The sequence below is a fragment of the Candoia aspera genome, chromosome 11, assembly GCF_035149785.1.
Source record: "Candoia aspera isolate rCanAsp1 chromosome 11, rCanAsp1.hap2, whole genome shotgun sequence".
Classification (NCBI taxonomy): domain Eukaryota; kingdom Metazoa; phylum Chordata; class Lepidosauria; order Squamata; family Boidae; genus Candoia; species Candoia aspera.
The window spans coordinates 1,944,066-2,082,071 of record NC_086163.1 but is presented as its reverse complement, the minus strand read 5'-3'; the positions used below and the strand labels follow the sequence as shown (position 1 = coordinate 2,082,071).

Below are 138,006 nucleotides of genomic sequence, written 5' to 3'. Positions count from 1 at the left end.
GGACCCCAATGCTACTTGCATTCAAAGGAAATACAGGTAGACCTTGCTTGCCAGCTACCTCATGTAGCGACCATTTGAAGTTATGACGGTGCTGAAAAAAATAACTTTGTAACCAAGGTGCACATTTATGACCATTGCAGCATCTCTGTCGTGTGTTCATCATTACAGTCCTGTGCCTGACCTGTTTTTTTTTTTTCTCCCCCCCACTTTGCAGAGTGGTGAGATTGGAGAGGAAGGGATTAGAAGAGTAAGCAGGCACATAAGGGGAAATACACTTGGAGGTGGTGCAAGCGCATTCCTTTTGATGTGTATTTCCCGGTGTGTGCCTGCTTACTCCCTCCTAATCCCTTCCTCTACAGTGAATGTAAATACTAACATTTAATTCTCTTCTTGCTAATTATCCCAGCACAGGGGTGAGCATTCCAAAGGGTGGGGGAGTGGGGGGAAAGGAAAGCTGAAGTAAAATTGTAAGCATAGTCACATGATTTTCCACTTAGCGACTGTGTTAGCAGCTAACGAGGTGCCCCACACTAAGAGGCTGGGTTCATATCTTACATTAGACCAAAACTGGGTAGTTTGTGATCCAGTATGTTGGCAGTTCAAGCTGTTGTCTTAGCATGTGCAAACATGTTATGTGGTTACAACTGTTAGATTAGATTTAAGTTTAGTGTGCTGTTTGAACCTAGTGTATACGAGAGAGACTGAAGAGGGATTATGCAGGAGGGCACAACAATTGGGAAAGCAGATTAGGGGATTCATATCCTGCTCCATCTCCTGTCAGGGAACATAGCTTGTATAAGCTTGTGACTCCACTCTTGCTGCAGTTTCATTCTTAACCACATTTTGTAGGTAGAAAATGGTTTCAAGCTTTCGCCTCCCCCCCCCCCCGGTTATTAAATGGACTGAAGTTGGCAACCCTCTCACCATCCAGGCTTAATTAGCTAGGACATCATTTGAGGAACTAACTCTGAGATGGTGCCATCAAGGCAGGGCAACTTCCCCTAACACAAATAGGTTACAGGTAGTCTTCGTTTAGTGATCACATTTGGGACCAGCAACTCGGTTAGTGTTAGTTCTGTGACACTCACCATGCACTCTTTGAATGGAGAAGGGAGTCTGTCTGAGCCTCCTTTCTGTTATGCAACCAAGAAAGAAACAGGATGCAACTTGAGAAAAAGATGTATACTGACAAGTGAGATCTCAAGAGAGATGCTTTGACCCCACCCATGGCTTCATAACGTTCTCCCTTTTCCTCTCTGCAGTACGTCAGTGACAAATAAGCACAGTGGAGGGTGAAAAAGCCTTTTTTTTTTTTTTTTTTTGCAAATCTTGTTAAGATCTACAGAAGCTTTTCAGTAGGTGCCCGTTGGAGACTGCTGCTGTAGGGCATGGTGGTTTGATCATCTTCGAGCAGCATCTCAGCTGATTAGTGCCCCACACACTGTGGGACATTGTTCTTCCCTGGATGAAGTAGCAAGCTGTAAATCAACCTATTAGATCTCCGGAGGGCCTTCATGGGCTAATTGCAAAAACGGAGGCTTTCACAAACAGCTCACGACTAGAGTGGCTGGGAGGCGAGGAATACATCATTGTTCATGGCTGAGGAGTAGCCTGTTCATGGATGCTGGAACCTGCCAATCCCCATTCCTATATCACTTTTGGATTCTACCTATTCTTCAGTTTAAGAGAGACTTTCTTTTACAACAGATAAGTATTTCTCTTGGTATTTTCTTCATTTTTTTAGGACTATATAATTTTGGGAAGATTTGGTGATTTAAAATAATTAAACTATATTTAAACTTCACAAAAAGTGGGATAATTGACACAAGAAAGTTAAAAATGGAGAAAGGGGAAGATTTGTTTTTGAATTTTTAACGAATCTGCATGGTTAAAATATTGTTTTAATTAGATTTGGCTCTTCTGTAGGAAAGTCTTCTGTTTTGTTTGAAGTGACTTGCTAATTGGCTGGGATCATATATTGAAAGAACATAGTAATCTGTCTAGTCTATTTTTAGCGGAGACTTCTCTCTGCAAGTACCTGTAATTACAACTTTAAATGCACTAGAGGGAGTAAGCTCTCTGTTTGTATTCTTTTATTTTGTATTTTTAATCTTTTGATTTTTTTCCCAACATGGTAACAAGACCAAGAGTCCAGTTGGATGCTAGACAAGGCTTCTCAGAGCAGCCACTAGAGAAGGAAGAAAAAGAGGAGGAGGAAAAGGCAATTTCTTTCAGCTTACTTAAAGAAATAATTGATAAATTAGGATCTAAACTGGCTGTCATTGGAAGCTAATTGGATGCTAAATTTATGACCCTTGAAAAGAAGATGGAAGAAAGATTGGATAAGATGGATAATGTTGTAAAACAACTGTCTGGAGATATGAAACAAATATCTGGAGAAATAAAGCAAACTAATGACAGAGTGGAAATTTATTAAAATAAATCTGGAATCAGAGAGAGAGAATTTGAAAGAGGAGTAGACAATTTGGCTCTCTCGGAACTGAGGGAGAAAGAGTTCTGTCTGAAGTTTACAGCCATCCCAGAGGATCCAGATGAAGATATTAGGAGAAAGGTTGTTCAAGCACTGTCAGATTCTTTAGACTGGGAAGAAGATGATATTAATGAGATCAATACAGTCTGTTGGATTAATTCACATTATGCTACAACAAAACATGTTCCAGCAGATGTCTTAGTGCATTTTGTAAGAGAAAGGACAAGAGATCAAGTTTTACAACAGTATTTTAAATCATGATTGGAAATGGATAATGCAGATATGATCATTTTAAAAGAAATTCCTATTAGAATTTTACAGAAAATAAAATATATATTTTTTTGACTGAGGTATTAAAGCAGAAAATTCCATTTTGTTGGGAGAAGTTGGAGGGTGTAATTTCTAATTTTCAACGAAGAAGTTTGATTGAATACGGTTCAAAGGGCTAGAGGATTTTTGGAAAAATTTAAAGGAGATTTGGAAGAGGCTCAAATGGAAATTACAGAGAAGACTGAACAGGAATTACAACAGCAACAGGATCTGGAAAAAGAGGATTTGGAATTAGGAGCTACTGGCATAGACTTTTCTAAATTACTGGCTTAACTATGGACTATAAATTTTTAATGTGGAATATAAATGGGACAAATCCCCCCCCCCAAAAAGAAAAAAAGTTATTTCATTATTTTAAAAAACTAAAACAGGATATAATTTGCTTACAAGACACTGATATTAGAAACAAGGATATAAATTATTTGACTTGCAAAAATTTGTGAGAATAATTTATTTTGGCAGGACTAAAAAAAATTAATGGCATTGTCTTATAAGGGATGCGGTGGCGCTGCGGGTTAAACCGCTGAGCTGCTGAGCTTGCCGATCGGAAGGTCGGCGGTTCGAATCTGCGTGACGGGGTGAGCTCCCATTGTTAGTCCCAGCTCCTGCCAACCTAGCAGTTCGAAAACATGCAAATGTGAATAGATTAATAGGTACCGCTTCGGCGGGCAGGTAACGGCATTCTGTTTAGTCATGCCGGGCACATGACCACGGAACTGTCTACGGACAAACGCCAGCTCTTTGGCTTTGAAACGGAGATCAGCACCGCCCCCTAGAGTCGGACACGGCTGGACTTAATGTCAAGGGAAACCTTTTGTTTTTGTTGTTTATTCGTTTAGTCGCTTCCGACTCTTCATGACTTCATGGACCAGCCCACGCCAGAGCTTCCTGTCGGTCATCAACACCCCCAGCTCCCCCAGGGACGAGTCCGTCACCTCTAGAATATCATCCATCCATCTTGCCCTTGGTCGGCCCCTCTTCCTTTTGCCTTCCACTCTCCCTAGCATCAGCATCTTCTCCAGGGTGTCCTGTCTTCTCATTATGTGGCCAAAGTATTTCAGTTTTGCCTTTAATATCATTCCCTCAAGTGAGCAGTCTGGCTTTATTTCCTGGAGGATGGACTGGTTGGATCTTCTTGCAGTCCAAGGCACTCTCAGAATTTTCCTCCAACACCACAGTTCAAAAGCATCGATCTTCCTTCGCTCAGCCTTCCTTATGGTCCAGCTCTCGCAGCCATATGTTACTACAGGGAACACCATTGCTTTAACTATGCGGGCCTTTGTTGTCAGTGTGATGTCTCTGCTCTTAACTATTTTATCGAGATTGGTCATTGCTCTTCTCCCCAGGATTAAGCGTCTTCTGATTTCCTGACTGCAGTCAGCATCTCCAGTAATCTTTGCACCTAGGAATACAAAGTCTTTCACTGCTTCTACATTTTCTCCCTCTATTTGCCAGTTATCAATCAAGCTGGTTGCCATAATCTTGGTTTTTTTGAGGTTTAGCTGCAAACCAGCTTTTGCACTTTCTTCTTTCACCTTCATCATAAGGCTCCTCAGTTCCTCTTCACTTTCAGCCATCAAAGTGGTATCATCTGCATATCTGAGATTGTTAATGTTTCTTCCAGAGATTTTAACTCCAGCCTTGGATTCCTCAAGGCCAGCTTGTCGCATGATGTGTTCTGCATACAAGTTGAATAGGTAGGGTGAGAGTATACAGCCCTGCCGTACTCCTTTCCCAATCTTAAACCAGTCTGTTGTTCCGTGGTCTGTTCTTACTGTTGCTACTTGGTCGTTATACAGATTCTTCAGGAGGCATACAAGATGACTTGGTATCCCCATACCGCTAAGAACTTGCCACAATTTGTTATGGTCCACACAGTCAAAGGCTTTAGAATAGTCAATAAAACAGAAATAGATGTTTTTCTGAAACTCCCTGGCTTTTTCCATTATCCAGCGGATATTGGCAATTTGGTCTCTAGTTCCTCTGCCTTTTCTAAACCCAGCTTGTACATCTGGCAATTCTCGCTCCATGAACTGCTGAATTCTACCTTGCAGGATTTTGAGCATTACCTTACTGGCATGTGAAATGAGTGCCACTGTTCGATAGTTTGAGCATTCTTTAGTGTTTCCCTTTTTTGGTATGGGGATATAAGTTGATTTTTTCCAATCTGATGGCCATTCTTGTGTTTTCCAAATTTGCTGGCATATAGCATGCATTACCTTGACAGCATCATCTTGCAAGATTTTGAACAGTTCAGCTGGGATGCCGTCGTCTCCTGTTGCCTTGTTATTAGCAATGCTTCTTAAGGCCCACTCAACCTCACTCTTCAGGATGTCTGGCTCTAGCTCACCGACCACACTGTCAAAGCTATCCCCGATATTGTTATCCTTCCTATACAGGTTTTCTGTATATTCTTGCCACCTTTTCTTGATCTCTTCTTCTGTTAGGTCCTTGCCATCTTTGTTTTTGATCATACCCATTTTTGCCTGGAATTTACCTCCAATGTTTCTAATTTTCTGGAAGAGGTCTCTTGTCCTTCCTATTCTATTGTCTTCTTCCACTTCCGCGCATTGCTTGTTTAAAAATAATTCCTTATCTCTTCTGGCTAACCTCTGGAATTTTGCATTTAATTGGGCATATCTCCCCCTATCACTGTTGCCTTTTGCTTTCCTTCTTTCTTGGGCTACTTCTAGTGTCTCAGCAGACAGCCATTTTGCCTTCTTGGTTTTCTCTTTCTTTGGGATGTATTTTGTTGCCGCCTCCTGAACAATGCTGCCAACTTCTGTCCATCGTTCTTCCGGGACCCTATCTACTAAGTCCAGTCCCTTAAATCTATTCTTCACCTCCACTGCATATTCCTTAGGAATATTAGTGAGCTCATATCTAGCTGATCTGTGGGTCTTCCCTAATCTCTTTAGTCTGATCCTAAATTGTGCAAGAAGAAGTTCGTGATCTGAACTACAGTCAGCTCCAGGCCTTGTTTTTACTGACTGTACAGATGTCCGCCACCTTTGGCTGCAAAGGATGTAATCAATCTGATTTCGGTGTTGTCCATCTGGTGAAGTCCATGTATAAAGCCGTCTCTTAGGTTGTTGGAAGAGAGTGTTTGTTATGCAGAGTGAATTGTCTTGGCAAAATTCTATCAGCCTGTGTCCTGCTTCGTTTTGTTCTCCCAGGCCATACTTACCTGTAATTCGAGGTGTCATTTGACTGCCCACCTTAGCATTCCAGTCTCCTGTGATGAAAATAACATCTCTTTTAGGCGTGTTGTCCAGTAGGTGCTGCAGATCCTCATAGAACTGCTCTACTTCAGCTTCTTCAGCATTTGTGGTTGGGGCGTATATTTGGATCACTGTGATGTTAGATGGCTTGCCCTGAATTCGAATTGAGATCATTCTGTCATTTTTTGGGTTGTATCCAAGCACTGCTTTAGCCACTTTACTATTAATTATGAAGGCTACTCCATTTCTTCTGTGGTCCTCTTGTCCGCAGTAGTAGATCTGGTGGTCATTTGATGTGAAGTGGCCCATTCCAGTCCATTTCAGTTCACTGACGCCCAGAATGTCTATCTTTAATCTTGACATCTCACCAATAACCACATCCAATTTGCCCTGGCTCATAGATCTTACATTCCAGGTTCCGATGGTGTGTTGATCCTTAGAACATCGGATTCGCCGTTCACCACCAGCACCGTCGGCCGCTAGCCGTCCTTTCGGCTTTGAGCTAGCTGCGTCATCACGTCTGGGGCTAGTTGAGCTCATCCTCTGTTCCTCCCCAGTAGCATTTTGACCATCTTCCGACCTGGGGGTCTCATCTTCCGATGGTATACCGACATATCTCTGGTTGTACTGATCCATTTAGTTTTCACGGCAAGAATACTGAGGTGGGTTGCCATTACCTTCCCCAGGGATCGCATTTAGTCTGACCTCTCTGTCATGACCTTCCCGTCTTGGGTGGCCCTTCATGGTTTAGCTCATGGCATCATTGAGGTGCTCAAGCTCCAGCACCACGACAAGGTAACGATCCTTTGCTGAAGGGGAAACCTTTACCTTTACCTTATATGTTAACCCCCAACTAAAACCACCTTATATTGACTGATCATCATGGCAGATTTGTGGGGGTGGAAATTGAATTACAGGGATTTAAAACTTTTGTTTTGGGACTTTATTCTCCAAATGAAGATAAAGGGAATTTTTATAAGATACTTATGCTCAACTGTCAGGTTTTTCATATGAAAATTGGTGTTTGATGGGAGATTGGAATGGCATGGTCTCCCCACAGTACATCAGTACATCAGAGAAGAAAATTAAAAGTAATCAAGGTAAATTACCAAATAATTTTTTTGACTTGATGGACAATTTAGCTTTAATTAATATATGGAGACAGAAAAATGGTAATTCCAGAGAATGTACTTATTTTTCAGAAAGGCATAGATGATTTTCAAGAATAGATATGATGTGGATCTCAAAAAATTTGGCTACTAAGACTTCTAAAGTTGAGATTTTACTAAAGACTTTCTGAGTTTGATTCTTAAAAGGAAGTCTATCACTTAGAGATGGAGACTAAATGAAACATTATTTAAAAAAACTGGATAGTGAAAGATTGTAAACAATTTGACAGAATTCTTTGAAACTAATTTAAATAAAGGCGTGGACTTAAGGACAGTTCGGGATACAAGTAAAGCCTTTATTAGAGGGTATTTCATACAAAGTAATATTGAATTAAAAAAAAAAGCACAGGAGAAAATGCAGGCTACTTGCAGAAAAAGAGAAAAGGAAAAATTAAATCGCCAGCAAAAAGACATATTTTATATCAAACTTTTACAACAACAGCTATCAATGTTGACAGTAAGAGAAATGGAAACTAAAATGAACTATGCTAAGCAAAAGAATTTTGGATATGCAAAGAAACGAGGGAAATAGGAAGGAATTAAGGAAGGAAAAAGAAAAGATGTTTTTAAAGCTTCAAGAGGGAGACAAATAATGTGACTATACAAAAAAATTTCCATCAGTATTACTTCAGTTTATATAAAGGACAGGATATTTCCTCAGAAAAAAACAGATGACTATCTACCCTAAGAGTGCAAAATTTACCATGGCTTAGAGACATACAAAGACAGATTATGAAGGGTCCTGTAACAATAATGGAACTTTCTGAGGCTATACAAAAGATTAAACCAGGAAAAGCACCTGGAGCAGATGAATTACCAGGCTCTTATTGTAGATGCTTTGAAGATGAGATTTTACAATCTCTTCAGAATACAATGAACTTTATTCTACAAGGTGATGGGATGCCAGAGTCGTGGAAAGAAGCTAATATTGCTTTAATACCCAAGGAGGGACACGATTTAAGTTTTAAAATTATAGACCGATATCACTATTGAATAGTAATTATAAGTTATTTACAACAATTTTGGCAAATAGACTGAAAATGGTTTTACAAGAACTTATACATGAAGATCAGTGTGGATTTTTACCCAAAAGATAATTAAAATAGAAGGTTAGAACAGTATTGGATATTATAGAGTATCTGGAACAGCATAATGAAGAACAAGCGGCATTCATTTTTTTGGATGCAGAGAAAGCATTTGAAATCTTAACTAGCTCTTTTTATTCAACGTTTTAGAGTATATGGACTTTGAAGAGAATTTTATAAAATGGGTATACACTACAGAAAGGACAAATCATCCTTAATGGAGATTTAACAAAACCATGTGAGATTCAAAAGGGGACAAGACAAGGTTGTCCATTATCCCCACTTTTGTTTATATTGGTTTTGGAAGTTTTGAACAGAGATATAAGGCAAGATGAGGGGATAATGTGTATAAAAATTTAAAAAGACATAAAGTGAGCACCTTTGTAGACAACCTTATGTTGATGTTGGAGAACCCCCTGAAAGGAATAGAATTACTAATGAGAAAACTAAAAGAATTTGGTGCATTAGCTGGTTTTAAGATTAATAAACAAAAGAAAAAGATGTTAACAAAAATATGAAAACATGAGATCAAACAGAATTGATGAATAAAACAGGTTTTAAAATTGAGAAAAAAGTAAAATGTTTGGGTGTTAATCTGCCAAATATGAATTGTAAGTTGTTTCAAATGAATTATGTTAAGATGTGGAATGAAATTTAAAAAGACATGGTAAAATGGGAGAAATTATATCTGTCATTGCTGGGAAGAATTTCTGGGATAAAAATGAATGTTTTACCTAGAATGTTATTTTTGTTTCAGACAATACCTATTTTGACAACAGATTTACCATTTAAACAATGGCAGAAAGACATCTAAATTTATTTGGCAAGGTAAAAAAACGTGAGATAAATACAAGGTGTTGCAAGATGCTAAAGAAAGAGGTGGTTTAGCTTTACCCAATTTGAAATTGTATTTTGCAGCTTGCTGTTTGGTTTGCATGAAAGAATGGGTGATGCTGAGAAATAGGTCATTGGACTTAGAAGTACATGATTTGAGATTTGGGTGGCACAGCTATTTATGGTATGATAAAGTTAAGGTTAATGTAGATTTAAAAAATTGTTTTATCAGACGTGCCATCCTGAGAATTTGGAATAGATATAAACTTAGAATCTGTCCAAAATTACCTCTATGGTTACCACCACAGGTACCATATTACAGAAGAGAAATAGCACCTAAGCAGAAATGGTTAACTTATGATGATATATTAGATTACCCACAGCCAGAATTAAAAATAAAATCATGAGAAGATTTGACAGCAGAAGGATATATCTGCCAATGGTTTTCACATGTACAATTAAGAGAAAGATTTAAAGTTGATAAAAAGTTTTTTTTTTTTAACACAATAAAACTGATTTTGAAATTGAGTTATGTATAAGCTTTTGTTGAGACTTGAAACTGAGGATGAACAAGTGAAAGATTGTATGATAAAGTGGGCTAAAAACGTTAGGTACAATATACAAATGGAACAATGGAAAAACATGTGGACAAAAGGGCTGAAATTTACATTATGTAAATTACCTTACCTTACTTTACATTACCTTAATTTTTATAAAATGACATTTCAATGGTATTTATCACCAGAAAGATTGTCAAAAATGTATAATGGGACTTCAAATATCTGTTGGAAATGTGAACAAGAAGGGACTTTTTATCCTCTTTGGTGGACAGGTAAAAAAGCTAAAGAAGTTTGGACTCAAATACATATATTAATCAAGAAGATTTTAAAGATTAATATACAAACAAAAGCAGAGATATTTCTTTTGGGACCGATTGATAAACATTTGGAAAAATCATATGGAACTTTGTTTTTATATAGGATAACCGCAGCAAGATTTTTATATGCTCAAAGGTGAAAAGATTCGATCTTACCTACAGTGAAAGAAGGCATGGTGAAGTTGATGGAGTTGGCTGAGATGGTGAAATTGACAGCTTTGATTAAAGACAGTGACTAATTTTCTGGCGAATTGGAAGCCCCTTTTGGGCTTTTTGCATGAAACAGAAAAGAATGAAATTGTGATATATGGATTTAATGATTAATTGTGAGGTGACTGGCATTACAGCCTTAATACATTACTCCACAGTACAAGCCATTAGGATATACGTGAGTAATTTTATTAAGGAGACAACAACAGGCTGGAATTCAAATATCTGTTATAAAAGAAGTTGGGAGTTATTCCTTTTTCTAATTCTGTTCTTTTTTTCTGCACTTGTTTTCCTTCTTTTTATTAGTTTCTGTTAGCATTTTATCACTTTAAAATTTAATAAAGTTATTGTTTAAAAAAAGATGTGCCTTACCATCAAGAGACCTATCTTTTTGGTAGACAGAAAAGGGTTCCCTGTTGGCTCTCTGTGTTGCTCCATGACGATGGATGGGTGCAGTCAGGCTCCATCTCCATGTTTAGAACCTCTAATTATGCATTGTACTCACCAAGCTTTTAACTGTTAGATAAATTTAATATTTATTGTCAATTTCAATATGTGTTAAATTTTTATATCCAGTTTCTACATTTCATTAGCTGCATTGGGTGCTTACCATAGTACTTAGAAGGGGTAATAAATCAATAAATAAAAGTTGCAGTGGAACTAATACGCTGTGGGCGTTTTATGTTGAGCATCTTAATCAACTCCAAAGGACCCCACAAAATACATCAAAAGAAAGTAGATTTGGGATGCTTGCAATAAAAAGCTTTTCCATGTTACAAGGAACAGGTTTTTGTTTGTTTGTTTTGTTTTTTTCAGTGATCTGTATAAAAGCCAAGTTCATCATGTGGTCTTCAAGACCCAGGATCAGTGTTTAGTGCATTTGCAGAAAGGCTGAGCAAGTGTAACCTGCTTTCAACTCAGTCCTTGGGAGCACAGATTGCTCGCTGGCGTGACTGGTGAAGAAGTTGTACTACATGAAAGCAAAGGTGGAGCTTAATCTGTAGAGAGCTGAGGACATTGTTAACCACCATTCTCAATATTTTTGTTAAAGATTTGGATTTTAACAGGCTTAAGTCTATGACTTGTCTGGTGGATTAAATGAGTAAAGAGCAATCTTATATGAGGATGGCAGAATGGGAAGCTCCATTTCTTTAGCTGCTGTCCTACATCAGTGTCTCTAAAATCCCAGGGGATGCCTCACCTATCTATCTAATCTTAGGTATTTATGGCACGTCAATCACAGCTCAATCTTCTGGCTGCTTGTGTGGCTGGTGCTTGGCTATATCAACATTCAAATATTGAAAGAATGGTAGGAATCTAAATTGTATTATGGCTGGTGGGCAATGGAAAATGGTATGCAAGTTATCACTGAAGGGTCGGTAAAACAAGTGTTTAAAATATTTTTTAGACTTGGGTCAGTTCCTAAAATCCTGTGAAGAAAATTACTCAGGGGATGAAGGAGACAGCCTGCATGTCCAGCAGTTCCACTTGGTTTTCCAAGGACAGGTGGGAGATACTACATCTGCCAGGAGAGAATGGTGCTTTGCATACTGATCACAAATCTTCTGTTGAATGGACTTAGGATAGCAAGGCACGTGTGTGAGAATGTGGAGAGTGCAAGGGAGCTACACTGCATTTGCAGCCAATGTGACTGATGTAGTGGTGACCCACTCACTCTTCAGCATCCACAGAAGTTCAAAACCATCAGCAAAATAATATTTAAATCAAAACAATTAAATAGCAGATCAGTATGCCTTTACAAAAGCAGCCGCTGTTACATTTAGACTCACACAATCACAAAGTTAGAAGGGGCCATTAAAGGGAGTCCAACCCCCTGCCCAGTGCAGGAATCTCAGTTAAAGCATCTCAGACAGAGAAGAGGGCTGTCCAAATCTCTGCCTGAATGCATCCAGTGATCCCTGCTCACTGTCTCTCCAAGTCAATGGTCCTATTGTTACACATATTTTTCTAACTTGCAAAATCAGGTTTCAAATCCTGTACTTTAAATTTGTTTTATATTTATTTAGTTATTTAGTTATTTATTTGCCTACTTACTTACTTAGTATAAGCATTTTAGGCCACTTCATATACATCTGAGCAGCTTACAAGTAAAACAACACATTATCCTGGGTCCTGCACTCTGGAATAATGGAGGTCTTACCCTTCTTCTGTGTGGCATCCTTTCAAGTATTGGAAAAAGACTGTCATACCTTCCCCATTGCCATCTTTTTCTCAGAACCAAACCAGCCCAGTACCTCAAACATCCCTAGCTGATCAGTTACAACATCCTTTTCACGTGTACTATTACTACATCATGTTAGCTGCATTCTATAGCCATGCATTTCATATCTTTTTCCTATGTAAGGAATTTTGCATCTGTCGCTGTTAAATTTAATTCTGCTATTTTAAATAGATTTCTTTAACCAGAAGATTGTTTTGAATTTCATTTCTTTTAGGATACTCACTAACCCTTCCAATGTCGTCTTCTGCAAATTTGTTAAGTATTCCTTCCTCCTCCTCATCCAAGTCATTAATGAGAATGTTGAAACTTACACAACCAGAATCAAACCTTCTAGCACCACACTCTGTGTAGCCAGTTTGATATTTTTTCAAGATAGCTATTATAGAGCCACCTAATCCAGGTATTTATAATCCAGTGACGGACTTGTCCCTGGGGGAGCTGGGGGTGTTGACGACCGACAGGAAGCTCTGGCGTGGGCTGATCCATGAAGTCACGAAGAGTCGGAAGCAACTGAACGAATAAACAACTGTTTAAAAGTGTAAGCTGCCCAGAGATGCTTGGAGTTGGGTGGCCTCTAAATCCTGAGAGTGCCTTGGACTGCAAGAAGATCAAACCAGTCCATCCTCCAGGAAATAAAGCCAGACTGCTTATGAAATACTTTGGCCACATAATGAGAAGACAGGACACCCTGGAGAAGATGCTGATGCTGGGGAGAGTGGAGGGCAAAAGGAAGAGGGGCCGACCAAGGGCAAGGTGGATGGATGATATTCTAGAGGTGACGGACTCATCCCTGTGGGAGCTGGGGGTGTTGACGACCGACAGGAAGCTCTGGCGCGGGCTGGTCCATGAAATCACGAAGAGTCGGAAGTGACTAAATGAATAAACAACAACAACAATCCAGGTATCATGCAGTATTTTGTCAAATGTTTTGCTTTGCACATTCCATTAAACCTTGGACTGTTTAATTATAGTTTGCTAAGTACAGTCACTCTCTCTCAGCCCTAGAAAGCAGGCGGCAAACCATTTCCGAAAATGCTGCCAAGAAAACTGCAGGGAGTCATCCAGGTAGTCACCAGGAGTCAGGATTGACTCAAATAAGAGATCCAGTTTGGTGTAGCGATGAAGGTGTTTGTCATGAGTGCCGTTGAGCTGAAGTCATCAGCGCAATGGCACACATGACAATAGCAAGGAAACAGGAGAAGGGGCTCAAGATAAGTAGCCATCAACTCACAACGACTAACGGCCAACAGACAATAACTAAACGGATCACGGAGCACACCCAAGCCATCAGCGCCAATACAACGGAGATCGCCCAGCTGACAGCAATCACCGGATGAATAGAAAACCCGATGATGGGCGATCCCGGAACGCCAGCGGGGCCTCACAACCCCTCACCCACCGGCAGGGCAACGTATTGGACAAAGGGGGGTGACGTGACCGCGAGTGAGGGGGCGCTGACCGGCGCGGGGTATTTAAACCCCGCACCGGCGCGCTCCTGTCACTCTCAGCTTTTTTCTTCCGACGCTGTAACTGCGCTGTGAATAAATCAGAGCCTGATCCATCGAACCAGTGTCTGAGCCTTATTCAGAGGCAGGCAGCGCATGACATAAAGCTGAGAGTGTTAAACTCAGCCTCGCTGAGCCCCACCGGACGACAATGAGCCGCGGGAGGAATAGACGGCGAGAAGACCAGCACGATGAAGCCGGAGCGACGCGGGCAAGGAGGGCGAGCCGCACGGCAAGAGACAGAGGAGGACCGACCAAGGCCAGAGGCACCGCGGACTCCCGGAGCCATGGACGCCCACCCCACCCGACCCGAGCCTCAGCTCCAACCCCAAGGGGAGATGGCGACGGAGGCAACCCGACCGCGGGAGGGAGCAACATGCCTTCCGAAACCAGCGGAGGACCCCGCGCCCCACATCGCACCCCAGCAACGGGCGTGGAGCGACAGCCCAACGGCGGCCAACACGGAGGAGGACGATGGAGACACCCAGCAGACGACGGAGGAAGCGGACCAGCGGCAGAGGGAGGATGAACCCCGCCGGCAACCCACCCCCGCCGACGCACCGACGGAGCCGGCCCCAGCGGCGGCGCGGGCCGTGGACGAGGCACGAGCTGAACTCGCGGCCATGCGGGCCCAACTGACGGAACTCCGGACCATGCTCCAGTCGCTTATGCCCCCCGCGCCACCCAACGACGTCCCCGCACAGGCCCACACCCCGAGCGAAGCACCGAACCCCCACGGGCCAGCGGAGGGTCAGCAGACGGCCCAGGCGGACGACACCACAGGCCAGGAAGCGAGAGATAGGGCCGCGCAAAACGCTCGGGCCCCAAAGGACTTCCCCATCTTCTTCGATGGGAACCCCACGAAACTCTCGTTCTTCGTAACGAACGCCAGGGAGTTCATGGGGAGGCACGGACACTCCTACGACTCCGAAGCCGACAAGATCGCCGCCGTGGCGATCAAACTACAAGACGGCGGCGGACTGGTACGTCCAACTGTACGAGTCCAGCTCCCCCGCCCTCGCCACCTTCCCTGCCTTCATCAACGAGACGAAAAACTACTTCGAAGACCCCCTAGCCAAAGTAAGGGCGAAAAGCGCACTCCAAAGACTTAAACAGGGCACACGCACGGTCCCAGACTACGCCCTGGAGTTCAAAGCCCTCGCGGGGAAGGTCAGCGACTGGTCCGAGACCACCCTGCTGGAAATGTTCAAAAGGGGGCTCAATCGCGACGTTCTCCAATGGGCCCTCTACCGCGACGACCCAGAAACGCTACACGGGTGGATCCACCTCGCGGGGAAAGCCGAACACGCGCACCGCACCTTCCTCATGACAACCACGGAAGACACAAACTATGCCGGCAAAAAGGTACCCGCACCACACGTGGGGATGGCAGGCCCCATATACCCAAAAAAGAAATTCAATCGGGAGCCCTGCGGGAAGTGTGGCAAACTAGGGCACAAGACGGTGGATTGCTTCGCCAACCGACCGCCGACCAGTGCGCCTAAACCCACCCCGAAAATTAGCCCCAAACCACCCAACCTGGGGCCACCCCCTCACCGCCGAATGACCGTGGCCACAGCGACACCAGAGGAAGGCTGGGACGCCTACTGGGGGGAAGAGGATAACGTAGACCCCAACCAGCCGGCGAGAAAAGCTCCCCGCCTGCCCTGAAACGCGTTGCGAGGCAGGCGGTGGGACAGCAGCGCGGACCACCTCGACGGAACGGCGAAAGCCCCGTAATAATGGCGGCAATCAAACTCTCTGGCGGCAACGGAGCCACCACGGCCGCGGCACTAGTGGACTCGGGGTGCTCAAAAAACCTCATCCACCCCGACCTAGTCGCCAAACTCGACCTCCGCTGCTTCCCCCTCCCCACGCCGCTGGCATTCCACCAGCTGGACGGCTCTACAGCGGGAGGGAAACCAGCCACGCTGCAAACCGAGCCGGTCACCCTGCAAATGGGCACTCACACCGAACGCACATCGTTCGTCGTCACTCACATCGGACGGCCCATTGCAGTCCTGGGGATGCCATGGCTCGCGACAAACAACCCGCGCATCAACTGGGAGACCCGCACCTTCACATTCGGCGACGGCGAGTATCAGGCACCAGTTCCAGCGGGCAGAACCAACCCCATTGTAGGACGAGCGGAGGCGACTACACAGGACAACGCCGCTACCACAGCAGACCTACCAGAACAATACGCCGACTTCTCCGAGGTCTTCGGAGAGGCAGAAGCTGACCAACTACCCCCCCACCGCAAGACGGATTGCCGGATCGACCTACTGCCCGACGTCCCCTTACCTAGACCAAAGATCTACTCGATGACCCCGAAGGAGATGGCAACCCTCCGGGAGTTCATCGATAAAAACCTAGACAGGGGATTCATAGAGCCAGCATGCTCACCGGTCGGAGCCCCCGTCTTATTCCGGGAGAAGAAAGACGGCACCCTACGGCTCTGCACCGACTACCGGGGCCTAAACGCGGCTTCCCTGTCCAACAAATACCCCTTACCCCTGGTGAAGGACATGCTCGCCAACCTGTCCACGGGCAAAGTCTTTTCCAAACTGGACCTCCGCGAGGCGTACTATCGCATCCGAATCAGGGAGGGGGACGAATGGAAGACTGCGTTCAACTGCCCCCTAGGCGCCTTCCAGTACAAAGTGCTGCCCTTCGGACTCGCGGGGGCCCCTGGGGTGTTCATGCAGCTCATCAATGAGGTACTGCATGAACATCTGTTCAAAGGGGTCCTGGTCTACATCGACGTCCTTATTTACACAAAAACGCACGAGGAACATGTGACCCTAGTCAGGCAAGTCCTCGACAAGCTCAGAAGGGCGCAGCTCTATGCCAAGCCTACAAAGTGCGAGTTTCACAAAGCGCGCCTAGACTACCTGGGGTACCGAATCTTCGGGGACGGCATAGAAATGGACCCCGCAAAAGTCGAGGCGGTGCTAAACTGGGAGCGCCCCCGCAACAGACGCCAACTCCAGAGCTTCCTCGGATTCGCGAATTTTTACAGGTCATTCGCCCGGGGGTTCGCAGAGATAGCCCTCCCCCTAACGGACCTCCTCAAAACCAAAGGGGTGGGGGACACCCGACGCGCCAAGAACCCGGGCACAGTGTTGAATTGGACTCCCGCGTGCCAGACCACATTCAACAAGCTGAAAGCGCTGTTCACCACGGAGCCAATCCTCGCGCACCCGGACCCAGAACGGCCGTTCGTGGTCCAAGCCGACGCCTCAGACTTCTCCCTGGGGGCCATCCTGCTCCAAAAGGACCCCACGGGACTCCTGAAACCATGCGCCTACCTGTCAAGGAAGTTCTCCGAGACAGAAAGGCGATGGCACGTCTGGGAGAAAGAAGCCTTCGCGGTAAAATCGGCGCTAGAGACATGGCGACACCTACTCGAGGGAGCCACCCAACCATTCGAGGTCTGGACCGACCACCGGAACCTCGAGGCCCTACGAACGCCCAGACGCCTTAGCCCAAAACAGGTCCGATGGGCCCAATTCTTCAGCCGCTTTAATTTCCAGCTGAAGTTCATGCCGGGCAAAAAGAACTTCCTGGCCGACGCCCTCTCCCGACTGCCCCAAGACGAAGAGCCCGCCCCAGACACCATTGGGACGGTCCTATCCGCCTCGCAACTGGGGATGGCCGTGACCACCCGAAGCGGCGCTCGGAGGCAGCTCGACTCTACGGCGCAGCCGACAGCGGGACAACCTGTGACCGGAAGAAGCCAACCGCAACTACCAGGGGGAATGCGCATGGACCTCGCCGCCGCCCTCAAAACCGACCCCTGGTTCCTGGCAAACCCCGACAAGGTAACGATGGCACAAGACCTGGCATGGGGGGAAGGCAGAATCTATGTCCCGGACTCGCAACGCCAGGCGATCTTGCATAGGTCACACGACGCCAAACAAGCGGGACACTTTGGGTTCCTCAAGACCCTACACCTAACACGGCGTCAATTCTGGTGGCCCGCACTCAGGCGAGACGTAAAAGCATACGTAGCGTCCTGCCCAACATGCGCTAGGGCCAAACGGGCACCAGGCAAACCCGCGGGGCTATTACAACGGGTGGCAGAACCCTCCCGCCCATGGGAGGAAATCTCTATGGATTTTATAGTGGACCTCCCACCCAGCCAGAAGAAAACAGCCATTTGGGTGGTGAAGGACTACTTCTCAAAGCAGGCCCACTTCATCCCCTGCACGTCGGTCCCATCCGCACAACAGCTAGCCAAACTCTTCCTCATCCACGTGTACAGGCTACACGGATGTCCCGCACGTGTGGTGACCGACAGGGGCACACAGTTCACCTCCAAATTCTGGCGGGCCTTCCTAAAGCTGACGGGGACCCAACAGGCCCTATCTACGGCCTGGCACCCCCAGACGGACGGAGCCACAGAGGTTCTTAATGCCACCTTAGAGCAATTCATACGCTCATATACTAACTATCACCAAGACGACTGGGCTGAACTGCTCCCGTTCGCCGAAGTCGCATACAACAACGCCGTCCACACGAGCACGGGGAAAACTCCGTTCGAAGTAGTCTCGGGGCGCGACTTCGTCCCCATACCGGAGCTACCTCAACCCCCGGAACCCCAGATGGACGCTAGCAACTGGGGACGGAAGATCGTGGAAGCATGGCCAATAATCATGGCGGCGCTGAAGGATGCACAGGCAGCCTACAAAGAGCAGGCCGACAAGCACCGGCGCCAACAACCGACGTTCCAAGCGGGGGATATGGCCTACCTATCCACCAAGTTCCTAAAGTCACCCCAACCCTCGAAAAAACGGGGGCCTAAGTACATCGGGCCGTTCCGAGTCACCCAAATAGTGAACCCGGTAGCAATACGCTTGGACCTGCCACACAACCTACGGAGACTCCACCCGGTGTTCCACACCAGCCTCCTGAAACCGGCAACCACCTCTCGATGGCACCCAAGCACGCCACAGCCCTCACCGGTGATGATCGACGGGCAACACCACTTCGAGATAAGGGACATACTCGACTCCCGCAAGCAACGAGGAACTCTACACTATCTGGTCAGGTGGAAACACTTCCCCCACCCGGAATGGGTGGCGGCGCACAACGTTAACGCGCCTGACCTGACCAGAGCATTTCACCGGGCATACCCCGACAAGCCACAACCAAGGTCAGCAAGCCGTCCCCTGCAAAACCCCCCCCCGCAGGCCCCCCCCGCCTCCCGTGCCCCAAGGGAAAGGGCCCCCCCAAGCCCGCGACTTGGGTGGACCTCCCCCCCCCGGGACTCACTCCCCCCGCCCCGGGCCCACGAGGCGGTGACAAGCGTTCGCCAGCACCCTCCCCCCGCCCCCCGGCCGCGGGGGAGTGGCAAGCAAGTCAACAGGGCAACCTGGGGGCAACGCCCAGGAGCTATGACAAAGGCGACGCACTTTAAAAAAAAAAAAAGAAGGGCCCTACCTGGAGCTGATAAGCACCCGACCAGCCACGCCTCTCTCCTCGCCAAACTGCGCCAAACAAACAGGGTGTGGCTGGAGCATGCGCACGCCAGGACGTGACCCGGGCATGCGCACTATGGACACACCCTGGGAAGGCACGTGGTAGAGGGAGGAGCAAAGGGAGGGGCGACAACTACTCCGGCGGGAATTTCGAAAAAAAAAAAAAAAGTGCCGTTTGACAGCTCCACCGGAAAAAAAAAAAAAAAAAACCAGAAAACCGGGGGGGAGCACTATTCGGACAGGGGGCAGTATGTCATGAGTGCCGTTGAGCTGAAGTCATCAGCGCAATGGCACACATGACAATAGCAAGGAAACAGGAGAAGGGGCTCAAGATAAGTAGCCATCAACTCACAACGACTAACGGCCAACAGACAATAACTAAACGGATCACGGAGCACACCCAAGCCATCAGCGCCAATACAACGGAGATCGCCCAGCTGACAGCAATCACCGGATGAATAGAAAACCCGATGATGGGCGATCCCGGAACGCCAGCGGGGCCTCACAACCCCTCACCCACCGGCAGGGCAACGTATTGGACAAAGGGGGGTGACGTGACCGCGAGTGAGGGGGCGCTGACCGGCGCGGGGTATTTAAACCCCGCACCGGCGCGCTCCTGTCACTCTCAGCTTTTTTCTTCTGACACTGTAACTGCGCTGTGAATAAATCAGAGCCTGATCCATCGAACCAATGTCTGAGCCTTATTCAGAGGCAGGCAGCGCATGACAGTGTTGAACTAGAAGCCAGGAGGCTGTGAATTCTAGTTCCGCCTTAGGCATGGGGGACTTAAAGCCATCCTTCTCTCTCAACACAACCCCCCTCACAGGTTGTGATGAAAATAAGAGGAAGAAGCATTAGATATGTTATAGAAAAAAAGGCAAGATATAAATCTAACAACAACAATAATCATAATAATAATGCATTGTGCGTACTCAAAACTTAACACCAGAGGATGAAAAGGGCCTGAGTGAATAATAAAGTCTCTGTCTGATCTCAGACTCAAGGTCAGAGGAAGGTGAACCATGACGGGAGAACTTGTCAGGATAGATGTGCCACCATCAGGTGACAGATTGCATCTTCAGAGGCTTGAAGAACCCAAAGAACATTTTAACTCCGTGAGAAGTTCATGTAGGGGAAGGGTGGAGAATTTGCATGACTACTATGAATGAATATTCACATAATATGGTCCTAAATTTTAATTTAAGGTAATACAATTTAGAGGCCACCCAACTCCAACCATCTCTGGGCAGCTTACACTTTTAAACAGTTGTTTATTCGTTCAGTTGCTTCCGACTCTTCGTGACTTCATGGATCAGCCCACGCCAGAGCTTCCTGTCGGTCGTCAACACCCCCAGCTCCCCCAGGGACAAGTCCGTCACCTCTAGAATATCATCCATCCGTCTTGCCCTTGGTCGGCCCCTCTTCCTTTTGCCCTACACTCTCCCTAGCATCAGCATCTTCTCCAGGGTGTCCTGTCTTCTCATTATGTGGCCAAAGTATTTCATTTTTGCCTTTAATACCATTCCCTCAAGTGAGCAGTCTGGCTTTATTTCCTGGAGGATGGACTGGTTCGATCTTCTTGCAGTCCAAGGCACTCCCAGAATTTTCCTCCAACACCACAGTTCAAAAGCATCGATCTTCCTTCTCTCAGCCTTCCTTATGGTCCAGCTCTCGCAGCCGTATGTTACTACGGGGAACACCATTGCTTTAACTATGCGGACCTTTGTTGTCAGTGTGATGTCTCTGCTCTTAACTATTTTATCAAGATTTGTCATTGCTCTTCTCCCAAGGATTAAGCGTCTTCTGATTTCCTGAATGCAGTCAGCATCTGCAGTAATCTTCGCACCTAGGAATACAAAGTCTTTCACTGCTTCTACATTTTCTCCCTCTATTTACCAGTTATCAATCAAGCTGGTTGCCATAATCTTGGTTTTTTGAGGTTTAGCTGCAAGCCAGCTTTTGCACTTTCTTCTTTCACCTTCATCATAAGGCTCCTCAGTTCCTCTTCACTTTCAGCCATCAAAGTGGTATCATCTGCATATCTGAGATTGTTAATGTTTCTTCCAGAGATTTTAACTCCAGCCTTGGATTCCTCAAGCGCAGCTTGTCACATGATGTGTTCTGCATACAAGTTGAATAGGTAGGGTGAGAGTATACAGCCCTGCCGTACTCCTTTCCCAATCTTAAACCAGTCCATTGTTCCGTGGTCTGTTCTTACTGTTGTTACTTGGTCGTTATACAGATTCCTCAGGAGGCAGACAAGATGACTTGGTATTCCCATACCACTAAGAACTTGCCACAATTTGTTATGGTCCACACAGTCAAAGGCTTTAGAATAGTCAATAAAACAGAACTAGATGTTTTTCTGAAACTCCCTGGCTTTTTCCATTATCCAGCAGATATTGGCAATTTGGTCCCTAGTTCCTCTGCCTTTCTAAACCCAGCTTGTACATCTGGCAATTCTCTCTCCATTAATTGCTGAAGTCTACCTTGCAGGATCTTGAGCATTACCTTACTGGCATGTGAAATGAGTGCGACTGTTCGATAGTTTGAGCATTCTTTAGTGTTTCCCTTTTTTGGTATGGGGATATAAGTTGATTTTTTCCAGTCTGATGGCCATTCTTGTGTTTTCCAAATTTGCTGGCATATAGCATGCATCACCTTGAGAGCATCATCTTGCAAGATTTTAAACAGTTCAGCTGGGATACTGTCATCTCCTGCTGCCTTGTTGTTAGCAATGCCCATTCAACCTCACTCTTCAGGATGTCTGGCACCACACCATCAAAGCTATCCCCAATACAGTTATCCTTCCTATACAGATCTTCCGTATATTCTTGCCACCTCTTCTTGATCTCTTCTTCTTCTGTTAGGTCCTTGCCATCTTTGTTTTTGATCATACCCATTTTTGCCTGGAATTTACCTCCAATGTTTCTAATTTTCTGGAAGAGGTCTCTTGTCCTTCCTATTCTAATGTCTTCTTCCACTTCCATGCATTGCTTGTTTAAAAATAATTCCTTATCTCTTCTGGCTAACCTCTGGAATTTTGCATTTAATTGGGCATATCTCCCCCTATCACTGTTGCCTTTTGCTTTCCTTCTTTCTTGGGCTACTTCTAGTGTCTCAGCAGACAGCCATTTTGCCTTCTTGGTTTTCTCTTTCTTTGGGATGTATTTTGTTGCCGCCTCCTGAACAATGCTGCCAACTTCTGTCCATCGTTCTTCCGGGACCCTATCTACTAAGTCCAGTCCCTTAAATCTATTCTTCACCTCCACTGCATATTCCTTAGGAATATTAGTGAGCTCATATCTAGCTGATCTGTGGGTCTTCCCTAATCTCTTTAGTCTGATCCTAAATTGTGCAAGAAGAAGTTCGTGATCTGAACTACAGTCAGCTCCAGGTCTTGTTTTTACCGACTGTATAGATGTCCACCACCTTTGGCTGCAAAGGATGTAGTCAATCTGGTTTCGGTGTTGTCCATCTGGGGAAGTCCATGTATAAAGCCGTCTCTTTGGTTGCTGGAAGAGAGTGTTTGTTATGCAGAGTGAATTGTCCTGGCAAAATTCTATCAGCCTGTGTCCTGCTTCGTTTTGTTCTCCTAGGCCAGGCTTACCTGTAATTCCAGGTGTCATTTGACTGCCCACCTTAGCATTCCAGTCTCCCGTGATGAAAACATCATCTCTTTTAGGCGTGTTGTCCAGTAGGTGCTGCAGATTCTCATAGAACTGCTCTACTCCAGCTTCTTGAGCAACTGTGGTTGGGGCGTATATTTGGATCACTGCGATGTTACATGGCTTACCCTGAATTCGAACTGAGATCATTCTGTCATTTTTTGGATTGTATCCAAGCACTGCTTTAGCCACTTGACTATTAATTATGAAGGCTACTCCATTTCTTCTGTGGTCCTCTTGTCCACAGTAGTAGATCTGGTGGTCATCTGATGTAAAGTGGCGCATTCCAGTCCATTTCAGTTCACTGATCCCAAAATGTCTATCTTTAATCTTGACATCTCACCAATAACCACATCCAATTTGCCCTGACTCATAGATCTTACATTCCAGGTTCCAATGGTGTGTTGATCGTTAGAACATCGGATTCACCGTTTACCACCAGCACCGTCAGCCGCTAGCCGTCCTTTCGGCTTTGAGCTAGCTGCGTCATCACGTCTGGGGCTAGTTAAACTCATCCTCTGTTCCTCCCCAGTAGCATTTTGACCATCTTCCGACCTGGGGGTCTCATCTTCTGATGGTATACCGACATATCTCTGGTCGTACTGATCCATTGAGTTTTCATGGCAAGAATACTGGGGTGGGTTGCCATTACCTTCCCCAGGGATCACATTTAGTCTGACCTCTCTGTCATGACCTTCCCGTCTTGGGTGGCCCTTCACGGTTTAGCTCACAGAGTCATTGAGGTGTTCAAGCTCCAGCACCACGACAAGGTAATGATCCTTTGCTGAAGTTTAAACAGCAGGAACAATAAAAAAACAAAGAAACAGATCATGCTGTATGGATCCAGAAGGCAAACTCTCGACAATGAACAAACATTCTACAGGAGCTCACCCACCACCCCACCCCAAGGCCTGGGAGAGCAGCCAACAGGTTTTCAACGACTTTCTGAATGTCATCAGGGTGGGAGCCATACAGATCTCTGGGGGATAATAGTAACAATCCTAAAGTTCTCATCTGGCCACCATTCCTCAACTTGCCCTGACTAGAATTCAGGATTAAAGCTGCTCTGTCTCTGTATGTACTGTATGTATGTATGAATGAATGAATTCTGGGAACAACTGATCTGACAGGAGCTCTCAGACAAAAATGCAGATTGGAAGTTAGCCACCAGATTTCCTACCTCCTTCATGTAGCTCCAAAATGAACAAAGAATAGTTTAAGTGAAAAGAGATTTAAGCTATATTTCAATAGGCACTCCATTCAAGATGCTACAGTCTAAGCTCATGTATTTATTTATTAAATTTATATGCTTCCTCCCCCTTGCCCCGCCAAAGCTCAAGGCCCCTGAGCTTTTCTCATTTCCCCAACAATAACAGATAGCAAGCAGCCAAACGTTACCCAGGGAGCTTCCAGGCTAAGGATGAATCTGCACCCGGCTTTCTCCAGTGCAGATAAACTGAGGACTTGAAACAGACTCACAAAGAAATATTGTATTGTAAAAGAAGATATTCTAACAATTAAATTGTGATTTAAGAATCTAAGGATATTGTGTTTACAAGAAAACTGCATGCTAGAACATCCCCCAAAGCAGCAACATTGTTAAAATTAGATGTATTTTATTAATTTTTTGTTTTTCTTGGACAACAAAAGAAAAATATGTAGCATTCCTGCCTCCAAAGATCTAAATCTATGTCAAAGCAATAAATAGATGTAATTCCTCTAACAGTCAAGGGTCTGATCTTGGGAACTGAGTACAGTAAAGCTGGAATGGTTAAATTATTCTGAAGGAAAGTTCTATTCAATAATGGTTTTGGCATTATTGCAGGCAGTTTAATCAGGAAGAACTTTCTAACAGCAACAACTGCAAGAAACAGACTTCCTTGGGAGGTGATGGGCTCGCCTTTGCTGGAGGTGTTTAAGCACAGTCTGGAGGAATATCTGTCAGGGATGTTGGAGTGGTTGATTTTTGCACTGGGCAAAAGATTGGTGTGGATGATCCCCAAGGTCTTCCAATCCTTATATTCTATGAAAATCAGGAGACTATTTCCCTGTAGTACATTTGGAGGTAAAAAACCTACTGAGCCTGAATCACACAACATGCCAAGCCAGGCTTGGCTAATTGTATGGGGTTTATTTATTTATTATTCACATTTCTATCACGGTAGGGTTAGCCGTATGGTGCCCCTCTGTGCCCAGACACTTCCCCTGGTGCCCACCAAGTCCCTGTCCCTCCCAAGTTAGTTTTAAATATTATTTTAGCAAAAGAAATTTAATAGGAATTTGACATAGTACAGGTAATCCTTGCTTAACCACCATTTGTTCAGCAGCTGTTGGAAGTTATGATGGTACTTACGCCCAGTCCCCAAAGTAACAGACATTGCAGCGTCCCTGCAGTCATGTAAACAAAATTTGGGATCTTGACAGCCCACCTAATTTACAACCGCATGTGCTTCAGCTCCCCCCACCCACTCATTTCCCCACTTCTCTGCCCTTTGGCTGCCCTTCCTTGCACTCCACCACCACTGTCTACCCCCCCCCCCAACCTTCATTGTCTTCTTCCTCCCGCTGCTGGCCTGGGATCCAGATGCTGGGCAAGGGCAAGGGCAAAGCCCCAGGACACATGCGGCAGGTTGGCAGAGCCTGGCTGAGGCAGCAGCAGTGGGATGGAGCCAGTGGAGGAGGCAGGGTGGCAGTGTGAGTGGTGGCTCCCTGGGTGAAGGTGGCAGCTGTTGACACTGTTTCTGGATGGGCAGAAATATATGAACACTGGTGGTCCCTCAAGCAGCCAGGCCCTACACGTGGATGGCATTAAAGGTGATAACCAGTGCCTTGAATTGCACCCAAAAGCCAAGTGGTAACCAGTACAGCTTGCAAAGCAGCAGGGGTACGTGCGCATGCTGCAAGAAGCCCATCACTGCCCACACTGCTGCTTTCTGAGTTACCCCAAGTAGAGTGCATTACAGTAATCCAACTGTAAGGTGACCAGGGCCTGAAGGGCGTCCCAGTCCAGGAAGGGATGCAACGGGCTCACACGATGTATCAATGGCAAAGGCCATCTGGGCCCAGAGAGAAATGTTCTCCATTAATGCCTGCAAACTGCTCCTGTGAACAGCCACAGCCCGATGCAGCCCACGATGCCGGCAACATGCACTATGCCGCTCAACCCCATGGGCTCCTCCAGGATCCTGTCACCCCACGGAGGCACTCTGGAGAAATTGGTGAATCCTGCCCTGCTCCCCGGCTGCTGCCTATTCCCTGCTGGTTCTTTCCATCGCATCTACGAGGCATCCTGTTACATCGGAGGAGCCTCAAAACAAAGCAGCGGCGTTTCGCGGGAGCCCAGAGAGACCCTCCTCCTCCTCCTGCGTTTTCCGGCGGCTCCGCTTCTCCTTTTTCTTACCCCTCCCCCGAAGCATGCTGAAGCCAGAGCTGCACAATATTTTCTGAATTACACATGAGAGCATCTTTCATTGTGTGCTCAGGGCCACCATAGCCGCAACCGCACACCCCCTCCCGTGAAAAAACGCATGGCTGGGAGAGACAAAAGCTCAGCCTTTCCGCCGCAGAGCCACCCTCTCTTGCCGCAACAGGCTCTGTCCCGCAACAGGGATTAGGGACTGATGGGCCTTGGAGTTCCAGAGCTCCCGCGACAATCCGTCTGTCCCCAAAGTCAACGGCTAGGGTGAGTCAGGAGCCGCCCCCACAGGCAGAAAGGGTGCCCAGGCTGGCCACCTGTTTGTGGCAAGGTTGCGCCAGCTCGGCTCGCCGGCCCCGCTCCCTCAGCGCCGGGGGCTCTCGGGGAGCGGCGGCGGGCCCCGCGCAAGGCGCCCCCGGAGGCCTGGGCGAGCCGCGTGCGGGAACAGCCCCCGCCCGGCCCCTCAGGCCGCGCGCTTCTCTGACCGCGCCATGGCGGGGCGTCTGCTCCGGCTTCCTGCTGGCCCGGGGAGGGAGCGTCCGGCGCGCGGCCGCAGAGGGAGGGGGCCGCGGGCCCTTCTCCCCGGGGCTGGCAGGCTCTGCTTCTCGTGGCCCCCACGCGGCAGCCGCCGACTGTGCCTGAGCTGCCCCCGACTTAGTCCGCCCTCTGGGCTTGCACAAGAGAGCAAACCGTAAGCCCCCCGCGGGCCGCCACTCGCTGCCACGTTAAAGCGGCGTTTGGCACGCTGCGTCTCTCAGCTGGGTGGGTGGGAAAGGAGGTCCGCGGGGTCGAAAACTAACCCCAGAGGGCGGCTGCAGGAAACATTTTATTTAATTATTACACTTCTACTAGCCTCCCAAACGCGGTTCACCACGGGAGTTCGTCGCGTGCAACGGAGCCTTACAGCCCTCCCGGACTATAAACCGAGGGCTGCCGCGCGCACAAGCGTCGGCCGAGACTCTCCGCGAGGCCCCGCGCCGTTCACACGTGCCGTCGGGCCAGCCGCCGAAGGTCCGTCGCAAGGCAGGCAGCTGGGGGAAGCGCGCCCGGGGACCCGCCGCCTCCGGGCGGAAGCGCCCGCCTCGTCGCGTCTCCTCCGCGGGCGCCCGGCGAGGAACGGGCAGGCGCGCAGGAGTGAGGCCGCGCCCGGGCGGGGGGTGCGGCCCGGCTCGGGCTCCGGAATTAGCCGCATTCCAGAGGGACGCATCGCCGTCGCGCTCCTCCGCGCATTCCTGCCCCACACAAAGAAGTTCTTCCGCCGCCGCCACAAAGGAGGGCAAGGGAGGGGCCGGGGCGGGCCGTGAATCCCCCGCCGGGCAGCGAGGCGGGACCTTTGCGCGGCGCCTCCCCCGCGCGTGGCCGGGATGCCTGGCGGCGACTCCTGGCGGCGGGCGCGGCGCTAACCTCGCCGGCGAGCGAGCGTGTGGAGCAGGGCCGCCCGGCCAGCCCAGCCCAGCCCAGCCCGGCGAGCCCATGGCCGAGCCGGCGCTTCCCACGGAGGGCGGCGGCCGGCGGCGGCGGCGGCGGGAGCCGCCGCTAAACGGCGCCCCGCCTCCCTACCCGTCGGGCGAGACTGCCTGCCCGCCGCCGCGCGCGCCGAACGGCGACGAGGGGCCCTGCCCGCGCTCGGAGGTGGCGCTGCCCTGCTACAAGCGCTACTCGGCCGAGGGCTTTCCGCGCGGCAGGGCGGCCGGAGGGGCCAGCCCGCGGGCTTCGACGTGCTGCGGGCCGGCGGCGGGCGGCGGCCCCTTGGCCAGCCCGCGCAGCAGCCTGGCGGCGACCGAGGCGACACTCAGCCCGCGCTCCAGCTACGCCAGCACAGCCAGCGACACCAGCAAGCACTCTAGCCCGCGCGCCAGCCTGACCGGCTCCTCCGACGGCGGGGGCGGCAGCAAGCCGAGCAGCACCCGCACCAGCGGCATCAGCATGGGCTACGATCAGCGACACGCCAGCCCGCGCTCCTCCGCCGAGCTGGAGGCCGCGGCTGGCCGCCCCCTGGCGCCGTCGGGGGGCGCCGGCGCCGCGGCGCTGGTCAGCCCGCGATCCAGCCTCTCCAGCCACAGCTCGCGCAGCTCCCGAGGCTCGATGGGCGCCTACCCGGAACTGCCGGCGCCCTCGCCGCGGGCGTCGATGGTTCCCGAGGATGGCGCCCCGGCGCCCCCCGACGCCGCGGCCGACGCCTTTCCGAGACCGCCGGCGAGCCCCGACGTCGCCTCGCTGCTGTGCGGCCCGGCCCCCAAGCTGCGGCTGCCCTTCCAAGTTACGCCGGCGAGGGAGAGCGGCCCCAGCCAGGTGGAGCGGCGGCTGGAGGCGCTGACGCTGGAGCTGGAGAAGGAGCTGGAGATGCACGTGAGGAAGGAGTACTTCGGTGAGTGCGGCCTCCCCCTCGGGCCGGGCGCCGAACCGGGTGGCCTTTTAGGGGAAACCACGCTTACAGGCGAGTAAACCAGAGAATCCTGGTCGGCCACTTTTGCGCTCGGCGCCCTTCGCCTCCGCGTTGGTCCACCTTCTTTCTTCTCCCCCTTCTCGGCGTCTCCCCAAAGGCGTCCCCTGGGATTTTGGGGGAGGCGCCAACAAAAAGGTACCCTTTGGGTTTCTTGCTTCTGCGATGTACTTTTTTCCACCTTGATAGCCTGTGAGAATGTTCAACTCCCATCGTAGCCCAGTGCCTGGCTGGGAGGATTGGCTGCTTAATGTATCTGAAGTTCCTTTGAAGTTTCCTCCGGGCGTGTTGGGGGGTGTTTGCCCCCCTGCCCTTACGATCCTGTGAGGGAAAGATCCCCCAAGGAGAGATGGGGAGCCCTCCAGCAGGCCCTTGAAGAGCGTTGCCAGCCTGTTTGGGACACCTCCCCATTCATGCCTGGTTCCTGCGTATAGTCTGGCATTAGCCCCCAGCACTGCTTCATGGGGGCTGCAGTAAACTCCCCCAACTTCATTGGGGCCTTGTCACTGCCTGTCAGAGCAGGGGATGAAAAGCAGCATGCCAAGTCCTGTGAAAGAAGCAAAACACGATAAAGGTTGTGTTTGGAAAGGCAGAAACGGCGCCTCCCTCCCATGCCCTTCCTGCGGGAATTTGCTGGCTTCTCAGCTGCTGACTTGCCCTCTTTCCAACCCAGGAGCGAAAGCTTTGGGGAGCTTTGGAGTCATTCTTTCATCCCCCCACCCCGGAATTCACTGGTCAGGTTCCCAGAAGGCTACCCCTTTAGCCAAGGCTCCCAAAACAGAAGCCTGTTGCCCAGACAAGTAGGCTGGCCGCAAGAGGGTTTCACACAATGGCCTGCTTCCCACAGCCTGCAAGCTACTAACCACAAACTCAGTTCCACCTTAGTCTGGTCTCAGCTGCCAAATATCCTTGTCTTAACTCAGCTTCTTCCTCTTTAAGGGAGTGGGTTGTGTTCTCACACCATGCTTAAACAGGTCAGTTAAATACCTAATTGCTCCCTTCTCACTACATGCTAAACTTAATTTTAATCTTGGTTAAAAGACTTTTCTTTGTGCAGTCCCAGACTCTTCAGTTCATTTAAGACTCAGTACATTACATGAACCCCCAGATGGGCTGCTTCAGGATCTCTGAAGCAGATGAGGCAGAGCTGTCCACAGTCTGCATCACAGGGATGCTAAAACTGCCAACCCCCTGTGAGCCTGGCCTTACCTGGCCGTTTATGTGGGAGCCATGCTTGGTGTTGTGAATAGCTGAAAAATCTTAAGGATCTTGTTCTGCATTCTTTTCACAAGCACCAATAAGGTGAGGTAGCCTTTTCAGTCCCCACAAGGCCACTGGGGTCAAACGTGGCAGTGGCTCAGTTTACTCCCTGGTTTCAGGGGAGAGAAACCACTCAAATGGGACTGGCTGGATTAGCTGCTCCAGAGCAAAAGAAGGCGAGTGCCTCCCCCCGCCCCCGCCACTTAGATGTTCCCCAGGAGGAGTCACTCAGCCAGAAATTAGGCTTTGGTGCAATCCTTTTTCACTCTAGCAAGACAAGTTTTGTGCTTCAGTTGCTCTTCACTAGCAAAGCAAAGAGGAGCTGCCTAAATTTAAAAAGCAGGGTGGGAGCTCAACAGCCCAAATGACCCCTTTCAACCCTAGGCTGCTATGAAAACAGGAAATGCAGTGGGGTTACCAAGAATGCCTCGGGCAGTCCTTTTCTGGGCCTTGCAAGTTTCCTGGGAACATCTGGCCAGCTAGAGCTGGAAACGGGAAACTGACAGACGTGACCCTTTTGCCCCATCTGGCCAGAGTCTTTGCTGACATGCCAGTCGCTCAATAAACCAGCCTTCCCTGACCTTCAGGTGGGGACTTGCCAACTTCCAGAATTCCTAGCTACCAGTATGGCCAGTAGAGAGAATTCTGGAAGCTGAAGTCCACCTACTGGGAGAATGCCCAGGTAGGGAAGGCTGAAAATGCCTCAAGGAATCCAGGCAGCTTTTGGATGTGGCTTCTGCCAAGGCAGCACGGGCGTCTCCTTGCAGTACCTACAAATTGCACTTAAAGGCGTTTAGGAGAATGGGGGCTGCAGCAGGTTGTGAGGCAAAGTGGGCAGGCAGAGAGTGGGAGGAAGGCTTGCAGTTTTCCTTTTTAATTTTCTTGTGTCTCCTTGAGGAGTTGCATTCTAGTTTTCAGGGTTTCTGCTTCTAGATGACAGGAAACCATCATTTATTTTCAGCAGTTTGGGTCAAATGGAGCTCTGTGGCCCAGGACAATATTCCGGGTCTATACAGTACCTACCCCTGACCTGATGAATGTTTGCCATGTTTCTATAGGTGAAGTAACAGTTATCACCTATATGAAGGTCGACTGTTCCGGCACATTTCACTGTCCTTCAGCAGCCCATATTTGTAACTGAAGAGCAGGGGATACAAGTTTTGGGGGTTGCTTGTAGGCTCACTAAAAATCATGACATGTTTTCAGGAAAATTGGTCACTTTTTGCTGAACTGCTTTCCACCATTGACACATTTTTTTTTCTCCCTAAATTGATAGTGATTTAATTTAGCATTCTTTTTGCTTGTATCTAGTAAGCAAAGCTAAACAAACACACAAACTAATGCTGCTTGTATTTTGTTTAAGCATCACAGTGTGTTTGAAATTAGTTGAACTGAAACAGAAAAAAAATAGGAAAATGCATTTTCAAAATGCTGTATTTCAAAATACATAAATGCTTGGAAAAAGGCATGACAGTCCAGTAACATATATCAGGGATTCCCAAACTTCATAGTATGTGATGCCCAAAAATGATAAATGGATTTGTGTGAGCTCTCAAAGGATTTAACTGGAATTAGGGTTCAGCAGTACATACATATTCCACTTACTTTGAATAATTAAATTTGTTGTCAGTACAAAATTAGGGAGGAGAATAAACACCTTAGAACAGGGTTCCCCAAAGTGGTCAATATCGACCCCCAAGGCTCAACTGTCCAAGGTCAATATTACTATTATTATTCATACTACTTATTAATTAAAGTAAGGGTGTTGATGAACATTCTGAAACTTCATGAAAAGGTTGATGAGTTGAAGAGTTTGGAGATCCCCACCTTAGAAGACTCAAGAGTATCTTGACGAGTTGGAACAAAGGGCAGAATTCTTTGTCTTACACTTGCTAGCAGAAGTGGAATGTCAAGAGCAAGGGAAATCATACTCAGGTGGCTTCTAGAATATTACGTCCAGTTTTAGGTATGATACCGTAGGACAAACTGGACACAGAAGACAGCAACCAAAATTATATCAGACCAGTAAAGAGAAACTCATGAGAACAGTTGGAGGTATTTGGTATGATTAACCTGGGGAGAACAAGATTGTGGGGAGACATCATAGCTGCCTTAGAGTATCTGAAAGGATGTCCATATAGAAGGTGGAACAGAATTATTCAGAGTTGTTTTAGAACAAGAAACTGGCTTCATCTTAAAAGAAAGTGGATTTTGGTTGGACATCAGGAAGATCCATTCAGCTATAGAATAGGCTGCCTCGGGAAGGTAAATGAACAATCTGAGCTAAAGAGTTTGGGGACCCCTGGTCTAGGGGATCTCCAAGGTCCCTTCCAACTCTTCTGTGTTTCTATGAAATCTGTATAGCAAACTTTTGTACCCCAAATACTCACTGGGAATCGCACAGGCAAAGCCTGGAATGAGTTTTGACAGTGCTGTCTTTTTGGAAAGCCTGATCCGTTTTTTTAAATGTGACTCAATACATTTCTTGTGACACCCAGTTCCAACCCACACTTTAGAGCCCTAGCTATGTGACTGAGTTCATACTTAGGTATGCATCACACTTTCCCCTTCAGGGTAAGCACTCATGCAAAACATCGAAATAATAAGCCACAGGAGAAAGGAAATCATAGCTGAAACTAGTATATTATTATTATTATTATTATTATTATTATTATTATTATTATTATTATTATTCAAATTTTGTTACTGCCCATCTGCCCCAAAAGCGGGACTCTGGGCAGTTTACCAGTTCCATTAACTTGCATTTCTCTGTACCTTTGTTTCTTTGCAAACCATCTTCTCTGCTTCTACCGCATCCATCGTTCTCTTCATATGCCGCCTTTGGCTCTTTAAGCTTTCCACCCATCTCACCAGCCTCATCTAACCATGACTTTCTGGGTCTTCCCTTCCTCTCCCACGTATTCTTCCTTCATATCTTTCTTTTGTGGCTCGATTCTTCTTCTTACAATCTGAAAGCGCTACTTTTCTACTGGCTGCTCCCTTTTGTTTTCAGTCCACATTTGTTCATCACCCATTTCTTCTTGATCCTGTTTCTGCTAGTTTTAACATGCCCCTTTTGAGTTAAATTCCCACTACATTCAACTACCTTTCATGTTTCTCTTGACATACCCAGCCAAGTAGGAAGGAGTAGGCACTTATACGGATCCCTTTTTGCTCCTTCCAAGAAACGATCTTCATAAGGCACCAAATACTCCCACTGCCTTTCTGCCAGCATTGATACTTCTTTAAGAATTTTAAATTTCTCCACCCAGTTTTCCTTCTTTAGTAAACACTGTAGAGTTGTGCTTGCTAGTTTTTTGCCATTTGTGTGTCTTGTAACCATTCAATTTTCCCTATCAAAAACAACTGTCTTAGTCTTTGATACATTAATTTTCAGATCTGTGTTCTTCGTTGCATCATACAATCTGTCTAAATTTGCTACAGATGATCTACAGTCTCAGCCAACAACACAGCATCGTCTGCATACATTCCAGTACCTAAGCAATACACCTCTACTGTCACCACAAGCATTCCTTATATAGGTAGTCCTTGACCTACGACCATTCGGTCAGCAACTGTTCCAAGTTACAGAGGTGCTGAATGGATGGTGGTTACAGCCAGTCCTTGGAGTTTGGCTGTCCCAGCGCCCCCGCGGTCGCATGATCGTGATCTGGGTGCTTGGCAACCCTTTCGCACTTCTGACCATTTGTCAAGCACCCCACGATCACGTGATCGCCATTGCAACCTTCCCCACCAGCTTCCCCAGAAAGTCAGTAGGTAAGTCTCTCCCACCCGCACACCCTCCCCAACCCCTCTGCATTTGCACCAGCCACTCGCACACCCCAGCACACCCTCCCCAGCCCTCGCCGTGTCTCCCTCGCACCCCCGTGCACCCTCCCTGACCCGTGCAGTGCCTCCCTCAGGCACCCTCCCTGACCTGCACTGTGCCTCTCGCACACCTTCCCCAGCCCTCCCTCACCCGCGCCACAAGAGGAACGCCCACGGGACCACCACTCCCAGGACTCGTAGCAGAGACTGTGACGCAGCGTCTAGAACCTATAGCTCTCCCACACATACAACCAAAGGTATGGATCCAGCGTGTGGACAACACCATCAAAATAAAAAAGGAACAACTAGAGAAGACGCATGAAACAATTAACAATATCTTCAAAGGAATAAAATTCACAAGGGAAGAAGAAAACAACACTCTACCCTTCTTTGACATCCTCATCAGCAGAGGAAACGACGGCAAATTAGAAGTGCAAGTCTATCGAAAAACAACCCATGCTAGCCAAGTGCTCCGTCACCAAAGCAACAGCCCAACCTCCCACAAGAGGAGCTGCGTGAGAACATTATTCAGACGAGCACAAACGCCCGGCAGCCACCCAGAGCGCCAGAACGAGGAAGCAGACCGCCTGCGCAGCATCCTCTTAACGAAACGGATGCCACTGCAACTTTGTCAGACTGTGCCTGACCCCTCAACCCACCGCAACACAACCAGCGCAATCTGTGAATAGGGTAGCGCTCCTGTACGTCAGAAACACCTCGGAAACAACCCTTAGTCCGCTGCAACCACACGGCATCACCGCAGCGCACACACCAGCCAGAGCCCTCCAGAAGACCTTAAGCTAACCCAAAGACCCCGGAGCCCAAGAAGGAAAGACGGGAGCCATCTACAATGTGCCGTGTAGGGACTGTCACAGCCACCGTGTAGGACAGGCAGGCAGGAGACTGGCAGAGCCCATTCACAGACACCCACGAGTGGTCAGAAGGCGTGGTGAAAGCGCCCCACTCTCTCCACCCACAGACAGACTCAGCCCCAGTTTCAGCTGGGAAACGGTGAGCGTCCTGGACCAAGCCAAATCCAAAAACGCCAGGGAATTCCTGGAAGCTTGGCACTCAGACACACCAGCCCTCAACAGACACAGAGATAAACCACATTTACACACTATTGAAAAAAGGTAATAAAAAAGCTGAGAAGGAAACAAAAAGACCAGAACACATCCTCTCCGGCAGCCTACACCCAGATAAGCAGGGATTAACACCAGACAGTCAGGCAGAAAACAATACGCTAATCAAGGAACCACCAAGGAGAAAACCAACACTGGCAGGGCAAGCTGCTGCATACAAACCGGAAGCAGACCCCACCCTCCCTCTTTGCACCAAAGATGTGACCTAGTCGGGTAAGGAAACGTCTGCAAGCAAACCACCAAGCTCAGAGAGCACCGAGGACCGCACAGTTCAACCCTGAGCCTCAGATATTCTCTTCTATTAAAGTTACCAGGTTTGAAAAAAGTGATGTAGGCCAAGAAATCAACTTCACTCAAAGGCTAAAACTACTTTCGTTAATTTTGGCTGTAGTAGCAAAATCTTACAATTCTGGCTGTGCTTTACTCTCCCTCTACCACCACCACCCCATGATTAAGTAATCATGTTAATTAGGGAGGTGTCTTCCTGTATCTATTCTTGATAAAACTTTTTTTCTAAAGTTCTACAGGAATATAACCCAACTGAAATCTATCTTCTTGTAAATTCAGTCATATTCTGTGTCTGCTCTTGAGGTTGATGGACTTAGTTTCCAGTCCTTCGATCAGTCCTATGGGCTCTCTCTCTCTCTCTTTTGCCTGTACCTATCTGGATAGTAATTGAGGCAGAGCTAAAGGAGAATACAGTGGAGCTCTTACTTTCTAGGATTTGTAAACTACATAATTAAATTGGTCTTTTTCACTGCTGGAATCCTTTTCCCATTTATGTATGTCACACCAGATATGCATATATGTATGTCACGCCTCAGTTCTATGCATCTGCGTTTGATTTTATTATTGTTAAGTGAAGAAGTCTGCATTTCATACTGTTATTTTCAACCGATTTCTCTAACTTAGCTAGTTTGAGTATTGTTTCTGTGAAGCATATAAGCTGCCCCACTCAATTTTGTATCATCTGGGAATTTGGTAAAAATTTCCTCCACCACTTTGTCCAAATTATGAATTAAAATGTTGAAGGCACCTGGACCATGACCAAGCCTGCAGGGCCCCACTCCATAGCTTTCTCCAGGCTAAAGAGGGAGCCCTGATGGCCAGGGCTTGGCATGCGGTTCTCGCGTCGCCTCTTGGACCCACCTGCCAATGCCCTAGCCTCCATTTTGCTAGCTCACTGATCAGAGTATTAAATGTGGGGTGGTGGGTTGTCAAATGCTTTGATGAAATTAAGATATATTCATCTCATTGCCTCGGCCTATCCAGGATGGATCCCAAACGGAACTGGGTCAGTCTAACTTCAGTCATGGGGATGATTTTGAACTTGGTGTTCTGGGTTCTGTTTCTTGGTGGGCTGGCTGGTGCATGGTGGGAGGTATGCTGCAAAATAACCTGGAGGGCCTTGGAGTGGGGAAGGCAGAGGTATGATGATGGTGATCTTCAGGAACGGGCAGTTGAGGTCTCAAATTGGGTTTCTGGCTTTTACAAAATCAGACTCAGCTACATTTTTTAAAATGTACCCATGCTAGAAGTTTCAGATTTTGGTGGTGTGTTAATTTGGGTTTATTTGGCATAGAATTCTTCCCATTTTTGAGCACCTGTGGCCACATTATTTGAGGTCACGAGCAGCAGCTTTAAAAGAATTCCTTCATGATTGTGGGCAGTGAAGTGAGCCAGAGAGGAAGGTGCTTTCATGGTGAGCAGCCATTTCAGGTTTTCAGTCTCAGAAAAGATATGCAAGGTTTTTACTGTTGAGTCCTGGATTCTGCATTTGAGGCACACTGTAGATAACTTCTACTTAGAAATTACACAGCTGGCTAAAAAAAGGTAATAGTTCCCTTAAAGTGTCTCAACATGAATTTTGCTAGTTACTTGTGAGTTTTCATGTATGCCCCCTCTTTCCAATATTTGTAGGATTTTGTTCTCAGGCTGTTCTCCACTGTCTTTGGATCTGTTAAAACCCACTGTATTTAGGCCAGTTGATTTTGCTTCTCATCCTCCTAAAATCCTTCCTTCCTTCTAAAACTTCATTTCCCCTTTTTAAGATTTTTTTTTTTTAGAATATTCAGTCAGCAGTGAAATCAGCGGTGTGAGCGGGAAGACCCTTGGAAAACGTCATCAAATGTTAGTGAGAGGGAGGAAAATTTCCAACACTAACCCAGCCATCATGTGGTTTCATTCAGCAACCAGTCCAAAGCTACTGTGTTTTCTTTGCGCCTTGAAGTATTCTTCATCTGATAAATAGCATTACTTGAAATTTTAAACATTTGGATTGTCTGCAAGGAAACAGAAGGGCATCCCTGAAGCAGAGCATCAGATTGTCAGTTAAAAAAATCAGGGCTGTTAAAAAAGGGGGGAAAAAGTTTCCACTGTGATGTGCACAGGAATATGATGGTTTTAAATGGGAAATAATCCACTTTTTGGCATTCTGTCTCTTTCTTCTCCATAAATTTTGCAGAATTGATTCTGTGATTCATGCTTGGAAGGAATTGCTTTCAATTTTATGCCACTGCCAAAGAGCCTAACATTAGAGAAGCAGTGCCATGCATAAACCTCATATGATAGTTCCTGATGCATTCTTATGACAGACCCTATGAGACATAGAATACTGAGTGCCCCATTTTATGAAGGGTATTATAAACTGGAATGTGTCCATTGTATGATGATGTAAAGGTGGAGAGGGATCTGGAAATGACTGAATGGGCTGGAAAGCTTAGTCTATAGAACAGAGATTAAGAGTAGACAGGAAAGCCTGCTTTATGAAACACTGCCATGTAGAAGTGTCCTGTGGTTGCTCTAGAGAAGGACTAGAACCAAGAGGCAGAAACTGCACAGAAGGACCTTTTGTCTCAACTTTGTGTGAAGCTTCCTAGGAACGATTAGCTGATATTCATGAATTGTGAGTTCTGATTTGCTCCAAGTCAATCAGAAAGGTTCTGATGTCCCTTCCGGTGCTGTGAGTTTCTGAAGTTAGGGCATCTGATCTGTTGCTGTGTTTTAAGATTTTGCCAAGTGCAGACTGATGAAAATAATGCTCACTAAGTGGGCAGGTTAATGTAGGATTGCAAGGCCATCATTGTGCCATATATCTCTGCCAGATAGCCCTTCTGTTTCTTTTACCCAGCTGTTACTTCCATGAGCTACCTTCTTACCCCGGCAGAATTTTCATGCTGTATTGCTTTGAGTACAAGCTGATGTAACCAGTGCATTCCTCCAGAAGAGCTAAGGGATCAGGTCTCCTGCTTGTAGATCCCATGAAATTTCAGCAGCTCATGATTGCATGGGTAGCCCTGCCCAAATCTATGAGAGCTAGCATAGTATACATACGTGGGTAAGACACCGGGCTGAAGGTCAGGAAGTCCCCAGTTGGAATCTTGTCTTCACTGTGAACTTGTTAGGTGGTCTTAGGCAAGTCACTGGAATAATAATAATCTGACATCATGCAGGGTTCTTGTAAGGACTGCAACTAAATAATGTACGTGAAGTTCCTCAGCATATGTTAGTTAATGTTTCTGTAGTAAATTACAAAGATTAAGTAATCTTTTCTACTAATCCTGGACCCTTTATGCATCTCATCTATTTAACATGCTCTGGAACAATCAGATCTAACAGTGACGTGAGTCAAGTTCCAAAGTCGTTTCTCAATATCCTGGTAGACCCTGTTATGACCCAAACTGGGAGAATTCTGTCACTGCAGAAGAATACCTGTATTACATTTTGTATCAGTGGAGAAGAAACCTAATCTTTTAAGATGGGGGCAGGATCTGGAATTCACTAGAAATATGGTGGTAAACTGGAAATTACTGAGATGTATGGAAACATGGTATTAACTGTGTATTCTCCATAGAGAATATAACTCCCTGAACTACTAGCCTGCATAAGTTACGATCATGCTTGCTTGAAATTGTGGGAACTGGAAGTCCCAATAGTTCTGGAAGGTGCCCACTTAAGAGAGACTGGGTGTACAGAATCACCACGGGATCACTTTGATACTCTATGAGCTATGTCTTCACTGATGACATAATTAACTTACAATATTTGCTGCCACTGGGTAGTGATAGCTGATAGCTTGGATGGCTTGTGGGAAATTCATAGCGGGCAGATCTGTAAATGGTACATGATCACAATCGTTTTCTGCATTAGCAACCACAGTGGTGAGTGCTAAACCTAGACAGGATGTGTTATCTGTGCCCCACGAGGGAGCTTTCTAGAGGCATCTAAGCAGGTGCTGCTATGAGTGGGGTACTGGATTTGGATAGTTCAGCGACAGCCTGCTAGCTGTGGAATGGGCAAAGCATTGAGGATGAAGCTGACCAAATCACTTCTTCTGTTTGTCGTTTTTATAGGCTTGTCCAGAAAAAGGACTCTAGCTTTTCCTCATTCTTCAGATGCACCGGTGCCTTGGTACTCTTTGAACAATTTTCCCAACTGAAATAGCATCTGTTTAGTGGAGGGAAATGACCCACTATCTGCTGTGCACAAATGTTCTCCCAAAATACTGGAATCATCCGTAGCCCAAATTTTATTTTCAGTACATAACTTTGGCAAACAATGCAGCTGTGTTTTCTTCCACTGACTCGGCAAATGCTGCTCTTTGTTCTCTGCCCTCATGTAATGAGTATTCCTTCTCACTTCTTGCCAATAGTTTCTGAATTCCATACTTAAAAGATAAGGACACTTGCTAAATGTGCACATGAAAATTTGCAAGAGGTACTGTTTAATTTTTTTTTTTTACAAGAATTGGCATTTGTTTCTCATGGAATAAGGAAACACGTTTGGCCCAGTTTCTGCAAGAGTAGCTGGGTGCATCCTGAAGGCCAGCTCAGATGTTCTGTTTAGCACCAGTGACATTGAGTAAAGGTTCTTCTATGGTTCTAGTATGGTGAAGGTGCAGGAATGTAACTGACATTGTTTTCTCCCCTTTCCTGGTTCCTATTAGGAGTTGGGGAGCCCACCTTTCACACACAAGTTGGCTAAGTCAGATGGCTCTCAGCGAAGACAAAGTGATGGTAGAAAGTTTTTCCATAGGTACTGCTTCGGCGGGCAGGTAACGGCGTTCTGTGTAGTCATGCTGGCCACATGACCATGGAAGTGTCTACGGACAAACGCCGGCTCTTCGGCTTTGAAACGGAGATGAGCACCGCCCCCTAGAGTCGGATACGACTGGACTTCATGTCAAGGGAAACCCTTCTAGAACAACTCTGAACAATTCTGTCCCATCTTCTATATGACAGCTCTTCAGATAATTGAAGAACCTTAATTTCTTACCTTAGCTGCCCCTTTCTGGATGCTCTTGTGTCTGTCAGTGTCCTTCCTAAAATGCACTGCTGGGTGCAGTGTTTTAGTTTTCTGAGCAACACAGAGTGAAAGAGGAACAGTGACTTCTCTGATCTTGACGCTGTTCCACACAGTACTTCTGGCTTGGTGCAGAGCCATCGGTGTACGTTTAATGAGTTCTGCGCCCGTGTAGTGATAGTATAGTCCTGCAAGGACTTTACGGGAGACTCTGTCAATGCTTTGCTCAAGTCCAGGTGTGCTGCGTTTCTTCTCTGAATGCTCTCAAATTACCTGCTTAATAATTTGTTTCATGATTTTACTCTGTATCATCATCAGGCTGACTGATAGGCATTTACCCAGAATCTCTTTTGTCCCCCTTTGGAAAATAGCAACAATATTTGCCTGCTTCTAATCCTCCCATCATGTGTTTCTGTCCTACCACATTCTCCAAGCAATAGATTCTCCCCATCTTTTTTGTTCCTTTTACTGCTGACATAGCTAAAAAAAAGTTCATTGTTTTAGCTTCCCTCTTCTTGCCCTTTTGCCTTTCTAATTCTGTCTGTCTGTCTGTCTATTATCTATCATATTTGTATGCCTCCACGATAAAAACCAACTCTTGGCTACTTGCTGGTGGACCTCCCTGGTTCATGTTCCATTTCTTGTGTGTGTCCCTTTTAAAACAAAAGCTCCCTTTGGACCCACCATTGTTTTTTTAAGTTGCCCCCCCCCCGCTTTTTTTTCTTACTAGGGTGGTGTCTGATTATATTTCCAGTATCACAAGTTCCCAGCCTCCCACACTCCCTTTTCCTGACGATTTCTGTCCATGGGATCCCAGCTAATACTTCTCTTAGCTTGTTGAAAATGAAATCATCTATTTTATCTCCCCCTCACAGATTCAGGTTAACTCCCCCCCCCCATGAGCTTTGTAAGGCCTTTCCAGACTGATTGGTCCTAACTCTCTAGAAACGCAACTCCTGACAAGTCCCTCATCTCACAAATAGGTTCCCTTATCAAAGAATCTACGCTGTTTCTGTTGACACCGTCTGTGTAGGTGTTGGGTTCAGCTTCTGCCTTCTCTCTGTCCTTTGAGAGGCTGGAATGAAGAAAACATGCCCAGCGCCTCCGGCTCCTTCAGCTTCACAGTCCATTGCTTGCAGTGTCCTCAAGGCTGCATCTGGCCGTATCGTTTGTTCCCAGGAATGACAGCAAGGAGCTAAACTGTTACGTCCCCACGAAATGGTCTTGCACCAAATGATGGCAAGTGTTTTTGTGAGCTTTTGTATTGAATGCAGCGTTATGTTAAATCTGGAGAGACTGACTTAGTCTGTAGCCAGTAATAGATTCTAAGCCACAGAAGTTTTACATTCTCCAATAAATTTATTTTTATGGTCTGCCTGTGACTCTGATTTTTTTTCTACTGTTTTTCTATAGTAGCCCTCATGTTACTTATTTGTTTACAAGGTTTATAAGGCTGCCCAACTCAAACAGTGTGACTCTGGGCAGTGTACAGCATAAAAAACAAACAATAAACCAATAACTTCTCATATAACGTTAAACATATACAATATATACATATAAAATGCCAGCTAAGCAACATAACAGAACAGCCGACATTTGGTTTATTTGATATGGCTATCAAATAAAGGAAAATGCAGTTTCTGAGATTTTAAAAAATCGTATGCTGGCTTTTATGCCTAGATGATATCTGTATGAGATCAAATGCTCCCTCAGATTCATCAATATTAGAAGAGGTTTGCAGAAGGCAGGTTGAAACAGATGCAGTTTTATTTTCTGGGCCCTGTCCAGAGATAAGTTGGTCTTGCTTGCCTAAGGTGTTGGAAAGGTTCACCTCCTCACGTGGCAGTGCTGTAAAGGTTGACACCTGCTGTGGTCACTTGTACTAGAGGCGGGTGGCTGCTAGTGTTCAACTCCTGTTCACCCTGTCCTCTTGCTGGGTTCATCTTAGGCACTAATGGGTTTAGAGAGGGACAGGGCAACTTAAGAACTGCAGCGGGCTTGCAGTTCCAAAGGGGACAAGATGTGGGTTGTCTCTGTACTCCCTCCTCTCCTCCCCCCACCAATGGGGCGACAGAAATAGGGTTGAAAGCGATACCATGCCTTAAGGGCTCTGGTGTTGGGAATGTCAGAACTGTGTGTCAGCCAGTGGGGCATTGTGGGATCTTCCCACATGTTTCAGAACTGAGGACTGGGTTCAGCTCCTGTTCTGGTGTGGCACTTGCTGAGAAGGCTTTGATTGGTCAGACTGAAGGTAAAGCTGGGGAAACACGTTCTGATAGGATCTTCTCTCAGCTCCGGGTTCTGGCTCCAGCTGTTGACCTCTAGGAAGCCTTCGCTGGAGAGCTTGCTCTTAAGGGTTCCTTTCATATTGGCCTGCTTTTTAGTAGCCTGTAGTTCATGATCCTGAATTTATTAGGCTGACCTTTCCACACACTAAAACATTTTTTTTTTTTGGAATTCAATTTACATTTCCTTTATGATAAATACAATGTTTCTGTTTTATTAACTCTTAGAAATCAAATTGAATCAGATTATCCATTCAGTCGTATCCAACCCTTGGCGATTCCATAAGCCTTAGAAAAGATACAGTAAATCAGTCTGGGGACCAGAGTAAAGATCTGCAAACGTTCTGGACCAGTGGGCACATTTGACATTTTGAGAACATAAAGGTCCTCAGTGGAAATGGCTGCCATGGGGGTCATACCCACTCACAAAAAAAGCTGCCAGAGTAGGTGTGGCCAACCACAATTGCCTTCAAAGGAAGGCCTCCCCCCACATGCACATGTTTATCTTTCACTTTTTTTTTCTGGGCAGATAGTCATATTTAGAGACAAAGTCCTTGACTGCAGCCACCCACCATTTTTGGTTTTTAAGATCAGCTTTGAATCCAAAGACATTCTTGGGAATAAAGGTATTCTGGAGGCTGTTTTTTAATTTTTGTTTAAAATCAAAAGCTACTTCTGTTTAAATAATGTATTAATGCAGCTTATTCACCACCTCAATCCTAATGGACTCTTGGCAGGTAGAATGGGCAGGGATCAAGGGAGGTGCCGGCTGGGCACATAGATATTCACAGGAGATTCGTTGTGGAGCTCAAGGGTTGTCAGCATGGAGTTGTTATTTGTGCATTTGCTAAACAAGGAGGATCCACATTTCAGTTCAAAATAGTGTCCACCATCATGATATCATGATACCGTTACATATTACGCCATTTTCATAGTGAAGTTATGAAGCCCATGGTATCCCTTGGACATCATTATAGCTTGTTATGGCTGTTGCTGGCTAGAAATGAAATGTTTTGTGTGTTGATTTTTTTCTCCATTGCCAGATGAAAATACTCCTTTAACTGTCAAAACGTGACAGTGCTAGATTTCAAGACTTGTGCCCCTGAGGCTCCATAGTGTAACACATGGAGCCGCAGATTTAAAATGGTGAGAGGGTTTGTGGCCCATTTAGGACTCCCTGTGATCTCATAGTACTGGAACCTGCAGTGGGATCTGAGCTTCATCCAAGTTCTGTTAATCGGGAAAGCGTCTCCAGTTAAACAGTGCTTCAGAAGCCTCTCTAGGGTATTTGGAAGTTGAGCTAGTAAGAGTGCCCAGATCAGGACAGGGTCATTCCATAGTTGTGAATTCTGGGCATCTTCATTGGTTCTGAGTGGGTCTGCAAAACTCTTACGGCATCAACGTTTATTCTTTAAATCCTGTCCTGTCCAGTGAAGACACAGTTCTTGACCTGATCTGTGATACTGTGCAAAGCAGAAAAATAAGTAAATTGGTTGTTGTTGTGGATACTGATCCTGGGAATAAAACCAAACACACCCATGCATGAGTACACAGGCACACGTAACCATGCGTAGGGCAGCATTTTTTAAAAAGTGGTTGTTCATTTTTGCCCCCTCTGATGGTCTTTCCTCCTCTCACTTTCCTCCTTGTGCTTTGGAGAGTGTTCTCAGGTAGCATCCGTTTAACTTGAGAGTGCTATTTGTCATCTCTGCTTCCTTTTATTAGATAATATGTTGTGGATGTTTTTTAGCATTGTTTTAATTCTTTAAATTTTGTACTACTTGTGGTTTTAGCTGCTTAAAATGATGCATGTGAGAGACAAGATACCAGTTTCTGCATAAATTAAAAATCAAAATTTGCGGATGTAACTCTGGACATCTTCACACAATTGTCTACGGAATGTCAACATTTGCAGGTAGACTCTGATCTCAGATTTTGTGCACTCATGATGGGGTGTCCATTGGTTCGTCTGAGGCATATGTATCTTGCAGAAACTGCATCAGAAATTCCTTCAGTCATCTTGGAGATTTATATGCTGGATGTTCCATAGAGAATATCCTTTTTCAGCCTGGCAGTTGTTTGATGATTCCATTTTTTGATGGCATGCATTGCAGTCATTAGGGACTTGGTAATAGTCTAAAGGCTGAAGAGGAAGAAAAAACACAACAGGCTCTCATGCCATGCTGTTTCCCAGGAGAGGATTGTGCGTGAATTGGTTGCGGGTGGGGCAAGAGCTGGCCATGTTTATGAATGAGTTTGCAGAAGACAAGAATTTTCATTAGGAAATGGACTTATGCCATCTTTGGACTGAAACTCAGGGAAACAGTTTCTGTTGTTTTGAAATGTTACCGAAGTCAGTTGATCACTGTTGTGCTCAGATTCTGAAAGTTGGCAGATTGTGGCAGTAAGGTGCCCAAAGACTCTGAAAGAGTTGTTGGCATTGCCAAGAAATTAACTTAATTCAAGGGACAAGAGGTTTAGCTGAAACAAGGAGGAGCAGTGCTTACTTTATAGGGCTGAACACCAATCAAAACACTAGATGATGTTTCCTTGGTGACTTTGCATAGATCAAAAACAGTACAGGTAGTCCTTGTTTTACAGCCATTCGTTTAGTGACAGGACTTACGTTGGTGCTGAAGAAACCAACTTGTGACAGGTCCTCACACTTACAACTGTTGCAGTGTCCCCATGGTCACATGATCATGATTTGGGTGCTTGGGAACCAGTTCGCATCTATCTATCTATCTATCTATCTATCTATCTATCAATCAATCAATCATATTTTTATCACCGCCCATCTCCCTCATACGGAGGACTCTGGGCAGTTCACAATAAAACAGTTTAAAATTCAATAAAATCATAAATGGTATCATTAATCCATAAATATCAATATCAATAAATAAATATAAAATATAATGAGATCCAAGTAATGGCATTTATGACTGTCGCAGTGTCCCATGGTCACATGATCACCATTTTCAATGCTTCTGGCAAGCAAAATCAATGGGGAACTGCATGACTTGCTTAACGACCACTTGGTTTTTCTTAACATCCACTGCGATTCACTTAATGGCCACTGCAACAAAGGTTGTAAAATCAGGTCAGATTCACTTAATGACTGCTTTGCTTAGCAAATGAAATTCTGGTCCCAATTGTGGTCGTTATCTTATTTCAGAAGCAAGTAATTTTACTTGCTAGTTATTACTTTTTGGATCAACATTAACTGATCCCCATTTGAGTATAGCAGCCATGCTCTCTCATGCACAGAAGCACATAAGTATGAGCACACTAATACCCACCTCCCTCCCTTCAGCAGAGCAGGAAAGGGTTGAAAGAAAAGAACCGGATGGGAAAGAGGAAATGGGGGGGTAGGGGAGAGGAATAAAAGGAAGATAATCTCTGGTTGACCACAGAAGCTACAGCCATTTGCATCCCACAGCTCTTCTCAGAGAATGTAATGCTTTCCTATAAATAAGGTACCTGTAGATTGCTAGAGGTGAGGGGTACTTGCAGACCATTGCCAAGTTCTAATGCTCCTTCTGTTTTTTTCTCCAAAGGTATTTGTATCAAGTGTGGAAAGGGGGTGTATGGGGCCAGCCAAGCTTGCCAAGCCATGGGGAACCTTTACCACACCAACTGCTTTACGTGCTGCTCTTGTGGTAAGTTGCACGCTTATATTCAGACAAAACCTATACAATTACTTTGTCTTGTGCACCTGTTAGAACTGAACCCTGCAAGCAGGGTGTCTCCACTGTTCACTCAATGTGAGTTTTGATATGTGCAAAAAATAAATCTGTCATGAGAATGAAGGGTGAAGCCTCATCAGGCCATTTAGGGGAGTGCAAATGGTAGTGGTGTGCAAAAGTTGTGATTTGACCAGAAACGCATGAAAGGGATTAGCAATGTGACTGTGCAAAGATGCCTGTGGGGCAGCGAGGCAAGTGACAAAACATGTATTGCAGTATTGCAGGTTAAGTGCCACCCCTTATGTACTTGTATGAGACCATGTGACAGAAGAGTTAAGGGGCAGAGCTTGCATCATGATGTTGTAATACATGCTTAGTCATCTTGGCATTGCCGTGGTTAAGAATGGACATTGGAACTGGTGCCCTACTTAAGACAATATACAGTTGTAATCAAAATTATTCAACCCCCATTGCAAATCAGGTTGATTGTCAAAATGTACAGACTTTCAGCTATTTGCAGTGAACAAACCAAACAAAAGCAATTGAAATAGCTCAACACAACAAATGCTTCAAGTGGTGTCCCCAAAGTCAACTGAAAATGCAATTTATAATGACTTCTCAAAATTAGTCAACCCCTTCATGGCAAGCATCTTCAGTACTTAGTAGAGCACCCTTTTGCTGTTATGGCCTGCTGCAAACGAGATGCAGAATCAGACACCAGCTTCTGGCAGCGTTCCTGAGGAATCATAGCCCGTTGCTCAGGAGCAATCGCCTCCAGTTCGGTAATATTCTTGGGTTTGCATGCTGCAACCGCCTTCTTCAAACCCCACCAGAGATTTTCTGTGGGGTTCAAGTCAGGTGACTGTGATGGCCACTGTAGAATCTTCCAGGACTTCTTCTGCATCCAAGCCGTAGTGGAATTTGAGGTATGCTCGGGATCATTGTCCTGTTGGAAGGTCCAATGATGCCCAAGCTTCAGCTGCCTTACAGACGGCATGACGTTTTCTCCTAGGATTTCCTGATACTTCAATGAACCCATCTTGCCGTCCACACGCTGCAGGTTTCCAGTGCCAGAGGATGCAAAACAGCCGTAGAGCATCACTGAGCCACCACCATGCTTAACTGTAGGCAGTGTTCTTTTCAGCGTATGCTTCATTCTTCTTCCTCCAGACATACCGCTGATCCATCAGGCCAAAACGTTCCAGTTTTGTTTCATCGCTCCACAGAACAGAATCCCAAAACTTGTGTATATGATTTTGAGCATATTGGAGCCAACTTTTCTTGTGCTTTTGGGTCAGTAGTGGTGTATGTCTTGGAGTTCTGGCATGGAAACCTTCTGTGTTTAGTATGCTGAAAAGAACACGCTGAGTATACTCAGCTTCTCAGGGCTGAGTTGTGAGGCTAAATAGCCAAACCTTAAAGAGGACACCAGAAGGAGCTTTGAAGAATACTGGAGAAGAGAAAGCTTTAAAGGGAAGAGTCCTTCCCACATATTTCTTTCACACTGGATATTTTCTTTAGAGGCCTTTTATACTGGTGGAATTGAAGGGTGCTGTTTTGCTGTTTAAGAATACCCTCTGAAATGTGCCTGTTACAGTGACCCTCCCACACACCCAGAGGGATGATTTGAACAGACCTTCAGAAGGACTCGCTTTTCTCAATGGCTCTCTGCCAGCGTGGAAGCTTCCTGTGTTTGTACAGCACCTTGACTGACTTTCCTCCAAATGTAAGGACTGCCCCCTCCCCTTGAAAACGTGGCTCTTCTGGGGGGCGTTTGGGGAACAGATTTGGCACCTTTTGTGGTCACTGGAGCAGTATGTCTTGAGGGTTTGTTGTGTGGTTTCTAATCTCATGACTGTAAGAAGATTGTAAGCCAGTCAGAGTCTCCCAATGGATCAGAAATATGAGTAAAGCAAAGAAATATTTAAAAATCAACATGTAATTATTACAAACCAGTTATAAGGGGACATTAGGCACTTTGCTGCAAGGAAAGAACATTTCTAGCTACTTCTCTGGAATAGTTTAAGGAAGTGCCAAAAGAATGGGGCATGTTTTGCTTAGAGAAAAGGGAAATAAGGAAAGAGCAAAGTTTTCCAATCAGTAAACATTTGGCAGAAGCCACATTGGAGACCATCTGTTTACCTCAAATTTTGGATCCAGTGTGACAGGCTAATTAAAGTATTGGTCTAGAACTGGAAACATCTTGGATGAAGACATGCTTGGTTGGGAAGCTCAGTGGGTAACCTGGGGAACATCGCTGTCTCCTGGTCTAACCTGACTCTTGGGGTCATCGTTAGGATGATACGGGAAGTGAACCATGTACGTATTCTGCCCTAAATTCCACAGAAGAAAGGTGACAGAGCAGTGAAATAGCCCAATACAAAAAGGATGCTGAGGAACTGGAAAGAGTGCCGAGAAGAGTGACAAAGATGGTGAAGGGCTTGGAGGCTAAGTCCTGTTAAAGAGCGGTTAAAGGAACTGAATATATTTAGCCAGAAAAGAAGGCTAAGGGGAGATACGATAGCAGTCTTTCAATCCCTGAAGGGCTGTTACAGGGAAGACGATGTTGATTTATTTCCCATAGATCCTGTGGGTAGGTTGAGAACCAGTTGGTAGAAGCTTTACTGCAGGGCATCCAAGTTTGGAACAAGGAAGAATTTCCTGACAGAGATCTATTAAGCAGTGGAGCAGCCTGCTTCCTGGAGTCATGGAAGGCTCCGTCACCGGAGGTTTCAAGCAAAGGTTGGCAGCCATTTGTCCAGGATGGTAGGAGGATTCCTGGCTTGGGTAGGGGGTTGGCAAGAAGACCTCCAAGGTCCATTCCAACCTTATGATTCTGTAACATACAAATGCTGCCTGGTTGTCAGGGCTTCAGCGTCTATCAATTTCTCTGCAATGACACAAGTGACCCAGGGGTCCAACTTTCAGATTACACAAATTTTGAAAGTTGGACGCTGGCATCCCCACTGACATTCGAAGAGATTCAATCACAGGGTTGCAGACACCATTTTTACTTTTTTGACCCCCATGGATACCCCTGGAATTCCTTCAAATAGGATTTTCATTGCTGCACTATTTGTGAACTGAAGAATGTCAAGTTTGATCAAGGCTTACTAGAAAATAATTAGAATTTCAGGGAACAAACACTAGAGATGCTCCTAAGTCAGATAGTAAACCCTGTTCCAAGAAGTTTAGCGTGTAAGAGTGCAGTCTTCAATTTCCCCATCTTTCCCTCGTATTGCCAGGCAACCGTTGCAAAAAATGGGTATGGTTCCATCCAGAACTCCCCCGTGCTGCATCCTCAGTGTTATAAAGGGTTGGAGCAGCGGTCAACTAAATTCCAGAAAGAGGGACTTTTTGATGATTGCCCAAGAGATTAGCTGAGGGGTTGCACCATTTGATTTTTATTTACTTGATTTTAATATTTTTATTTTCATGCTAAAGGTCTTGCGTTTAATTCTTTGCATCTCTAGTAAGCAGACTTATTCTAATAAGATTTGCTTCTAGCGGATCGTAATCCATGTGTGTGCATTCAGAGAAACTTGATTTTTATATTCTATTGTTTTGCTTCTGGTACCAAAAATGGTTTGATGTAATTTTATTTTTACTTTTTTTATTTAACAGATTTATATGGCTGCCCAACTCACACATAGTGACTCTGGGTGGCTTACGAGATTAAAAACCAATAAAACATAGTAATAATCTGTGCCAGTGGATGTATGATTTAACAGATATTGTTGTTTCCTGTTGCGTTGAGCTGCAAGTGAAGTAAAGACAGAAAGTATCAACCCTCCTTAGGGTTCCTCTCTGCAAAGAGTGGAAAAGGTTGCCCACCTCACTAGCATACAGCAGTGTTGCCAAACATTTGATCGCCTTCCTGGAGCAGCCAGCCCTCAGCTGCACTAAGCATCCTTCCCTGTCAGCTTGGCTAAGATGAGTCACTGTTTGTGGATAACAGCAGGTTGGAGAAGGCTGTGTCTGATCAGAGTAAAAGTGTAGCAGACAGGTTAGTTTCAAGAGTTTGTTGCTTTCTTTAGTCGGAGCACAACCCCTGGCTAAGGCCGGTGGGTGAAAAGAGGCCAGCTGGCAGAAGTGACATCATTTGGCCTCGAGGTGTTCCCGAGGCTCCTCCCAGCATCCCCTTCAGATCAGAGCTGTGGCTTTAAAAAGCCTGAGGGCATCGCTCCCCCTCAAAATCCAACCAAGATGTGGCTGGAGGGGACATGCGGGATTCAGTGTGTGGGCTAAGTCCCCACCTCTGTAGTGGCCCGGTTGCCTTCCAGAAAATCGTTGGTGGCTCCAGTGGTCTTATTTCTGATTTCTTTCATTCAATTTTTATAAAGATACCTAAAGAATTAACCACTAATTTCTGTGTTGCGCTCAGAGCTCTACCTTCTTTTTGAGTTCCTGAGTAAGATACATTTCTTTTGGGCATCGTGATCGGGCTAAGTAGCTGAATCACAGTGCAGTCAACCACTTTGCAGGAGTGGCAACAATGTTCAACATTTCAGGTCTTCCCATGTCCCGAGAAAGTGTTGAGGCTTCAGAGCAGATCACAGTGCTCATGGGGACCTTTGTCTAAGGATAAAGCAGGAGAGGTGGACTACAGCTTCCATGAGCCCCAGCTCTAGGGATGGCGACAGTTTCCAAGAAGTTGGATATTGCCCTCATTCTCACACATCCACCTCTATCCCACCCAGGAGGCAAGAGAGGTAGCTGAAATGTCCAGGGGTTGTTGATGAGGCTTTGGGCATCCTGTGTACCTGCTTTCTCCTTGCTGTGACCGGTAAAAACCAATATGTACAACGAAATACTTCTCAAATGTATTTTAAAATTAATTAATACAATTAATAAAATTTAGCTTTGGCCATTCTTTCTCTACATTCCACACAGTGTTTACTATTTGCAATGATTTGTGTATGAACAACTTTTTAAAGAACTGCTCTTCTACTCCCTTCCCCCACATGACTTCCCACTGCCTAGATCTTATATTTTTAACATTCTTTGGATGCTTTAAAAAAAATTATTTCCAGCAGCTGTGGGAACCAAAACAATGTGGGATACAAATGCCCCATCTAGCTGATCAGAGTAGTTTGGCATCAAGCCTGCTCAAATAGCAAACCTCCCATTTTTTTCCTCCTGTTAAGTGGAAGGTTTCCATATGATGCTGTCCAAAGATAGCTGCAGAAATGTGTCCTTGGAGACCATCAAAAGAAAGCTGTCATTGCCCCTCACATCTGACATAAGTTGTGTGTTTTTACTTTTCTCCATTCTTAATGTTTCAAAATGGAACCCATGGTTCCTCCATAAGGGATCCATAATCTTTCCTTAGATGTTAGCCATGTTAGTCCTCTCCAGCTTTGTCCTTTGTTGGCGTGTGTGTCTCCAACTCTCATTTTAGCCATGTTGACAGTGGGAATAGGAGATAAACATGTTTGAAGAATACTAGATAGGGAGCTAAAAAAATTTGGACTCAAATATATATATTAATCCAGAAGATTTTAAAGATTAATACACAATCAAAACCAGAGACATTCCTTTTGGGACTGATGGATAAACATTTGGAAAAATCATATGGAACTTTGTTTTTATATAGGATAACTGCAGCGAGACTTTTATATGCTCAAAGGTGAAAAGATTCGGTCTTGCCTACAATGAAAGAAGGGATGGTGAAGTTGATGGAGTTGGCTGAGATGGCGAAATTGACAGCTTTGATTAGAGAGAAGACAGTGACTAATTTTCTGGCAAATTGGAAGCCCCTTTTGGACTTTTTGCATGAAACAGAAAAGAATGAAATTATGATATATGGATTTGATGATTATTAGTTGACAATAGAAAAGATGGATGTTGTGTTGTAACCTTAGAGTAAGAGTTTAATGTAAGTTTTACTTATATCTGTTATAAAAGAAGTCAGGAGTTATTCCTTTATCTACTTCTGTTCTTTCCTTTTTCTGCATTTCTGTTCTCTTTCTCTTTTTTATTATTTTCTGTTAGATTTTACCTCTTTGTTTTAAAATTTAATAAAGTTACTAAAAAAAAGAATACTAGATAGGGAAGATGGTCAAACTGGGAGGGATGTTACCTTTGGCATCTTTTCTCACAGGGTTCACAGCAAGGAATCAAGGTAGTCCATGATGCAGTGGTGGCCAAAAAGTTGTCTGAGACTAGTTCTTTTTCTCAGACTGTCTGCTTTCAAGGATGGTTCCATATAAATGAGTGGTATCCAGTGTCCGCCATACTCCTTTGGCTTTGCAGATTTTTTAGATCAGGTTCTCAGGTTGATACTTGATTCCTAGGGGGGCACAGTCACTTTTCTGAGAGCTGAGTAGCATTTCAGGTGAACATGGAAGAAGAGTTCAATAGTTGTAGGTTTGAAAACTGCCCTGATGGAAAGCTGAGATATAGGGTTCCTATATAATGTAGCTTGGTGAGTGGATGGTCATGGAATGAATCCATAAAAATATTCCTATATATTTATAAGCTTCTGCAGGACTCCTGGACAGGTTCCTGCCCTCAGTAGCTTGGCTGGCTTAGGGAAATGAAAGGCATCAGCAGGCCTCCATTGCTGTTATCTGTGCTGAGCTGCATTTTTGAATCTGCAGGGTGATTGGGCAGTCCACCTAAAAGGTGCAGTCGAGTATTAACGTCTCTGTGCTGACATTTAGACGGTGGAGGCTGTCTTCCTTCAGACAAATGCCTATTGGAGTCACTTTTTGTGCAGATCTTAGTCCAGCTTTTGGATAGTCATCCTATTCCTTGTAATGGTGAATGGGCTTGTTTTTATCTTTCAAGGACTGGTAGAGTTGAATGCATGCATGGGTGCACACAAGTAGGCCCTAGGACAACCTCCTTTGTCCTTACCCTGCTCCTGGGCGTGGATACTGTTTAAATAGAAGTGTAATGGAGGTCAGAGGAATTTCATCCCATTTTTTAAAAGATCATTCGGGTGGTCCAAGCCATGTGACAAGATACATAGATTTTTCAGCCTGTCAACCTTCTATAATGCATAATTTCTCATTTTGTGCATTTCTGCTACTCTTGCAAATTTGCTTAATTTAATTTGGTTGTTATTAGGGAGGAAGGGGGAGCCCCTGCTAATGGGTGACCTCCTGAGTGATCTGGTTGTTTTTGAGATTTCAGTTGTCATTGCCCACACATTTTCAAGCAAATCAGTGGAAGTACATGAGCTAAAACTTGCTTTAATAAAAATTAAAGCTGAGATTTTCAAGATGCTGAAGATGGAGCCAATGCAATATTTTATTGAGCCTCAATATTAATATTGGTAGTGATAGATGCTATTGAATAGAATAACTCAGCTTTTAAGAGATGCCCAAAATACTAAGTTTGGTCAATGTCTCATGAACAATGAATAGTAAATATAGGAATTAGTCTGTTGGATATAAAAAATAATCAGTGTAACCACTCCCTCTCACATACATACAAATGTGTACTTTGTTCTCAGAGAGGGATTTTTCCAACCCTTCAGTGTCTTACATTAAAATAATCTTTCCTAAGAATATTGTGTGCGCTACCTTCATGGGATAGGGCTTTCAAATGTAAACCCTTTCAAAGAAACAACTAGCATTCTTCAGTCTTGTATGTCTGTGTGCGCGCGCGTGCATGCATGCATGCATGCTGCGGGGGTGGGGTGGGGACAGGACTGCCTCTCTCCCATACTTAAATTGTCAAATCCCAGACTGGGGTAAAATAGAATTGAGCAAGTCAGTGACCTCAGTCTCCAAGAATGCTCCTTGTTTACGCAGAGCTCCTGCTAGTTTAGCAGCAAGCCTTTTGTCCTGCACAGACATTGTACGCCAGGTTTGTGTTTATTGGCCAGCCCAAAGCTTGTGCGATATGAGATTTGCATCCTAATACTTGTAGTAACAAGACACATGCCGGCCCCTCAAAAAACAGTGCTGGGATCTTTTACTTTGTCTTGGCAGATTTGGAGTGGTTTTTGAAAAGATCTGTTGCAAACATTGAATACTTTCTTCTACAGAACTCTGATTGAAAGAGAGGAGAATTGAATTGGCTTCATTTTTTTAAAAAATAGCAGATTTTGCCTCCAGTTCTGCCTTGATTAAGCAGGGACATTATTACTCAGAAGACTGAGACTTCTAAAGTGTTTTAGGGTCTCTTGATGTTATGAATGACTGGAATGCACTCTGCAGAAAATGTGAGTGTGTTTGTATACCTTTTCCTCAAGACTGTCTTTACAAAAGGCCTTTTCAGTTTTTTCTGGCCTATCAGATGAGTCTCCGGTTCCATTTGAAGAAGGAGTGGATGTGTTCTCGGTGGGGTGTAGCCGCAAGAACCTTAGTATAAAACAAAATGTATATTTCGGAGGAGATCTTGTCTTTCTGCAAGTTGATGTGGTCTAGGTTCACAAGGAATGCTACTTTTGTGGTCCTGCCACTGGGAATAACACCATGTGAACGAAGAGAGGCGAAAAATCCACAGGACATGCTTTGTAGATCTTCGGATTTCAAGTTCCTACCCGGGTGTGGTTTCTTCTTTAGAGATGAATTTGGACCCCCATCTTTTCCTCCCTTCCAGAAACACCCCTCCCTCCTCCTGGCCTAAGTTTTTTATCAGTCCTAGATGAAGTAGTAGGAAAGAGGATCAAAGCAGACCACTTGAATGTAATGTAGAAGGACAGGGGCTGCTTGCCAGTGCTTTGGGTTCGAGCAACTTCTGTGCTGTGCTTCCTTTTCTGCTGGAATAGTGGTTCAGTTCCCACACATTCTCCAAGGAATGGAAGCTTTTCCACATTTCCTTGTCTAGTCCAGATTCCCAGCACATTTCAGAAGGTTCAGAGAATTAGTCAACAAGTGGATATCTTCAGATATTTGAAGACAACAATCCTATTTCCCTTCTCTTCTCTTTTCCTGAGGCTAAATGCACCCAGATCCTTTAACTGTTATTCATGAGGTTGTTTACCAGACCCTTCATCATCTTGATAGCCCTCCTCTGAAATTGTTCTAATTTGTCACAGTCCTTTTTTGAGCTGTGGTGCTCAGAACCGTGTATAATATTCCCAATGGGATCCAATGAAGGCAAATTAGAGGGGGACAATTACTTCAGGTGATCTGGGCCCTTAGCTTTTATTAATGCACCCCCAAGAGAGCATTTGCCTTTTTTCTGCAGCTGCATTACACTGCTGGCTCATACTGAACTTGTGGTCAGCAAGGACACCCAGCTCCTTTTCACATGTACTACTTACAAGCCAATCTTGCTCATTTGTATGCCTTTCATTTTTCCTACTCAGGTGCAAAACTTACTTCTCCCTGTTCAGTTCCATCCTACTCATATTTCAGCCCACTGCCCAAGTCTGTTGGGTTTTTAAAAGTCTCCTCTAAAGGATTAGCCACCCCTCCGAGCTTTCTGTCATCTGCTGAATAAATGTCCCTTCACCTCATCGATCAAAATGTTGAACAGCAGAAGGCTGAGGACAGAGTTCTGTGGCACTCCGCTTGATACTTCCCTCCATGCCGAAGTGGAGCCATTTCTGAGCACTCCTTGGTTGTGGTCCTTCAGCCAGTAATGAGTGTCTAGCAGCACTGTCTTCTGCAGGTAGTCCTTGCTTAACAGCCATTCGTTTAGTGACAGTTCAGACTTACGATGGTCCTGTAAAAAACCCAACTTGTGACTGGTTCTCACACTTACAATCGCTGCAGTGTCCCTGTGGTCATGTGATCACAATTTGGGCACTTGGCAATCAGTTTGCATTTATGACCGTCACAGCATCCTGTGATCACATGATCACCATTTTTGACCTTCCCAGCCAGCTTCTGGCAAGCAAAATCAATGGGGAACCATGTGATTCACTTAATGCCCGCAGTGATTTGCTTAATGACCACTTTGCTTAGCAACTGAAATTCCAGTCCCAATTGTGGTCGTTAAGTGAGGACTACCTGTACCCCATGTTTTATTAAGGAGAGTATCACGAGAGGCTTTGTCAAAGGCTTTGCTGCGGTCCAGTACACTCTGCTCATGACATTCCCCTGATCAACTAAGCAAGTAACTGTGTCACAGGAGGAGGGAGGGTTAAGGTTAATCGAAATCTTGATGGCTCCTGCTAATTGTAGCTGCCTGTCTTAAGTGCTCACAAACACTCTGCTAATAATTTGCTTGAGGACCTTGACCAATATAGAGGTCAAGCTGGCAGGTCTGTAATTACATGGGTTTACATTCTTCCCCTTTTTGAGGAAGGGAATGATACTGCTCTCCTCCCGTCTCCTGGGACATCACTAGTCCTTCAGGATTCTGCAGTCACTTCTGCTAGTTCCTTCAGTATCCTGGAATCCAGTCGATCTGGCCTTGGAGATTTGAATTAATTTAAATTAGCTAAGTTTTCTCTTACCCCCTCCTTGTCTAACCTACGATGCAAGTTCTCTTCTTTCCCCAGTGGCATTACCATGATCAGCTACTCATTTTTCCTTCTGAGAGAAGAAGGATGCCAAATAAGAGTTAACTTATGCCACTGGAGCCAGCCTATCTTCCCTCACAGTTAATCAGAATCTGCTCTCCTGGAGTCCAGGATGCAGCTCTGACTCTTCTCAGTTGCTCCTTCTCTGGATATCACAAAATCAAGATAACATGATCACTTTCCCCCATCACTTTTTCAAGCACTTCCTCCCTGGAACAAGGGTTGGGTCCAGGATGGCAGACCCGCTTTCTTTCTTCTGCCTGCGGAGAAATGAAGATGTTAGCAAGATAGCACAAGAATTTTGGAGACCTCTGACAGTTGACAGAGTTAGATCCCCAGCAGATGTCGGGATAACTGAAATCCCCCTTTACCAAATCACATTTTCTGCTGATGGTTCCCCGTCTCTCTGCAGTGGTTCAGAAGGGGTGGGTGCGGGGGTGCCTTGTGCTGCTTGTAGACTGCATTGGATATGACCTGGGGGGGCGGTGTTGGTTGGTAATTGGAAGTTTCCTGTGTGTGTCAGTCAGTTGATTCCCTGACATGCTGTTGTCCCCATTTTAATTGGTCGTCCTCATCTCTTTGTGGATCTGTACAGTGGCTCTGTTAATGGCCCATTTATTTGAGTACCAGGAATTTTCTGGCTTTTTTGTGGTTTGCAGGTGTCATGAGTAAGGATGGCGAGCAGGGGGCTCCCACCCAGACTGTCAAGCGCATGCGTAGCACTGAGGAACTGTTCAGCCATTCAAAGAGACACAGATCGGGACCGCCTTAACCTTTGGGGTTTATATGGCTGGGTTTTTCCCACGCTTCCTCAGTTTGTTAGGATTCTTGTTAAGTACTACTAATAAATATTAGAGACCAAGTCATTGTCTCAGTGTGTTTCCTGGTAATCAGGACAGCAGGGGTCTATGATTTCAATATTCTCCCAATCAAATTTTTAACGGCATGGTGGCTGTAAAATACTGACAATCTTGGTTCTTTATTGTAGTTTTGTGTTCCTTGTTTCTTTGACAGAATTCATGTCCTGTTTGTGCCACGTAGTATTGGTTGCAATGCAGGCAGTTACCTCTGTTAACCTCTCTTCCCCATTACTGCGTGCATCTTTGAAGCACTGGTCATTTGATAAGAAAGGATCGTTTGTATCTTCTGCTTGCCTAAATGAACTGTAATATACTCCCATGGTAGTATCGCTTTTGTCTTTCTGTATACTGTATATATTACAGAGGGAGCCAGTCTGGTGCGGTGATTAAGGCAGCAGGCTAGAAACTGACAGATTGTGAGTTCTAGTCCTGCCTTGGGCACAAAGCCAGGCACTGTCTCTCAGCCCTAGGAAGGAGGCAATGGCAAGCCACTTCTGAAAAACCTGCCAAGAAAACTGCAGGGACTTGTCCAGGCAGTCTCCGAGAATTGGACACGATTGAACAGATATACCTATATATCTATATACCAGTATCAACAAACACTTTTAACAGGATTTCTATGCTCTGATTCCTGTAAGTGTATTTTCTTTGCTTACAAGTGCAATACTCCCTATTTATTTACCCCCTATTTATTGGCCTGTTCCTTCAGCGTTTTTGGCCCCAACCCTTGACTCTGTATTTTCAGTTCAGTGCTTTCCCCTCACCCCCTTCCCCACCGCCCCATTGTTGTTCTGTTTTAATGTGCTTCTGATGAGATTGGCAAGGCACGTGCTAAACACTTCCTTCCCAATTTTATAAGATGTCTCTTCCCAGGAGCCTTTTACGAAGATAGCGTGAGCCATTGCTCTGGAATCCGAACCCTTCTTGTAACAACACCTGCATAGCCAACTGGCCCCCAGGGTCCTATTTTCCCTTTTTATGCTATGATCCTCCCTGGAAGCACTGAGGAAAAGCTCCCTTTGTTCCAGTCCCTTCAGCTTCTGCCCAGAGCCTCCCGGGATTCTTTCAGAGTCTCTCTTGGCCACTTCATTCGGCCCTGCCTGGACCAAGAGGAAAGGCTGCTTGTCCGTCTGGGTTTGAGTATCTTGGTGACCTTTCCATCAAGGCTGGTATACAGGCACTGGCGGTGTCACGTTGGGTGAGCCCACAGCTGCCTCAGTTCCCCTTCCCTGGGAGTCACCCACTGCCACATCTCATCTCTGCCTGGGGGGCCAAAGGTCTTTGCCAGGGCTCTGTGATGTGGTTTGCTGAGGTGGCTGCCATTGCCCTCTGGTACCAGCTCCTGAACTCCACTGGCACCAGGTGCCTCCTGATCCTCTTCCTTCTTGGTTCACGTGCTCCCAGATGTTTGCCTCTGCCAAAAGGAGTTTTTGCTGTTCTGTGATGTGCATTTCTCTGCCTGTCCTGGCAGAAACGTCTCATCTTCCATGATGTACTTCAGTGGAGCAGCTCTCTCCTCAAATTGCTCCACTTTCTCCACTGATAAGGAAACAAGCACAGGTGTAGTTTGGCAGGAAGGCAAGCACTGCACGCACTTTGCACTTTTTAAAAATTCTGTTTACTCTGCTACAGTCGTCTTATTTGCCCATTTCCAAAATATTTTCTATTTCCATGATAATTGTGCTGCATTCCTAAGATTAAAAAACAGAATTGTTTTTTGTTTGGTTTGGTTTTTTAATTTTAATCATTTAACCTAGTTTTCTTTAACTATATTTTTTCTCTTTATAAAATATTTTTTCATCCTCTTTTTCTATAGCAATCATTCCTTTGTATGTATCTTTTTACCTCCGCAGTCTCCTTCAGTTCATCCTTCCAACAAGCATCCTCTTTCATGTTTTGCATGAATGCAATTCCACACACTTTTGTGAAACTAGGTAACTTTTTTCATTCTGGTCCAAGCAGCTTCCACATCTTCTTCCTAATGGTCACTCATACTTCTTTTTTGCACAATCATTCTATTTTCACTGTAATTTGTTTACATCTTTTCTTCCTTTTCTTCCATGTCCATTATTTTCTGAGATCCTCTCTTGATATGGCCACAAAAATACTCTGCTCATGTTCAGAACTGCTCATCACCTTTGCATCCCTCACTGATTTGCTCAGTCTTTCACAATAAACAATCAAGTCAATCATGTGTTTTGATTCAGTACTTGCCCATGTGTATGCATGAATAGAATTATGCTGTGAATTCTAAGCAGATGCTCACAATCACTATTCTCATTCCTTCTTGGGTCTCCAAATGGTCCATTAACTTTTTCAGTTCTCTCTTATCTTGTTCCCACCCATCCATCAATTCTATCTATCAGAACAATTTTTGCCTGGATTGTCTTCATTTTGCAGTAGCATAATTTTTCCCAAATTCATGTATGGTTCTTCTGTTATCACTACTAATTTAAGTGTAACTGCTACTAGTTTATGGACTATTGCTTTTATATGCCCCAAATATCAGTTTTAACCAGAGTGTGCTCATAGTATTCTGTGCATGCAAGGATCTCTCCTATAAATGCAGGCTCGTTAACCAACATGCTGTTGCCTGCATCCCACCAACTAGGAAGTATATCCAGTGTACGACCATGCACTGAGGACCAGGCAATATTAACAAATCAGAAATACTTTCTTCATTTTGCATTCAAACCTGAGTTACTACTTGGTTGTAGAGGTAGGTGTGAAGCCAAGCAAACTGAATGGGAGTTGTGAAAGGGGTGTGAACAGGCTGTGGAAACAAGCCAGTATCAGTGTCAACCAGACATCTTGGATTACTAATGTGTGACTGTCACTTTTTGAGTGCAGAATTCAACTTCCTGCAAATATTAAGAGAAGGAACATGTTTCAAGCCATTATAGTTGCAAAAGAGTTTTGCCACAGTCCCAAGGCATTTAGTGTCCGGTAGCACAGCCACAGACCTCTCCCACAATACCCACATATTGTTTGAGCCATCACTTGACATTTCTGTCTTCCTCTGTACTGGGCTGGGCAGCATTTTGAGCAAGAAGGCTGCAGCTTACCTCCTGGTCAGTTGGTGACCTACAGGAAGCCATCAGAAAAGACGGGGATGAAAGTTCTCAGGGGTTTGGAGGTGTTAAGGGTAGCAATTGGAGCAGTTCACTCAGAGGCCTTACCCTACCATTCCTACCTACCTTTTCTCTCCCCCCCCCACCCCCCACATCTTCAGGCTTTTTTCAATCTGAATTCTGGCTGAATCATTCTGGAATATTTGGGGCTGGAAATGAAGTTTGGGTGGCCAAGGGTTCTGTGGACTAATATTTCCATGCTCTGAGGCTGTGCTCTGCATTTCTTGACCTGTCTTCTCAGTATAGCTGGACCGCCACTTCCTGCCTATCCACTCTGAAGTGACCCAAGAATCTTCTTGCCTTCCTTTCCCACAATCTAAAATTTTTCCTTATGGCTGAGGATAAAGGAAAAAGGATGGGAGGGGGAATAGTCTCCATAGACAAACAATACAAAAATACCCCACATTTTGTCTGCTTCCTAAAAAGCTGACTCAGACATTTCTGGCAGAAGGCTTAAAATTAAGGTTTTTAAATTTAATATAATGTTTATTTTATTTGAGATGACTGAAAATGAAGACAATACGTACATCAGCCAAGGAGAGAAACTTCCTTCTTTCAGTCCTTCCCATTTTCAGTCATAAATGATTGAGAGGGTAGCAGCAAGAAAGGGGCAACTACAATTCAAGTTCTTAACTTTTTAGAAAATAAGAATGGAAAAAAATCCCGTCTAACCTCCACAAACATTCTGAGATGTTTGAAATTGAATTTCCCTGATTGTTAAATCACAGGGCAGCTGCCCAGCCCTTTTCTTTCAAACTCTTGGAATTATCAGGGGTCAACTCAGCATTGTCTCACAAGCATAAGGGGGTCTCTCTAGCAAACGCATCTCTATTGTGCTTGTGGGATGCACCTGGGTCACCTGATTTCCACTTCCTCCTCCTTCTTGGGCTTGGGGATTAACAGTCTCCATTACCCTTCTGGCAGACCTTCAAGCAGAGGTGCTGTGTACAGCTCCTCCCCCTACCATCTTGCCTGCATGCAGACTTTATATTTCCACAAAGAAAGTGTCTACCAAGAACCAGTGATGATTAAGTGCTTTCTACTATGAACCTACCTGTATCCAGATCTACTGAATAAAAGTAAGCTATCTCTATTTTTCTTCATCTAACTACAGTGTGAAGACTGAATTTTATTTCTGTATGTAATTAAGCTTAATGTGCAAGTTCTTTTTTTGGTTCACGCTTCTACTCTGCAAGATTGTGGTTTGTTGCTTGGAGTTATTTTATTAACCTTTAAAAACTCCGTCACAAACAGTAGTTAAAACCATTTTAGACTGCAACAGTCGTCTAAAACAGTAATCTCTGCAAATGAGTAGCATAACCTAGAATCCTGTTCTTTGGCATGCTAATTTCACTGGCTGATTTGTGTAAGGAGGGCCAAGCTCTTAGGCTGGCCTCACTTGTAGTTTGCTACTAAAGGATTTTAGCCCCCCTTCTTCTGTATAGACACCACAGTGGTGTATAATAAGAATGACTAGAAATGCAAAATACAGTAAAATGAAATAGTGACATACTCTTGGGAGGCAGTCAGTAAAATAGACACAACCCCAGCATTAGCAACCCAGACATGCCTTCTTCTGAAGCTGCAGGCATTCCACAATTGGGTTGCCCCTCCCTTGATACCCCATGAGATGTGGAAGGGATTTCAATAAAGTTTTATAAACATTTTTTTTTACATTTTGTGAATTGAATCATGGAATAAATAATAGAATTATTATTGGAAGCAGTTTTGGAGATCATTCAGTCCAACCTCTGCCTAGTGCAAGAATGTATTACTATACCATCTCTGACAAATACCCAACCAAACTGTTTAAAGACTTACAAGAGAAAGAGTCTGTTGCCTTCTAAGGCCACCTGTTCCCTTGGGAATTTTTTTGTGATGTATGATCCAAAGTGACTTCCTTTTCATTTAAAACCCTTGTTTCTTGTCCTGTCTTATGGACAGCTTTGAGCAGTTCTGTGTCTTCTGCATGATAGCTCTTCAACTTGTAGGTGGCAGTCCCATCTCCCCTCCAGTCTTCTCTCCAGGCTAAATGTACCCAGCATTCCAATTCCATCATTCCTCATGATTTTTTTTTCTAAGTCCTTTTTTGTCTTGATGACTCTCCTCTGAACATGCACCAAGCTGACTGCCTATCCCAAAATGTGCTCAGAAATGGACCAATGTTCTATCTGTGGTCTGACTAATGCAGAATGAAGAGGCCTTCGCTTTATGTTAGTGCATCTTTGTGTCGTTTGCAGATATTCTAACCTTCATCCAAGATGCTTATAAGTACATTGAACAGCACAGGGCCTAGAATGAGTTCTGTGGTATGCGGCTTGAGTTCCTTTCACCTTGTGGTATGGAGCTGTTGACCTGAATTCATGGTATGGTAGTCTAATCCAGCCTATTTTTGTGATCATCTCTGTTTTTTCTGGTTGCCTTCACTTCTTCACTGTAGTTCTTGTACAGAGTTATTTTTAATTTGTCTCCTCCTAGACAGTGCTCCCCAATCTGATGCTTTTCAGATATTATTTACTTATTATTCAAATTGATATCACCGCCCATCTCCCCCAAAAAGGGGGGCTCTGGGTGGTTCACAATAAAATCAGCAATTAAAACCATAAAAATATAATTACAGTATCAACAACCAGTATAAATAAAGAATAAAATAGATATAGAATCCAAGGAGTGAAGATGTCATTCTTGGGGAGCGCTCTATGATACCAGTCAACCCCAGGAGGAACTGTTGCCCTTCCCATCCCAAGCAAGGTGGCAGAACCAGTCTTCAAGTTCTTCCGGAAGGCCGAGAGCGAAGGGGCCTGCCTCACCTCTGGGGGCAGAATGTTCCAGAGAGCAGGTGCCACTGCAGAAAAGGCTTGCCTCCTGGACCCCGCCAAGTGGAATTCCCTTACCGGCAGGCTCCGTAGCATGCCCTCTTGGCGTGACCGGGTGGGAAGGGTCGATGTTGTGGGGATGAGACGGTCCCTCGGGTAACCTGGCCCCATGCCATGTAGGGCTTTAAAGGTCATAACCAACACCTTGAATTGGACCTGGAAGCAAACCGGCACCCAGTGCAGTTCACACAGCAGTGGTGTTATATGTGCTGATCTTGAGGTACCAATAACTGCCACGCGGCCGCATTCTGGACCAGTTGAAGCTTCCAGATACTCTTCAAGGATAGCCCCATGTAGAGCACATTGCAGTAGTCTATATGGGAGATGGCCAGGGTGAGTGACTGTTTGGAGGGCATCTCGATCCAGGAAAGGGCGTAACGGGCGCACAGCATGGAGTTGTGCAAAGGCCTTTCTGGTCACGACTGCCACCTGCTCTTCGAGCAGGAGTCATGTGTCCAGAAGGACCCCCAGATTATGCACCAGGTCTGAATGGGGCAGTGCAACCCCATCCAGAACTAAGGATGATAACTTCCCGGATACAGAGGAGCCGTCAACCCACAGCCACTCCGTCTTAACCAGGGCTCAGCTGAAGCCTGTTGTTCCCCATCCAGACCCCCACAGCCCCCAGCCACTGAGAGAGGGCAGCTACCACATCACTTTTCTCGCCCGGGATGGAGATATACAACTGAGTATCATCAGCATATTGATGATACCTCATCCCGTGGTGACAGATGATCCCACCCAGTGGTTTCATGTTGATGTTAAATAGAGGGGAGAGAACCGAACCCTGCAGAACCCCACACGAGAGGGGTCGAGGGTTGGATCTCTCATCTCCTATCACCACCGATTGGGACCAGCCCTGGAGGAAGGAGGTGAACCAGTGTAAAACTACACCACCCACCCCCAACTCCCTGGGCTGACCCAAAAGGATACTATGGTCAGTGGTATCGAAAGCTGCTGAGAGGTCAAGAAGAGCCAGGATGGATGCATTCCCTCCATCCCGCTCCTGCCAGAGATCATACATAAGTGTGACCAATGCAGTCTCTGTCCCATATCCCGGCCTGAAACCTGATTGGAAGGGGTCTAGATAATCCGTTTCATCCAGAATCCTCTGGAGTTGTAATGCCACCACTTTCTCGACCACCTTCCCCAGAAAGGGGAGGTGGGAGACAGGATGAAAATTGTCCAACACAGTAGGGTCCAGTGATGGTTTCTTGAGGAGGGGGTGCACCAGCGCCTCCTTGAAGACCACCGGAAACACCCCCCCTCTCAAGGATGTATTAACCATCGCCTGGACCCAACCACATGTCCCCTCCCGGGCTGCCTTCACCATCCAGGAGGGACAAGGGTCTAGATGACAAGTGGTGGCATTTACTGTCCAGAGGATCCTGTCCACTTCCTCGGGTCCAACGGGATCAAACTGCTCCCAGATAACTGGGTAAGTATGTTCCCTCAGCATCTCCTCAGACTGTGCCTCACGCTTAGAGTCCAACTTGGAACGGATCTGAGCGATTTTATCCCGCAGATGCTCAGAAAACTCCTCCTCACGGCCCTGTAGGTGGATCACCAATTCCACCTTACCCAAAAGGGATCGAGTAACCTTAAACAGGGCCATTGGGAGGCATTCTGCGGACCAATCTGCAGACCAATTTCTCCACAATGAGAGCGGAGAAATATTGACGTTTCGCCACTCTTTCCGCCACAAGGTAGGCCTTAATAGCGGTTCTAGCTTGTGTTCAGTTGGATTCAGTCTTTGTCTTCCTCCAGCGGTGCTCTAGACATCTCTTGATCCTCTTCAGAACACACAGCTTCTCCGTAAACCACGGGGAGTGCCGGGTTCGATGAGGCAAGAGAGGTCTTCCTGTCCAAGGCCCCAGCCACCTCCCTATTCCAGGCAGCAGCCAGGGCCGCCTCTGGACCATGCAGTAGATCCTCAGGTATGACCCCCAGCTTCTTCCGAAACCCACTCGGGTCCATCAGTCGCCGGGGGCGGACCAATCGATTGGGTCCTGCCTCCCTGCAGAGTGGGGTAGCACAGGAGAATCTCAGGGCCACCAGGGTGTGGTCTGACCATGACAATGGGGACAGATCTAACTCTCCCCTCGGATTACATTGCCACTGCTCCAACAAGAAAATCAAGTCTGGGGTGAGGCCACTGACTCGAGTCAGGTCCTGAATAATGTGAGACAGGCCCATGGCTGCCATGGTAGCCATGAACCCCCAAGCTGTCTCCAAGACACACACCAGGGAAGGCAGATTGAAGTCCCCCAGAACCATAAGCCTGAGGAACTCCACCACCAACCCCGAGGCAGCCTCCAGCAGCTCAGGCAGGGAGGTTGCCATGCAGCAGGGAGGCTGGCACAGCAGCAACACTCCCAACTGCTCTCGGGCACCCAACTTGAAAAACAGTCTCACAGCCGGCCACTTGTGGAGCAGGGCCCCTGAAGGCCACCAGAGACTCCCGGATGACAACCACTACCCCTCCTCCCCTACCCCGGTGTCTCGGCTGGTGCCACACAAAGCCAGCTGGGCACATTTTCAAGAGGAAATGGATTCAGCTAGTTATGGCTATTTTCCATAACTTATTAGTTTATAAATTATAATCTATAAATGAGATATTGCTGGTTGGTATGAACTGTAAGCCCAGCACTTCCTGTCTGGTAGGTACCCAGTTATACGCTGCCTAGAACAGCCTTTTCAGCCTCAACTAATTGGGCAAAATAGTGAAGTGGAAGAAGTTGTTACTTGATGTGACTTCGGGTCTTTTGGTGGCTCAGCTACAATATGTTTCCTCCCTTTCCACCAACTTAAAAGGAGGGGCAGCAATACATAATTTAAATATCTGAGTCCCCTATCTGTTAATTACACAACTGTGCCTGTTGTTTGTCTGTGATAAGGCATTTTGTTTTAAGTAACCTCATGAATGGATTTGTAGTTTTCTTAATTGTCCTACAATGGATTTGTCTTTGTGTGTGCTGGTCTTGCAAACAGAGTTTTTGCCTATCAAGGCAAAACAAGCTACTGTATTGTTCTTTACCTAAATGGGCAGGTGCGAAATGGAGAACTACATCCTGTGAATTTCTGAAAACTGGTCAGGCCAGATTGCTGTGCCAGAGGTTTAAGCCAGGCAAAACCACAGGAAGAGGAAGGAAGCCCTCCATCTGGAAAACACTTCTGAGGTGGGGGCTCCAACAAAGCTGAGGAGCAAGGAAGTTCTTTCTGGAGTAGCTGGTCACTGTCACAGAATTCTGAGAACAGAGGCATTCTGGGATTCAGCCCCAGGCAAAGAGTCTTCCAGGGTGCATGTGCCTTAGCTGCCCCTGTAGAGGACGGCAGATTTTTCTGGTGTTCTTGGCAAGGCTTCTTCTGTTCCCCACTGTTTTTCCCTTCCAGCTGTTAGGTGCGGTTGCTTAGCAGCTGGCCTGAATGGGGGGCAATGGGAGAAGTGAACTTGCCAACACTTCATTCAGGTGGCTGAGTCTGCAGCTGCCCCCTGCCCTTTAAATTCTTGAATTTCCCCTAATCCTTATGGAAAGTCAGTTGTAGAATATCTTAGCAAAAGTCATTTCCATCCTCCTAAATTAGCTTATAGATATCTTTCAGTTCTCCTGTATGCTGTTGACATGGTTACTCTCTCCCTGTCTGTGATAGTGATGCAAGAGACCTTAAAATCCTTTGCTCAGTACTGTGAAGAAAAAAAAATTGATGGTGAATTACCAAGTTGAAAATTATGGGCCTAGTTTATTAATGGTAACAAAATAGAGCAAGTTAAATGTTTTCATAGGGGTCCATACCTGGCCTATGTGTCTCAGGTGGTTTTGAGAACTGCCACAGCCATATTGTCCTTTTCTTTTTCTAAAGGTTGGCGCTGTATTCCAGCTTCCTTAAATTTTTCATTTGAGGCAAAAATAGTCATATGCTATATGGTTCTCAGTTATGGTCTTATACCAATTATCCATGGATTGCAAATTTTAAACTACCAATTTGAAATTAATGTTTAGCCTGGTGGGGCTGATATTCCTGATTTTTTTTTTTTTTAAATCGTATGGCATAGCAATTCGATGTTCATGCTGCTTTTTCTTGCTGGGAAATCCTTGTGAGGTCCAGCAGCCAGATGTGTAGACTATCTGTGACAAGTCATGTTGCCTGGGGTGCACCACGAGGAGACTAGTCTACATTGCACCTAGTTGGGCTGAGGGGGGGTGACTGGCCCAAGGTCACCCAGCCGGCTTTCGTGCCTAAGGTGGGACTAGAACTCACAGACTCCTGGTTTCTAGCCCAGCACCTTAACCACGAGACCAAACTGGCTCTCATATTCCTGATAAACAACTTCCAATCGACTTGGAAAACACATATCAGAGAAAAAATATGCTGTATATGGCTTCTCTAGTGAGACACTGCAGAAAATGAGATATGATCAAGAAAAACAAATATGGTTGGAGGGGTGGATTCTTGACACGGGATGGCAGCAAGATATTAGCATGGCACCAAAGCAATGTAAGTCTTGGAGGCTCACCTTACCATTAAGCCAGCTGATTATTGCCAATCATTAACAAATCATAGTGTCCTAACAGTCAGGAACCACGCTGAGACGAGGAATAGGTCTCTAGTGTTTATTACTGCTACGTAAGACAGAAAATCCTAACTGAAGAAGTGTGGGAAAAACCCAGACAGATAAACCCTGAAAGTCAAGGCGGGTCTGATCTGTGTCTCTTTGAATGGCTGCTTAATTCCTCAGTACTATGCATGCGTTTTCCACCCTGGATAGGGGCCCCTTCCTGCTCGCCATCAGTACTCGTGACACATAGATGTCACAGAGCATATGCCCTAGCTAGTTTTGATGCACTGCCCTCAGTAGTTCATAGAATCATAAGAGTTGGAAGGGACCCAAGTGGTCATCTAGTCCAAACCCCTGCACACTGCAGGATTTGTTACACCATCCACAATAGATGATTCTCCAGCCTCTGTTTGAAAACCCCCAGTGAAGGGGAAGAGTGTGGCAACCTATTCCACTGATTGGCAGCTCTTACTGTTAAGACATTCTTTCTAATTGGAAGCTTTATCCCCTTTAGGTTGACGGCAAATATCAAAATATTCCTTTCTCTGTACACCTCTGCCCATGTGGCTCCCATGCTGTAGTGGAAGTGCAATACGTTCTACTGTACTGCAGTTTGAAAGAGACCTGCATGGTATATTAATGGGATGAGGTATCATCAGTATGCTGATGACACTCAATTGTATATCTCCATCCCGGGTGAAGTAAGTGATGCCGTGACCACCCTCTCCGAGTGTCTGGGGACTGTGGGGGCCTGGATGGGGAACAACAGGCTTCAGCTGAACCCTGGTAAGACCGAGTGGCTGTGGGTTAATGGTTCTTCTGTATCCGGGACATTAACATCTCTGGTTCTGGATGGGGTTGCACTGCCCCAGACAGACCCAGTGCGTAACTTGGGGGTCCTCCTGGACTTGAGGCTCCTGCTCGAAGAGCAGGTGGCAGCTGTGGCCAGGAGAGCCTTTGTGCAGCTACGTGCCGTGCACCAGTTACGCCCCTTCCTGGACCAGGAGGCCCTTCGAACAGTCACTCATGCCCTTGTTATCTCTCAGATAGACTATTGCAATGCGCTCTACATGGGGCTACCCCTGAAAAGTATCCGGAAGCTTCAGCTGGTCCAGAATGCAGCTGCGTGAGCTGTTTTTGGTGCCCCCAGAAGGGCACATGTAACACCGCTGCTGCACGAGCTGCATTGGGTACCAGTTTGCTTCCGGGTCCAATTCAAGGTGTTGGTTATCACCTTTAAAGCCCTACATGGCATGAGGCCAGGTTACCTGAGGGACCGCCTCTTCCCCATTACATCAACCCGTCCCACCCGATCGTGCAGAGAGGGCATGCTACAGACCCCGTCGGTAAGAGAATTCTGTCTGGCGTGGTCCAGGAGGTGGGCCTTCTCTGCAGTGGCGCCCGCCCTCTGGAACACGCTGCCCCCGGAGGTGAGATTGGCCCCATCGCTCCTGGCCTTTCGGTGGAGTCTGAAGACCTGGTTCTGCCGCCTCGCTTGGGGTGGAGAGGGGAATAGATCTACATGGGGATGGTTGCTAAAGACCACTTGTCCCACACTAGGACTGTTTTAGATGCTTCTCCACTTGGATTTTTTATTTTTTATTTATATTTATATTATTTTTTACTGTATTTTACTTTTTGTATTATTGTGATGGTTTTAATCGATTGTTGTAAACTGCCCAGTCCTCCGACGAGAGGAGATGGGCGGGGATAAATTAGATAAATAAAAATAAATATAAATAAATAAATAAATAAATAAACATTAAAGAATCCCCAGACAGGGATGATGAGTGGGTCCCTTCTCTCTCTGGGCAGACTGAGAGCGCTGTTCTGGCTGCTCTGGAAGGGGGGCAGCAAATATTGACAACAACTGCACTCTGGCCACATCTTTAATGTTAATTTAATCCTAACTTTCTTTTCCTTCTTTTTTTTTTCTTTGTTGTTTTTATGACTTATGGGGCATTTTCTGTATATTTTCTGTACGTAGGCTGGTCTAAGGCCATAGCATAAGCTTTATACTATGCCCTAAAAAGAAGGGAGTGACGAGAAGCTCGGGGCCTTGGAGCCAGTGAGGGCTCTGGACAGGGGAGAAGACAAGGCCGTGCCCCCCGCCCCATTCATTCTGAGGACGGATGAGGCTGGCCTCTGTCTGCAGCGTGAACCAGGGCTGGCTGGTACCTTTTGGTGATCCAGCCAGGGTCCTGCAGGAACCATCTTGCGGCATCGCTGACTTCACGCCCAGGAGGGGGAGGCGGTCGTTCCGTCTGTTCCAGGCCCCGAAGGGATTGCCACAGCCAGTGTGGCCAGTGCGCTAGGATGGGCAGGCCACAGGGACTGTGCAGCCCTTGGAGGCTATGTTGCTCTGACTCCCAGAAGAGTGTGCGGAGCCTGGGCTGATAGTGGGAGGGAGGTGGGGGTGAATGTGGGTCAGAGGAAGGGCTGGGGCTTGGGGAGCAGTGGCTTGCCTTGGCCTGGGGGCCTGTGGTTGGTGCCCCGCCTCTGGTGTGGGCAGAAGAAGGGGGTGGTTGGGTTGGAGGGTGAGTGGCAGGAGTTGCTTCGGGGCTGCTGAGGGTGCAGTCAGGAGGGCCCCCATCCTGACTTGCCAGCTTTGTGGTGGTTGGTATATGGGACTTTTGGTAGCTGAGGGAAGGGCGGGGAGGTAGGGGAGCTGGGGGGGTTAGGGACAGGGACAGGATTGTGACAGTGATGGCAACGGGAGATTGTGGGAGGCAGAGGTGGGTTGCGCACGGGGAGCGTGTATCTATCCCGCACTCCAGCCCTTGGCCTACGTACCTGATTACTGGTCATCAAACCTTAGCCGGTGCTGGACTCTGGAGGGTACTATTTAAAAACAGGTGGGCCTCCAGTAAAACTCGCCTCTTCTTTATTGGAAGGGCCGACCAAGACCTGGCTGGGCAAAGGAGGAGGAGTGCCCCTCTCTGGAATGTGCCCAGAAGGGTTTCACCAGCTGCAGCTTCAGGGGCGGTGGGGGTTGCTACTGTCTACTGGGAGAATCTGAAGGCCACTGGGGACCCTACCTGCTTGTAAGGTTGGGCTGAAGGAGAAGTTGGGAGTTCTGCTACGGTGCCAGCCTCCCTGCTCTCCATCTCTTGGCTGGCCATCTGCCATCCTTCTTACGCAATCGTTTTTAAAAATTAGTTTATATATTGGGAATTGTTGCAAAGTTGCAAAGCAGTGATGTGCCTTGTCCTTCGTGTCTTCCAGCTCCTTGGTTCCCTGACTTGACTCCTAGAGGCAGTGTGTCTGTTCCGCTTGGTTGGTGGCCAGCACAAACAGCCACCTCGCTTTGCTAACTAGTTGCATTGGTATATGTGAACTTAGCCCCTCGTTGTGATTCATCCATGGGTTGGAGAGTTTTTGCCATGTTAGTCCCAGTCCTTTTTCTTTAACAGTAGAAGGATCAATCCCAGGCTTTGAGGGGAGTAACGACTATAATAAAACTTTGTGGAATACTTGTGCATGGAAACAAAAATAGGCTTCTATCCCAAGGGTTATACAGTCAAAATGTTAGCAGCTAGGAAGATGAGAAAAGAAAAAAGAATTGGAGGAAGGGGGCTGGATATTCAACACACTTCATGAGAAATCTGAATTCCATCTACTTAGCCACAGATCTGATGAAATTGTTTGAATTGTTTCTTGCTGATGTATACAAAATGGAAGGGGTTCTTTCACAGTTCACATCTCATTTTTGTACATGAGCAAACAGGTTATTCTCCTCCCCCTTCCCCTGTACTCCTTCACTTTGTCTGCAGGCGAGCTCTTGCTTACTTCAGGTTTCCATCTGGGTATAGATTCTAAACAAGTCACTACAAGTCATCTCTACCTAAGGGCATGGTAGAGCCTGGGAAAAAACACTTTTTAAGTCTGAGTAGAAGAAAGCCTAAGCAGCCTTCTGTCTCCCTCCCTCCCCCACCTCCAAAAATATTCTTTGATGTAGTCCAAATTCCAGTGGCTTCTCTGATTCTTGGCAGGAGAAGGCAGAGCAGAAGATGACAACAGAAGTTTTTTGGAAATTATTGCCCTTGGATATAAAATTAGGGCTTCAGTGTCATTTTAGAAAAATATAAAATATTAACCTTCCTTAGCTCCCCCCTTCCTTCCTTAGGGTGGGCTGGAGATGTTGGGCTGAAATGGCCCCAGAGGCTTCTTAACTTTTTTCAAAGGGAACTGTGGCTTCAAAGAAGAATGGTTTAGGGGAATGGCTGGGTGAGGGGTGGAGGTACATGGATGAATTGGAAAAGATAGGCAAGAGGCATCTTCGCAACATTCGGGATCAGGCAAGTGATTCCCAAATGTTTTAAGTATGGCAAGTGTGCTGGGAACACAGGTGCGCTGCCAGCCCTCTGTTTATGAACTGGCCTTCGGAAGCAGTAGCTCATTGAGCACCAACTCTCTGGCCTCAGGACTTCGTTCACTTGTTACCAAACGAAGGAGAGAGAGGTGAGGATGCGGGATCTAAGAACTGAGGAAGTTATCTGGGGGGGTGTTGTGTGAGGCGAGAGTATAATAGAAAGAAACAGTAGATAGAATTCTCTGTAGCTTGGCAGCAAAAGTGTATAATCCTGGTCTAGAAGCTTTGCCTTCTCCAGTTGCCAATGGCCGACAGCCTGGTCAGTCATTTTTTTCTCTCTCTTTGATGGAAACTCCATGAAAGACATCCCCAAGGTCATACCTAGCTAAGCTCACTGAAAATAAAAGTCCTATCTCCCAGGGGAAGTAGAAGGAACAGACCATTTCTGTGGAGCAGACCCTGCAGGAAAGAGGTGGTGGTGTGAGTTGGATGGATGTTTTCTCCTCAAAACTGAGGATAACTTTGAAGTCAAGAAGATTGAAATTCATGTTGATGCTGCAGCACTATTATTATCTGGAAATAAGTCTTTTTCAGCTCAATGGGGGTTCTAGATCTTATCCTGACTAGGACACAAATAGCTAAGTCATGGGATTTGTATTGTGTTGTCATAAGGTACATTTTTCACTTTCCTCTCCACTGCCCACAGATGCCTACATTCCCAGGAAGGTCACCTGCAAGCAAAAACTTACTAGTTTGACTTCTAGAATGTTTCTTTATAGAAACCTTCCCCATCCTACTTCCTCTTCTCAGACTGTGTTGATTGCAGGACATGACCACTGAAAAGAAGAATCTTCATTGCAGTCAATGACCAATCCATAAAATACCTTACATAAATAAAATGTATAATATTGATTAACCAATTAGGTACATAGATCAGTCAGGCAAACTGCTGGACATCCTACATATAACACGACAAAATTTGGGCACGCTTAAGGTAATGGAATAATTTGAAAGTTTTAAGTAGAACTGGTTAGAGTGATCAGGATATTTAATTAGGTGTGGGGTTAGCAGCTCATGGCAAGTCACAACATAAAATGGACAGTAAGTTTGATGGTTCAGTGACTTCTTCACCACATGGGCAAAGTCTGAATTTAAATGGGATGCCTTCGTATTTCCCCACTGGTAGAAGTGCATTGCTCTGTACAGAAGTTAAGGACCTTAGTTTGGTAACTTAATCTGGTTAAGATAACTGGCTGGTCTAGTAGGAGTACGAGGGCTGCCTCTTTGGGGAGGGACATCAGGTCTGATTGAATGTCAGTGTCCTTGAGGCATTGCTTGATTGCCACTGCTAGGCAGTCTTGCCCTAACCTGTGCACCTGAGCTAAGGAAAAACCCAGAACTTCATGTTTTTTATACATTGCCTTGGCCCAAGAGGGAACAAATTTGCCAGAAAGGACCTGGGGTGTTAGACCTGCCAGGGGGAAAAGCAGTGTAGTCCAACATGTGAAAATGTACAGTATATCCAGGCACTGGATTCAATCTTGCTAATCTTCATGGCGTAGGATCGCATTTGAGACACAACATGAAACTTGAGCTTGGTCTATACCCTTTCCAAAGGGGCCAAAGAATTGTGTGAACCTATCTGAGCTCCAAACCATAATTGTGCCCAGACTTGGGCTGAATGCATTCAAAGTGCAGCAAGAATATACGATGTCCTGTGGTATGAAAAACTGTTCAGAGATCTGTGGCAGATCTTTTTGAATTGCATATTCCACATGTGGCCTACATTTGGTTGTGGCTTGAAATACAATGCTGAGATAATTGAATGACTTGACCTGCTCAGTTGGATAATTATTTAATTCCCAGGTGTGTTTTTAGGGTGTTTCGTGAACACCAGCACTTTGGCTTTACTGTAGTTGTTTTCCGCATTACAGTCTTCAGCCAGGACTCACAATGCTCTATTTACGCCACTATGGGTACTACCTTCAGCAAAGGATTGTTACCTTGTCGTGGTGCTGGAGCTTGAGCACCTCAGTGATGCCATGAGCTAAACTGTGAAGGCCCACCCAAGACGGGAAGGTCATGACAGAGAGGTCAGACTAAATGCGATCCCTGGGGAAGGTAATGGCAACCCACCCCAGTATACTTGCTGTGAAAACCCAATGGATCAGTACAACCAGAGATATGTCGGTATACCATCGGAAGATGAGACCCCCAGGTCAGAAGATGGTCAAAATGCTACTGGGGAGGAACAGAGGATGAGTTCAGCTAGCCCCAGACGTGATGACGCAGCTAGCTCAAAGCCGAAAGGACGACTAGTGGCCGACGGTGCTGGTGGTGAACGGCGAATCCGAGGTTCTAAGGATCAACACACCATTGGAACCTGGAATGTAAGATCTGTGAGCCAGGGCAAATTGGATGTGGTTATTGGTGAGATGTCAAGATTAAAGGTAGACATTTTGGGCGTCAGTGAACTGAAATGGACTGGAATGGGCCACTAGTCCCAAAGAAAAAGAAAACCAAGAAGGCAAAATGGCTGTCTGCTGAGACACTAGAAGTAGCCCAAGAAAGAAGGAAAGCAAAAGGCAACAGTGATAGGGGGAGATATGCCCAATTAAATGCAAAATTCCAGGTTAGCCAGAAGAGATAAGGAATTATTTTTAAACAAGCAATGCATGGAAGTGGAAGAAGACATTAGAATAGGAAGGACAAGAGACCTCTTCCAGAAAATTAGAAACATTGGAGGTAAATTCCAGGCAAAAATGGGTATGATCAAAAACAAAGATGGCAAGGACCTAACAGAAGAAGAAGAGATCAAGAAGAGGTGGCAAGAATATACAGCAGACCTGTATAGGAAGGATAACAATATCGGGGATAGCTTTGACAGTGTGGTCAGTGAGCTAGAGCCAGACATCCTGAAGAGTGAGGTTGAATGGGCCTTGAGAAGCATTGCTAATAACAAGGCAGCAGGAGATGACAGCATCCCAGAGCAATGACAAATCTCGATAAAATAGTTAAGAGCAGAGACATCACACTGACAACAAAGGCATAGTTAAAGCAATGGTGTTCCCCATAGTAACATATGGCTGCGAGAGCTGCACCATAAGGAAGGCTGAGAGAAGGAAGATCGATGCTTTTGAACTGTGGTGTTGGAGGAAAATCCTGAGAGTGCCTTGGACTGCAAGAAGATCAAACCAGTCCATCCTCCAGGAAATAAAGCCAGACTGCTCACTTGAGGGAATGATATTAAAGGCAAAACTGAAATACTTTGGCCACACAATGAGAAGACAGGACACCCTGGAGAAGATGCTGATGCTAGGGAGAGTGTAGGGCAAAAGGAAGAGGGGCCAACCAAGGGCAAGATGGATGGATGATATTCTAGAGGTGACGGACTCGTCCCTGGGGGAGCTGGGGGTGTTGACGACTGACAGGAAGCTCTGGCGTGGGCTGGTCCGTGAAGTCACGAAGAGTCAGAAGCGACTAAACGAATAAACAACAAATGGGTACTACACTGTCTGCATCTAAGATAAGTGCTGTCTGCTTGTTTGCCAGTTTGGGGGAATGTGTAACGATTGCCTATCCTAACAGAGTCAGACTCACAAGCAGGTACTTAATGATAAGCTGAGAATGAATAAAAGCGCGCCAAATACAAACTAAAAACCCTCGGCTCAAAACGTAATCCCTCCCCTCGCCCGGCCATAGCAAACTCCCCCCCCCCCCCAGGTGCTGGTATCCGTTTGAACTGCCATCCTGGGAAAGTAACCAGATAACAACTCCCCGAGATGGAATCCTCCTCCCTTCCCAGATCAAACATGTATCAGGTAAATGACATGCGAAACATTACGATGTACCAGGAACATTGGAATGGTGAACATGACATACCGCCCCCCCAAAAATAGTAAGGAGCAGGTTTCATAGGATAAGCAATGTGGAAGCGTCTAACTAAAACAGGAGAGTGAACATCGCGGGCAGCCACCCACTCAGGGTGGGGGAAATGTTTCCATCGGATTAGGTACTGCAAAGTGCCACGAAGCCGGCGGGAATTGAGGACCTCCTTCACCTCAAAATGTTGTTGCCCGTCAATCATGATTGGCGCAGGAGGTGTAGGTTGGAGATGCCAGCGATCGGAGTGGTTGACAGGCTTGAGCAAGCTGCAATGAAAAACAGGATGTAAACGTCTAAGATTGTGTGGTAAATCCAATTTAAACGTGACAGGGTTCACAACTCCCACAATGGGAAAAGGACCAACAAATTTAGGAACTAATTTCTTCGAGGGTTGAGGAGACTTAATGAACTTGGTGGAAAGGTAGACCTTATCCCCAACTTTAAAGGCAGGTTGTGTCATGAGTAAGGATGGCGAGCAGGGGGCTCCCATCCAGACTGTCAAGCACATGCGTAGTACTGATGAATTGTTCAGCCATTCAAAGAGACACAGATCGGGACCGCCTTAACCCTTGGGGGTTATATGTCTGGGTCTTCCCACGCTTCTTCAGTTTGTTAGGATTCCTGTTAAGTACTAGCAATAAATATTAGAGACCAGTTCCTTGTCTCAGTGTGTTTCCTGGTTGTTAGGACAGGTTGAGGTGCTTGTCTCTTATCAGCATGCAGTTTATAGGCGGATTGGGCATCAGCCAGCGCTTGTTGAATTACCGGCCAGGAATCGGCCAGGTGTTCAGCCCAATCCGAAGCAGAACAAGGCGGTGTAGTGGGCTGAGGCAGATCAGGAATGGGCACAAAATCCCGGCCAAAAACAGCACAGAAAGGGGTGTGCCTTGTGCTCTGATGAATAGCATTGTTGTAAGCCACTTCAGCAAAAGGCAGGAGATCAACCCAATTGTCCTGCTGATAGTTAACAAATGTGTGCAGAAATTGCTCAAGGGTCGAATTAAGAGCCTTTGTAGATCCGCCAGTCTCAGGATGCGACACAGTGGACGCCTGTTTAGTGCCCACCAGCTTTAAAAATGCCCGCCAAAACTGGGAAGTAAACTGTGTCCCGCGATCTGTGACCAAGCGGGAGGGGCTCCCGTGGATCCTGTAGATGTGGACTAGGAAGAGGCGGGCTAATTGTTGAGCAGACGGAATGGAGGCACATGGAATGAAATGGGCTTGTTTAGAGAAGTAGTCTTTCACCACCCAAATCACAGTCTTTCTCTGACTAGGAGGCAAATCGACAATAAAGTCCATGGAGATCTCCTCCCAGGGACGGGAGGGACTGGCCACTGGCTGTAGCAAGCTTTGCGGTTTGCCCCCCTTCCGTTTTGACATGGCACAGACAGGACAAGAAGCAACATAGTCTTTGACATCACGTCTCAATGTAGGCCACCAGAATTGCCGGCGCACCAGGTATAAGGTTTTCACAAAGCCAAAATGACCAGCCACCTTATCATCATGAGATCTACTCAAAATCTCCCTTCGCAAACTGTCAGGGACATAGAGGCGGTTCTGCTTCCATGTGAAGCCTCGGTCAAATGTAACATTGTCTCTATTCGCTTGCAACCAAGTGTCAGATTTCAGTTCGGAAAGAAACTTTTGTTGCAATTGCAAAGGAACCGCCGGTGTTCCCCCAGCCGGTGAAATTGAAGCTGAGGGCAGCTGCGCACGAGTCTGACTGCGTGTGACAGCTTGCATACCCAACTGGGGTTCTGTCCACAGTGTCCCCACCATGTCAGGTACCTGGAGCGAATCCTGGGGCAGGTGGGAAAGCGCATCAGCCAGGAAGTTTTTCTTTCCCGGAATGAGCTTCAGTTTAAAATCAAAGCGGCTGAAAAATTGAGCCCAACGGATTTGCTTAGGGCTGAGCTTACGGGGCGTGCTAAGCGCTTCCAAATTTTTATGGTCAGTCCAAACCTCAAAAGGACATTTGGCCCCCTCTAAGAGGTGGCGCCATGTGTCCAAAGCAGCCTTGACTGCAAAAGCCTCTTTCTTCCAAACATGCCATCGCCTTTCCGTCTCAGAAAATTTGCGGGACAAATAGGCACAGGGCTTCAGGCAGCCTGCAACATCCACCTGCAACAAGAGTGCTCCAATGGAGAAATCGGACGCATCCACTTGAACCACAAAGGGCTTAGTGGGATCAGGGTGTTGCAGAATAGGTTCAGCAGTGAACAGGCTCTTAAGTTTGTCAAACGCCAACTGGCACTCAGGTGTCCAATTGAGCAACACTCCCGGGTTCTTCACCTTCTGTGTGTCCCCCAGCCCCTTTGTTCGTAATAAATCAGTGAGAGGCAATGCAATTTCTGCGAACCCCTGGATGAACTGGAGATAATAGTTGGAAAAGCCAAGAAAACTCTGGAGCTGCCTGCGAGTACGCGGGCGCTCCCATTCCAAAATAGCTTGAATTTTTGCAGGGTCCATCTCAATACCCTTGTCGGAAATTCTGTACCCCAAATAGTCAAGCTGAGTCTTATGAAATTCACACTTAGATAGTTTAGCATAAAGCTCAGCCTTTCTCAGTTTGCTAAGCACCTGTTTCACCAAACACTCATGTTCTTCCATCGTTTCAGTATAAATCAAAACATCATCCAAATAGACCAGTACTCCTTTGAACAAATGTTCATGTAACACTTCATTGATCAATTGCATAAACACCCCAGGTGCCCCCGCCAAACCAAACGGCAAAACCTTGTACTGGAACGACGTCAGGGTGCATCAAGTAACGTGAACACCCTGAATTGATCAACGCCCACACTTCAACAGTTCTTGTGCGGGAGCCTAACTTCACTTTCACTGTCAGTGTAGGATAGTTGCCACTCACCGAAACGTGGTCGCGCCCTTCCTCTACCACCTGCCCAGCGGCGCCCTTTAAAGCAGGTGGCTGGCGTTTCCCGCCGGCTGGAGCAGCTCGGGCTCCCCCTCGTCCCCGAAATAAGGGACTTCCTCTGCCTTGATCTCAGCCAGAGCCGCCTTCATCTTCCTGGGTAGAGAGGGTGACTTCCCCAACGACTTTCCTGGACGTTCCTCGGTCTTTCGGGCACGCTGCCGCTCGGTGACCTTCCTTCCCACATCGGAGGCATTGTCCCTTCGCGTAGCGGCGCTCTCTCTCCTCTTCCCACGCACGTTGCCCAGGCTTCCCAGTGGGTGCAGCGGTGCAGGAACCTTTGCTGAGCCTAGCATATTTCATCACCCTCCGGTGAGCAAAAGTTTCCTGGGCATGCTCAGCCTTCCCTGCCAGCTGTATCCACTCATATAGGGAGTCCGGGTCGTCTTGCCCAAGCGACCACCTTAGGACCTCTGTATTTAGACCGTCCTTAAACAGTTCTATTAAGGTGGATTGGGACCAATCCTCAACTTTCCCAGCCAAAGCCTTAAATTCCAGAGCATAGTCTGCCACCGATCGTGGCCCTTGGCGCAGCTCCTTCAATGCCCGTTTTGCTCTTTCTTTAGCTAACGGGTCTTCAAAGTGTAATTTTAACGCCCACAGGAATTCCTCAAACTCCTCCAACTCAGGGGCCTCCGACTGACACAACTGCACGTACCAATCGGCCGCCCACCCCTTGAGCTTAGTGGCAATGGCATTAATCTTAGCCCTTTCTGAACGGAAGCACTGTTCCCATTCGTCCATATAACTTCTTGCATTGGTAAGGAAAAACGACAACTTGGTTGGGTCTCCATCAAATTTGACAGTAAAGTCCTCTATCCCCACTCCGGGCGGTCCCTTCGTCACAGCTGGACGATCCGCCTTCCTCATAGCCCCCAAAGATCTCCGCTCTCGAGGAGGGGACCTTGAAATTCTCACCCTCGGCGCTCTCACTTCCTCTCGGTGCTGGGTTCTACTCCTTTCCTCTGGGGAAGGTGGGGGCGAGGAAGGAGTCGAGTACCTATGACTGGACTCCTCTCTCCTCCTCTCTCGGGGACCCCAGTCCATGGACATTTTTCGGAACATAAATTCTAAGGACTCCAATTTAGCCTCCAACAGTTTTATACGTTCAGGGGTTTGGGATCCCTCCTTTCTCTCTTGTCTCACCACAGTTGGGGACAACGGGTACCGCTGCTTCCACGACGTTCTTGACGTCCCAGGTAGGGCTCCCTGTGTCTCATCCCAGGTGATCAACTCGCCTGGCAACTCGCCGGTTAGTTCAGGGGCTCTCTTGCCTCCAACCTCCTCATCCCCGATGCTGAAGCTTGACCCCTCCCGAACTTCTGAAGTCTCTCTAGGGGGAACTTTTTCCGTTCTTACCACCGTAGAATCGGGTTCCCCCTCGCTCAACTCCTCGCTTTCTATAGCTTGTGGATTTGGTTTGCTCATCGCTAGCATGTCCCCTCACAAATAAATCCGGAAAGGGGCTAACGGAAAATTTTTTTTTAGTTTCTCAGCTTTATGTAATGGTTGCCTATCCTAACAGAGTCAGACTCACAAGCAGGTACTTAATGATATCTGATTTATTGTGAGAATAGTATGCAAATACAGAGAAAGCTGAGAATGAGTAAAAGCGCGCCAAATACAAACTAAAAACCCTCGCTTCAAACGTAATCCCTCCCCTCGCCCGGCCGTAGCAAACTTCCCCCACCCCCAGGTGCTGGTAACCGTTTCTACTGATGTCCTGGGAAAGTAACCTTGAACACATGAGATAACCCAAACACATTCCAAACCAACAGCCAACAGATAACGACTCCCCAAGATGGAATCCTCCTCCCTTCCCAGATCAAACACGTATCAGGTAAATGACATGCGAAACGTTACGATGTACCAGGAACATTGGAACGGTGAACATGACAGAATGATGTGAAAGGTAATTCATCCGAAGGCCTATAGAATTGATATAATAATTAAATAATGATGGTACCAGAATGCATCCCTGCTGAACTCCTCTGTTAACAGGGATTTCCTTGGAATAATAACCCTGAGAGTAGCTGCATCTGACCTTTATAGTTGAGTTGTCATAAAAAGTGTTAGATAAGTGGAAAGAACCTTCTGTCTATGGAGGAGTTTTGGAGTTTATGCCAAAGATTGGAGTGGGAGATTAAGTCAAAGGCTGCTGTGAAATCTATAAATGTCGTATATAGCTTCACACGTGGTTTTGAAGAGTATTTCTCTACCAAGTGTTGCAGAATAGCAGCATGATCAAAAATACAGCAGCCATTTCTAAATCCAGCTTGTTCCTTGGCTAATGTATTCTCTAGGTCTAACCTGTCCTGAAATTTTATGGGTAGGTATCTGGCGTATATTTTGCTGATAATGCTCAGTAGACTGATAGGATAGTACTTAGTTGGAAGATTCTGATTACCTTTCTTGTAAATAGGAACTGTTAGGGCAAGGCCCCAATCTTTGGGAATCATCACTGTATGATAAATGTATGTAAATGGAGAGGCTAATACCAGAGTCCACCAGTCCAAATTACTTCAGAGAACTTCCGCTGTAATAAAATCTGTGTCTGGCATCTTGCCGGGGCTGAGCTCTTTGATTACATCTGCAACCTCAGTGCATGTAACGAGTGGAGGGGAGCACTGAGTGAGGGTATGAACTGTCAGTTGCATTGGATTCTATGTCAAACATAAGCGTGCCATCTGTCATTTAACAATGGTAATTGGGCCCGGAATTTCCATCACTGAGCAGTATAGTTGTAAAGTGAGATGGCATTTCCCTGGCAATTCCCCTTGCCGTCATTAAGTGAATTTTACCCGTTGTTAGCCCGAGCACCCACCCCAATCCAAGCCATTCCAGGCTTGGTGCCTCCCAGCACTGAACACTGCCTTCAACTCCCCCCCCCCACCTATCTCCCCCCCATCTCTGCCCCTTTGGAAGCCCTGCACCCTGCCTTGCGAGGCTGCCAGCGGACCCATAACCGCATGGCTCTGGGGCTGCAAGGAGCCCTGAGCTGCAGCACAGCAATAAACTGCCACCGCCTCACCCCAGCCGCACGAAGCCACCCAGCCCGCATTCCTCCACCCAGCTGCCTCCTCTCCCAGTTCCCCGCACGGACCTTTCGCTTTCTCTGCCCAGCCGCCACGGGCGAAGCAGAGGCGCCTGGCTGCCCTGGCCGACTCCTTTTCGCACCCAGCTTCTCCAGCGCACGTTTCCTCCACGCTGATCCCCTTGGAACGCCTTCTTCGGAACCTTCTGCCATCTTCTCAGCGCCTTTGGAAAGAGAGCGCTGCTCTCCAAAGACTCCAAAGAGGAGAGAGAAAGCTTCCAGAGGGTCCATCATCATGAGTCTGATTGTTGGCTTCAGCTCAGGTCAGGATCAAGCTACTCGTTGGTCCACGGGATGATACAGGAAGGGCATGAGCGTTGAAATCCAGCATCTTTGGAGGAGGACAGCCCAGGAGAGGCTGCTTTATTTTATTTCCAAATGAAACAGCATTTTTAGAAATAGAACACATTCTGCATAAAACTCAGTAGCCACATGTCACTGCCTGTCCACGCTGTGAGCAATTCCAGATTAACTCAGCCAAGTCAGCTGGTGCAAGTTATGAACAGGGATGGTGAAATAAAAAGGTTCCCATTCCTACTTCCCTCATTCACGAAGACAGAATGACATTAACCAAAAGAAGTGGAGCTTCCAGGTGTGGATTCCCAAGGCAGATCCATTTAAGGAAGTTCAGGTGGGAAAGTGTCCTTGCTCTTTTGTCCCTGAAGAGCCTCTCCAGGAGACTTGGCTTCTGATCTCTCCATCTTTGTTGCTGATTTGTTCTTAATTCTTGGCTTTTTGCATGATGTAAACTAACTAATGTGCCATCCAGAGAATTTCAAAAGTGCCGAAAATTGGGGAGCAAAAAATGAGCAAGCTTTGCAAAGGGTATCTGGAGTAGGAAGAGAAGGCAAGAAGGGCAGGAAGGTTCCAAGGCGTTACGTTTTATGTTGCTGTTTCTGAGACACTCTAAAGCAGGATGTGCAAGCTTTGAGAAGCTGGCGAACCACATTTCAGGGCTGAGGCCCAGAACATTGCAAAACCAAATTGATTTGATTTACATCTAACTAAACTTAAACTTCCTTAATTACATAAATGTATATGACTGCGCATGTGTGGCACTTTTCCCCTTCTGTTAAATTGAAAATTACTTTTGTACCCACAGCTGTAGTTTGAGCACATGTTCCTGAATTCATCTGTTCCCATCCATTATATTGTTATTAATCCCCTTTTATAATATCTCTAGAATATTAAAGGTCTGACGGTACAATATCTTTAACAGGGAGAAGATTGCGAGGGAAAGCCTTCTACAATGTTAATGGAAAAGTCTACTGTGAAGAAGATTTCCTAGTAAGTAAGATTTTAGGCATTTCTGAGTCTTGTGAGAAATTAATGCACATATGTGCAAGGCTCACAGGCAAGCTACATATTAAATGAAGCTCAATTACATTTGTGTGAATTGCAAAAGCAAAGACAAATTTTGAATAATTTGATTAATACAGTTAGGATGTTGGGTACTGATAGTAGCAGAGGATTTTTTTTTCTCAAATTACCTTGATTATGATCTTCTCTGACAAGCAGCTATAGAGCTTAAGTACCAGGTATGTGCTGGTAAAATCCAGCCTTATACATGCCACTGTGTTGAACTTTTCCACAGATACACTTATTTTAAAGTTACAAAACCATTTTTGACAGACTGGAGACAGAAAGGAATCTTAGATATCATCCACAAGATTTCAGACCAGTTTTACATTATGACCCTATTTTTTATTTGTATAAATATAAATATTGTATGTATGTATTGCATTCAGTCGTGTCCTGGACAAGTCCCTGCAGTTTTCTTGGCAGGTTTTTCAGGAGTGGTTTGCCCTTGCCTGCTCCTTCCTAGGGCTGAGAGAGTGTGTCTGGCCCAGGGTCACCCAGCTGGCTTTGTGCCCAAGGCAAGACTAGGTCTCCCAGTCTCCCGGTTTCTAGCCTGATGCCTTAACCACTGCACCAGTGGCTCTCATCATAATTACATTTATATAATTATATTATATTTTGAGAAATAGTTGTGGGATGAACTGTTCCCTCCTCAGTCTTTTCTCACTTATTACTAAAGGCGGGTGCATTATTGGGTTGATGGCAGCTTCCCAAGCACAGCAGGGTGGAAGGGGTAAGAAAAGTCAAGGTAGCCATGTCCGTATGATCAGAAGCTCACCTCTTTGTACATGTATCACAGGATTTTGACTGCATAGTCATGGCTACCATCTTGAGTTTTACTATCATCCCTGCATGCCGATCCTTCCCTGTTGTGTGTACAGATAATCTGCAATATAGAAAGGCCCCTCTGTAGTTTAAAAAAAGCAAAGAGTGGATGAGGCAACAGAAAGACCCCTTTTGTTCTCATGACTAAAAGGAAAAACAGTTATAAGCCAGCTGTTGCAGAGTTGTAAATTGCTTCTCGTTTTTTAAAAAAGAAATGCGGTGGGGGCTTTTACAACAGTTTTGACTATCTTGGAGCAAGAGGTAAATATTGAAAATGAACTAGTAGAGCCCAAGCCACTAATCCAAGACAACTGCAAAACTTTTTCTCTTTCTTCCCCTGTTGAATATGCAAAAAATAAATCCTGAAATCCCACTGTCAGAGGTTGGGTGTGCCAACAGCCCTAAAATATGCCATGGATGGAGTCATGTGGTTGTGGGACTTGCATTGCCCAGTTGTTAGGCCATCTTCCTAGACACGGGCAACTTAGGCCAGAGAACTTCCATGGAAGACAAGCTGCTTTAGGGCAGGCAGAGGGCCATTTCACGCAGGCAGCCATTTGGTTGCAGTGCCTACTTAAAGTAATCGTGCGTTGGAAGGAGTAATTGGGACCATCAAAACTAATTCTCTGCTCCATGCAGGAATCCAAATTTTAAACATATCTGCTTGAACGCATGCCATGTAACATTCAATCATAATCTGCCTCCATAATTTTGTTTTTTTGTGTGACATCTTTTTAGGTATTTGAAGAATGCAATCATATCCCTCCTTAGTTTCCTCTTCTCAGGACTTTCCAGTTCCTTCAACATCTCCTCATAGGACTTAATTTCAAGTCCCGTGATGGTCCTAGTTGATTTTCTCTGAAACTTTTCTAGATTGTTTGAAACAAAGTTGGTGACCTAAACTGATCATAATACTCAAAGAATGGTCAGATAAATGCAAAATAAAATGCAGGTAGTCCTCACTTAGCAATTACAATTGGGACCAGCAACTCTATTGCTAAGCAATGTGGTCGCTAAGTGACCACAACAGACTTACAATACCACTTCACATTCATCATTAAGCAAATCACCACAGGTTGTTAAGTGAGACATTGCGTGACCACAACTTGCAATTTTATTGCCAGCTTCTTCATTGACTCTGCTTGTTGGAAGCCAGCTGTGAAGTGCACAAATGGCAATCATGTGACTGCAGGACACTGCGACAGCCGTAAGTGTGAGGACTGGTCATAAAGTTACTTTTTCACTGTAACTTCAAATGGTTACTAAACAGGCAGTCATTAAGCAAGGTCTACTTGCAGAACATTTACTTCCCTTTGATACAGCCTAAATAGGATTTGCCTTGTTTGTGGTCAAATCAAACTAAATGGCCCCAATTAACAATTTCTAAAATTTCAGTTACAGAGTTTCAGAGGCCATTTCTGCAATATATTTCACAAATCAGTAAAGTTTTGGCTATGAGAATTTAGACTGATGGGTCAAATTGTCCCACCCTTGGTCTCAACCTATTTGTATTCCACATGGAATACTTGAGATGCAAAGATAGCTTGTTTTGCTTCTTCATTTTAAATCTTGGCAAATAGCATAAATCCACATATTAATCTCATTCTGCTTCTAGCTGGGAAGGTTCTGAAACATCAGCTGTCCATATGTTCTCACTGGCTGAGTTGACACAATCTCCTCAACTCCTATCCTAGGTTAGCAAAAGATCCCTGTGTTCCCATACGGATAAACTATATTATGGTTTCAGGGATGGCCTGGTTCACGCAATCTCTTAAGACAATTGCTGTCAATTTAGTACAGCGTAGCCAACATTCTGTGTGAATCCAGCCACAGAGCTTTTAAGTGACAAAAGCAAGAAAATATACTTCAGAATGAATGTGAGAAGTCATATGTTTCCCAGATATGTCGTGCTAACAAAATACTTTGCCAAGATCTAGATCCGAATCCCAATATAAATTTAAAACTAATTAAAATGGCAGCAGAGCTTCCAGAAGGTGTTAGAAAATTGGGGAAAATTAGGTGGTTCTTTGGTGGCCAAAGAGCTGGGAAGTGCCAGGCTGATTTCCCTGGACCGAGTGCCTTGCGCAGAGAGGAGCGGCCTCAGTGGTGCGCTCTCTCCAGTCAGCAGGCCTCCCATCGGGGGAAGTCCTGAGCGGACGGGCTTCAGAGACCGTCTGGGGAACGGGGCAGAGTGAGTGGCGACGGCCCAGTCCTCCAGCCCAGTGAGAGAGCAGTTTCCATGGGAGAACACTGTGTCTTGGGAGGCAGTTCAGCTTACAGTTCTTCTCAGTAGTCTGTGGTGGCAAACATCGACCGCGCATCACAGCTCAGAGCAAGGAAGGCAAGGAGGGAGCAGTTGCCTGAGGAGGGCATTGCCAGTGGAGTTACAACAGATACATCTTGAACTGTTTTTGAAGCATGCACAGCCCAAATTATTATAACTCCTCCTGTTCAAGCCAGCATTTTCATTCCCTGGTTGTGCCTGTTCCCACCACTTTCTTTCCTACGAGTGCTTCAGATTCCCTCCTGCCTGCAGAGAAGCCAGTGCAAGGGGCTGGGTCTTACACAGGCTGCATAATCTAAAGGCAGTTAGATTATTTTTTGTCCCTGCTGCATGCAGCTTGTGCTCGTACATTGTACTAAACCATGGTTTAACCAGGGCCTGCTGAATGAAGCACAAGTGGCTAAGCTGTGAGGTACAACTTACAAACCAAATGACTTGGCTCATCCCGTTTAACTCCTGGGATTGGTAACTGGCACAGGAGTGGGAGGTCTGCAGCCCTTTCCCTGTTTCTCAGTTTACCTGCCTTGTCACTGGTCAGGCTAGCTGGAGCTGTCAGCAAAGGCTGGAGAGGCATGGCTGCTCTTCCTGGAGTCCGGGTGTCCAAGGAAAGAGAGGTTGTGGTGGCAATGGTGAAAGTCCTTTTGTGTTGCCCTGCACGGTTGTGTGCCTAATCTGAGTTCTGATCTTGCAGAGGATTCTGGAGTACAGCTGAAAAATCAGTGCCAGGCCATTGGCGCTGCTGCACAAACTGTCACCATCGGGACTGTATGGCTTAGCTAGCTGGCATTCAGCTTGGGGATGATCCTTTCAGTGGGACTCTAAAACTCCAGCTGCCTTCTGCTCACAGAAATATTCCCAGCCAGACACTCTTACTTGCTTTCCTTGATAAATTGCAGCATACTTAAAGCCAAAGAAAATAGGGACTGCTATTTTTAATCAGGAACAGTTTGGATCTGCTCTGCCTACTGGTTAGAAAAAAGAAAATCCATTGTTGATCCTGGCCAAAGATTTAGAAGAAATTTTCCATAGACTTAGTCCCGTTTGGTCAGCCCTTGGAAGGTGACATGAGTTGTTCAGGATTGGAGCAGATTTTCTGGTTTTCATGCTGGATGGTTGTCCATATGGATTATGCAGTCATTTTTAAAATGAAAGCTATGACATTTGAAAAAAAAAGTCCACAGATTTGCAAATCCTGGTGCCAACGATTGCACTCTATGTTTATTAAATTATTTATATATTCTCATTAGTGTAAATCATGTTTGCTTAAATTACAGTGCTGTCAATCAATCCAGAGAAATAAAACTATTATATGTAGTCACAATTTCTTTAAGAACTTTGGTGTTCTTTTCACTCAGCTTTGCACTGATTTGTGTTATTTCTGACTTACACCAAGTAGGTTGTCTTCAATTAAAACCATATGCCATTTTGCAATTAAAAGCTCCTAAAATGAATTTCAATATGCCATCTATCAAAAGGAGTCTGGTAGCACCTTTTCTACCTAACGTGTTTTATTAAAAGCTATGCAGCTCATGAAAGCTGATGCCTTTTAATAAAACATGTTAGGAAAGGTGCTTCTGGATTCCTCCCGATGTTTTGCCACTGTAGCCTAGCATGACTCTACAAGTGCTCATCCAGTGTTTTTGTCAAATGAATGAGCAAAGCTGAACAACTACATCACTGATGGGGCTGAAGTAGGTGGTAGAGAGTTTGGACTTGTCTGGACTATCGATATCCTATATAGTACTGTATATGGCTTACAAAGGAAAAGACCCTCAAATTATATGCTGGTAATCAATAGAAAATGCTGGAGAATAAAAAGGTCAATACAGTACTTTTCTGGCACATCCATGTTTGGATTACAGAGGACAGTTCTAGTCACTGCTCCCTTATAATATTGTGGGCAGAAGAAGGCTGAGAAAGGGACAATCAAAGCAAACAGGAATGCTGAAGCAAAGGGGTGAATGGTATCTAAGGCTTTGGTAACATAAATGAAAGACAAATGAGGGAATGAACCCCTGTTGGCCATGAAGAAAGTGAACAGTGAGGACATGTTCTCCTTCCCTTACAGTGCTAGAAACCGGCATCACCAAATGGAGCTGAAGAAGATTCAAAGCATAGTTTGGGGTTTGTGCGGCATACCTAAGCCAGGTCCATTAAACATTTAAGGGCTTTGGCTGCAGTATAGAGTGCAGTTGACTGGTTTTAATCTTGATTAGTATTTTTGTAGTTTATCATGTAAGGCGAGCCTAGCCCATCTGCTTAGCTTACAGTTCAGGATATTTTGCAGAGCCAGAAACCAGGCCATTCAGGAATCAAACTGAGTCTGATGCACAAACATAGCTTAACGGATTACCATGGCATCAGACCAGCCTGCCTGTCTCCATGCCCTCCTGACTGAAGAGCCACACAGTGTCTTTGGGGCATTTTTTCTATTTGGCCTTTTCTAACCTCAGTTCCCAGCTGCTACTCTTCCTTTTCCTCAAGCCTCGTTCTCCAACCATTTTCTTTTGGAATTCACGCCATCTCCTCTTGGCTCCTGGATCCTCTTCCTTACATCTCAAGAAGTATAACCTATTTTTGTGTGAGATTTTAGCACCCCATATCTCACGCAAAGTGCTGCTGCAGTGGACCATCAACTTCATGACATCATTGCCCTCCTCAGTGTGAGTCTTCATTACCACAAGCACAGTGCATTATCAAAAGGGAACAGTTTGGCTACAACCCAGAACGGTGACCGTTACTTCTCCTGTGATCTGGGTGTTAGAGTATGCAGAAAATTCTGGGATAAAGTACAACCAAAAATGGCATTTGAGCTCTTCTTGAGATGAGGACTTCTTAAAGTTCATTGCAGTGGTCAGTTCTTGAGGAATGACTAAAAAGACCTATTCAGGTGTTCACAGAACACCTCTGTTCCCATAAGTCACCCTTGCTTTCACAGTCCTATCAACTCCATCTTGACCATTATACAATGGCTGCAGAGGTTGTGTGGGACAGGCTAATGTGGGTGCTCATCTAAATGCGATTAAACCAAGTGATAAAGGATGGGTTCTTTTTGCTCCAAATTTTTGATTTGTTGCTGTTGATTTGTTTCAGTGTTGTGATGATGATTGGAGAAGGCAGATTTTAGAAAAGACAGAGGGACATTAGAAGAGATAGCTAATCAGCTAGATAATGGGAGACAGAATAATTTAGGGAAGAGGATTACCTTTGTTTCATTGACTAAAGCAAGGCCTTTGGCTAGATTATGCAGAATGTGGAATATATGAAGGCTAATGGGTGTGCCAGAATACCTAGCTATTCTTCAGAGGGACCTTTGCAGTGAACAAGACACTACTGTAAGCTCTGACCTTGGAAAAATAGAGTGGTGTAGACACAAGGACGCCTCTTCTGTGCATTTCTGTTCAACCAGTGCAGCGAATACTTTACAAGAACTGCAGAACTGGAAAATCTGAAGAGCTGGAATCCAAAGAGGAACTTGAAACCCCAACAGTCTTGATTGTCAAATGATATCACTTGAAAGTAGTATCATTAGCTGAAAGTAAAGGAGATTTATGAGAGCTCATTTGTGTTCAACCAATGAGAACATGAAGCAATAGGTTTCTACATATTGACCTACATTTGATGATAAGGTGGAAGATTGAATTGAATTTTATATAGCTGTCCATCCAATAACTATTAGATTTTTTTTATCACATTTATTTTGCGCTCTCTCTCACGCGCACATGCACACGCACACACACACATATATATATAAAAAACCACAGTTTATTTTTTTGTGGATGATGGTGATGCTGCTGCTGTTTCTGGTATTTTGCTATTAAAAATAATGTTAAAAACATAGTAGCCGGTTAGGAAAGTAGAAAGTAAAAAATCCAGATTAATGTTTAATATCAAGGTAACTTTTATGCTTAGAGAAATTGAAGTTGACTATGAAGAAGCAGAAGTGTTTTCTTGGCTCAAGAATAAAACTAAACCATGTGCTGCAGACGTAAAGCAACAAAAATGTAAACAAGATTGTGAAGGATAAGAACAGCTCAGTGACAGCTAAGAAGAATTGAAGCGGTGGCCTTTCCATTATGAGAGCCAGTGTGGTGTGGTGAAGGCACCAGGCTAGAAACCGGGGGACTGAGTTCCAGTCCCGCCTTGGGCACAAAGCCGGCTGGGGGACCTTGGGCCAGTCCCTCTCCCTCACCTCTAGGAAGGAGGCAATGGCCAACCACTTCCGAAAAACCTTGCCAAGAGAACTGCAGGGACTTGTCCAGGCGGTCCCCAGGCATCAAAAACTGAGGCACAAAAAAGAAAAGAAACTTTCCCTAACAGATGCCATTATTTATTTTATTTATTATTGTTTCTGTCCTGCTCTACTCCCAACAACTCAGCATAGCGTAAACATAAAAAATAGAATTAAAAGCAACAATACAGTAATTAACAATATACATTAGAATGGTACTGATACCAAAATCTCACACCTCCCAAATGGCTTTGAAAGCCAAGTTTTTACTTCTTTAGGGAAACTCTTTAGAGAGGAGTTCTTATATAGGAGGGCAAGCTATCCTTTGATGGCTGTAAAAGTTGGAGATTAAGAGAGAGTGGAAGAAAAGATAGATGGCTTCAAACTAATGGATTTGGAGATGGTTTCTAAGGGTACCATACACTGCAGTCAGTCAGTCTTGGATCAAGACTTGGTTTGCTTCCTGATAACCCTTTATGCAGTGACCAGGAAGCAAACATTCATATATTTGGGCATGTGATAGGAGCAGATGATGGACTACAAAAAACAACTGTGTTTGGCAAGGTTGAGGGAAGTGGGGAAAAGGAAAGAATACTACCAAGGCAAGTTACTCTGTGGACACTGAGGTGCTCTAGAGGCTCTGGTGTGGTCTTCGTAGCACTGCCCTTGAGAGAGCAGATGCATGACCAGTGGAGGGGGGAGAATCTTCCTGGACTCACAGCTGCTCCTTTATGGGCAAGCGAAGGCCATGACTGGAGGTGGGGGGTCCTTGCCCAGTTGGGAGGAGGAGAACCTCACAGCAATAACTTGTACCCTTCTCAGTATGTCACTGGCCTGTCCCCACGTGCTCTGCCTGGGCTTCTGTTGAAGACCACTCAGAAGCTCCAGCTAGTCCAGAATGCTGTCCTCTGATTATGGATTGTCCCTTGTCCTATCACATATCGCATATCACACCAGTGCTTCAGAGTGCTGGTTGTCACCTATAACACTCTGTACAGCTTGGTTCTGAGGTATTTGCAGGACTTCCTTTTCTGGCTGAAATTAACTGATGCCACTCAGGGGAAACTGTTGGGAATGCCATAAGGGGTGTGATGCTGATGCTCAGTTTGTGATACCCTTTGTTTAGAAAACCCTAATGCTTTTAAATGGCTTTTGGTGAGTTTTGGTGAGATGCCTGCCAGTTTGGTTGATGTTATTTATTACAGATTTACCGAGGTTTTTTTTTTTTACTATGGATATCCATGGTTAAAAAAAAATGAAGAGCCTGTTGATTGTGGCAGAAATAAATGTGATAGAAAGATAGATTGAAGAGATTACAAGCATTTACCTGTACAATAACTGAGGATTGGCTCTAACTTTGAGTTCCTAACGAATTAGTGTGGTGGCATTGCTAATAATAGTGGTGATGATCACATACCCTCCTTGCATATGGGAAGGGCAATCAAAGGGTCCCTGACTACGTTAGAAGCCAGTGAAGCATCCAGCTCCCTGGGAACATTGGGAACTCTTGATTACAGCGTTTTCTCTGAAGACTTCAGACAGTATGAAAGAAATCGATTAGGTCGATAACGCTGGTGGGTGGCATGGCTGACAAGCACAGTGGGCCAGTTGTTATGCGGAGTGCTTGTGACCATCCTTCCACGTAACCCAAAATGAGCCCCTGTTCTGTCTCAAGACTCACTAAATGGTTGTGTAGAAAAATAATGTTTGCCGGTCCGGCGTGCAAATCCATACTGTGTAACTGATGTTCCTTTTGAAACCTGGGAATTGGCCTTGGTTGTTTGCAACAAGGCAGCGTGCCAGAGACATTGCACAAGTTTTCTGCAGGCGGGAGAAATTTCTACAATGCAGTCCCTGTTTCAAGCATATAGCTCTGGAATTCGGCCAAACAAGTCAGCCAACCCGCAGAGGACCTGGGACAGGCATCAAGGCTGTGCTGTTGACCCAGGGACCGTTAGGTCATGGTGATACTGTAGCTGGATCCCTGCTTGGATGAACAAGCCCTGTTCACCGCCAAAGCGCAAGTCAGCTGGCTAGCTAGGCCAGAGCTGTCCCCTTGAGCAGAGATGGAGCAGATGTGTCTTTTCCCAACCTGGGGGTGCCTTATGGGAAGTGCCAATTTCAAAATATTAAGGCCCCCCCCACTCTCCAGGCCTTCCAGAGGCTGTTAAAAAGACCGGCCTTTCTGGAAGGCCCTTGGAGACTGACTCTGGGGTCACAGACACTCATATTGGCTGTGTTCCTTTTAATGATTTAATGCAAGGTATTGTTCACTATTGTTCTTTGAATATCTTTAAACTGCTAGACCAGGCCTGCACACTCGCCGAGGAGAAAGGACCACACTGGTAAATTAAAAATAATCATGGGCCACAAAGGAATACCTGGCATGCCAATCAGCTATGTGGGGGCTAGTGGAGCAGCAGCAGCAGCACTGGAGCCGGTGGCGATGGTGAAACACATCAGAGGCCGCACATTTTTAAGGGTGGCAGCGGTGGTGAATTCACTGACTTTTTAAAAACCACCAGCAGGCTGCATGCTGTGCAGGCCTGGCCTAGACCATGCTGAGATTGAGGCAGCGAGAAGTGAACCTCGAAGAAGATGAAGGGTACTCAGGCGGTAGAAATGGCGGGGGGGAGTCTGTCCCATTTTTGTGTGAGTGCCCCTAAGATGCTGTCTGCCTGGCCAGAAAAAATTGGGCACCCCTTAAAAAGATACTTTCTTGTCATGTACCAAATCCCCAATCTGCCAGGTGGGGGAAGGAGCAAGGGGGTGCACGGGGGTGTGTGGGGTGCACGGCAAGGGTGTGAGGGGGTGCAGGGGAGGCGTGGCAAGGGTTGGGGAGGGTACAAGGGGTGTGCAAGAGGCACAGGTCAGGGATGGTGCGGCAGGGAAGGTTGCAAATGACTACGTGCTGCAACAGGTCATAAGTGCAAACTGATTGCCAAGTGTCCAGATCATGATCACATGACCACAGAAGTATTGGGAAGGCCAGAACTTCAAGGACTGGTCGTAACAACCATTCATTCAGTGCCACCATAACTTGAACGGTTGCTGAACAAGTGGTCACAGGTTGAGAACTACTTGTACACTGTACTCTTGAGCATAAACTTAATTCTGTACATTGATTTAGGTGTATACCAACATATGTCTGTGTGCATTAACATGCAGAAAAAATATGGAATTACAAAGCCAGTGCATTCTTTTTTTTATAGTAAAATTTATTAAGTTTCAAGAAATGAATAAAAACTACAAAAAACAAAAAAACTACAAAAAAAACTACAAAGAAAGAAAAAAACTACAAAAAAAACTACAAAGAAAGAAAAAAACTAAAGTGCAGAAACACAAGAGAATTTTTTTTTAATTTACAGAAAGATGTGGCTTCTGACTTTTAATAGCAAGGATATACAAAATATCCCTAATCAATCTCTTATTCTATATTAAACCAAAATACCACATTATTTCTATAAGTCATTCCACTTCAACACATAATCAAAATCACTAAGTAGTTACTCCTTCCCCTATATTAAAATAAAGGAAAAAAATTAATATAGACCTTCGAAACATCTTTCTCCCCTTCAAAAGATAAAACATATTTAATTCCCTTCCTACCACTATTCTATACATTTCTGTCTACTAGGTAAAGGTAAAGGTTTCCCTTGACGTAAAGTCCAGTCGAATCCGACTCTAGGGGGCGGTGCTCATCTCCGTTTCTAAGCCTTGGAGCCGGCGTTGTCATAGACACTTCCGGGTCATGTGGCCAGCATGACGACTCGGAACGCCGTTACCTTCCCGCCGAAGCGGTACCTATTGATCTACTCACATTTGCATGTTTTCGAACTGCTAGGTGAGCAGGAGCTGGGATTAACAACGGGAGCTCACCCCGCCGCGCGGTTTCGAACCGCCGACCTTCCGATCGACAGCTCAGCGGTTTAACCCGCAGCGCCACCGCGTCCCTTCTGTCTACTAATCTGTAGTTTTTATTCATTTCTACTAATTTGATTATTAAATTAAAAAGCACATAAATTGTCTGCTATTATACTTAATAGTACAACAATTTTAATAATCCCAATCTTAATAAACCCAAAAAACAAAAACAATTCAAAATAGTAATTCCATATCTTTAAAAGGGAATAACATCTATCACCTCCTTAAAGCAAACCAAATAAACATTCTTTAATCCTAATACAACAGTTTTAGTAATTTTAATCTTAATAACCCCCCAAAAAACAAAGCCAATTCAAAACAGTAAATCCAAATATTTAAGGCAAATAGCATTAGTCAGATCCTTAAAGCAAACCAGATGAACATTCTTCAACTCTTATCCCACTTCAAAATAAACCAGAGCATTTACGTATCCCCACAGTGAGTGCAGAACTTACCTCTTAAGAGAATCAATTGCCCCCCTCAAAGATTCCAGGTCTTTTCATGGTATTCCACCAGGAGATCAATTTTACTTATGGCTTGCAGATCACTTTCTCCCTTAGATTTCTCCAACTCCATTATCCAATCTTCATCCAGCTTCTTGATAAAAATCCCAGTCTCAGTCTTAAAAGAAACCTATCACTCTTAAATTGCTGTTTCATCCACCACATCCCCAACCTGATGGCACATTTTAGTTCTCATATTTTCCACAGTGTCCTGGATATCTTGCATAAAAGTTTGATAAAAGTCAGAAGAAATCTGTTTAAAATCCTGGTGAAGGTCAGAAAAAATCTGTTTGAAATCCTCCATGTCTCACGCAGTAGATTATGAGGAGCTGACTCAGCTAAAGTTGAAGATATGAATGAGTTCCAAAGTATGTTTAGATAAGTAAGAGTGAAATAGCGGGCTGTTCTTAAGGGAAAATGGAAACAGAAAAATGAAGGTTCAAATCAGCGGATTCAGATATTAGGAAAATGCTAATATCTAAAAAAAATTTAATACATAAATAACAGGAAGACAATTGTTTACTCTCAATCTTTGGAATTTCCTTTGGAAGGAAAACGAAATCCAAAAACTTAAAAAGTTTTTTTTTTTAAGTAATCCCCAAAATAACGTTAAGCACCAAGAGAACCAGCTTCTTCTTACTGTAGAAGGCCTCTCTTGTACATACTGTATATTTAAATAAAAATACAAACTGGTGATTTCGAAATGGGGTGGCCAGACTTAGTGTCCCTTAAAGGCTACAGTGCGGATTGGAAATGGTGATGTCCCGGCCTCCTGGCTGCTCTTACCAGTCAAGCATGAAATGCTGTTTGCAATCTGGCTGCAAGCAGCCGCCCGGAGGACAGATGGGATGATTCCAGGTATTCTCCTTGGTCTGGAGAATGTTTCTGGGCTTCAGGAAAACCTGCCTGAGCCTGAAAAAAGTTACCACATTGTCAGCTTTGCCCACTGAGCCAGCGGGCACAGCTATTCAGTCCGCCGTTCCCACAGGAAGCCCCAAAGCCAGTACTTCCTTGATCTGATTATATTTCTGAATATATATTTTTTTAACAGTTTAACAGTATCTTATTTGATCTCACCTTCTCCTTCCTTTCCTTGATGGTAGCAACAAGTTTTATAAGGCCTAAACCTTAAGGAGAAATCAGGGAGGATGAGGTCCCAGGTCCCAGACGTCATCTGGGGGTTGAAATGGACAAGAGCTATTAAAATATATCAAAAGGCTAAATGAATCCAGTGGCTCAGTACAGAATAAACAACAATAAAAAATCTCTCATCTCTTTATTAATTCTCCCCCTAAATTCTTGCATAAATTGTTTATATTGCAAGACGGATAATTTAAAATGTATATCCCAATTTAACACTATTGCTTCACAACAGAAAATAAAATCATGCTTCTTTTAAAAAGCTGCACATATGTTTGGGGTGAACATGAAAGTTGAGGAATGATTAATACTACCGCAGAATGCTGCCAAGACTTGCCCTGTTACTTCAGGATTTCCTTGTCTGAGCTAGACTTTCTAGGTAGAAGGCTAAAACTTGCTTCAATTCTAGACTCTTTACTGCCCAGAGACGAGTATGAGGTGATCGATTTCTGATTCTGTTTCATCAAGCGGAACTGAAATGTAACATGACTTATGTGAAAATGCAAACCCCACATGATTCCCCATGACTATAAATTGTGAACCAGACTATAAACTGAAAATCAGAAACTTCTTAAGAATCACAATACAGCAAGGAGGAAGCGGTTTTGACAAGACTGATGATGACACCAAGCACCTAATTTGGGATAGTTAGGCATTTGAGGGAGACAAGATTCAGGTAGTCCAAGTTTTAGCATGCAGAATGTTTTACAACCCAGAATATTCCAGGAATTTGGGGAATGGTACAGAATTTATATTGGCCTAACACTGGGCTGGAAATTAGACAGCTTCCAGTCTGGGAAGGCTGAATTAGACAGAACTCCATATTCTACTCTGTAAAGAGGTTGTGTCTTTACTATCTATTTAAGTTTATCAGATTTGCCGCCAGCCTGACAATCCCAAGTTTAAGGACAAAAGTGTTGCTTTAAGTGTTTATTTAAAAAATTCGTGGTAGCCAAGACAGTAGCTCTTCGCCAAGAATATAACCTGCAGCCAGCATTTTAATAAACAGATACAGGGGTGTCTGTCCTGTGTGAAGCCTTGCCTTTTTTTATACATGTCATTGTACATTAAAAAATGTTGGGACGTCAGTGGTGCAGTTGTGGCCACCATCTTGAGTTTTATCTCTCATACACACCCCGTGGATGTCCCTGCTCAGACTTCTGAGCAAGGGCCATGCTGGCTGGAAATTGGTGCACAAATCTGGATGGCATCGAGATGGGCAAATCCTGTTTAGATAACAGCTTTGTTGGATTATTTTTGTCTATCTGAAGATTCAAAGAACTATTAGAAATGCATGCATTAAAAAAGGAAAATACAAAGGGCTAGATGCCAAAGAGCTGGTTTGGTGTCATGGTGAAGGCATTAGGCTAGATACCAGATTGTAAATTCTAGTCCCACCTAAGTCATGAAGCCAGCTGGGTGACTGTGGGCCAATCACTCTCTCTCAGCCCTAGAAAGGAGGCAGTGGCCAATCACTTCTGAAAACCTTGCCAAGAAAACTGCAGGGACTTGTGCAGGCAGTCTCCAGGAGTCAACACTGATTCAGAGGCACCCCCCACAAAAAAAAAATCCAAGAGGAACATTATTCCCCTTTCTGATGAAAAATAATCTGGCCTTCAGCATGTGCATTGGGATAGCAATCCCCATAGTTTCCAGCCAGTTGAGAGTTGCAGCCCAAACACATGTGGAAGTTTCCAGGTTGGATAAGTCAGATGTAAAATAATAGTGCACTTTTGAACAGGACAATAGTATAGACATCAGCTTGGTTTTATCCTGTCTACACTGAAACCCAATTCCAGTTCAGCATCAGTCTACATCATTTCAGGTTTCTTCAGATAAATGTTATACTGATAATACTTGGAATGCACACAAAGATTACACTAGGGAGAAAACACTTTGAACATCTGGTTGTTGAATTTCTGAGCAAAATCCTGGTGGTTGTTTTAAGACAAAAAATCCCTGCCATGAGGTACATACAGTTGAATTGGTGCCATGGAAGAGAGGATTGTATCAGCTTGTCTGCTCTTTCCTCTGAATACATGGTCAATCAGAGAATCGTGCCTGCCCCCGGGCCATTCATTTGCTCAGATTGCTGTCCCCTGTTGATCAATAGGTTCTTCGCATTCCTTATCAAGTGACAGCCAGATGGTTCAATTCAATTCATTGTGGCAGGGCTGTAGAATTAATTGGGTCTTACTCCAGTGCTGGTGGCCTGCTGCCTGCCATGGATTTTCCCACCTGCTTTCTCCAAAACCTGAGGATGTGGCCTTTGGAAGATGCTGGCTGGTAACTCCTGGAGGCAGCATTTGAGAATCACCAAGGTGATTTCATTTCTTACAAAACAAAAAGGAGAAGGAAGTAAGGTTAGCAGTCAGCAGAAGGTTGTCTTCAGAACTTTTTATCTTTTCTGAGCGTTGTACCTTTATGTAGAATGTTAGGGTCTAGTTACTGCAGGTGAATCTTGAAAGGTTCCAGGGTGAGTGCTAAATTGGATCCAGAGCAGTGGACAACAAGGATCCTCACCTATTCTGATGAATGAGAGTATCCCCACACCTGCCAGGCCAGAGAACCTTTGGGTGGCTAAAGCTGTCCCCACCATCACGTCAGTAGCCTTTGTTATCAGACTTACTTAGATTTGTTTCAAACATTGGCTGAATTTGCACAACCCCCAATTTAAACTGCTGTTTTCTGGGTCTGGTATTCTAAGCCATGAAAACAACAACCAAGGTTAAAATTAATCAAATTTCTCATGTTATGAACAGTAGCCATAGGTCTTTAATTGACTTAGTAAAGCATTTTGCGTGAACCTAGCTATTCTGTAGCAGGAATCCTAGTTTTATTTATTTATTTTATTTATTTAGCAAATTTTTATCACCGCCCATCTCCCCCACATGGGGGACCCTGGGCGGTTCACAATAAAAACAATTGAAATTTCAGTAAAATCATAAATACAACCAATAATCAGTCAGCATAAAATGCAATAAAATCCAAGCCACGGCGGATCTAATTTAAACCATATTGGAATAAAACCGGTCCCCGCAGAACTAGGGAACCAACCAGCCCCAAGAATGGCTCTTCCCCTCCCTATTCCAGGCAAGGCAGCAAAACCAGGTCTTCAGCTGTTTTCTGAAGTCCAGGAGGGAGGGGGTGAACCTCACTTCCGGGGGAAGGATGTTCCAAAGGGCAAGGATTGTTGCAGAGAAGGCCGGCCTCCTGGACCCCGCCAAACAGAATTCTCTAGTAGATGGGGTCCTCAGCATGCCCTCTCTGCACAATCGGGTGGGATGGGCTGATGTAATGGGGGTGAGATGGTCCCGAAGGTAACCTGGCCCCATGCCCTGTAGGGCTTTAAAGGTGATAACCAACACCTTGAATTGGACCCAGAAGCAAACTGGCAACCAATGCAACTCGCGCAGTAAAGGTGTTACATGGGCTGATCTTGGAGCATTCATCGCTGTTCACGCGGCCGCATTTTGAACCAACTGAAGCTTCCGGATGCTCTTCAAGGGTAGCCCCGTGTAGAGCGTGTTGCAGTAGTCTATATGGGAGATGACCAGGGCATTTTGCAACCAAATGTTCATTTAGCCACAGCCAAGCTATCTTACAAATGTATTTATGTGCTGTATACATTTGTATTCCTGCTTTGTATTTAAAAAAAAAATGATTTTAAAGATTTAAAGTCACAACAAATAACGTAAGCTACACCCAACTGATTTCAGTTAGCTCTGAGGAATATTTCTGTGAATATTTTAAATACTGTATTTTATTTCTGTTTGCTGTATAGCTAATTTGAAATGACTTCTGCACTCTTAGTCTCATATTCCCAAATTCTTGGCAAGAAGCAATGCACACAAACACCTCATGTTTTCAAGACCATCTGTTCCAGATTGTTGTTTATTCGTTTAGTCGCTTCTGACTCTTCGTGACTTCATGGACCAGCCCACGCCAGAGCTTCCTGTCAGTCGTCAACACCCCCAGCTCCCCCAGTGACAAGTCCGTCACCTCTAGAATATCATCCATCCACCTTGCCCTTGGTCGGCCCCTCTTCCTTTTGCCCTCCACTCTCCCTAGCATCAGCATCTTCTCCAGGGTGTCCTGTCTTCTCATTATGTGGCCAAAGTATTTCATGTTGGCCTTTAATATCATTCCCTCAAGTGAGCAGTCTGGCTTTATTTCCTGGAGGATGGACTGGTCTGATCTTCTTGCAGTCCAAGGCACTCTCAGAATTTTCCTCCAACACCACAGTTCAAAAGCATCGATCTTCCTTCTCAGCCTTCCTTATGGTCCAGCTCTCGCAGCCATATCTTACTACGAGGAACACCGTTGCTTTAACCATGCGGACCTTTGTTGTCAGTGTGATGTCTCTGCTCTTAACTATTTTATTGAGATTGGTCATTGCTCTTCTCCCAAGGATTGTCTTCTGATTTCCTGACTGCAGTCAGCATCTGCAGTAATCTTCGCACCTAGGACTACAAAGTCTTTCACTGCTTCTACATTTTCTCCCTCTATTTGCCAGTTCTCAATCAAGCTGGTTGCCATAATCTTAGTTTTTTTGAGGTTTAGCTGCAAGCCAGCTTTTGTACTTTCTTCTTTCACCTTCATCATAAGGCTCCTCAGTTCCTCTTCGCTTTCAGCCATCAAAGTGGTATCATCTGCATATCTGAGATTGTTAGTGTTTCTTCCAGCGATTTTAACTCCAGCCTTGGATTCCTCAAGCCCAGCTTGTCGCATGATGTGTTCTGCGTACAAGTTGAATAGGCAGGGTGAGAGTATACAGCCCTGCCGTACTCCTTTCCCAATCTTAAACCAGTCCGTTGTTCCGTGGTCTGTTCTTACTGTTGCTACTTGTTCGTTATACAGATTCCTCAGGAGGCAGACAAGATGACTTGGTATCCCCATACCACTAAGAACTTGCCACAATTTGTTATGGTCCACACAGTCAAAGGCTTTAGAATAGTCAATAAAACAGAAATTTTTCTGAAACTCCCTGGCTTTTTCCATTGCCCAGCGGATATTGGCAATTTGGTCCCTAGTTCCTCTGCCTTTTCTAAACCCCTCTTGTACATCTGGCAATTCTCGCTCCATGAGTTGCTGAAGTCTACCTTGCAGGATCTTGAGCATTACCTTACTGGCATGTGAAATGAGTGCCACTGTTCGATAGTTTGAGCATTCTTGAGTGTTTCCCTTTTTTGGTATGGGGATATAAGTTGATTTTTTCCAATCTGATGGCCATTCTTGTGTTTTCCAAATTTGCTGGCATATAGCATGCATTACCTTGACAGCATCATCTTGCAAGATTTTGAACAGTTCAGCTGGGATGCCGTCGTCTCCTGCTGTGTTGTTATTAGCAATGCTTCTTAAGGCCCATTCAACCTCACTCTTCAGGATGTCTGGCTCTAGCTCACTGACCACACCGTCAAAGCTATCCCCGATATTGTTATCCTTCCTATACAGGTCTGCTGTATATTCTTGCCACCTCTTCTTGATCTCTTCTTCTGTTAGGTCCTTGCCATCTTTGTTTTTGATCATACCCATTTTTGCCTGGAATTTACCTCCGATGGTTCTAATTTTATGGAAGAGGTCTCTTGTCCTTCCTATTCTATTGTCTTCTTCCACTTCCGTGCATTGCTTGTTTAAAAATAATTCCTTATCTCTTCTGGCTAACCTCTGGAATTTTGCATTTAATTGGGCATATCTCCCCCTATCACTGTTGCCTTTTGCTTTCCTTCTTTCTTGGGCTACTTCTAGTGTCTCAGCAGACAGCCATTTTGCCTTCTTGGTTTTCTCTTTCTTTGGGATGTATTTTGTTGCCGCCTCCTGAACAATGTTGCGGACTTCTGTCCATAGTTCTTCTGGGACCCTGTCTACTAAGTCCAGTCCCTTAAATCTATTCTTCACCTCCACTGCATATTCCTTAGGAATATTAGTGAGCTCATATCTAGCTGATCTGTGGGTCTTCCCTAATCTCTTTAGTCTGATCCTAAATTGTGCAAGAAGAAGTTCGTGATCTGAACTACAGTCAGCTCCAGGTCTTGTTTTTACCAATTGTATAGATGTCCGCCACCTTTGGCTGCAAAGGATGTAGTTAATCTCGGTGTTGTCCATCTGGGGACGTCCATGTATAAAGCCGTCTCTTAGGTTGCTAGAAGAGAGTGTTTGTTATGCACATTGAGTTGTCTTGGCAAAATTCTATCAGCCTATGTCCTGCTTCGTTTTGTTCACCCAGGCCATGCTTACCTGTAATTCCAGGTGTCATTTGACTGCCCACCTTAGCGTTCCAGTCTCCCGTGATGAAAATAACATCTCTTTTGGGTGTGTTGTCCAGTAGGTGCTGCAGATCCTCATAGAACTGCTCTACTTCATCTTCTTCAGCATCTGTGGTTGGGGCGTATATTTGGATCACTGTGATGTTAGACGGCTTGCCCTGAATTCGAATTGTGATCATTCTATCATTTTTTGATTGTATCCGAGCACTGTTAGCCACTTGACTATTAATTATGAAGGCTACTCCATTTCTTCTGTGGTCCTCTTGTCCACAGTAGTAGATCTGGTGGTCATTTGATGTGAAGTGGCCCATTCCAGTCCATTTCTGTTCACTGACGCCCAGAATGTCTACCTTTAATCTTGACATCTCACCAATAACCACATCTAATTTGCCCTGGCTCACAGATCTTACATTCCAGGTTCCAATGGTGTGTTGATCCTTAGAACATCGGATTTGCCGTTCACCACCAGCACCGTCGGCCGCTAGCCGTCCTTTCGGCTTTGAGCTAGCTGCGTCATCACATCTGGGGCTAGCTGAACTCATCCTCTGTTCCTCCCCAGTAGCATTTTGACCATCTTCCGACTTGGGGGTCTCATCTTCCGATGGTATACCGACATATCTCTGGTTGTACTGATCCGTTGAGTTTTCACGGCAAGAATACTGGGGTGGGTTGCCATTACCTTCCCCGGGGATCGCGTTTAGTCTGACCTCTCTGTCACGACCTTCCCGTCTTGGGTGGCCCTTCACAGTTTAGCTCATGGCATCATTGAGGTGCTCAAGCTCCAGCACCACGACAAGGTAACGATCCTTTGCTGAAGCTGTTCCAGATAGTCCACCTTTTATCCTGTCCTTGAACTATGTTTCAAGTCTTATCACAATGAGGTTTAAAAAAAAGCTGCACAGTGGCCCAATATGTGTTCTAATGAACAAATATTGGATGTAGTGTTAAGAGAACAAAAAATGCTAGTGGAACGTTCAGCAACAGCAGAATAGCCACCTTATCTGGATGAGAGACCAGATAGGAGGCATCATAAAAGTTGAAGTAAATTTTAAATATTGATTGAGTGCCATCAGTCGGTGTCAGATCTTTGCAACACCATCTTCTCTAGGATGATCTGTCCCCAATCTCACCATTCAGCTCACCTATCACCACCGTAATCAGGTTCATCCCCTTTCTTGCTGGTCATCTTTCCTGCCACCTTTCCCAACGTTACAGGCTTCTCAGGAGAGCTGTATGATAATTTGAGCTTGGACATTTGAGCCTTGAGTGAAACTCTGGGTTGATCCCTTGGTTTGTTTTCTTGACCATCCATGAATAGTTGGCTGGGATTCCAGTGACACTGATAGGCAGCTCAGTTTGGTGTTTAGAGCCCTTGACAACATAATCTCATCCAGTGTTCCCCAACCTTGGCAGCTGTTAAGACATGTGAACTTCAACGCCCAGAACTCCCCATTCAGCATGGGGGTGTAATCAGTGCAATGAGCCCACATCCTCTAAGCCGCTGCTCAGGGCTTAAAACTTGCCTTTTAATGAAATGTGCTAGTCTGAAAAGGTGCTACCAGACTCCTCCTGATTTTGGACGCTCGGTGCAGGAATCCATATTAAAGCATCTTGTCTGAACACTTCTGGCACGTGGGGGCTTGCCTGCCTCTGGGCCACTGACTCCACTCTCAAACGGCTCTTACAGTTATAATTATTAGAGCCAGTTTGGTCTCATGGTTGAGGCAACGGGCTAGAAACCGGGAGACTGAGAGTTCTAGTCCAGCCTCAGGCACGAAAGCCGGCTGGGTGCCCTTGGGCCAGTCCCTCTCCCTCAGCCCGACCCACTTCACAAGGATATTGTTGTGGGGAAAAGAGGAGGAGGAAGGAGTATTAGGTATGTTCGCCGCCTTGAGTTATTTATAAAAATAATAAAGGCGGGATAGAAAATAAATAAAATAAAAATAAATTTTTCTAACATTCAAATGGAAACCACTCCTCTAATTTAGGGTGGTTAATCTGTGAGCTGTGCTCTGGACAAGAAAGAATACTTTGGATACCCTACCAAGTGGCTTTCTGTTTGTAATTTTTGCAGTGTTTTGGTGGGACACATGACAAAACGCCGTGGCATAGAGAGGAGCCTTTTGCTGGTGGAGGCTTTTGTGGGGGCGGAGCTTCTGCCTGCCTTCCTGCTGGGCCCAGCAGTGCTCCAGATGCGTCTCAGTTTCCAAATGCACCAGGGTTGCAGGTGTTGGGGACAGGGAAGGTGAAAAAGACTCCTTCCTTCTTTTTCTGCTGCATTAAGTTTTTCTAGAAACTTAGTTTTATTTTTGATATTTTTATTCAAATATTTATATAGTTCGTGTATCTGTGGCCTCTCTGGTGTGGAAAGTATTACACTGTTTTGATGCAGGATGTCCACCTGATTTTTTTGAAGAGAACAGTGGGAACTACAACTAATTGTTGTAGTATGCTGTCTGAAATTATTCTTTTTTTTTCACAGTAACTTAGCACAGTCTGTTCTTATTGGACAATTTAAGTTAATGTAATTTAACCCCTTGTTTCTTGTTGGTTCTGGAACACCTCTAAACACTTCTGTCCATTTTCTGCATGATAGCCCTTCAGACATGTGAAGACATTGATTGTGACTCCCCACGGTCTTCTGTTCTCCAGGCTAAAAGTGTTTGCACCTCCAACTCTTCCTCCTCAGTTTTGCTTCTTCTGTCTTCGTTACTCCCCTCTGGATAACCTCCAGTTTGTCAGTATCTTTCCTAAAATCTAGTGCCCAGAACTGAACACAATATTGCAGGAGCAATTTGATTAATGCACTATAGAAAGAAATTACGAATTCTCTTTATCTTGACACTGTCCTGCTAATGCGGCCTAAAATGCCTTGGGGCGGGGGGGAGGCTTCATCATACTATTGGCTCATGTTAGCTTGTGATCCAGATCATTTTTGATATGTGATTCCCCATCATACATTTGATTTTTCCTATCCAACTGTAGGACTTCGCATTTTTTAAAATTCTCCTGGCCAATTTTTGCCCATTTTTCAGATAGTCATGATCTCCTAAATCTTGATACTGTCACTCTGTGCTTGTGTAGTCTTTAGATTTGATAATCATATTTTCCAACCCCTCATCCAAGTTATTTATAAATATGTTAAACAAAATAGGGCCTAGAATGGAGTCCTGTAGTATACCACTTGACAGAGCTCTCCAGCTTCATGTGGAACCACTGATGTTCCCTTTTTGGACAGTTGTCCAACCCCACACCAATTGATAGCATAGTCCAGCCCATCTTCTGCTGTATTCTTTATTGGAATCTCATCAGGAGACTTTGTCAGATGTTTTGCTCAAGTCAAGGTACATTATGTATACTGCATTCCTGTGGTCAGCTAAACAGGTCACTCTTACAAAAAAGGAGGCGAGGTTGGCTTGGCATGATTTATTTTTGATAAACTCATGTTGTGTCCTGCCAAGTAATGCATTCCTTTCTAAATGCTCACAAACTAACGACTGTATAATCTAATATTTTATATCAACTGACTGGTCTGAAGTTACTCTAGTCCTCTTTTTTCCCCATTTTTTTAAAGACAAGGACAACATTTGTCCTTCTCCAGTCCTCTGGCATCCAATTTTCTTGAATGTAATTGATCTGATTCTAGAGACTTCTACTTATTAATGCTGACCAGGTGCATCCTAACCATCTCTTTATTTACCTTGAGCTGTCACTCCCTCTTTTTGCCAGATGAACACAGTTTTCCTTTGGAGAGAAGGTTTTTTTTTAATTCTGTTCAGTCGTGTCCGATTCTTGGGAGACTGCCTGGACGAGTCTCTGCAGGGTTCTTGGCAAGGTTTGCCATTGCCTTCTTCCTAGGGCTGAGAGAAAGTGACTGACCCAAGGTCACCCAGCTGGCTTCATGCCCAGGCAGGACTAGAACTCAGGGCCTGCCAGTTTCTAGCCCAATGCCTTCACCACGACACTAAACTGGCTCTGTTGGAGAGAAGATTAAAGCAAATGGGGGAAAGTGGATTCAGAAATCCACCTACAGGGCTGTGCTGAGGGATTTTCTGGGCATCTGCAGGATAAAATAGCTCGGATCCGTTCCAAGTTGGACTCTGAGCGTGGGACAGGGTCTGTGGAGATGCCCAGGGAACGTATTTACCCAGTTATCTGGGAACAGTTTGATCCTGTTGGGCCCAACAAAGTAGACAGGACCCTCTAGACTGTAAATGCCACCACTTGCCAATTATATCCATGTCCCTTCTGGCTGGTGAAGGCAGCTCAGGAGTGATGTGTGGGTGGGCCCAGACGATGGTAAATGCATCCTTGAGAGAGGGGGTGTTTCCGGCAGTCTTTAAGGAGGCGCTGGTGCACCCCCTCCTCAAGAAACCATCGCTGGACCCAACTGTGCTGGATAATTTTTGTCCAGTCTCCCACCTCCCCTTTTTGGGGAAGGTGGTTGAGAAAGTGGTGGTGTTGCAGCTCCAGAGGGTTCTGGATGAAACAGATTTCAAGTCAGGTTTCAGGCCTGGTTATGGGACGGAAACGGCATTGGTTGCACTTATGGATGATCTCTGGTGGGAGCGGGATGGGGGCAGTGCATCCATCCTGGCCCTTCTTGACCTCTCAGCAGCTTTCAATACCATCGACCCATTCTGGGCTGGCTCAGGGAGTTGGGAGTGGGCGGTGTGGTTCGCTGGTTTACCTCCTTTCTTCAGGGCTGGTCCCAATTAATAGGGAGCGAGAGATCTGGCCCGCAGCCCCTTCTTTGTGGGGTGCCCCAGGGCTTGGTGTTCTCTCTGCTCCTCTTTAACATCAACGTGAAACCGCTGGGCGAGATCATCACCATCAATATGCTGCTGATACCCAATTATACATCTCCATCCTGGGTGAAGTAAGTGATGCCGTGATAACCACGTTATTCTAGTTTTTTATTTTTATTTTTTCCCCCTAAAAGATTTCAGTTTGTTTTTCAATTGAATTGTACAGCTTGTATGTTATATTAAAAGTGGAAAAAATTCTGAAGTGATTTATCTTGGTCTGATTTTTTTACATCTCAGAAATCTGGCATTTTAACAGGGGTGTGTAGACTTTTTATATCCACTGTATTTGTTTCATTGGGTAGGCCTGTATATAGGCATTACCAGTGTTCTTAAACTAAAAATAAAGAATGAGTTACCTCCTTAATGTGAAGTTGCCCAAGTTTGAAATAATTTTTTAAATAAATTGTGATCTCCCAGGGAACCCCCAGTGACCTCTCGCAGAACCCGAGGGTGCCACGGAACCCCGGTGGAGAGACCCTGGTTTAAAAGATTGAGAGCCAGTTTGGTGGTGTGGTTAAGGCACCAGGCTAAAAACCGGGGGACCACAAGTTCTAGTCCCACCTTGGGCACAAAGCTGGCTGGGTGACCTTGGGCCAGTCCCTCTCCCTCAGCCTTGGGAAGCAGGCAAGGGCAAACCACTTTGAAAAACGTTCCCAGAGAACTGCAGGGACTTGTCCAGGCAGTCTCCGAGAATCGGACACAATTGAATGGATTTTTTTAAAAAGTCATTTGATTCTGTTATATCTAAAAGATAACCATTTGGAAAAGATTTAAGAAATAGTAGCTTCTCCTTCCAGCCAGTGACACAGAGATCCATCAATCCCAGTCCTCAGTTGTGACAAAGTATTGGTTGGTTGTTTCCTTTCATCAGATGTGGCAAATCGACGTTTGTACAAATGAAATTGAAAACAACAGTTTGGTGCAAAATAGGATTCACACTTGCTGTTCTCACAATTGCTTGGAATTTTGTCTATGCTGAAGTGAGTTTTCTGTGTTAAATATCACAGATGTGTTCTGTTTGAGTAACAGTTTCATTTCAACTAGATGAAGAAAAAGATGTTTCAATACAATTTTGCAATGCAAGTTGAAATGCTTGGGATCAAAAATGTATCCTTTTCGGTGCTATCGTGAGAATCTTGGGGAAAGTAATACATGAAGAACCATTTCTCACTTTTGCAGCCCCATTTTCAGTTTAGTCATTAATCATGAGGATTTGGCAAGTTTGCCTTATTCTTGTTGAGAAGAAAATGTGTGTGTGACTTAACAGGACTCAAGGAAAAAGGGAAAGCCTTGTAACTGTCTGTCTCCCCTGCCCCCCCTTTCTTTTGTTTTTTAACAGTATTCAGGGTTTCAGCAGACAGCAGATAAGTGCTTCATTTGCGGCCATCTCATAATGGAAATGGTAAGTGTCCCGGCTTCTGGGGAAAGAGGCGGTTGGGTCAGGCTGCTTTTGTTCTTTCTCTTCCCCACGCAGACATGCTTCAGTGTGGTGGCTACATTCACCTAATACGCTGAACAGGTTCATTAAGGTGCCAGCAGCTGCATTTGCACAACCTGCTAAGCTTAACCATTATTTTTTTGTGGTGTAATATGTTCTGAGAACTTGGCCTGTTCGCTTCACATTTCAGTATATTGTGTGCAGCCAGAAAACAGATCGGTGCTGTAACCAAGTTCAGTCTGTTGTATGAACCCAGCCAGCCACAGGTATTGTGTCTTAGAAAATTACTACTGTAGTCTGAACTCCCCACAGGGCTCCTATCTGTTGCCCCAAGACATAGTTCCAGCGGTTCTAAAAGATTATAGTCATCTTCCCCTGGGGCTGTCTTTGAGCCTCCAGCATTAGTTTTCCTAGAGTGCAGTGCCTGAGAGCTTGATGGGGCAATTACTCCAAGGAAGCACCTCTGGGCCTTGGATATGGCCCCCCACAGGAGGATTTTTGCATGATGATACTGCATAAAATCTACCAGACGTGGACCAGTTTTGTCCTCCATGGACAAAGGAAGTTTTGCCATCAAGGGAAAGCCTGCTGGCAATACATTGATAAAAATATTTTTGCTTCTATTTTAAAATCATACTTATTTTTGTTTCTTCAAGAAATGGCAGGAAAGCATTCTAGATAGTGTTGGAGTTGTCTGTCTTATTTGGAAAGAATATGGGGCCTTCTTTTTTGGACAGACCTTCCTGACTCCTGCAAAGAATGGGGCATCTTCCCAAACATTTGGCTTCATAGATACCATAGAAATATGTGTTGGCCACATGGATTGTGATTCAGCAAATGTTGAAAGACCAGGTCATTTCACTATAGCATTACTAAATCAAGATATAAAAACAGTGGTGGTATTTACAGCTGGAAGGACTGTCTCAATCGATCGATCAGTCTGGCTTTGTGCCTGGAAGATACACATTTGATGAATTCTCACTATTGTTCACTCTTGCAAATCTGTTAAATGTCCCTATGCCTTCAGACATTTATAAAACGCCTGTTAGTTTGGGGTGGAATACTCGTTTGAGGTTCTCTGGGGAATGGCTTTGAAGAAGGTTTTGTATGTTGGAGGGGTGCATAAAGGTGAACAGACCATACTTGGAATAAAGAGATGTAAAGCTTGGAACGACTGTGCTGAAGAGAGATACAGCACAGGGCTGTTAACTGCCCCCTGACTTTTCCTCTATAGGACGCTCAGCGCGTTGGTCTGTTCCTGTTCTGTGTTTCAGGGTATGGGTGTTGATGGGTGAGGATGCAAGGTCGCTCTGTTTATAGAAGTCATTCTGACATTTATTTCTAATCCACTTCAAGCACTTTGGAACAGATGTTTTCAAACTATTCCATGATGTTTCAGATTAGAACATAAAATAAGTTAGTCATATAGTATTTGCATAGCAGTGCCAGTATAGTGTAAACCTCGGGAATTGTCAGAACAGCAGTTTAACTATATTTCGGTTAGATAACTTGGTATTTATATAAAATAAGTGAGTTGGTTGCTGTATAGGATTTGCAACCCACATTTGAGGGAGGTGAAATGGCAAGATTAAAGTTATCTTTGCTTTGGAGAATAGCTTCAATTAAACAGTTATTTTGCCTTGCTTCATTTTCCCAGTCATTCCCTTGAATAGCTGACACAAACACTGGCAGTTTTTGTTTGAAAAGTTTATTAATCGAGGCAAAAGGTTTAGATGTTTAAGCTGGGCAACATTTAGGAAACGGGAAGGGGAGATGTCCATCCCTGAACTCAGTTTCTGCTCAGTTACCTGCCAGAAAGTACATTTCTCTGGGTTGACAGGGCAACTGCAGGAGCTTTGGCTAAGTGCCAGGCCATTTCATTTTTCCAATCCGGGGGATTTGAAATTGCAATATAGCCATTCTTTTAGAGTGCCTCCTTCAAACCTTGATATTCTTCACTGAAGATCGTAGCATCCTCATTTCTCCCCTTCCAAACGTGAATGTTTATTGCTTGTCACATAGAACAGTGTGAAAAACAGAAAGAGAAAGTTCCTTTTAGGATTTGTGATTGTATTAATACTGCAGATCCCATAGAATCTACCTTCCCATCATTGGCAAAATGTATCAGATCTACATTCATACGTTCTTCCGTGACCAAGAAAAAGGCTTAATAGAACATTAACTGGAGAAAGACGGTGTAGTACGCAGGCCTCCTTTAAGGGTATTGTCTCGGGGGCGTCGGGATGGCCTTTATCCAAGCTAGTGTTTCCTGGTTCAGAAGGTCCTCTTTAGGAGTATTTAACGTAACATCCCATCAGGATGCACCGGATTCTACTGTCCTCCAAAGGTTAGAGGTGGTGGGTGTACTAGGCGGCTTTGTGGTTAATTTGCCCAGGCTGAACTTGGGAAGAAATCACTCTTAGTAGTTGGAGGAAATGTCTGAACAGGTACTTTCCTTGCTCTTCATTGTAGAATAAAAGGACATGTGATCTCTCTTACGCCATTTGCGGCATGTACTTGTGGCCTCCAGACCCATAGGTGCCATTTGGGGCAAGCAGTGTTGTGCAAAGCACAGAGAGTAAGAAAGAGCCAGTTAGTTGCTGAATTCCCTTCTGAGATTGCAGAACTTTCCACAGGCATTTTCTGCCATAAGTCAATCCCGGATCCCCACCCCCGCCCCCACCAGAACAGGTCATGATTGCCATGCCCCTTGCCCCAGTTTCCATGGGGCATCAGCAGTAGTGCCCCACTTGGCCAGGCAACACCAGATGGGCATCTTTAGGAATGGTGGAGAAGCCACCACCGTCCCTCTGCTCCTGGACCCTCCAGCTCTCATTCTGCCTCCTCACGAGCAGGGCGTCTCCTTGAGGTCCGGCTTCTGCCTCTCAGGGGCTTCCCAGCAAGGTCTCCTCAGCCCTCTTCCTGGAGTAACTTTGCCTCCCTTTAGGAGCACCCACCTTCTCTGCTGCCTTAGCTGTATCTGACCTGTTCGCTATTTGCAGATTATGATTATTCATTTGTTAGATTCCTCTCCTGCCTTTCATTCGGAAGCTCAGAGCAAGGTACCCAGCGCTCCTTCCTTCCTTTTTTCCCCCACAACAGCCCTATGAGGTAGGTTGAGTGTGGCTGGCCCGGAGTTCCCCCATGAACTTCCATAGCTGAGGAGGGACTAGCACCGGGATGGGATGGAGAAAAGGAGCAGTCTTTATTGCTGTGATCTCTTGTTTCTCTCTTACATTTGACAGTCAGAGGAAAGGGGGGAACCCTCAAAGTTTCTGACTTGAATTGATACTTGATTCAAAAACTTGGAGGACAAAAAAATCGCCATCCTCCTCACCCTCTTCAGTCTCCATCCCGCCCTCGACCCTCTCTGGCTCTGTGAGGGTCTCCAGGGGACCCTCCCGCTCTCCTGCTCCCTCCCCCTGCAACTCCTCAGGGGGGCCAACAGGCACACGGCACCACCCGGGGGCTCCCCAGGCAGTCGGTCTGCCACCAAGCGGCCAGGAGGAGGCGAGGGCAGCCCCCCTCCGGAGCTTGGCAAGGGAGCAAGGCATGTGCTGAGCCAAGGCCCCTTTCTCAACACAGGCCCCTCTGACTCAGGATTTCAGGCTCTTATTACACGCAGCAGAGTCAGAGACCCAGAAGAACGTCGGAAGGGAAGGGGAGAAGGAGAGGCACAATCGCTTTCTGACGTTTGGTCTCAGTCATTGCTCCCTTTCACCAACACACGTACAGCAGAGCAATTTCACACAGTCCACAAAATAAAATCTATAATGCAAGTCGCTTCACTGATCCTGCTGTGCAAACTGTTTGCTCCAGTCCTCTTTCTGTAGGCTGGGCATTCCCCCCTTCCCCAGTCACCCGGCCTCCAGCCAGCCTCCAGCAGATTCATTGCCAAGATTCATCCGTCCATCCATTCATGCCAGAGACCCCGGGAGGAATGGAGGTTGGCCTCCCCTCTGGCAGCAGCCCGCCCGATCAGCTCCTCCACTTTGGGTTTTTGCAGGGCTCCATTTTCTCTACCTGCCCCCTGGAGCAAGAAGCCCACCCCCTTGCATTGGCACTTTCCACGTGTGACCCCCGGAAGTAGACCTTTCCCGCTTCCACCAACACCCCCAGCCATGTCTTGCTCCCTGCTCAGGGCTGAATTTTTCACTCAGCCCTCCTTTTCTTCTCCTGCTTTACTCCATTCTGCATCGCTCTTAGGAAACCTTTATGTCCCACCTAGCAGCAAATCTTACCAACATTTTCCCAGGCACATTCAATAAACACATTCCCCTGTACGCAGGAGAATTGTTTTGCAGTCCCTCTTACTACCTTGCCAGTCACTGGATACAAATGCAGCCTTCACACAAACTTTTTTTTTCCTTTTTTCCTTTTATTTATTCTTACAAGTTAGGTGTTATAACTGTCAAAATGAAGAAGTACGAGACTAATACAAAAACAAGTTTAAAATGGGTAACAGACTATAATGGTTCTTATCATAGTTGAAAAGAACCCAGTTTAAATAATAAAATAAAGATAGATTACAAATAAATCTCAGATAGGGAACTTGGAGTACTAGTTTTATGCCCAATTTCTAGTCAAAATGCATCTATTAAACCTTTTTAGCATAATTAGAATCAGTAAGAAGAAAAAAGAGAAATAACAAATAGTGAATAATACATTAAGAGAATACTGTGAATAATATAAGCCAAATTTAGATATAAACTCAAGCCCAAATTCCAGGTACGGCACAATTCCATGGACGCTAACATTTAGAGCTTTAAAAAAAAAAAAAAAAATTATTAAACATTACAGTTAAGCAGATAAAAACTTAATACAAAGTACAAAAAATAAAAGGATAAAAAATAGAAAGTGCAGGAAAAAAAGAGAAAGAGAAAAATAGAAAAGAACAAAAGGATATAGCAAAAATGAAGAAAAGCAATATATAAAGAAGTGAGTTCCCCCTTCATCACAAGTACAAACAATTTTAACAACTTATCACCTTCTCTTAAAGTACAACAAACAATCTCTTCTTCCCATATCCCATCTGTTATCTGTAAACAGATCCTTACAGCCTCATCATTTCAGTCCTGGTGTCAGCAAAAGTCCATTAAGGGTTACCAGAAATAACAACATAACAATTTTAACCTTGATCAAATAAACCCACTTTATATTCCTTTCTTTACTTTTAACTATCTTAATCTTTAATCCTTTCAAATAATGTCCTAGAGCTTGTTTTCTTTTCATTTTTTCTTTGTCACTTCTCACAAAACCCTTCAGAAGTTTAACAGGTCTCTTTTGTAAATCCAATATAAGGAAGTTATCCAAGTTGTACTTTTGGCTTGCCATTTGTATATCCCTTTGATGGTGATTGTTGAAACATCAGCCGGTTTCATTTGTATATCCACTGTAACATCTTTTTCCATATCATTTTTGTGGCTTATTATTTTTAAATCCACTTTCACATCAGTCTCGGTCTTATCCAGTAAAACTTGTTCCTCTTCCTTAATACCTGAACACAGTCTATCTATAACAGCAGACACTTCTGAGATTGACTTCTGTGTCCATTGTTCAAAAATATCCTTTAATACATCTGATTGTTAAGGTATTTTGCTCCATTCTGTGTTAATAAGTCAAATTTTAGTGTTCTCCTCCTTCAATTGTAATCTTTAATTCCTTCTGGTTCCCTCTAGTGTCCAACCTTCAAATTCCCATCTTACCGTATTTTCTGTTAAGAATTCACAACAGCATTTTCCCACAGGAGGGTTCTTATAATTAATTTCAAAATCTTATTTCAAATCCATCCGGACCCTTAGTCCATTTATAACTTTACAAAATCAACGTTCTAATCACCCTTTTGCTGTTTATTCCAAAAAAAGTTTTTGTTTGTATGTATGTATCCTTAACTTATCTTTAAAACTTCTTTCATTATGGATTAAAGGAAACTCACCTGGCACGTATTATAAAACTCATCGATTGATAGGTTCTTAATAGTTGAAAAGCAGTTAAGAAGCAATTTCCAAAAGTGATTAAGAAATGAGGTTCCACAGAACTTTGTGACCATGATAAAAGCTACATTGCAGCTGTCAGCTTGGTGGAAATCCCTCGACTCCCAGCAGCTCAACTCTTGAGCCAACTGCAGAAACCTCAGTTCCTGCAGTTTACTCACAAAGAACAGCTATCCAGAGTACAAGTGAGCAATCTCACAATCTCTCCTTTTCCCAGAGAGATTTCATCGGCCAGAATTCACCTTCTGTCTGCCAACCTCGTCACAATGCCACCTCCACTCCTTTAGACACATCTAGCTTGCCGTGAATCCTCACCAGAAGTCCTAACAATTTAGACCTTCAATTCCATTCTTATTTATTTATTTTATTTATTATACAAATTTCTATTACTGCCCATCTCCCCCCAAGGAGGGAGACTCTGAGCAGTTTACAGTAAAATACTCTGTTAAAACCTCAACACCTAAAATTACCAAATCAGCATCTACCAGAGTAAAATAATAAATATAAATATAAAATCCAAGTGGGAAAATTTCCATTCAGTAGGGAGAACTCTACATCACCAGCCACACCCAGGAAGAGCTCTTGCTCTTCCCATCCCAGGCGAGGCGGAGGAACCCTTCTGTCTTCAAACCCTTCTGGAAGGTCGGGAGCGAAGGAGCCTGTCTCACTTCGGGGGGCAGAATGTTCCAGAGGGCGGGTGCCACTGCAGAGAAGGCTTGCCTCCTGGATCCCGCCAGGTGAAACTCCCTTGCTGACTGGATCTGCAGCATACCCTCTGCATGACCGGGTGGGACGGGTCGATGTTATGGGGATGAGACGGTTCCTCGGGTAGCCTGGCCCCGTGCCATGTAGGGCTTTAAAGATCATAACCAACCCCTTGAATTGGACCCAGAAGTAGACTGGTACCCAGTGCAGCTCACGCAGCAAAGGTGTTTCGTGTGCTGATCTTGGGGCACTCATCACTGCTCGCGCAGCCACATTTTGGACCGACTGAAGCTTCCGGATACTCTTCAAGGGTAGCCCCATGTAGAGCGCGTTGCAATAGTCTGTAGGGGAGATGACCAGGGCATGAGTGACCGAAGGGCATCTCAGTCCAGGAAAGGGCGTGACTGGCGCACAACATGAAGTTGTGCAAAGGCCCTCCTGGCCACAACTGCCACCTGCTCTTCGAGCAGGAGTCGTGAGTCCAGGAGGACCCCCAATAAAATTCCCATAAAAATCTCTAAAACATTCCTTCCAGCATTCCTTCACTTTTGTTTCACCTCATATTATTTCATCACTTTTATTTCTAATTCCATCACTGAAGGATCCTGGTTTAGCTCTGTTGTTCCAGGTGTAAATAAGCAAGTATGTAGTATAGAACTTTCAAGAGTGATTGACCTCCAATATTTAAACAATTGGAAACACATAAGTGGACATTTGGTCTCTGTTTATCTATCATTCAGCAAGTGATTCTCCATCATCCCAGCTATGATTTTGGAAGGATGACCAAAGGATGATGACCAAAGGTCAATTATGGACCAGTTAGTTTTCCTTTCAGTTTTTTTCTGTTTGTAATATTTGAATAAAATAAATTAATAAAATTTTAAAAGATCGTTTGTTGTTTATTCGTTTAGTCGCTTCTGACTCTTGTGACTTCATGGACCAGCCCACGCCAGAGCTTCCTGTCAGTCGTCAACACCCCCAGCTCCCCCAGGGACGAGTCCGTCACCTCTAGAATATCATCCATCCATCTTGCCCTTGGTCGGCCCCTCTTCCTTTTGCCCTACACTCTCCCCAGCATCAGCATCTTCTCCAGGGTGTCCTGTCTTCTCATTATGTGGCCAAAGTATTTCAGTTTTGCCTTTAATATCATTCCCTCAAGTGAGCAGTCTGGCTTTATTTCCTGGAGGATGGACTGGTTTGATCTTCCTGCAGTCCAAGGCACTCTCTGCAGTCCAAGGCACTCTCAGGATTTTCCTTCAACACCACAGTTCAAAAGCATCGATCTTCCTTCTCTCAGACTTCCTTATGGTCCAGCTCTCGCAGCCGTATGTTACTACGGGGAACACCATTGCTTTAACTATGCAGACCTTTGTTGTCAGTGTGATGTCTCTGCTCTTAACTATTTTATCGAGATTTGTCATTGCTCTTCTCCCAAGGATTAAGCGTCTTCTGATTTCCTGACTGCAGTCAGCATCTGCAGTAATCTTCGCACCTAGAAATACAAAGTCTTTCACTGCTTCTACATTTTCTCCCTCTATTAGCCAGTTCTCAATCAAGGTGGTTGCCATAATCTTGTTTTTTTTTAGGTTTAGCTGCAAGCCAGCTTTTGCACTTTCTTCTTTCACCTTCATCATAAGGCTCCTCAGTTCCTCTTCGCTTTCAGCCATCAAAGTGGTATCATCTGCATATCTGAGATTGTTAATGTTTCTTCCAGGGATTTTAACTCCAGCCTTGGATTCCTCAAGGCCAGCATGTCGCATGATTTGTTCTGCGTACAAGTTGAATAGGTAGGGTGAGAATATACAGCCTTGCCGTACTCCTTTCCCAATCTTAAACCAGTCCGTTGTTCCGTGGTCTGTTCTTACTGTTGCTACTTGGTCATTATACAGATTCTTCAGGAGGCATACAAGCGGTATTCCCATACCGCTAAGAACTTGCCACAATTTGTTACGGTCCACACAGTCAAAGGCTTTAGAATAGTCAATAAAACAGAAATAGATGTTTTTCTGAAACTCCCTGGCTTTTTCCATTATCCAGCGGATATTGGCAATTTGGTCCCTAGTTCCTCTGCCTTTTCTAAACCCAGCTTGTACATCTGGCAATTCTTGCTCCATGTGTTGCTGAAGTCTACCTTGCAGGATCTTGAGCATTACCTTACTGGCATGTGAAATGAGTGCCACTGTTTGATAGTTTGAACATTCTTTAGTGTTTCCTTTTTTTGGAATGGGGATATAAGTTGATTTTTTCCAGTCTGATGGCCATTCTTGTGTTTTCCAAATTTGCTGGCATATAGCATGCATTACCTTGACAGGATCACCTTGCAGGATTTTGAACAGTTCAGCTGCGATGCTGTCATCTCCTGCTGCCTTGTTATTAGCAATGCTTCTTAAGGCCCATTCAACCTCACTCTTCAGGATGTCTGGCTCTAGCTCACTGACCACACCGTCAAACTATCCCCGATATTGTTATCCTTCATATACAGGTCTTCCATATATTCTTGCCACCTTTTCTTGATCTCTTCTTCTTCTGTTAGGTCCTTGCCATCTTTGTTTTTGATCATACCCATTTTTGCCTGGAATTTACCTCCGATGGTTCTAATTTTCTGGAAGAGGTCTCTTGTCCTTCCTATTCTATTGTCTTCTTCCACTTCCGCACATTGCTTGTTTAAAAATAATTCCTTATCTCTTCTGGCTAACCTCTGGAATTTTGCATTTAATTGGGCATATCTCCCCCTATCACTGTTGCCTTTTGCTTTCCTTCTTTCTTGGGCTACTTCTAGTGTCTCAGCAGACAGCCATTTTGCCTTCTTGGTTTTCTCTTTCTTTGGGATGTATTTTGTTGCCGCCTCCTGAACAATGTTGCGGACTTCTGTCCATAGTTCTTCCGGGACCCTATCTACTAAGTCCAGTCCCTTAAATCTATTCTTCACCTCCACTGCATATTCCTGAGGGATATTAGTGAGCTCATATCTAGCTGATCTGAAGTCCACGTATAAAGCCGTCTCTTAGGTTGTTGGAAGAGAGTGTTTGTTATGCAAAGTGAGTTGTCTTGGCAAAATTCTATCAGCCTATGTCCTGCTTCATTTTGTTCTCCCAGGCCATGCTTACCTGTAATTCCAGGTGTCATTTGACTGCCCACCTTAGCATTCCAGTCCCCCGTGATGAAAACATCATCTCTTTTAGGCGTGTTGTCCAGTAGGTGCTGCAGATCCTCATAGAACTGCTCTACTTCAGCTTCTTCAGCATCTGTGGTTGGGGCGTATATTTGGATCACTGTGATGTTAGATGGCTTGCCCTGAATTCGAATTGAGATCATTCTGTCGTTTTTTGGATTGTATCCAAGCACTGCTTTAGCCACTTGACTATTAATTATGAAGGCTACTCCATTTCTTCTGTAGTCCTCTTGTCCACAGTAGTAGATCTGGTGGTCATTTGATGTTAAGTGGCCCATTCCAGTCCATTTCAGTTCACTGACGCCCAGAATGTCTATCTTTAATCTTGACATCTCACCAATAACCACATCCACTTTGCCCTGGCTCATAGATCTTACATTCCAGGTTCCGATGGTGTGTTGATCCTTAGAACATCGGATTCGCCGTTCACCACCAGCACCGTCGGCCGCTAGCCGTCCTTTCGGCTTTGAGCTAGCTGCGTCATCACGTCTGGGGCTAGTTGAACTCATCCTCTGTTCCTCCCCAGTAGCATTTTGACCATCTTCCGACCTGGGGGTCTCATCTTCCGATGGTATACCGACATATCTCTGGTTGTACTGATCCATTTAGTTTTCACGGCAAGAATACTGGGGTGGGTTGCCATTACCTTCCCCAGGGATCGCATTTAGTCTGACCTCTCTGTCACGACCTTCCCGTCTTGGGTGGCCCTTCACGGTTTAGCTCACGGCATCATTGAGGTGCTCAAGCTCCAGCACCACAACAAGGCAACGATCCTTTGCTGAAGAAAAGATCGTAGTATCTCTTACTTTTCATCAGAAAGCATACAACTTCTTCCCTTGCTGAGTAAAACAAACAGGTTATCTGATGAAATTTTCATAAACGTTAGCTCACTCAGACACCCCTGCATAAGTTGGAACCTTTGTTTCATGTGCCTTTCGGATGATGATGTGGTGCTTTAGGTCCCCATTTGTGGACTTCTTCCTGACCCCAGAAAACGAACCAGTTCAATTTCTAGATTCTGGCTGCAGGTACAGCCAGAGGAGATTTTGTGGTCAGAATCTGGTCAGACCTTCCTCTACTCTTGCTGCCTCTCCAGCTGCTACCAAATGTTCTCCAGTTCATAAATAGCCAGAAGGTGTGATTTGAAGAAATAACAACCATGACAACAGCTCCACTCAGGGGACAAAAACCTAATTTTGGTTGAAGCATCAGGGCCATAGAGGTGGTGCTGGAATTTTCACAGAAGCAGGTGCTTGTATCCTGAAGCCACTCACAGGGGCACCCAATAGCATTGCAGTTCATCTTTTTCTCACATTTCCAGTCTCTACATTTCTCCCTGCGGGTCACTTGGGATGACCCCCCCGCAGCTGTCCACCTGGGTTTCAGAACTTGACCTAGTTTTGAAATGCAGTGTTGGGTTTGGTCTTGTTTTCTTTGTTTTGTTCTGTTCTTTTTTAATGAATGCTTGGATTTGAAAGAATAATTTTTTCCTTCTCTGAGAGCCACAGATTTAAGGGTTGATTCTTGCTCTTATCAATTTGATCTGCAGAAAATTTCTTCCCCTATTCTTGTGCCCTCTGATGTTTGGGACCCACAAGGCAATAATTTCCAAATAGCATATCCAATGGCAAGCCAGCTAGGGACAGTGGGAATTGTAACCCCACAGATCTGAAGGACATCATTTGAGGAGGCCTGATCCAGAACAGAGTTTGTCCCACTTTCATCACAAAATTCTGTGAAATAGAAGTGCTTAGATCTACCTCACGGCCACCATGGTTGAAAATACTTTTGAACTCAAGATGGTCTGCTTTGTGACCGTGTATCTTCAGTGCCGTTAGTTTGCTCAATACAGGCAGGAGGATGTTTGGTCTGGACTGAATGAAAGCATAGGAGTTCTGACAATAAAGAGAGACGGTGTTGACTCTCTTGGCAAGAAGCGTCGCGAGAAGGCTTGGAAATTCCTCCACTTGGTATGGAATGCAAATCAAGACAGACTCAGAAAGATGGACAATTCCATCTGCCAATCAAACAGTTGGGCCTGCAGAGGGTAACGTTGGGGGAATCTCCCCTTTTCATCTCTCCTGGAGCCATTGCCACAAACACCAGTTCGTTTGTGTGGTCTAACACTTCTTAGGGAGGCTGGTCGCAAATCCAGACTTGGTTCCAGAATTTTCAGAAGAGCAGAGTGGGGGCAAAACAGGCATCCTTATTGGTTCATACTTGGATTGGAGATTTCTAGGAAATGCCAGTACTGCTGGCTAGGCTGGGAAGTTTTAAAACACACATGCCCAGAAAGAGAGAGAGGCAATGGCAAAGTGCTACTGCATTGTGTCTTAGGAAGGAGTTGGGCCTCTCAAGGGGAGGAATCCTCAGTGCCAGTGACTCCAGTGGTCATTCCGAGACCCTGATTATCTGAATGATTTTTCCAAGCTTTGCATTCACTGTTTCTTGATGCATGATACAAATTATAGCCAGCAGGAAGAGACTTTGCATAATTTGTGGCCTGTGATTCTTTTTCAGATTTTGCAAGCTCTTGGGAAGTCATACCATCCTGGCTGTTTCCGCTGTGTGGTGTGCAATGAATGTCTGGATGGCATACCCTTCACTGTAGATGTGGAGAACAATATTTACTGTGTCAAAGACTATCACACGTGAGAATGCAGAGCTCTGCAGGGCAGGAAAAAGAGGGGGACCCACTGCTCAGGTCATGAGGAAGGGTTGACTGCAGCTAAAGAAACAATATCCAGGATCAAGTCCAGTTTAAGGACTGACAGCAAGGAGATCTAGTTTTCAACATTTTTGTATGTTACACTGGAAGTGTAACAAGAACTGTTCCAATACTTAAAGGAGATCACATCTGTTTTCTTTTTTTTTTTAAAAAGAAATATTTCCATCAATGATATTTGGAGATGAATTAAATCCTGCCTGCAAAAGTGATGGCAAATGGGTCTCACTAGATGGCAGCCATTCAGTATAATCTTCACCTGCCCAGGAAGACTAGTAAACTATTGGTGGGCTGTACTGGGTTAATGGGATCATCATTTTTTTAAGCTGTCCTGCTTTGAATGGAAGGATGGACATAAATCCATAGCTGAATTTAGGTTTCACATGCTGTTGTGGTCTAAAGAATGGAACGCAATAGTGGGATGAAGTTGGGAATAGCCAACTTTGCTTGCTCTCAGTTGTTAAAATGCTGCTTGCCTTCCAGCCATTCTCATTCTCTCTCTCTCTCTCTCTCTCTTTCTCAAGAAAAATGTAACCTCTTTTTCCCCCCAAATCTAGGGTTTTTGCACCCAAGTGTGCTTCCTGTAAGCAGCCTATTTTGCCAGCCCAGGTATGCTCTTCTTTGTCATTTGATTTATGTTTTGACCCAGCTATTCTGTGCTGGCTGCAGACACAGCTTTTTGGCTGTGCAGTCTAACCATGCTCCAGTTGCAGTAATTAAACCAGTTTGACCTTTAAGCCAGATCCTATCTTCTACCTGTCTATTTCTCTCTCTCTCTCTCTCTTGCACACGCACACACACACACCCTACACACACACACACACACACACACGCACCAAGAGGCAGCAGCCTCTTAGATACATCATCTGTTGGAAGGCTTTCCGTGCCCATTAAACTGAATAGCATCCATTGCACACACTTCATCTCCTCAGGCCTCCCAAGACACACTGGCTTGATTTGCATCATACATTGACCCAGTCAACTGTGTTGGCACATGCTTAAGCCCCACAAGATTAATTTGCCCTCTCAAGTGGGCAGTCTCAGCCATTCTCTGTCTCTGATCCGTATGAGCTTCCTACAGTTTCTTTTCTCTAATCTGCTGATATCAACTGTCTTTTTCACCATAGAGCTAGGACCAAGCCCAAATTTTGCAGAGAAAGTGCAAGTTAAGGAACCATAATTTCTGCACTTAATTTTTCAAGGAAGGAAATTCAATATTTGGGAAATGGAATCAAAAGAAAGGTTTCATTGATCAAAGCCAGCCGCCACATGTGTGGTCTTTATATAACCAAGAGGGGTTTATACAGTTGCAGAGGGAGGTTTCAAAGTGCCAGTTTTCCTTGAGAACAAGTGATGGACACCTGCCCAATTTTGACCGTCTTTTGCTGTCTCTCAAAATTAGGGTTCTGAAGAGACCATCCGGGTGGTGTCAATGGACAGGGATTACCACGTGGAATGTTATCACTGCGAGGTAAACCTTGGAGCTGCTGAGACAGCCTAGGTGGAGAGAGGGAGGGAGGCAGGCAGTTTAGATCTAGTACCTCCCCGGGGAAAAGAAGCGCATTCAAGACCCACAAAAGGGTTGGTCACATATTCCTGGTATGTTTTGCTTTTATTTCCTAATTTGCTTAAAGCATTTCTCTGCTACTTTTTAATTAAAACATTCCAGAGTGGGTTACAAGGATGTATCCTTATAGTAGTCGACTACTATAAAACAGTAATAAAGAAAGAGATGTAAACAATAAAAGACAGCACAGCAGGATATATAGCAAAATGAGAGATAAAGAAGTTTGGGACATCATCAACCTTTAGAAAATAATAAAAGATGCCTGGAAAATATTAAGTCGTTTGCCTACTGAGGGAGTCTTCCAGCAGACCCAGGAGCCTCCGTCCTTCAGCTGAGGGCACGGATGAAGGATGGCTGCGCTCTGTGCTGATGGGCAGCAGCCCACGCTTCGTGCCAAGCTATAATGCGGTTGCGTGGGGGCTTAGCGTGGTCTGGTAACCCACGTGTGATCTCCAATGCCTTGTACACCAAATTATGGCTTAAAATCATGTCTCAGCGCTGTGTTGAACGGAGGCAGCCCCTGGTTTTCCTCACAATCGGTGCAATTTATCTTTGCCTCAGTTCGGAGAAACGTTTAAGTCTACAGGTAATAAAACATATACATAAAAAATATTACATTACAATAATAATTTTACTACCTTAACTCATATGGGCACCAGTGGCTCTGCAGCTAATCCCCAAAGGCCCTTCAAGAGAGCCAGGCGTTTCCCTGGCCTTGGGAGGACTTGCCCACAGGGAACACCCACTGCACCTTCTGGTCGGTGGTAAGTCTCAACAGGCACTTCAGTGGGAAAATCTGTCTGGAAAAGGAGGTCTTTTAGGTGCCCAGGTCCCAACCCATTTAGGGTGTTAAGTATAGCAACCAGCACCTTGAATTGCACTTGGAAACGTGAGCAGTTTTTTTTTTTTTTTGCTGCAGTGGCGTAATGTGGCAGTATCCTGACCACCCAGTGAGCATGTACACTGCTGCATTCTAGACTAGCTCCAGTTTCCTGCTGGTCTTCAAGAATAGTGCCATGCAGAGTGAATTACAGTAATTAACTAAAGCGACAACAAGCCACAGCTGTGCACCAGCTGAAACTGGGCTAAGGCCACCTTGGCCACAGCTTCTACCTGTTCTTGAGGCAGGAGCTGAGAATACAGGAGAGCCCTTTCAACCCCCAGGGTGTGAGCCTTCGCTCTCTGGAGAGCACAATTTCACTGTGAGTCAGTTGGTGCAATTCAAGAATCAGGAGGCTTCTGAATCAACAGCCACTCCATCGTGCTTGGGCTTTTTTCCCTCCAGGCCCTGACACATCCCATTATGCCCAGGATGGAAGTACACAATTGAATATCATTGGCATATTGATGGTACTTACCCTGAACCATTGGATGACCTCTCCCAACAACTCCATGTAGATGTTAAATAGGATAGGAGAAAGGGCTGAGAACTGAGGCTTAGAGTATCTGTGGACCCAACCTTTTCTTCCCACCATAACCAACTGGACACAAGCAATCAAACTGGAGCAAAACCACCATAAAATGCTGCCTCCATAACCCTCACAAGCACTCCAGAAAAGTACTGCAGTCCACAGTATTGAAGGCTGCTGAGAGACCCAAGGGGAGAAAGGTTGCCATGCTCCCTTCAGCCAAGTCTCGCCACAGGCCATCTATGAGAACAACCAATGCAGTGTTCATCCCGTGCCCAGGCCTGAGAACCAACTAGCACAGGTCTAAACAATTGCATCTGTGGCTTGTAGAAGCCTTCTAGCCCGCTTTCTGCCAAATGAGGGCTTGGTTGAACAAACCAGGAGCACCGCCTCTGAGTGCCTGTTCCTCCCTGCTGAGGGTTTCCAGAACACTCTCTCCAGAGAGATTACAGCTATAATTCACTTCTGTACCATTTTCTGTTCCAGTACTGGGTGATCGCTATAGACCTGACATTTCCAGAAATAGTGTCTGTCTGTAAATTCTGTGAGCACGGAAACTTGTCTGTCTTGCAGAAGGATTGCAGATAGTCCTCATTTAGCAACCACAATTGGGACCAGCAACTTGGTTGTTAAGCAAAGCAGTCACTATGTGAAACCACAACTGTGCTTATGATCTTACTTCAGCTTTCCTTTGCTTTACAGACCTGTGAAGGTCATAAATGCGAGGATTGGTTGTAAGGTTACCTTTTTGTCGCTGTCAAAACTACGAATGGTAGCTAAACGAGGACTATCTGTGCTTCTTTCAGTCACATCTCTGAGAGGCTTACTTCCGGTACCACTGGCCACTAATGGATGGGTGGTCTTGTTTCTCTTAGGATTGTGGACTCCAGCTGAATGACGAGGAAGGCCATCGATGCTATCCATTAGAGAGACGCCTGCTCTGCCACACCTGTCATATTAGGCGCTTGAGCACTAAAGTGTCGGCACACTCTCCCCCTGGGTACCCCATGCATATCACTGAACTTTGAGGCTTCCACTTGCCATCTACTCAAGACCAGGAAGAAGACAACTTGCTGGGAAAACAGCTCAACAAAATACTTTCTAGAAAGACGCAGCCACAATTATTTATTGCTTCTAAGATTGGGAAGGAAGGGCCACCTCTTTGGGTCGGTGTACAATTTGCCCAAGTAATTCTTTCCAAGATGCTGGTACTTGAAAAATGATGCACCTCATGGATTGGATGGCAAAAGGGCATGATATCAGAGCTGTTGGGATGACTGGCGATCCATTAATGTTGGCTTGCTTCCATTTTTACCGTTGGTTGGTTGAGCTCCCAGAAGAATCTTAATCTTCCCAACAGGAAAGAGACCAAAAAGGCTTTTACTGTATTTTTAGGTCTTCTTGCACTCTGACCTTGTGTGAGGGGCACAGTGGTGGTTGAATGCATAAAAAGATTGATGGCCAGATTGAATGTTACTTAGAAACAACTGACTCCAGTGTGGGAGATACCTGTTGGCTTTCCATCCTGTTCTTTTGTTGAGTTTCTGTGCAAAACAAGAATGAAAGAGTGTGCAAAACATCATGTGCAGGAAGCCTACTGGATTTTTTTTTTATGAAAGCATGGAGAGCATTCCTATTCAGGGTATGTCAGGCATGCTTCTTAGATGTTTGGCAAGGGTGTGAGGGTTCTGGTGCCTGTCTGCCTGTTTCCAGGTGGGGGCAGGACACACATGCCGTGAAGGTGAAAGGTGCGGGGCTGGCTGGGAGGACAGGTTAACATTCTGGGGTCTGCCAGGCAGCAAGTTTCACCTTTTCCAATCCTTAGTCTTTCCTTAGAATTCTCCAAAAGCTGCACCTCAGTTGTCAATCTTAATGTGTCAGAATGGGAAATTTTTAAATACATGGGGTATAAGCTTATTCATTAAATTTAATTCAGATTTGAATTAAGCCAAACTGAGTTTCTGTCCTAGCACCATCCATTTCTTTGGAGCTGCTGCCACTAATTTTTGAAGGGAATCTTCCCAGCACCCAAAAGCTCAGATGTCACTTGGAGCCTGAAAACAATTCTGCCCCCTGCTGCCACTGCAGCAGGAATTACAAGGGAGAGGTCCTCGGGCTACCTGCAGAACCTCCATTGGTCATTCTCTTCCTAAGTATGGGGAAAACAGGTTCTTGTGCTGGCTCCACCAATGACTGCAGGCAAAGAGTCGGGCTCTCTCTGTCAAGATCCTTCCCAAATGTCCCTTCCATGCATTTTTGGCACTTCTCAAAGTTGCTTGTTCTGAAACTGATTTCTGCTGATAACTTTAGCCCGTGGTGTCTACAGGAAGGATCGAAAAAGTCAAGATGATGATTTCAGTTGTATGGTTGTGGCCACCATCTTGACTTTTTTGACACCCCACCACCAGCATCATGGGCACCCTGACTATTGCAAATGTACAATATATTATTCCCTTTCTTTCTGTTAAAAGGACTGCTGTTCTGTGGTGCGACTTCAGCTGCAAACATACTTCTTCTAGAGGTATTTTTAAGACAGTTGCTTCCATTCTGTTTTTTTTTTTTTTTTACAACTTGGTTATAACCCAGCTTTAAAGGCCAAGTTAATTATACTTGAATTCCCAGCACTTGCATGTTAATTTCCATGGCCTCTTGACCATCACAAAGCAATTTTTTAGTTAGCTCACAAACCAGTTTTAAAATGCCTCGGGAGACAATAGTCTTTTTTCCAGGTCTCTGGATGTAAAGAAATTGGCTCAGATGTGTAGCAAGGAAATAACTAATTTGGAGCATTTTGAACATATAAACCTGTGGAACATGTAGCCTCAAATCTGGATTTTAAAAAATTCTTTTGACTACAGCCTGTTGGCATAGTGACCTACAGCTTCGCTGGGTTTTCTTGAAAACCTAGCAAAAATTAAAACATTAGATAAGAAATGATGTATTGTTAAGAAATGTTAGAAGACTTATGCTTCTATTTCAGCTAAATTTTTAAAGCACACTCCCAACTCTGGGGAAATCTCTGTGTTCCTCATGGAAAATGTTTACTGTTTTCTATTTAAAAAAAGCTACCTTTTGATTATTTGAGACAGAGGTGCAGTTATGTAATTAAAATTGACAACATCGTTTTAGGCTTGATCAGCCATGTCGCATTAATTCCTTGCATACATTGACCTTAAATGGCTTGCTTCTTGTGATAAAAACAGCTGGACTGGGTTTTTGTGGTCTGAAAGCTGCTGGTGCTCCAGTAACTTTAGTGAAAGTACACTTGGGGAATCAGGTGGAAATACAGTGTTAAATCTGTTTGAAAACTGGAAAAGAGACCCCTAACAGAAGAGCAGCGGCATCTTCTGAATAGCAGTTCAGACTGAATTCCCCCAAAGTATCTGAAGTCCTGCCAGCTGCAACAAGAACCTTTTCTATCCTAAAGTATTGAGAAGGGTGAAGAACCTTCATGGCGAGTCGGCCCAAAAGGGATGTGAGCAGTTCTTACTTGCAAATGTACATGGAGCGTGTTGGGACACACAGACACACACACCCCACTATCAGATCGGCCTTTTTAAAGTCTGTTCCAGATGCTTCCTTTGCCTTTCCGTGTTTTGAAGTTTGCAGAAAGTCTGCATTGTGATTTTCACATCATTTGAGAAGCCTGGGCACCTCCTTTCACCGATGGTTTTCTCATTCCTCCTCCCATGCTGTCAAGCTTTGTGCACTGTCTGCTGCTCTGGATCAGAGTCGATTCAGCTTCAAATAAATTTCCAGGTCAAAGTGTAAACCTAGGACTGAAGGAAGTGCCTCCCTCATTCCTCTGCTATTGCGTTTTCTAGCACCTTGATTATTTTAGTGGCAAAATTGTGTGTTCCTGTTACTGCCTTAACCTTCAGCATATAGCAGAACACCTAAAATAGCTAAAATATGCACACACGCTACTGTTTTTCAGACTTTGTTACCAGGCTATTTATTTCACTTGTTTAAAATATTTCAGGAAATTGCCTTTAAATATTTGTCAGCCTGCTGATTTCTTTCATCAACGTTTTGTTGTTTTAATTTTTATTTTCCCCCCATCACCAAAATCTGGTAACAGCTCAGAGTTCTTCTGTCTTTCCAGCACCTTTTTCCATATTAAAGATACCGCCTTCAAGGAGAAAACAGCTAGAAAGTGTCATGCAGCAAAAATAAATACATTCTGCAAGTAACGCAAAACATGTTACCTCCCATTAACGGTTGCTGAATGGGGGAGCCTACAGCGTGTCAAGTGGCAGGCTGGCCGTGCGCCGCAGCAGCACGTTGGCGTTGCCCACAGGCATCTCTTGCTGAAAGCTCGAGGAAGGGGTCTTCTCCACCAGAACCTGCCGGGAGGAGCTGCCTGTCAGCCTTCCGCATCAGCGGAGTGTCCTCCAGCTGGAACTGAGGGCAATGGGTGCTGCAGCCCAGGGGGCGCAAGACTGCGGGAAGGTGCAAGCTGGCGACAGCACTGCAAGTTCAGTGCCACCCGTACATTCCCTTCAGAACAGTTTTGGCTCCACAGGGATGAAGTGCTTTTAACATTTGTGCCACAACACTATTTATGGGAGATTTGTTCTTTCTTTCTTTCCACTGATGTGCATGGGTGAGGAACCAAGGATTCTCTTCGTTTTGTGGAAAATGCACTTAATGAAAAAGGAGTAAATGTATTTGGAAGACCCACCCTGCCTCATAATACAAGATCCCAAAGGAGATTGAAGTAGTTAAGGATGGGGAAATAGTTGTTTCAAAACAGGAGGGTGAGTGTTTTGTAACTTAGAAATTATAAAATTGCAAAAATTGAAGGGAGAGCTCTGTTGAGTTAAACCAGAACTCTAAAGAAGGCGAACAGATCTTTTCTTAGGCCCCAATAAACTTTCGTGATTCAACATGCAACTAATGCCATAACTAGAGAATATAATTTGACTTAAATTAAGTTTTTTTTCTTGAGAAATACTTGCATTTTCTTTAAAAGAATATAGTTTTTTTTCCAAAAGCTTGGACCAATGTTAATTTTTATTTTGTAGGAAATATATAAATGACCAATTTGTATATTATGTGTCTAGTTTACATCTGCAAATATCTTTCTAAAACTTCAATCTTTTAGTTCATAGATAGACTTGCCAGGGTTTTTGTGTTGCCACTTGGTTTCCATGATTGTTGAATAAATGTTGGGAAATATAGATTTATTTATCTAAAAAAAACTACTTACTATCATTCTAAGTTATTTTAATATTAAAAGTCAGAATTTCATTTAACCTTAGATGATGATACCTGCTTTTTTCAATAAAGACATTTTGTAGTTTGTAATTTCTGTGTATTACATGGAAAAAAATTATTTGACATTTTACATGACACTTTACTAACATTGTTCCAACATTTTATGTTTCTTTGACTGAACCTAAAGTTTTGTTTATATTAATTTAAACACATACATACACACACACAGACACCCCAACCTATTTTAGAACAGAAAACTGGAGTGGAGCAGGGAATGATGGAGCAATCCATTCAAATTCCAAGTGGCTCACTCATAGGGAGATTACACGGTACTTTGCAAATAACAGTTGTGCCGTACTTCTAGATAGTGCAGGATGGAGAGAGGGAAGAGTTATATAGGGTATATTTCAGATACAGAATTAATTTTGCTCATTTCTGGATAAATGAGGTTTTTCTTCAGCACCTCTAACTTGACCTGTCAGACTGTTTAATTCTTATGTCACCATCTACAGTACAGGAATTGCTTGGAAACATGCAGTGCTACGCTGCCAAGAGGTCCGTTTGCAAAACATTCGTGTTGAGGTGAGATATTTCTGGAGAGCTGCTGGTCTTGCTATTTGTGGAAAGATAACCTGGCTTCGGTTTTTATCATTTACTAGGTGCTCCTCCATCTTGTGTGGAGGCAGGATGTTTCCAATGTGCAATGCCTAACTTCCAACTTTTATTAATTGTGGTGGGTTATTTTCATCCAATCAACGTTATTTTCCAAAGCAAGCCCCCGTAGCCAACATGTCCTTTGGGACCATTGAGGTTCCAGGGTCTTGCTTTGTTCCTTGAGACCACCTGTTCCTCGCAGTTTTGCCTGGAGGATCAGGAATTGGAGACCCCTCATTCCAAAGCCCAGGAATACAAATGTACTTTAATAATGTCCTTTACATCCTGAACAGGAATTTGGTACTGTCCAGTGTCTATTTCTAGGTGCCATAATTTAAGTATGTTGGGCAAATTGAGAGCCAATGTGGTGTAGTGTTAAAGAAACTAAGCCAGAAACCAGGAGACGGTGAGTTCTAGTTCTGCCTTAGGTGCAAGGCCAGCTGGCTGATTTTGTGGTACTTTCTCAGTCCCAGGACAGGCAAGAGCGAACCACCTCTGAAAATGTGGCCAAGAAAACTCTAGAGACTCATCCATGTGATCGCCAGGAGTTAAGTGAAGGTACTCCCACCCCCCAAAACTTGACAAAGTGGAAGGGAATCAAGATTTGGATGAGGAAAAGTTTAGGTTGGAGCAAGAGAAGAGGAAATTAGCCCAGGCTTGCAATAAAGAGATGAACAACCCCTCTCTGGCATTCTCCAGAACCCCTCCTTGATTGCATCACCAGTGTTTGGTGGCCTAAAGATGAAAAAGCAAACTAGAACTGTTCTGGTCTCTCATCAGTGCTGTGATAGTTTTGCCACAATATCCCTACTGCCCTCCAAGATGGGAAAATTTCTGAAGTACGGCCATTAACGCAAATCCCTATCCCTTCCCTTTTGTAATAGCTAAAGGTGAGGGAGCAAAGTTGCTTTCTCCATTTAGCCAGTGGGCAGAAGGAAACTGCACATCTTGCAGGAGTGATGGTAGAAGTTGTTCACCAATTTGGAAATGGGTTTCTTTGAGGAGGGGAAGCTGTTCTTCAGGGGTCTTTAAAGAGGCTTAAGGCTGTTCCTGGTCCAGTCAAGTAAAAGCTGGATGTGGGAAGTAATATTCTGCTTTGATGTGGGAAGTAATATTCTGCTTTGATTAGATTCTGTAATGGGCAGAAGGAATAACCTTGAACAGGAGGAAGAACCACTACCAAGACAGCAGTCAGATGAAAGATATCTGAGTCCATGGCAGAAATGTAATTTGGGTAAGCATCTCATACATGACCTTCTGTTTTTCTCACAAAGATGGAGGGAGGGGGCAAGTACATTCAGACTTGCAAGATTCTGTTACAATACTATAATGAAAGTATTAGTCTGCATGACTTTGGTTTCCTAGTCTGCTCTACCTTGAAGCGCTGACAGATTCCTTCTAGAGATCCACACACGTTTCATAGCACGACACTTGGAAAGATTCAGATGAACTGGAAGAGGTTCAGAGAAGAGTGACAAAGGCGATAAGGGTCCTACAGTTCTGAGTTTGTTTAGTCTTGAAAAAAGACAACTGAAGGGAGATCATGATAGCACTTTTCAAACGTCTGAAAGGAGGTCAGGCAGAAGATCAAGCTCTCTATCACCACAGAGTGTGTGTACAAAGTTAATCCTGTGTAACTGCAGGAATTCAGATTCCACTTGAATTTTGGAACAACTTCCTAAGGTTCAACAGCTGAACCAAGGACAGTTAGAGAAAGGATCCAATGACCCAGAAAGATTGTGGAGTCCACTTCCCTGGGTGTGTTCAAGCAGAGAGCCATCTGTAGTGCTTTAATTTGGGTTCTTGCATTGAGTTGGAAGGGATGGCCCCAATGGCCCCTTCCAGCATGATGGTGCTTTCCAAAACCTAGCTGTTCATCCACTTTAAAGCAAGAGCTTATCCGTTTATAAGAACAAACAAGGCAACTGCAAGCTAAGTATTCGCCCTCAGTAATAGAATGCGTCAGGTTTAAGTGATGGGGGAGACCACCGCGGACCTGCTTTCACCAGCCTTGAATCAAACGTACAAGCTCAATATGAAGTCACAGTACTAGAAAACCAGTTCTTTGTACATGGACGCAGGCAGGCCTGCGTAGCACAAATTGGCTGGATGCCATGAACCTGCTTTTTTCCTCGAACAGCTTGTTTTGTTTTGAAGAGTGAGTGGGTGGCACATTAAACAGAACCAGCAGAGAGAGAGAGAGAGAGACAGAAAGATGAGAGAGAGATTATTATGGAGAATCTGCCTGAAGCATGAGGAAAGAGGTAGAAGGCAGTTGACTTGTTCACCTGCAAAATGCCTTGAGAAGGTAGGGAAACAAAACTGCAGTCAGCCTGTGGAAGTACATATCCTTACCCATCCAAAGGCTTAAACTTGGCAGTCCTTTTTGTTTTTAATTGCAGGATTACTGGAAATTTAGAATGCCTTATCTAAATGAAATTGGATTGGAAACCTAAAAATAAGTCACACTTTATGTATGCAAAGCCAAGCATGGAAATTTAAGGGGAAAAAATCAACATGCTTTAGAACTTAGTGAAAGCTGCAGCTGATCTTTAAATCCTTTCCTACCTTATTAAGAAAGTGACATGTTTCTTGGTATGTTATCATGATTCACCTTTGTAAATGTAGGAGGGAGAGCAAGGAAACTGGACAGTGGTGGTCAGATCAAGGTGAGCTGAGAAGGATGGTTTTTCTTCCAATAGATAGCTTGGTTGGCAAGTGCAATAAGCTTTTTCTGGTGGTGCTGGGTGAGGGTGGGGGCTCCTCCACTTGGCTTTTCTGGAATTCAACCCCAATATTTGCTCAGAGGGCCTTCCCTACATGTGAGATGCAATTGTTGTGTTTGGAAACAGAGCAACCGTTCAGATGTTTTTAAAGGTAGCCAGGGCAGCGCCAGAAGGAATGTGGAGCAGGAGAATCACATACACTTATCACGCAAGCTAGATGCATTGAACAAGCTAAGACTTTTCAGTGTAAATTGGTCCAACATACTGTTGTCCCCAGGCCTTTCAGACATAGAGATCAGGAATAGGCCATGGTCCCCACAGCATCTCCTGTGCTTTCAGATAGCTCAAAGGGCTTCCTGTTCAAAGTGGAATCTCTTTAGTTCCTTAGAATAGACTCACTTGAAAAAAATTGTTGGAAAGCAGGAGGAGCTGTAGTAGTCCAAGCTGTTTTCAGTCATTTCAGCATGACTTGCCAAAGACTCTGAGTCATGGAATTGGAAGGGGACAGTGATGCCATCAGAGTAGATTCTCTGCTCAGAACAAGAAGCCAAATGAAAGTATCACCACAAAGGGAGTCCACCTAAGGAATTGGTTCCACTGCCAGTCTGTGCTTGAGGTGGTCTCCCTGTATTAACTTAACGTCCCAGTTCTGTTCCTGCATTTCGAGTCGAGAGAAGAGGCTGTGGCTTTCTTCTTGCAGATTATAAGGTTCCTAGAACAGCTTCTCTCTCTCTCTCTCTCTCTTTCCTTCCTTCCTTCCTTCCTTCCCAGGACCAAGTTCCTTCTTTGGGCATCATCATTTGATACTTGGTCTGGTGCATAATAATATCTTTGCAGACATGCAGACAATTTCCCTATGGATGTTGCAGCCACGCAGGAAGCAACAGCTGTTAAAACTTTATTTTATTTAGAAATGTATATTGCCACCCATCTTACGGAAGATAATCCTAGGCAGCTCATAATATTAAATAAAAACAGAATAAATAAAACAAACCCCATGCAGCACCACATACCCCAAACACAGTGCTGCGACATCACACAGCCTCCCCCTGTTCTATCATTTGCTGGGCATATGTAGCCCAAAGCCTGGCTGAAGAGCCAGGTCTTCACAGCCATCCAAAAGGCTACTAGAGATCCCCTACTTGCTGGGAGACTTCCAGACCGAGTTCATGGCTTTTAATGGCTCTAGTTAGGGTTAGGCAGCAGGGCAGCCAGGTCACCAACACAGCCCTGTTTTACCTGAACATGTGTAGAGGAGTAGGACTGAGACATATGGCAAAATGTTCTGGATAGGTGCCCAGAAAAAGATGGGACAAATCGGCCCTTCTGGCCAGGAGCTCTGTACCACTCCTGTACTGAACTGTTTGCTCCAACTTGCCAGGTCGTCATGATCCATACCAGATCAGCCCATTATAAAATCACAGAAGTCGCCTTTTTAGCTTGGAACTGATTGCTTGGCCTGACTTTGCAGATGGCCCCAGAAATCAGAAGAGGTAAAGTTGGGAATCATTTTGACTTAACAAGTCCTCTCTCTCCACACAGATCTGCCATTTGCTCTTCACTAGATCCCTACTTGCCCTCCGCTGGCTGGAGAGGGCCTCCGTGCCCCTGGAGGAGTGTGAACAACATACTCCTGGGGTCAACAGAAAAAAAAAAGTGCATCAAAGGGGAAGAGGGAAGTCTGTTGAGAGGGAGTAAATGGGGAAGGAAGCCAAAGAGAAGAGCTTTCCATCCTCGGCCCTGCTAGCATCAGACGTTTTTTTGACCCCAATAATACCTTTTAGAAAATTGCATTTCCCCTATGACAGTATCCATACAGTAAGCATTATATCACTATTTTGAACTGTGACTTTTACATTATTCAGTTCAGGGTTTGAACCTGGCTTATGGATCCAGGTTGCCTTAGGTGCACTAAACCGTAAAAGAATCCTAGCATCAAAAGGGTCTATTTAGGCTGTGGAGTGCAAACATTTCCAATCCTATATTAGAATATAGTGTGTGATGAAGTTTCAGATTTGCTGTTTAGCCCCCTGCATTTTACTGCCTTGTTCTGTCTTTGTATCATCTCTTCTTATATCCTTTCAAAATATTTAATAATCAAATGGAGATCAACCCAGAATTCTTGCTTGATTCTTTGGTAATTCTGCCAATGTACACCAGGTCCTTCTAATTTTCTCTGGGTGCCACCTACTGGGGAAGATTTGTTGACTACCACGCTGATCATACAGTGCTGTATTTTTCCCTTTTTTTTAAGAATTTAGTGGGCCTTCCAAGAGGTGCACATCTTGGTGTTCTTCTCCTGGTGATGGCGGCAGTGCAGAATTAGCAGCCCTCCCGGTCTGTGGATCACGAGAGCAGGGCATCCATTTGTGCCCAGGAGACTGGATGCACCACCAGGGTTCGGCTTTGGGTTCGTTTGGAGCTGAGGGGTGGGGGAACGGAGGGAGGGCTTTCTTCCACCATCTCAGCTAGTCAATAAAAAACTAAGTACGAACTTAAACATACACTTGGTGCTTCCTTTTGATCAAAGACAAATGCTTTCGTTACATAAGAATGATCGCACACAAACCCTTCCCTGGGTGGAACTGTCTAAAGTCATTTATTACTTGATATGTCAGCTAATACGGTGGTTATAGAAAAGATGCTGGAGAGTGGAAGGAAGGTGCAAAGTTCAAGACTATCTCCTAATTAGGCCCCAATAATACCTTTTAGAAAATTGCATTTCCCCTATGACAGTATCCATACAGTAAGCATTATAACACCATTTTGAACCCTTAGTAACATTTACATCTGGAAAAATTAAGGTGCAGAAGAATCAACAGCCAATCCATTGATTGCCCTGTCAGTCGGTCATTTCGATCTGGTCTTACACTTCTCCATGTTATCAAAACGTTATTTTTTTTTGGTAGGACCAAATCAGCAAACATGCATTGCGTTGGGGTCCCACTCATACCCACAACAGATTGTGTTCTCATTAAAAAAAATTGCTGCAAAGTTGCATAGCACTTTCTTGACTTTGAGCCAATGGATGCTCAGCATCAGTAGACTAAAAATGGGGAGGGGGCTTTTTGAATAACGTTAAATGTTTAGAATTTTGGGGGGCCGCATTCCTAGCTGTTCAGGGCCGCATGCATCCCGCAGACTGGACACACCTGAGCTAGATATTCTGGGTCACTTTGTTTCCTGCAGTGTCACCTCCAGCAATCTACTTTCCTTTGCTGACCTCTTCAACTTGGGTTTTCCTTGGGCATGTGTTGGGAGGAGAAAAACCTGGAATCACAGCCTGGGCTTCCAATGCAGCTCTAAACAGGATGGGAGGCTGGAGCCTGGACTGATTCTGCCTACAAGCTGGCCAAAGAGTAGCACCCCAACCGGGCTCTGCAGAAGATCACGCACCCCAGCCAGCCTCCTGCAGCCTCTGTGCCTGGCCTATGCAGGGAGGAGGGGATGGAGTGGAGCAGCTGCAAAGGGGAGAAAAAGCAGAAAGAGAAGGCTCGCATTCTCTGGAGACCCAACTAGGAATCTGGGGTTTTTGAGCGCTCTACATGGGGCTACCCTTGAAGAGTATCTGGAAGCTACAACTGGTCCAGTGTAATGGTTGCCTATCCTAAAACACTCTCAGACTCACAAGCAAGGGCTTCGTAAAATCTGGTTTATTTTAGAATAGTATGCAAGTACAAAGAAAGCTGAGAACGGGAAAAGCGCACCAAATGCAAACTAAAAACCCCTCGGTGCAAACGAGATCCCTCCCCCCGTAGAATCTTCCCAGGCTCACAATCTAAGGTGCTCCCAACGGCTTCTGATGATGCGGTGGAAAAGTCCTTGAGCCGAGCACATAACCCAGACACATTATATTGAAACGAATATAGATACAGAGCTTGGCACAAGGTCCCCCAGCAGCTCCCTCCCAACAGCAACTCGCGTCAGCATGTGAAACGTTACGATGTACAGTGCACATTGAAACAGTGAACATGACATCCAGAGTGCAGCCCCATGGGCAATCCTGGGTGTGCCAAGGTTTGCACACGTAACATCTTTGTTGCGTGAGCTGCACTGGGACCCAGTCTGCTTCCGGGTTCAATTCAAGGTGCTGGTCATTACCTTTAAAGCCCTACATGGCATGGGGCCAGGATATCTGAGGGACCGTCTCGTCCCCATCACATCGACCCGCCCCACCCAGTCACGCAGGGAGGGCGTGTTATGGACCCCATCCACAAAAGAATTCCATCTCGCGGGGTCTCGGAAGCGGGCCTTCTCTGCAGTAGCTCCCTCCCTTTGGAACACCCTTCCCCCAGAGGTGAGGCAGGCCCCCTCGCTCCTGGCCTTTTGAAAAGATTAAAGACCTGGCTTTGTCAGCAGGCTTGGAGTGGGAGGGGGAACAGCTGTACCTGGGGATGGCCAGCGCCCCAGAGTGACCTCTGATGGACCTACTACACTCACGGTCTGATAAAGAACTCTTGCCCATCTTGATTCCATCACATTCTTACTTTTACTGTATTTATTGT

The 138,006-nt window shown here is 45.1% G+C and overlaps 1 protein-coding gene and 1 long non-coding RNA gene across 4 annotated transcripts; both read left to right on the top strand.

Moving 5' to 3' along the window:
* The first annotated feature begins 27,988 nt into the window (after window positions 1–27,988).
* WTIP (WT1 interacting protein) lies at window positions 27,989–126,483 on the top strand. Of its 3 annotated transcripts, XM_063312759.1 has the most exons (8): window positions 27,989–28,898; window positions 46,347–46,448; window positions 83,772–83,839; window positions 109,232–109,294; window positions 121,721–121,851; window positions 122,483–122,534; window positions 123,328–123,396; window positions 125,777–126,483. In XM_063312759.1, exons 1-8 carry the CDS (start codon window positions 28,004–28,006, stop codon window positions 125,927–125,929), a joined length of 1,533 nt encoding a protein of 510 aa, XP_063168829.1. In that variant the 5' UTR covers window positions 27,989–28,003; the 3' UTR covers window positions 125,930–126,483. The 3 variants fall into 3 exon arrangements, with proteins under 3 accessions (XP_063168829.1, XP_063168830.1, XP_063168831.1); XM_063312760.1 differs by lacking the exon at window positions 122,483–122,534 and having other exon boundaries at window positions 125,777–125,925; XM_063312761.1 differs by lacking the exons at window positions 121,721–121,851; window positions 122,483–122,534; window positions 123,328–123,396.
* A 5,190-nt stretch (window positions 126,484–131,673) lies between these two features.
* LOC134503841 (uncharacterized) lies at window positions 131,674–134,345 on the top strand. The gene is made up of 3 exons (XR_010068597.1): window positions 131,674–131,737; window positions 131,905–132,009; window positions 134,273–134,345. It is a non-coding gene; the product is annotated as an uncharacterized LOC134503841 (long non-coding RNA).
* The last annotated feature ends 3,661 nt before the right edge of the window (window positions 134,346–138,006 follow it).

What these genes read in the sequence shown, in the direction of transcription:
- WTIP (XM_063312759.1), top strand. Translation starts at nt 28,004, where the DNA reads ATGGCCGAGCCGGCGCTTCCCACGGAGGGCGGCGGCCGGCGGCGGCGG. An exon ending in ACTGTGAAGAAGATTTCCTA is followed by an intron (nt 83,840 to 109,231) that starts GTAAGTAAGATT and finishes GTTTTTTAACAG; the next exon opens with TATTCAGGGTTTCAGCAGAC. An exon ending in GCCATCTCATAATGGAAATG is followed by an intron (nt 109,295 to 121,720) that starts GTAAGTGTCCCG and finishes ATTCTTTTTCAG; the next exon opens with ATTTTGCAAGCTCTTGGGAA.